At 50.5% G+C, this 142255-nt stretch overlaps 2 protein-coding genes across 3 annotated transcripts; one reads left to right on the top strand and one right to left on the bottom strand.

Moving 5' to 3' along the window:
* Positions 1-22509: 22509 nt before the first annotated feature.
* Positions 22510-48607, bottom strand: GVQW3 (GVQW motif containing 3). The gene is given in 4 exon segments (XM_062196737.1): positions 22510-22746; positions 24772-24893; positions 46283-47763; positions 47766-48607. Coding segments are annotated over 2 exon segments (597 nt in total). The 5' UTR covers positions 48136-48607; the 3' UTR covers positions 22510-22746; positions 24772-24893; positions 46283-47536.
* A 440-nt stretch (positions 48608-49047) lies between these two features.
* On the top strand, positions 49048-78703 carry THAP12 (THAP domain containing 12). Of its 2 annotated transcripts, none has more exons than XM_062196735.1 (5): positions 49048-49205; positions 64055-64175; positions 67891-67998; positions 73276-73312; positions 75938-78703. In XM_062196735.1, the coding sequence occupies exons 1-5, from the start codon at positions 49117-49119 to the stop codon at positions 77869-77871; spliced, it is 2289 nt and encodes a 762-aa protein (XP_062052719.1). In that variant the 5' UTR covers positions 49048-49116; the 3' UTR covers positions 77872-78703. The 2 variants fall into 2 exon arrangements, with proteins under 2 accessions (XP_062052719.1, XP_062052720.1); XM_062196736.1 differs by lacking the exon at positions 49048-49205 and adding an exon at positions 57280-57432.
* The last annotated feature ends 63552 nt before the right edge of the window (positions 78704-142255 follow it).

Genomic DNA, 142255 nt, shown 5'->3' with positions numbered 1-142255 from the left:
GGCAGGCACATGTATTTGGCTTAGTGGCGAAGACACCCATCTCCCATATTGGAGAGTCCTGATTCCAAGTCCAGCTCTGGCTCCTGACACCAGCTTCCTGCCAATGCAGACCCTGGGGGGCAGCAGTGATGGCTTAAGTGATTGGGTTCCTGCTGCCCACACGGGAGACCTGGATCTCATTCCTGGCTCCTGGCTTCAACCCAGCCCAGTCCCAACCGTTGTGCACGTTTGAGCCACCAGATGCAAGCTCTTTGTGTCTCTGTCTCTCTCTCTCTCTGCCTCTCAAAAATGAATGAATGAATTCCTTTAAATGGGCAAACGATTTGCAACGATACTTCACTAAAGTGGATATACAGATGGCAAATAAGCACATAAAATGTACTAAACGTGATTAGCCACTAGAGAAATGGAAATTAAAATCACACTGACATAAAATATACCGCCAATACCAGGTCCTAGTGAGGATGTGGAGCAATTGTAACTCTTAGACTTTGGTGACAGGAATGCAAAGTGGAACAAGATGTTCACAAAGTTGCTTATGCAGTGCCTTGGGAGCGGGGAGAAAAGAATTCTTTCCATCACAGAAGGCTTCGTAGCCGAGGCAGCGTTTGGAGCTGCACCTCATAAGACGAACAGGCAGGGAAGTGAGAAGAGAGTCCAGAGGCTCTCCAGGCAGATAAGGAGGAGAGGCAAAGGCTTGGAGACATGAAAGGACCTTCAGAATGGTGACCTCAGAAAGCAAAATGCGAGTTGTGAGTCTCTCTGCGCTCCTCAGCCAGCAACATTTGTTAGAATAACTTGGGGAGCTCTATCACATTTCAGAAGATTGTGATGGACGCCCAGGGATAAAAATCCTATGTGGTCAAAGAGCGAAAAGCTCAAGGTCTGTGATTACCACAGCACCTCAGGAGAGAGCACCAGACTTAGTAACACACGTTATTGCCATTTAATCCATGTCGGAACCCAAGTGGCAAAAGTACTGTCTGTGTGCTGGCTAGTGACTTGACACTGATTAATGGCTTGATCATTAGAAAGCCAAAGGGAATGCAAATGAAAATAGAAATAAAGACATAGTCTCACATATAGTTTTCCCCAGCTCATTTTGGGGTTGGGGGTGGAAGCACTTTTTTGTTAGGTTCACCCAAGTGCCAAGATGCCTCAGGTGAGGAGCGGATGATAATCAGTAATTATCCAAGGTGAGATCCAGGATATTTCAGAAACATGGAAATAATAACCCTGTCAGAAATGGAAATCTGCTATCCTGGGGGCGGTGCCTAGAAGTCCAAACATAATATCCAGCCTGTCTTCACCTCAGAGAGTTTCCAGCTGTTTATGACGTTCTGCTGTGATTTGCCAGAGATGAAATGCGTTTTGTAAAAGCCTGCTCCAGCCAGCGGAACGAAGCGCTTGCAGCTATAGTTTCTCTCAAGGAGCGCTGAGCGCTTGTGAAGTCTGCTGAGAAATAGGAGAAGGTGTCCGCTCTCTTGTCGCTTCCAATTAAGATCTCATCCGTGCAACCCCAGAGTCGATCATTATTTTCGAAGTGAGCAAGTGGAAGATCAGCTCAGGTCTCTCTTGGGTTGCCAGGGTGCTTATTGAGATGCTCTGAGCTTTCAACTTAGCACTTCAAGGCCAGCAGTTCAATCCAAGCCTTGCTGCAGGCAGAGTTAATAAGGGAACACACGCTTACGGAGAGCCCGAGGGGTATATGTGTTGAGAAATGATTGTGGGAAGGAAATGGTCCAAATCATGCTGGTTCGAGTATGTGCATGTGCGTGTACACACACACATACAGCGTGCCCTGATGCATATACAAGGCAGTCAGTGGTAACAGCAATTATCTCACCAGATTAGAGTTAGAATGAAGACTCTTGAGAGCAAGGACTGAGCAATTTTGACCTCTGAATCCCCAGCAGTGCTGAATTGATGAATGATGTGTTGAATCCGAGAAGACAGTCATTTGGGATATGGCAATGTTTTCCCACAGTCACACCGGCTGCCTGAGGTTCCTCACACAGGCTGCGCACTGGCATGCCCTGCCCGCTCACTGCACGCCTGGCATTCTTCCTCTGCCTAGAATGACTTTACTCTTTACCCCAACCCTTTGTACCCCTCAGGATCTGTCAAAATCCCGCTCATTCTTTTTAAAAAAGATTTATGTATGTATTATTTATTTATTTGCTTACTTAAAAGGCAGAGTGACAGAGAGATAGAGAGATATATATATATATATATATATATATCTTTCACCATTTCTTTCATTTCCCAAATGGCCACAGGGGCTGGGCCAGGCTGAAGCCAAGAACCAGGAACTCTGTCCCAGTCTCTGGTGTGGATAGCCAGGGCCCAAGTACTTGTGCCATCTTCTGCTGCTCTCCCACGTGCATTATCAAGGAGCTGGATTGGAAGTGAAGCAGCAAGGACTCGAACCAGCGCTCATAAGGGGTGCTGCATTGCAAGCAGGGTTTCTCATTCTTAATAGTTTATCTCACTGTCTTTTTTTTTTTAAAGACATATTTGTGTGGGTGGCAGAGACCCCAGTACTTGGGCCATCCTCTGCTGCTTTCCCATGTGTATCAGCAGGGAGCTAGATGGGAAATGGAGCAACTGGGACTCGAATCTATGCCCATATGGGATGCTGCATTGCAGGCAGTAGCTTAACTTGCTGGGTCACAATGCCAGCCCCCATCTTACTGTCTTTTGAAAATAATTCTTTAAGTACAAATAGGAGCAGGGAATGTTCTTGGATGGTGGAGAGATCAGTGTTTAATCCCAGTTCTGCTGTTTTCAAGACCTTGAATAGCTTATGTCACCTATTTGTGCCTCAGTTTCCTCCCAGTGGGTGGAGGGGACAGCTTCAAGTGCTAAAGCATGTAAGGCACCTGGCCCAGTGAGTGGCACTGGATAGCTTGTCAATGAGTGCACGTAGCCTTATTCACATTCCTCTGTGAAACCCAGCTCAGTGCTAATCAATGCTAGCTCCCTCTGCCTGCACGTTCTTCAGCACCAGCACCACTCCTTTAGCAAGTCCAGGTGCCCCCTCTTCTGGTCCTTGTGGATGTCCCTTTGTAGCACTTACTGTAGGCCGACTCGTGCTATTACTGTGTCACCTCCTCTAATAGGCTGAAATCCCCTCCAACAGCTTGCACTGGGATCAGTTCAGGAGACGTTCCATAAATGGTTGTCTAATTGACATAGCATTTGATCCGGCTCTCCAGGATGCAGAAGGAACACGCAACATGTTCTCTCCCAACAAGTGCGAAATGGCCTGAGTAGCAACGGGGAAATTCCTGCAATCAAGTGTTTCGGAGCTGATTGCTGTCTGGCCAGCCCAGGTAAACAGATCCGCAACTGCCAGATGTCTTTGTTTCTCCCACTTCCAACCTAGCTAGGCCAAAGGCACGTTCCCATAAGAGTAACTCAATACATTCTCTCTCTCTCTCTCTCTCTCTCTCTCTCTCTCTCTCTCTCTCTCCTGATCTGATTAGAGTGTGAAATACTTTCTTTGGAGAAAATGCACAAGAGTATGATTTTTCTTGTTTTTGCAAGGAGTAGAAAGTGAGGGAGAGGAAAATTGAAGTCAGAGGAAAATCTGTCACACTCTGGAGAGAAACAGCACATACAGCCAACACGACAGATAGCACTCTGAGTCAAAACTTCAGGAACTGAGCAAAGGAGATTCTAAACCTTTGAACTGATCTTAGGAAAAGAAACAGAAGCAAAAACCAACGAACCGCCACCACCAACAAAACCCTACTTTCCCAGAAGCTGTGATATTTGTACTGGAAGCAGCTTAAACATTCAGTGCAGGGCTGGGCACTGTGGCACAGTGGGTTAAGCTGCTGCTTGGGATGCCCGCATCCCATAGAAGAAGGTCTGGGATGGAGTCCTACCTCTACCTCTACTTCTGCTCCATCATCCTGCTAATGCACCTTGGAGGCAATAGGTGATGGCTCAGTACTAAGTCCCTGCCACCTACATAGGAGACCCAGATGGAGTTCCTGGCTCCCAGCTTCAGCTTTGCCCAATCTTGGCTGTTGTAGGCATTTAGGAAATGAACCAGCAGGTGAAACCTCTCTCTCTCTCTCTCTCTTACAAAAGAATAAACAAACAAATCTTAGAAATAAATTCAATCCAATTCAACAAGTACTTTCTGAACGAAGAGCAGGGCACTCAAGTTATGGCGATGTTGGTGAAGATCGGTTTTTTTTTTTTTTTTTTTTTTTTTTTTGACAGGCAGAGTGGATAGTGAGAGAGAGACAGAGAGAAAGGTCTTCCTTTTTGCCGTTGGTTCACCCTCCAATGGCCGCTGCGGCCGGCGCATCTCGCTGATCCGAAGCCAGGAGCCAGGTGCTTCTCCTGGTCTCCCATGCGGGTGCAGGGCCCAAGGACTTGGGCCATCCTCCACTGCCTTCCTGGGCCACAGCAAAGAGCTGGCCTGGAAGAGGGGCAACCGGGATAGAATCTGGCGCCCCAACCGGGACTAGAACCCGGTGTGCCGGCACCACAAGGTGGAGGATTAGCCTGTTAAGCCACGGCGCCGGCCAAGATTGGTTTCTAATATCAGTCTGTTGTTCCGTCCACTCAACTATTGTTCTTTCTTGGGAAAAACACCAGCTTTGTTGGTGTTCTACGAAGGAAGCAGACTTGTACAAGTTAAGGAGTCAGGGATTATTTGAGGAATTTGGACTTTTACAGTTGTGGGCGTAACGGGGGAAGCGCCACTCTGAAAGCGTACAGAATGGGACCGCCAGCCAGTCAGTCCCAGAAGGAGCCAGGCACACCCATCTGCCCTAAGCTCTGTGAAGGAGGCGTGTTGGAGCCCTTGAGGGCCCCGTGTCTGCTGGTGGGCTTGGAGTTTCTGGTGGTCTGCAGGGTCATCATTTGGGAAGAGCTGCGTGTGGACTGTGAGTGTGAGGACAAGCTGGAACCTGCTGCCACCTCCTCAGCTGTCATCGTTGTAGAACTCCTGTGATCTTCAGAGAACAACGGCTGGCAGTTCCCCGTTACTCCCCAAATCTCAAATGACTCTCACCTTTAACCTAGAACCGTGCCACAGCTGCTTAATCAAGCTGACCACACATAACCAAAAAGTCATTTCTGCCTTCTCCCAATTGTCTACAGTGGAAAGAGCCTGCACCTTGAAGTCTAGTAACGCCTGAGTTCTGCTCTGATTCTGCTTCCTTCTGTCTGACCGGCCACAGGGACGTGATCAGTCCTGAGCCTTATTGGATCAGGAGCCCTTCTTCTGGGCTCTTTTCTGTTGGAGCACTTGTCTCATTTCTTTGTCATTATGTGCTGATGTGGCCATTTCCTCCACCAGACAGACCATAAGCTGAGATGAGATTTGTGGAATGGCTGGACTTTGCATAGCTGAAAATGAGCCGACAGACAGGAAGAGAAGAACCGAGGCCCGAAGGCTCCACGCCTGCAGAGAATGCCCAGTGTCATCCTGGTTGGAGCATTTGTTATTTAGAGTGGGAGATAAATCAAGAGACAGCATGCTGGAGCCATTCCGGGAAAGGCACAACCTGCCCGGACAAGTAACTTGGCTTAAATTTGACATGAAATGGAGTTCCTGAAAGCATTTGATCCAAAACATGACATACTTAGCATTATGCTGCAATGTGTGGTCATTCCACAGGTATTGATGTGGAAAAAGATGGGGAGCACAGGGATCCATCTGAAGACTCAAGGGATCGCTCTGCCCTGACCCCCTAGTGAAAGCCCCGTTTCCAAGAGCTCACGTGTCTGGCTCCCTGCGGCCAGCGGAGGCCGCTTCAGTGGCCTGGGAGGAAACCTGCACCTCCCTCTCCGGTTTCTGCCCGGCAGGGGCTAACCCGCGTGGTAATGTACACAGCAGAGGTGCTGACAGAACCAGGGCACTGGGATCAGTTCCACAGGGAGAGGAGGAGAGGCTGCCAGACCTGAACTGCCGAGAACCCTCACTGAAGGCAGGCAGCCCCCAAGGAGCCCAGGCAGCCTGCTCTGGCCAGCTGTGTGGCGCTCAAGGCTTTCGGAGGGCTGGAGGGTTTTGAACCTTGAAAGTGCAGTATTTTTCCAGGATGCAAGGGTGACGAGAGGGGCAGGGGGTTCCAGCACCCAGTCCCCTTGCTGAGAAGCATGATGATGGGAGCAGCGTGCTCTTTTGGCCCTGGATCCAGGAGCGGGCAGTTGCACCGCACTTCCTCAGTGCTATTACTGACTGAAGAGAATTCTTGCCATTGGAGCCTGCATGGGCTGTTTGCGGTGTCATCTGATTTTCTTTAGACTCTATTCATCACCTGTTTGAGGCTTGGAAAAGCCCATGTTGGCCTCTCGTTGAGAAGCTCTGGCCAGCCATGTACGTGTCACTTACTCCTGCTAGCACACCCAGTATATCCCTTCCACATTGGTCTTTGAGCATTGAAGCATGTTATGAAAGTAAGGCAGGGGCCAGCGCCATGGCGCACAAGGTTAATCCTCCACCTGTGGTGCCGGCATCCCATGTGGGTGCCGGTTCTACTCCCGGTTGCTCCTCTTCCAGTCCAGCTCTCTGCTGTGGCCTGGGATAGCAGTGGAGGATGGCCCAAGTGCTTGGGCCCCTGCACCCCCATGGGAGACCAGGAGGAAACTCCTGGCTCCTGGCTTCGGATCGGCGTAGCTTCAGCCATTGCAGCCATTTGGGGAGTGAACCAATGGAAGGAATACCTTTTCCTCTCTTTCTCACTGTCTGTAACTCTATCTGTCAAATAAATAAATAAATCTTAAAAAAAAAAAAAAAAGTAAGGCAGCCCTATGAACCCATCAGTCTTCATTTAGGAAGCCCCGTGAGTAGCAAAAACAAGCTAAGGGAAAAGGGTAGAGAGCAAGGGGCCATCTTCCAATGGATATACTTTGTTTTTTCCGCAAAGAAATGTGTGGCTCTGCAGAGCGAAGTCCACGTGCCTCAGGTAGGCTGTCCTCAGCTCCAAGTGAAAAGCAAAAACTGAAAATAGCTGAAACAAGGAAAGGTATTATCTCATCTAACAAGAAGTCCAGACATAGGGATTTTCAGGATTGGCCAATTCACCAAGGACCCAGGTTCTTTCCATCTTCATGCTCACCCAACCTCACTCTGGGTCGACTTTCCTCAGCTGGCTTCCCTCGTGATCATACCACGGCCAGCACAGTTCTAGGCATCACACCCGGACACTACAATATGTGACGGCAGGAGAGAGTCCTCTCTCCCTGAGAACAAGGAAGCCCTTCCCGGGACCTCCTTACTGATCTCTCGTACCTGTTTTGGCACAGAGCTGGTTAACAAGCCCACCTTGGATCCAGTCGTCTACAGGGGGAATAGAATGACCGTGATTGGCTGGGATGGTCATGCTGGCCAGAGCTCCCTCTCCTCAGGGATGCCTATCTGAACCACTTAGGGCTCTATCACCATAGAAAGGGTGGCACGGCTGTGGACAGACGACCAGCAATGTCTATTACCGTACAGGACCTGGCATGAAAGGCATTTCTTTGTTAGCTCTCATTGTTATGAACTCTTGCCATCTGCACAAACATGTTCAAGTCACAGATCTCCTACAGCCTTGGTTTTCTCTTCTGTAAAACAGGAGTAGGATTGCCTGATTTGTTGGGTGGTTATACAGTTACAGGAGGTGACATGTAGAAAGTCTTTGGTGCTTCGTGAGTGATTGCTACTTACTATAGCTGTATATAATTACTGTCAGAGTACTTGGGCACCAGGCTGAGTTCTCCAACAAAAGCTTCTGGGGTTGGCCCTGGCCAACTAGAAGCAATTCATGCGTGGTGTTCATAATTGTGATTCCATGTATTAATTTGCCAGACCCTAATCCTGTAGGAACAGTGACCCGTGCCCAGCAGTTTTCCTTTCATGTGCAGTGACCTAGTAGGACAATCATCTCTAGTAAGTGGTCCCCTGTGCTGGGCCCCTGACTCCACTGGGCACTGGAGGCCAACTCGCCTCCCTAGCTGAGGGTTAAGGTCCCAAGACCAACCACCCCATCCACCGCCATTTCCTGGGCTGTGAGTCCTCAACTCAATATGGGAGCTTGGTGGGCAGGACCCATCTTGTCTCTTTTGCTTCTCTGCTTTTGTGTCAGACCTAGGTTCCTATCCCAATCCTACCACTTACTAGCAGCATGACCTCTCTGTGAATACCATTTTCCATACCTCAAAGGTGGGGTGCAGCCTCCTCTCATCACCTCCCCCTTCACCTCCTGTTTCTGTTCTCCCGAACGCACTATAGTTCCTGAAGAAATCACACTGTTTCTCTCTGCGAGCCTTTCCTTTGCTACTCCTCCTGCCAGGATCAATGCCAGCCTCACATCCATCCTCACCTGGGTACCTCGCTTCTCGCTTTGGGATGAGGTTTGGGAAGGCACCTCTTTCTCCACTTCCTACCCACAGCTCAATAATCCAAAAGAGCCTTGCACTCACTTTTTTTTTTTAAGATTTATTTATTTGAAAGGCAGAGAGTTGCAGAGAGACAGAGGCAGAGAGATAGAGAGATAGAGGGAGAGAGAGAGAGAGAGAGAGAGAGAGAGAGAGGTCTTCCATCCGCTGGTTCACTCCCCAGATGGCTACAAGGGCTGGAGCTGCACCGATCTGAAGCCGGGAGCCAGGAGCTTCTTCCGGGTCTCCCACGCAGGTGCAGGGGCCCAAGGACTTGGGCCATCCTCCACTGCTTTCCCAGGCCACAGCAGAGGACTGGATTGGAAGTGGAGCAGCCGGTGCCCATGTGGGATGCCAGCACCGCAGGCGGCGGCCCTACCTGCTACGCCACAGTGCCAGGCCCTTGCACTCATTTTTATCATTGCACTGATGTCCCAGGATTGGGACATCGTCTCTGTCTTCACCATTAGATTGTGAGACCCCAGTCTGAGAGCAGGGTCCCCCAACTTGTTCATGACTTTCCTTTCAGGTGAGTCAAGAATGTGGAGGTACTATCATCGCGCTGACATCTTCTCTGTAGTTGCCAATGAAGTTGTCATGGATGTTGTGTGGAGCCTAAAATAGTATCAGAGTCTCATTCAGCTCCCTCTCGCCGCCACAACCCCAACACAGCTCAATCGCAAAAATGACTTATTTCCTTGGGAGACAAGCCCAGCAAGTGGAGCATTTCAATAAACAAATAATAAAAGTGTGGAATGAACAGGAGAGGGAAATGTGGGCCCCTAAGAGGAGGACTGGAATCAGATTTGGCAAGACGCCGTGAATACATCCAAAGCTCATAGATTTATGATTGGGAATTTTATGTTTCCACATGGACCTCGCCTGCCTCCAGTATCGTAACAGGCAGGGCGAGATGCAGAGCCCACGGGATTTGGAGGAGGTTGAGCACAGATTCATGAACGCCCAGACTTGGACAGAGCCTTGAGTTTTTACATTCAGTCTTCAAACACAGAGGCCCCGAGCAGTCTCAGGAGGATTCAGGTGACTTAATGTGCACATGTGTTCCCACTTCCCCCGCCCCCACTGCCCTCCCCTCCCTTTCTCCTTCCCTCTCTTCTCTCTCTCTCACACACACACTCTTCTGTAAGCAGGTTTTTTTTTTTTTTTTAAAATGATCCCAGTCCAATGCTTCCCCAAGAATTGGAGAGGAGAGAGACACTGAAGCTTTTTTATTTTTCTGGAATTCAAGATGCTTTAGGCATTCCAGATTCTCACATTTGTCTGAATTGAATTAAAAGTCACCATTCAGTGCCCTAAGTTTCATGTAAGAAACGTGGGGTACCTATGAGTTATACTAACACCTTTCTGCACTCACAGGATCAAAGTTTGGGTCTTATTTTCCATGATATTTTAGTCCTGCAGCTACAAGGGATCAAAGAATCATTTTAGAGCAATTACAGAAGCTGTCTAGTTCTCTAAACCTGCCTAGAACTGATAGTTTAGAATCATAAGGTTGCCATTTTCTTATTTTTTAAATAATATATTTAAAATTTTTTGTTTATTTGAAAGGCAGAGAGACAGACAGAAACCTTCCAATCACTGATTCGCTCCCCAAGTGCTGGCAACAACCTGGGCTGGGACAGGAATCCAAGTTTCCCATGTAGGTGACAGGAACCTAACTACTTGAGCCATTATCTGATGCCTCTCAGGGTGCATATTAGCAGGCAGCTGGAATCAGAAGTAGGGCTGGCACTGGAACACAAGCACTCCAATGTGGGGTGAGGGCATCCCAAGCAGTCTTAACTCCTGCACCAAATGCTCACCCCTGTGACTTTTCTTTTAAAGGTTTATTAACTTGAAAGGCAGAGCACTAGAGATTGAAAGGGAGGGAGGGAGGGAGGGAGAGAGAGAGAGAGAGATTGTTTTCCACCTGCTGTCTCATTTCCCAAATGGCCACCGCAACCAGGGCTGGGCCAGGCCAACACCAGGAGCCAGGAACTCCATCTGAGTCTTCCCACATGGGTGGTAGGGGCCCAGGCACTTGGGACATCTGCTGCTGCTTTCCCAGGCACATTAGCAAGGAGTTGGATCAGAAGGGGAGCAGCTGGGACCCTAGGTGACTCTCAGATATGGGATGCCAGCGTCATAAGCAGAGGCTTAACCTGCTGTGCCACATCATTGATCCCAGGTAATTTTTTTATAAGACTTTCAGCACAGTCAGAAACAGCCAATCCATCTTAAGATCATTTTGGGGGGGGGGGGGCGGCACTATGGTGCAGAGGGTTAAAGACCTGGCCTGCAGCGCTGGCATCCCATATGGGTGCCAGTTTGAGTCCCAGCTGCTCCTCTTCCAATGCAGCTCCCTGCTGGGAAAGCAACAGAGGATGGCCCAATTCCTTGGGCCCCTGCACCCATGTGGGGGACCTGGAGGAAGCTCTTGGCTCCGGGCTTCTGATGGGCTTGGTTCTGGCCATTGGGCCATTTGGGGAGTGAACCAGCAGATGGAAGACCTTTCTCTCTGTATCTCTACCTCTCTCTGTAACTCTTTTAAATGAATAAAATTTTTAAAAAATAATAAAAGAAATCCTTTCAGCCCCAGTTCCCTCCTTACTGATTCATTCCAGCAGCCATTTGGTCTTCCAAAGAGTTTTCTTCAAGAGGCCTTTCATGCCAGGTCTTCACGGGTTTAAGTAACTCCTGCTATCGCTTGCAATGACTACTGATGGTTGGGAGACCCAGTTTACCAAGGCTACATCTTTGAGGAATGTGCCAAACTGTCAGGACTAACCATTTCTGTAGTTAGCCACAGAGGCCAGAAAGGTAGGTCAAGTTGACCAAACATGACTGCTGTACAAGCAGGCACTCCCCAGCCCCCAGTATTGATGCCATCATTCCAAGTGGCAGAGGCTCAGCCCACTGCACCGAAACACACATCCCAGTAGACTAGCATTTTGAACACTTGCTACAAAAGGTTCCAAGCCCTTGGACCCGGGTTCCTCAGCAACGTGTAGCTGAGACATTGCATTGCCCTGCGAGACGTGGATGCAAGGAAACCAGTTTTCCCAAGCCACTGGCCCTGCCGTAGGCTGTACTGACTAATACACTGGTTTTTTTCTGATCCACTGAGTCTCGCTGTCCACTCTCAGCACCTATGGGATTGCAGCAAGCCAAGTCAGAGTCCGGTTTCTCTTTATCATCTGCCACGGGGCTGGGGTTCCGCCCTGACACAGTATCCCATTTTCCACAAGGCAGTGAGGTCACCAGTGAACCCAAGCCCACGCAGGTCACATTACGATCCCAGATTCCCATCTTTGAGTGGTTTCCCACAACCGCTTCTCCTATCAAGGATTCTATCAGCAAGTCTCCCGCCAGGAAAACAAATCATTCTAGATCGGTGCTGTCCAATATGGCAGCCATTAACCACATGTGTCTGTTCACATTTATATTACCAGGATTAAATGAAAGGAGAGGTTCGGTCCCTCAGTCACACCAGCCACATTTGAGGAGCTCAGTAACCACACACAGCCGGCAGACACTGCACCGGCCAGCACAGCTAGGACAGCCCTGTCATCACAGAGCATTCTGCTGGACAGTGCTGCCCTAGATTATTCCAAGTGGAAAGAGGTTTAGTGCAGAAGATCGTTTTCAAAACTGGTGGGCACATGGGGGTAGGCCAGGGAGGGAAGGGCTTAGAAGGCCTAGAGGAGAAGAAGGGGGACGGGGAGGGTGCAGCTAGCCTGGCTGACCCTGCTGGGTAGGAACTGGCCTCCTAGGGCGCCGCGGCCGAGCAGGAGCAGCGTGGAGGAGGACCCCCAGGCTGCTGCAGCCACAATGCACCACAAAGCAGGGCAAGGCAAAGGCTTCTTCCGCCTGCAGGCTTCCCAGTCTCCTGCCAACACCTTCTCTCTCGCCAGGGAGTCTGAAGAAAAGTGCTTCTGCCTTTACTGTCCTACTGAAGAAGGCAAAGAGGGTGGGAATGGATCATACAACAAAGAACTGCAGAGGGAGGCTTTGTCAATCGTGTGATCCGGACAGGGGACAGGTGCCAGGGCCCCTGACCTGCCGCTTATACTCATCCCCTTATCTCCTGCAAGTGTTCCCTACCTTCTGTGTTCCAGTCACATTGAATCGCCTCAGGACTACTCTGGCACCTTGCAGTGTGAGACCTGGCTCCTGGCCTGGCCTGGCCTGTTACGGACTTTTTTTTTTTTTTTGAATGAACAAGAAGAGGGAAGATCTCTTCCTGTCTGCTGTCAGTCTGTCTTTCAAATAAATAAATAAATACATATCTATTTAAAAAAAAAAAAAGCAATGATATTCTCTGTTTATTTTCTGTCTCTACTCACTAGAACGTAGGCTCCAAGAAGGCAAGGGCCCTGTGCTGTTCAGGGCTATGTTCTCAGCACTGGAATGGTGCCTGGCATATAGAGGCACTCAATAAATAAATATTATCTGGATGAAAGGCTTTTGTCCATCTTTCAGGTCTGAATATTTCCTGTCTCGCTAGCTGGGTGAGGGAATTGTGCTACACGTTCCCACAGAACCCATACCTCTCCCACTGTAGTGCTTAAAACGACTGTATTTACTTGTATCTGACTCCTGGCTGGACTGTAAACTCATTGAGAGCAGGAACCATATCTGTGTGTTTCCCAGTTGAGTCCCCAGTGCCTCCCTGGCCACTGCATCTGAGACATGGTTGGAATCAGAAGTCACCTGGCAGGCTTGGTCATCACACTGTTATGTCAGAGTTTGGGAGATCAGTGATGGATGCATAGAAACAAAGCACAAGAAAACAAGGCAATGATGAACTCCAGCAAAATCTAGGATCTCTCTTAAAATGTTATTTCTAATTAACACTAATATTTAGACATTTATATGAGATACTTCAATTTCAATGCATGTATGCATTGTATAATGTCTAATAAGGGTAAACATGTCTCTCTCCTCAAACATTTAACATTCCTTTATGATGAAACATTGAAAACCCTTTCTTCTAGCTTTTTTTTTTTTTTAGAGAAATGCACACTACTTTATCACTATCTACAGAAAGAGAGAGAGAGAAAGAGAGAGAGAGAGAGAGACACCTTCCACCTGCTGTTTCACTCCACAAATGGCTGCAAGAGCTAGATCTGGGCCAGGCCTAAGCCAGAGGCCATGAATTCCATGCTGGTCCCCCACCTGGGTGGTAGGGACCCACATACTTGGGCCATCATCTGCTGTTTTCCCAGAAGTTGGATCGGAAGCAGAGTAGCTGGGACTTGGACCATCACTCAAATATGGGATGTTGGCATCTCTAGAAGCAACTTAGCTCACTGTACCACAACACCTGCCCTGCAGTACTGGTCTTTGTGCTTGGCTTATTCACTTAACATAAAGACTTCCAGTTCCATCCACGTGGTTGCAAATACAATATCTCATCCTTTTCATGGCTGACGAGTATCCATTGTGTACCACATTACGTGCTACGTTTTCTTTATCCATTCATCAGTGGATGACACAGAGGTTGTTCCAGTTCTTCGGCTGACTGTGAATAGTGCTGCAATAAACATGGGAATACAGGTGTCTGTCCAAGAGACTGATCTCACTTCCCTTGCATACCCATTCCACGGCGAGGCTGCTGGGTCATATGGCAGTTCTATTTTCAGTGTTTTGAGGCCCCTCCATGCTGTTTTCCACAATGATAATATTAAAACTCCTAACAAGAATGGAAATACAATCACAGAGCCCTACACAGCTTGACTGTGGATAACATTTACACGGTCATAATCAGGGCCAATGGACTGTATTAGTTTTACTAGACTTTATTAGTTGTTCAAAGGTTGGAGTATTTCTCTACTGGTTAGTAAACAGCAGCTTCCCTGAGTACACTGCTACCATTGCCCTGGGGGCCCCCAGCTCCCTATCTTAGAACCCCCTAGAACTTCCCAGGATCTAGTAGCTAAACAGATAATACCTGGTATAGCCAGGTGCTCCAGAGCCCTGCTCAAGAGGCTAGCATCAGGCCAGCATCGTGGCTCACTTGGTTAATCCTCCGACTTGCAGCACCAGCATCCCATATGGGCACCGAGTTCTAGTCCTGGTTGCTCCTCTTCCAGTCCAGCTCTCTGCTGTGGCCTGGGAAGGCAGTAGAGGATGGCCCAAGTGCTTGGGCCCTGCTCCCGCATGGGAGACCAGGAAGAAGCACCTGGCTCCTGGCTTCGGATCGGCACAGCACGCCGGCCATGGCAGCCATTTTGGGGAGTGAACCAACGGAAGGAAGACCTTTCTCTCTGTCTCCCTCTCTCACTGTGCAACTCTGCCTGTCAAAAAAAAAAAAAAAAAAAAGAGGCTAGCATCTGTTCAGATCAGGCTCAGGCCTCACCAGGAGAGATAGCAGCCCTGGAGGGGATGTTGACACATCAGAGGCAAGTATTTTTAACGATACTTCTGAATATAATATGTAAGTACTATAGAATGATTTAACCAAAAATGATATCATTATACATATAGTTATATCAGAAGATGGGAAAAGGAAATTGTGTTAGAGAAATCTCCCATTCTTCTAAGTCAATAGCTTATGTCTGAATCTAAAAATTAGGAAACAACAGTCCAGGCATCTTATTTGAAAAATTTCAATAAATGTCAAAATTGGGGTGAGAAGGGAAGGGTCAGAAATCCTTTTTAGGGGCTGGCACGGTGGCGCAGTAGATTGATCCTCTGCCTGCTGCGCCGGCATCCTATATTGGTGATGATTCTAGTCCCAGCTGCTCCTCTTCCCGTCCAGCTCTCTGCTGTGGCCTGGGATATCAGTTGAGGATGGCCCAGGTCCCTGGGCCCCAGCACCCACATGGGAGACCAGGAGGAAGCTCCTGGCTCCTGGCTCCTGGCTTCAGATCAGCACAGCTCTGGCCATTGCGGCCATTTGGGGAGTGAACCAATGGAAGGAAGACCTTTCTGTTTCTCTCTCTCTCTCTCTCTCTCTCTCTCTCTCTCTCTCTCACTGTCTGTAACTCTACCTGTCAAATAAATAAATAAATTATTTTAAAAAAGAAATCCTTTTTATCATAAACCTTAGAGAAAGCATTGACTTTGAACCCTGCATGCATTACTTTTTTGCTATTTTAAAGAGACCATTGAAGGAATCCTGATGAGAGATGAACGACATGAGACAGATATAAGTGAACCCAAGAATGTTTAGGAGATGAATTGTTATAACATGGTGATTGTCTGATGCTGAGAGCAAGTGAAAGGGAGAGAAGAGTGACTCACACATAAGGGGGCGTGTGGCTGGGGTGAGGGAAGACTGTCTGTCAGTGACCACTCAGATGCCAAAGGTCTCTCCAGATACCACATATCACCAGAGTAACTAGCCCTGTTTGAGAGAAACAAAGCTAGTTCAAGAGAAAAGGACACTGAGCTGAATCTTGCAGAGTCTAGGGGACCAGTGGTGTGGCACAACAGGTTTATCAGCCACCCGCAATGCTGGCATCTGATATCAGAGTGCTGGTTCAAGTCTCAACCGCTCCAATTCCCATCCAGTTCCCTGCTAATGCACCTGGGAAAGCATCAGGAGATGACCAAGTAGCAGGACCCCTGCCATCCACGTGGGAAACCTGGAGGGAGTTCCTGGCTCCTGGCTTCAGCCTGGCCCGGCCCTGGCCGTTGCAGTCACTTGGGGAGTAAACCAGTGAGTGGAAGATCTCTTCCTTTCTCTGTCTCTCCCTCTCTCTTTGTCACTCTACTTTTCAAATAAATAAAATAAATTTCCAAAAGAAAAGGAAAAGAGTCTAGATGGCCCCAGTTTCAGAAAGGTAGAGCTCTAAGGTGAGAGGGTATCTATCTTAAGGGACAGTATACTTGAGCAAGGGTGGTGAACAGTAATAGAAAGTTCAAAAGCACAGACCACAGAGCATCATTTGTGGGGGGTGGGGGGGGTGGGGAGACAGTGAGTTGTCCCAGGTACTACAGCACAGAAATCCAGGAGGCATGCTGGGAGAAGAAAATGGTGTGGGATCAGGCAGGAACAAAGCCCAGTAATATATCCCAAGTAGTCCTCTCCCCCAAATTGTTGACAACTTAAGAGGTACAAAGTTTCTGAAAAACAACTTGGAAATATGCATCAGAATCTATTGAAATGTTTCTAACCTCTGTTCTAGAAGTCCTGTTCCTGAGGATGGTTCTTTAAGATGGATGGTGTGTGTGTGTGTGTGTGTATATATGTATATATATATGCATATATATATATATATAGGCTATTGTGAATAGTGCTGCAATAAACATGGGAATACAGGTGTCTGTATATATATATATGTATATATATATATGTGCATATATATATATATATCACATATTCAACTATTTGAAAGACAGAGTGACAGAGAGAAGGGGAGAAAGAGACAGATCGTCCATCTGCTGGTTCACTCTCCAAATGACCTCAACAGCCAAGACTGGGCCAGGTTGAAGCCAGAAGCCAGGAACTCCATTCAGGTCTCGCAGGTCGGATGGTTGGGGCGTACACACTTGAGCCATCACTGCTGCCTCCCAGGCTGCATTAGCAGGAAGCTGGATCAGAAGCAGAGCAGCCAGGACTCAAGCTGGCACTCAGATATGGGATGCAGGTATCCCAAGTGATGGCTTATCACTCTTCACCACAACACCTGCCCCAGAAAATATGTATGTTTTAAAGGCTAGGGTGAGCAACATACACTAAGATACTTATTGCATCATTATTGGGAAAAGCAAAAAAGTTGGAAAACAACCAAAATTTCCATCAGGAAAGAACACTTAGAGGAAAGATGGCACACTCACCCAACGGAACATAAATAAGCCCACGGGTCTAGAAGTTCCACTTCCAAGGGAATGGCAAAGGTCAGATGTGGGCCAAGAGTGGAAAAGCAGAGTGGGCAATATGCCAGCCCCCACAAGGGCTCAGGAAGGGAGCTAGCACAGGTTGGGCACCTCCCTCCCTGAATTCCCACTGCAAAGCCCTGCGGGACATGTGGCTTGGAAGTGGAGGAGCTGAGACTCCAAGCAGGCCAGCGTGAAGGCGGGGCAGCTGGTGTTTTCCTCTGCAACACGAGGAAGCCCATGTTATCCCCCGGAAGTCCCTTTTGTACGCTAGGACCCCTGGTGTCTTTCTTCAGTCGTGGGGGAGTAGGGCCACATCTGTGTGAACACCAGGGACTGGCAAAGCAGCAGAATGGGAAGAATTGAATGAGATAATACCGAGCAACAAGAAACAGAATAAGCACTTAGGAACAAAAGCAAGCCAAAGCAAGTACGCTCAACAGCAGGAAGGGACGAGGAGAAATAGAACAGTGTGTGACGGGTACTGTCTCTGTTTTTGGAGGTTCCATTCTTGTCACTGAGTTATTTTCACCATCACAACCAATTCGCAATGAAAGATGGAAACCCTGAGAAAATGTGAGCGCCTGGAATCCAGCCTCAGCTCTCGGCCCTACACCGCCACGCGGGAGGCAGCATGCATAAAGAAGAGGCAGGCTCTTCTGGACTGGAGGGCTGGAGAACGACGCAGCGTGCGATCCACGCCAAGCAGCTTGGACGCTTCGCCGCCGTGCGCCGGTGTTGGCATCATTGCCGCATCTGTCGGGAAGCTCCCACCTGGGCCGGAGGGGGCGTAGCTGTGACCGGCACTTCCCAGTGCAGGATCCTTTGTGTCTGATGTTGGTGCTGTCCTCTGCTCCTTCCTTGCTGGCTCTCCTGGCCGGGGCTTGGCCTTGGCCTTGCTGGAGGAAGGGCCAGTTTTGTATTCTCTCTGACGGGGAGGCAGAGGCCAAGGTGACCTGAGCCAGCAAAGGGAGCAGCGGAAGAGCAACATCACTGCCTGGGGTGGCAGGGCTGGGTCCGGTGATTTTCCTTCTGTTCGTGCCCACACCCCAACAGCTCATTCGCTCTTATTCTGCCTTCAGAGCCCCACTCCTTTCCAACTTCACACGTGTGTGCCCAAGCCGTTCCTTCCATGGGGACATGGGCAGCTCAACCCTGCCCAGCCTTTAATTCCACTTCCTCGAGGAACCTTTTCCCAGTCTGTTTTTGGGGAATGAATCATTCCCTCCTCTGGCTTCCAAAGCACTTGATTTGTATTTTTCCTATGGTAATTGTATTTTTCTGCAGTACCGTAGGGTTATTTATGGCCGTGTCTGTTTCTCCCACTGAATGGGGAACTTCTTGAGGTGACCAAGGTATACGTCTCCTCCAGCTCCGATTCCCCACACAGCAGGGCCAACGTCTGGCCCATGGTGGTGGGTGCTCAGTCAACATGTGGAGTGGCATTAAATTACAAAGGCCGAATTCTTTCTCTTTATATATCATGGGCTCTTCGGGAAAGCTGCTGAGATTATAGGCAGCTGACCAATTGGTTTTATGTCCATTTCTTTCCTGTGCATTTCAAAAAAGGAAGAGAGTTAAAGCTATCCGAGGGTCTATATTCCAGAGACACCAGCCAGGGCTCCGTAGAGGGGCAATAATATGAATAATAACTAACATGTGCAGGGCCTCTTCCTTACGTGTTCCCACCCAGTAACTCCACGGAGTCTCGCAAGGACTCCAACAAGCAGGCTGGCTCCGCAGTACTTGGCTTGTTCCAGTGTCATGGCGGAGAAAACCGGTGCTCAGAAAACTGAAGCAATTCGCTCCAGGTTACATCAGCTCAAAGGACGGCTCGGACTCAAACCCAGGCCTGTCGACTCCAAATTCTATGTTCTTGGGTTGCTGAGGCGGCCAGAGCACAGGCACTGCTTGCTTTCCCTTAACCAAGGTTTGCGGAAGGAAGGAAGGAAGTTTACCCCATGAGGGTGTACTTGCCTCGGGCCCTGCTGTTACTCTCAGACCTGTTTACCTACTTCTAAAGGCGTTAAGGTCTTCAACGGCAGAGACCATGCCTTCTCATTTTTTGTTTTCCTCCAAAGTTCAGGTCCCTGGCAAACCCTGCGCTTTCAATGGGTCTTGCTTTTCATGCCTGTAAGATGAGGAGGCTACGCTAGAAGTTTAAATTGGGACACATTCACACCGGCGCCCAACACAGAGCCTGGCCGAGTTTCCATCGCCCTGTCCCTGGACGCCTCCCAGCTCCAACACTAGAGGCCTCCAGGACTGCAGCTGACATGATGGAGTGTGTACCCTGCACGTTGCAGCCTCTTCCCAGGCTGGCTGCGGAAACCGAGCCTCCTCCAGACAGCGGGGCTGCTCCGCTCGCACGGATCAAGTCCGGAGCCTCATTAGTCATGTCAGATGACATAGTTAACACTCGCGGCCGGCACAGCCACTTCATCAAAAGCTCCTCTGTGCCTGGCTCCAGCGCCGCCGCTGAGGAACTACTGTATGTGGAGCAGGCAGCACATCAGAGGAGCAGCGCCAGAGCGCTTCCAAATTGGTTTTGATTAATTGCATAGACCTATCTTTAATTGGTGCCAGGGTAGCGGCCAGAGAACTTATGGGAAAGCAGGATGTTATGCTTTCACTCCCTGAAGTCCCATAAAGCAGTGAAAGATGAGGAACAGAATCACTGCTCGTTGAAAATTTATCGACCGTGCAGACCCAGAAAACACAAATAACTATCTGAATCGAAACCTAACCTCATTTCCCAACTCAGGGGAAGCTGTGCAGGTTCCCCTCTGCTCTGCCTGCCTGCCTGCAGGCCGAGCACAAGGTGTGATTTCTAAGAACCGAGTGCTTGGCGGCCTTGGTTTTCCCCAGCCGGCTTCTCCTCCTGGACAGGATGGCCCGCCGTACCTGGAAAGGCACCTGCCCTCAGCCACTTCTCTCCCATCAGCCCTCACGTCCTGTGAACTGATATCGAGGCTCATTCCCTTGGCGTGAAGCATCCATTCACAGTTCCTTCTCTCTTTTCTGCCCCGTTGGGGATTTAAGACACAGGTGTGGAGAGGGTACTGAATCCAAGCACTGTTCTGCTGCCACAGGGACTAAGAATGGAGTCACGTACAGACCCGTCCCTCAGGGCCATGGCTATCAGATAGGAGCAAAGAGAGGACAGGTGCACAGATGAAGCAGTGCACAACCAGGGGCATCACGCAGAAGATGGAAGTACTGGGATCTGGTTTACAGGGACTTCAGTTCAAACCTCAGCTCCGATCCAGACAGTCACTTTGATTCTCTGAGCTTTAACGATGGAAGTGGATAATAATACACATGTAGCGATTGCCAGGCTTGGGAGGCTTAGCAGGGTAGAAAGCACTCAGCACAAGGCCTGCTGCTGGATAATGAATGTTGCCAACTGAATATGTATCCCTGTGAGACTCTGACAGAGTGCTGTGTGACAGCCCACCTACCCCAGGAACAAACGATTACCAATCGGACTCTGCCAGGCTCTTTGGAGTAGGAGGCATGGTTGCAGTGCAGAGGGTTCAGCCAGCCGCCGCTTGGAGTGCGGGTTCGAGCCCTGGCTGGTCTGCTTCCGATTCAGCTCCCACTCATGCATCCTGGGAGGTAGTGAATGACGACTCAGGTGCTTGGGTCCCTGCCACCCATTTGGGAGGCATGAATGGAGTTCTGAGCTCCCGCCTTTGATCTGGCCCAGCCCTAGGTGTTGAGTCTTCTTGGGGAGTGAACCAGTGGGTAGAAGATTTCTCTGTCTCCTTTTTTGGCTTTCCAATAGATGAAAAATAAATAAGCATTAAAAAGAAATTAGGGAGCTCAGTCCTGCCATGGTGGGTGTGAGAGTGAGTATCGGGGAGTAGGGATGATGAAGCACGGGTAAGAAGACAAAGGTTACAGGTGTGCTGACACCTGTCTACTGGAACTGGTGGGGAGGAAAAGAGATGGTGGTCACTTCTACCTGGGAAATCAGGATGGATTTGCTTCAAGAGGCAACGCTTGGGCTAAAATACTGACGTGTGAGAAGATTTCACTTGGAGACAAAGAAGGAAGGGTATTCCATGCAGTGCCACAGCTCCTTGCTTTTGTCTCCACAGCAAGTAGAGGTCACCCCTTGGGACCTTGGAATCAGCTACTCACTTTGTACAGAGTTTTTTTTTTTTTTTTTTTTTTTTTTGACAGGCAGAGTGAATAGTGAGAGAGAGACAGAGAGAAAGGTCTTCCTTTTTGCCGCTGGTTCACCCTCCAATGGCCGCTGCAGACGATGCACCGCACTGATCCGAAGCCAGGAAGAGGGGCAACCGGGATAGAATCCGGCGCCCCAACTGGGACTAGAACCTGGTGTGCCAGCGCCGCAAGGCAGAGGATTAGCCTGTTAAGCCACGGCGCGGGTCTGTACAGAGTTCTTTCCCCAGATTTTCCCAAAGCTGGTTCCTTCTTGACATTTACAACCCTATACTTGCTTATTAAAAATGTACATTATGAAAATACTAGGAATGGATTTCAAATTTTTACACCAAAACAAAGTTATCTTTTAATTCTGTTTTTCCACCAATTTGTTGAAATATACATTTTCTATGAACTTCTTGGAGACACTTCATATTATAAGCACAGTGCCTGGCATGCAGAGGGTCCTGAATTCCCTTTTTCTCTTTCCGTAAAGTGAAACAGTGATGAAAGCCTGGAGCCGAGGGCAGGGGCATCGGGTAGGAGGTAGCGGAGAGGTGGCTTCTGAGCCCCACCTGAAGACAGGGCCCAATGACGATGTGAGGGGGCGCTGGAGAAGAATCAGGAGCATTAGATCAGATGGCGCTTCAGTCCCTTCCACTCGGCTTCTCTGTTCTTTCGGAGCAGAACAGTCCTCGGCCCCTTCCCGGGCCCCTCACTCCCGGCCCTCGTCTCCACTCCACCCTGTCTGGAGGCTGTGTGGACATCTGACACACCGTTTCCTGCCAGGGTAAATCGTAGGCTGATGTGTGGCGCTTGTTCGCGGTTTTTACCATCCCCCAGGCGGCGGTGGCCCCATAACTCAGGGTGGAGGCTGCAGGCAGAGCCAGCCTTTCCCCGGGATGGTGAAGCAAGGGGAGCTGTTTACCCTCCAGCTCTCCCTGGCCCTGCTCCCAGCTAATTTTATGTCCTCTGGTCCGGGATGGTCTCCTTAGCTGGCTGCATCTCAGGTCACTTGCTGGAGCACTGGAGTGTGACCGTGTAACTGCGGCCGCTTCCTGTCCCAGGGCTCCTGGGCTTCGGGGAGCATGGGAAAGAGGCAAGGAGAGCTTTCTAGGAGGCAAGGCCAAAGACTAACTCACATAGTGCTTAACAATTCACAAAACCCCACAGAACTCCTAGTCACCCCGCAAGACCCTATCCCTTTTTACCTGCTTTCAACTCTCCCAGGCAGAGCTAATTTTTTCCCTCCACACTTGGAAGAGCCTGATTTATCACCTTAATTATCTTGGAATTAATTTGGTAGATGTCTCCTTTTCTCCACTAAACCATCAGCTCCTTGGGTGTAGATGTCTTCTCTCCCTGGAAAACATGTTTCTTTCTTTCTTAAAAAGTAATTTTAGCTTCTACATTTTTTTAGGCTTAAAAGTAATATTTATAGTCAGAATAATTTTTAAGAACTGTACATATGAAAATATAATGAAGAAAATTTGAAATCACCTATAATTTTCATTTCCTAGATAAACTACTATTCATATTTTAGGTTTACCAAGTCCTTTTTTTCCCATACAGAAAGTAAAAATGGGACTATATAATGCATGTGATTTTATAGTCTGATTTTATCACCTATTCTACGATGAACAACTCCAAGTACCACCAATGATCCTTGAAAACCATCATTTTTAATGGTTGCATTGTTTCATTTAAAGGGTATACCATAATTTACCTAATCATTTCCACATTGTAAGACCTCAAGGTTATTTCCTTCATTTTTTCTTTCTTCTTTTGGTAAAAAGATTTATTTATTTGAATTGAAGAGTGACAGAGAGAAGTGGGGGCGGGGGAGGGGAGAGAGAGAGAGAGAGAGAGAGACTGATTTATCTTCTAGGCTGGTTCACCTAGTTCATTCCCCAAATGCATGCGAGCGCTAGGGCTGAGTCAGGCTGGAGCCAGGAGTCAGGAACTCCATGTGTGTCTCCCATGGAAGTGGCAGGGACTTAAGCACTTGGGCCATCATCTGCTGCCTCCCAGGGTGCCTTAGCAGGAAGCTGGATCAGAACCTTGGGGTAGCTGGGCCTTGAACCAGGCTCTTGGATATGCGTTGAGGGCATCCCAAGCAGTGGCTTAACCACAATGCCCACCCTGATTTCCTTCTTTTTACTATCTTACAAACAATGCTGCCGCGAATCACTGTATATGCCTCTTGGACTATTTCCTAAGAGATGGAATTCCTAGGTAAACTAGTTTAAGTTCTTTAAAGCTTCATGGTACTTATTGCCAGATTGCTCTGAGAAAGCACCGCCAACTTACAATTTCACCAATGCGAGAGCGTGCCCATCTCACGGTAGCCTGACCTACGTTGTGACCCCATGTGTGTCTTTACCAAGTCCAGTGTTCTTTCCACAATCAGCAGAAATTACACAACCAAATGCAGGGTTGTCTTCTTCCATGACATCAACCTGGGAGGATACATTTATTTAAATGCTGCTCCTGCTGCTTTAAGCATTTCTGTAATTTTTATTTGAAAGTTGGCTACAAAGCAGACAACACATTCTTTTGCATCTAAGTTGCAAGACATCTCTGTCTTGGGGGAATGATTTTCAGTTTTTGACAGCAGACCAAAGGTCCTTGGAACTCATGGTAAATGAGATGAGACGCTGCATCTGGCCCTGGGGTCAGAGCTGGGGTGTCATTTTACAGTAATGAGATTGAGGTCTTCTTGTGACTCGTCAAGCGGAGGCCCCCAGGAGTTCTGGACAGTGGTGCATCATCAGAACAAGGATTGAGCCTCCTAGCCTCCCGCCCACAAGGCAAAGAGAGAAAAAGAATTCTCAGCGACAAGGCACAGATTTCCAAAAGGGATGTTAACTACAATAACAGTGGTGCTTTCATAAGCAACAGTGGACACCAACAGACTGTAGGATGCTGTCTTGAAAATGTGGGCAGAAAATAAACCTCAGACCAGAATAATAAATGAGTTATGAGTAATAAATGAGAGTCAAACTTTCGGACATTTTCAGAACAGCAAGCTGGGCTGGAACACAAACTCATGTTGGCCGTTCAGTGACAGAGAAACTTCAGCAGGAAGAAAGCTGAATTCAGGAAGAAGACCTAAGATGAGGGTGTGGGAGACGAGTGAAGTGCTGGAGCCCACGCAGCAGACTGGTGGCATCTCGGGAATTTTGAGAAGGGTGTTAGATACTTGTTACTAAAGGTTAAATTATATAAATCTACACGTAACTGAATGATTTAAAATATAAAGGTAACAATACTCACAATGCCTCACTTTTCATTTTTATTCATTTTTTAAAAAAGATTTATTTATTTTTTTGAAAGGCAGAGTTGAGAGAGAGAGAGAGAGAGAGAGAGAGAGAGAGAAAGTCTTACATCCTCTGGTTCACTGCACAAATGGAGCCAGGAGCTTCATCCGGGTTTCCCATGTGGGTGGCAGGGGCTCAAGCACTTGAGTCATTCATCTTCCATGCCTTCCCAGGTGCATTAGCAGGGAGCTGCATGGGAAGTAAAACAGCCAGGACTTGAACTGGAGCTCCTATATAGGAAGCTGGCATTGAAGGCAGTGGCTTAACTCACTGCACCAGCTCCCTTTTTTATTATTTCACTACGCTGTGACATTCTCTATACTTTGGAGGCATTTATTTCTCTGGTATTTATAGGTAGAAATACTAGAGAATTGTGTGCTACTGTGCACCTCTCCCCAACTCCGCATTCAGCAATGTCTCCTTGGGATCTCCAATATTTACACTCTAGAAACCAACAAATGCTTCAAATTGGGGTCTCCATAACCCTTTCCATGTGAGAAAGGATTACTAGCACACCATTAAATATTTAAAAATGTATTATTTATTAATAGTATCCTAGGCATATACTCAGGAGGATTTAAAACGAATACCCACAAAAAAGTGTACATGAATGTTCATAGAAGAATTTTGCAACACAGCCAAAAGATGGAAATGACCCAAAGGTCTATCAACTGACAAAGTAATGAATGAAATGTAATCTATCCAGACAATAGAATATCAGTCAGCCCTACAAAGGAATGAAGTACTGATACGCACTCCAACATGCATATACCTTGAACACATTATGCTAAGTCAAAGAATCAGAGGCAAAAAGCCACATATTGTCTGATTCCATTCATGCAAAACGCCCAGAATAGGGAAATCCATAGAGACAGAAAGTAGATGAAAGTTTGCAGGGGGCTGGAGGTAGGGAACAGCAGGAGTGACTACGAATGGGTCTAGAGTTGGGTTTTGTTCAATAATGAAAGTTCTAAAATCAGTGTGAAGTTCGCACAATTTTGTGAATATACTCAAAAGGATTGAATTGTATATTTTATTTTATTTTATTTTATTATTTTTTTTTGACAGGCAGAGTGGATAGTGAGAGAGAGAGACAGAGAGAAAGGTCTTCCTTTTTGCCGTTGGTTCACCCTCCAATGCCCGCTGCGGCCGGCGCATCTTGCTGATCCGAAGCCAGGAGCCAGGTGCTTCTCCTGGTCTCCCATGCGGGTGCAGGGCCCAAGCACTTGGGCCATCCTCCACTGCCTTCCTGGGCCATAGCAGAGAGCTGGCCTGGAAGAGGGGCAACCGGGATAGAATCCGGCACCCCGACCGGGACTAGAACCCGGTGTGCCGGCGCCGCAAGGTGGAGGATTAGCCTGTTAAGCCACGGCGCCGGCCCGAATTGTATATTTTAAATGGATGTGCCTTACCATGTGTGAATAATATTTCAATAAAAAGGTAGGCAAGGATGCAAACATCTAATCTGGGAGCCAGTGCTGTTGCTTAGTAGGCTAAGCCTCTGCCTGTGGCATTGGCATTCCACATGGGCTTTGGTTCATGTCCCGGCTGCTCCTCTTTTGATTCAGCTCTCTACTTGTGGCCTGGGAAGGCAGTGGAAGATGGCCAATTGCTTGGGCCCCTGCATCCATGGGGGAGACCTGAAAGAAGCTCCTGGCTTTGGATCAGCCCAGCTCCAGCATTTGTGGTCATTTGGGGAATGAACCAGTGGATGGAAGACCTTTCTGTCACTCCCTCTCTCTGTTACTCTACCTCTCAAATAAATACATCTTTTTTAAAAAAAATCTAATTTTGGGCCAGTGCTGAGGCATAATGGGCAAAGCCACTGCCTGCAGCACTGACATGCCTTATGGGTGCCAATTCGTGTTCTCGCTGCTCCATTTCTGATCCAGGTCCCTGCTAATCTGCCTGGGAAGGCAGCGAAGGATGGCCCTGGTTCTTTGTCGCCCTGCACCCATGTAGGAGATCTGGAAGAAGCTCCTGGCTCCTGGCTTCAGCCTGGCCCAGACCCGGGCTGTGGTGGCCATGTGGGGAATGAACCAGTGGATGGAAGATTCTCCTCTCTCTCTCTCTCTCTCTCTCTCTCTCTCTCTCAATCTCTCTCTGTGTAACTCTGCCTTTATTTAGTTATTTAAAAGGGTTAAACAGAGAGAAAGTGCAGGGGCCAAGCTCTTGGGCCATCCTCTGCTGTTTTCCCAGGCACATTAGCAGGGAGCTGGATCAGAAGTGGAACAGCTGGGTCTTGAACCGACACCCATGTGGGATGCCAGCATTGCAGGTGGTGGCTTAACCAGCTACACTACAAGGGCAATAAATAAATCTGAAAACAACAAAAACAAAACAAAATCTAATTTGGTGATTTGGGCAAGTAGTTAAAAGTAAGCTGGAATTAAAATACAAAAACAAAACAAAACAAAAAACAAGCAAACCCTCCAATTGCCTAGACAATGGAAGAGGTGGAGATTAGACTGAGAAGATGCTAAGGTTCCTGAAATCTTCACAGTGAGCCAGAGACGGTGAGGAATGGAAGAGTGTTCAGCCGAATGTGCACATTAACATGCAAGGACACCCACGGGAAGACCAGAATTAGAAAGCAGAACTTCCAAACCACCAGTGAGAATAGAAGGGTTGAAAAGAAAAAAAATCAAAAGGAGGCAGGAAAAGAGCAAAGAAGAAACAAGGAAAACACATGGTAAATAGACAGGTCAAAGACAAGGGGAGAAACAGAATAAGAAGGAATAGAAACTTGCCTAAAAATAGGCAAAGATTCTCAGATTGGATTTAAATAAAAAATTCAGCTGACTGCTGATTGCAAGAATACACGCAACAGATAATGACTATGACATGTTCAAAGGGTGAGGAAGAGGCACCAGGCAGAGATGAAGTGAAAGAATGCAACGGGAATGGATTGTAAGGCAGAGAGGCATTAGAAAGTACATTTCGGCCGGCGCCATGGCTCAATAGGCTAATCCTCCGCCTATGGCGCCGGCACCCTGGGTTCTAGTCCTGGTCGGGGCACCGGATTCTGTCCTAGTTGCCCCTCTTCCGGGCCAGCTCTCTGCTGTTGCCCGGGAGTGCAGTGGAGGATGGCCCGAGTGCTTGGGCCCTGCACCCCATGGGAGACCAGGAGAAGCACCTGGCTCCTGGCTTCGGATCAGCGTGATGCGCCAGCCGCAGCGGCCATTGGAGGGTGAACCAACAGCAAAGGAAGGCCTTTCTGTCTCTCTCTCTCTCACTGTCCACTCTGTCAAAAAATAATAAAAAAATTTTTTTTAAAAAGAAAGAAAGTACACTTCGACGAGGAAAGGGACAGTTCACCAGGAAGGTATAACAAAGCCTGATAGAACGGCAGAAAGAAGTGGAGCCATTCCCATGGTGGCAGATTTTTAATCTTCCTCCCTTCCTTCCTGTCGAGTGGGCTGGCAATGTCCGAGAAAGGCTACAGAAGATTTGAACAACACAGCGGTCCAACTTCCTTCCTTCTGTCTTTGGCTCCTTCAGTTCCCAGCCCTTGGAAATTCCTCCTCCCTATACGGCATCAGTCGCCAAGCCTTGTGGATCCTCACCGCTGAATGGGTTGCTTCCTCGCCAGCACCCTGTCATTCTGCACCCCAGACAGTCCTGGGGCTCAGCTTTTTTTTTTTTTTTTTTTTTTTGACAGGCAGAGTGGACAGTGAGAGAGAGAGAGACAGAGAGAAAGGTCTCGGCGCGCTGCGACCGGCGCACCGTGCTGATCCGAAGGCAGGATGCTTCTCCTGGTCTCCCATGTGGGGGCAGGGCCCAAGGACTTGGGCCATCCTCCACTGCACACCCGGGCCATAGCAGAGAGCTGGCCTGGAAGAGGGGCAACTGGGACAGAATCCGGCTCCCTGACCGGGACTAGAACCCGGTGTGCCAGCGCTGCTAGGCAGAGGATTAGCCTGTTGAACCATGGCGCCGGCCTGGGGCTCAAGCTTTAGTTGCCTCTTCTCTGCACCACTGGAATTCTAACCGACCTCCTTATATTTATGGGGACTTGCTCAAATGACATCTGCTTTAGTAGTTTCCTTTTGATGCTAGAAGCCAGATCTTTGGATTACGCCAGGGAAAGGTACTGCCACATTTCAGCCCCAGCAAAATTGTCTTTACTGAACTGAGCTCTAACGTGAAGCTATTGGCTTCTTGCGGGAATGGTTTAAGAGAAAAATCCTGCGGCCCTCACTCAGTCTGGTACACTACTCAGACATCATAAAGTACTCTATGAGCAATCTTGGGGAGAGATATTCTGAAATCTCATACTTCTCATGTCCAACCAGTCTATATGCATTTTATGGACAGTAAATCCTCCAACTAGTATTTCCACTTTGCTAGGGATAATAGCAAATTCACAGCCAAATTTGCTGGCTTCCTTTAATAAGTATAAAGAGTAATAATAATAATACTAACAGCTAATATTTATTGGATGCTTACACTGAACCATGCACTGTTCCAAATGCTTTACATATAATTAACCCTCCTCTCATTCCACCAGACAGCGCTATTATTATTCCCATCTTAAGAGAGCCAGCAAGGCTTCCTAACTGGCCTAGGAGGTACAGCTAGTAAGATGCAAAGCTAGACCCAGACTGCACACAATGTGGTTCCTGAGTCCACGCACTTCAGCACCACACTATTCCCTCATTAGCGTTTAGGATATGCACGCTTGCGTGCTAATCAGAGCCTCTGGCTCTGTTCGTTTCCTACGCTTATACTTCCACTTTTGGTGAACATGTGGTAATAGGGACCAAATGATTCTGGACAGAACATATGAACCAGTGGTTTTAAGACACTGACACCAGGCAACTAAAGACAGGTGCAAGTGAACTAAGCCTTAAGATGGCCTGCTTAGCTCCCGGAGGAAGCTAAGGGGTCTCTGGGCCCTGCTGCCCGAGCAACCCCAGGCTGAGCCTGAGTTTCCTGGATTGAGGAGATGGGGTCGGGAGTCCCAGGAGGTCAAGGTTGCTGGAGTCGTGAGGAAGAACAGTGAGGAGGGGTGAACAAAAGTGAGCTCCGGCTGGCGCCGCGGCTCACTAGGCTAATCCTCCGCCTCCGGCACCGGCACCCCCAAATCTAATCCCGGTCGGGGTGCCGGGTTCTAGTTCCGGTTGCTCCTCTTCCAGTCCAGCTCTCTGCTGTGGCCCGGGAGGGCAGTGGAGCATGGCCCAAGTGCTTGGGCTCCTGTACCTGCATGGGAGACCAGGAGGAAGCACCTGGCTCCTGGCTTCAGATCAGCGTAGTTCCAGCTGTAGCGGCCATTTGGGGAGTGAACCAATTGAAGGAAGACCTTTCTCTCTGTCTCTCTTTCTCATTGTCTAACTCTGTCAAAAAATAAAATAAAATAAAAAAGTGAGCTCCAGCTCTCTGAGGAGGGGTCCCCTGAAGTCTTTAGTGAACGTGCTGGGAAACCCCCTGAGGCCAGAGAGAGAACTGCCCACAAGCGTTAGAAGGAACCATTCCTGGGGCAGGCATTCGGCCTAGTAGTTAAGAAACTGGTCAGTATTGCTGCATCCCGGGTCAGGATACCTGGGTTTGATACCCAGCTCTGGCTCCTGACCCCAGCTTCCTACTAATGCAGACCCTGGCGGGAAGCACAAGGCTCAAGGAATCAAGTTCCTGCCACTCACACAGCGGGCCTGGACCTGAATTGAGTTCCCCACTCCTGGCTCTGCCCCCACCCCAACCCAGCTGTTACAAGTGAACTAATGGATGGAATGCAAGCTCTTTCTCTCTCTTGATCTGCCTGTTAAACAAATAAGTAAATGAGAAACCATTCTCAGAGATCACACACACAGGTCCACTTTCTGTTCCCCACATGCAGAGTGGTAAGACAGGCATCAGATGGGTTTTGCCACAACAGTGGGCAAAAAAAAAAAACCTGTAGAATAGTGTTACCACAGTCTCAGCTCACAAAACCAAAAATAACAGCCCAAAGCAATTTCCAAAAAGCAAAAGGACCTAGACTAAGGGACCTATAATGAGGAGAAAAATCAGTCATTGGAACCTGAAGAAAATAGATAGAACTGATAAAGACATAACCAGGGTCAGCACTGTGGCATAGCAGGTAAAGCCACCACCTGCAGTGCTGGCATCCCATATGGGCACTGGTTTGAGTCCTGGCTGTTCCACTTCCGATCCAGCTCTCTGCTATGACCTGGGAAAGTAGTGGAAGATGGCCCAAGTCCTCAGGCCCCTGCACTCACATGGAGACCCGGCAGAAACTCCTGGCTTCTGGCTTTGGATTGGCACAGCTCCGGCCATTGCAGCCAACTGGGGAGTGAACCAGTGGATAAAAGACATCTCTGCCTCTGCCTCTCTATAATTTTACCTTTCAAATAAAATAAATAAATTTTTTTAAAAAAAAAGATATAACCAGGTACTAGTGCAGGTGTGTGGTACAGCAGCTAAGTCACTGTTTGGGGTACCTATATCCCATGCTGGAGAGCCTGGTTCTGGTCTCCAGTACTCTACTTCTGATGCCATCTTCCTGCTAATATGTTCCCTGTGAGGCAGCAGATGACGGCTCAAGTATTTGGGTCCCAGCCACCCACATGGGAGACCTGGATTGAATTCTGGACTCCTGGCTTTGGCCTGGCCCAGCCCAGCTGTTGTAGCTATCTGGGGAATGATCAGTAGGCGGAAGATCTCTCTCTGTCTCTGAAAACACACACAAACAAAAACATAACTGTTCTATGTGATCAATAACCCAGAAGTCTGAGTTTATTAAGCAGGGAAATGAAAGGTATGAAAAAGACCTAAACCTCAGTCACAACAGACATATCCTGGTTTCTAAACACTCTTCTCCAAAAAAAGCAACAGGACTCTGCAGAGACACGGCTGATCACAGGATTGAAGCAGGGAAAATACAAAGCTATTTTGGAGTATGTTGCAGTACCAGAAGCTAAGGAAGTGTTAAAAAAAAAAAAAAAAAGACCAAAACCCAAAAGCATACATAACCATTTGTCAAAGAAACACACAACCAAGCCAGAAGAGCATCCACTGGCCAGAGTCAGGATACTACGAGCCACAAAATAAATAACACATTGTTGGATTACGACCCAAAATAAAAAATAAACATGAGTCCAAACTGTTACAAGGAAATACTGAATAAATAAACTGGGAGATAAGAATTCCAGGGGCCAGCACTGTGGCATAGCGGGTAAAGCCACCGCCTATGGTGCTGGCATCCCATTTGGGTGTCAGTTGGAGTCCCTGCTGCTCCTCTTCTGATCCAGCTCTCTGCTATGGCCTGGGAAAGCAGTGGAAGATGGCCCAATTCCTTGGGCTCCTGTACTCGCATGGGAAACCCAGAGAAGGCTCCTGATTCCTGGCTTTGGATTGGCCCAGCTCCAGCTGTTGTGGCCATTTGGAGAGTGAACCAGCAGATGGAAGACCTCTCTCTGTGTGTCTTGCTCTCTCTGTGTAACTCTGCCTTTCAAATAAATAAATCTAAAAAAAAAAAAAAAAAAAAAAAAAAAAGAATTCCGAATAATATATTTAGCACCCTCTCCAGGAGAAAGAACTTAATTACTTTGCTGCCTTTGAGTGTGGGCTGAACTTAATGACTGGCTTCCAGAACATGGAAAAGGAAAAACAAAAAAGTGGCTTCACAGCAAAGAGCTGGCCAAGTGAAGGAAGCTAACACCAGTGATGCCATGTGGCTCTTATAGACCCTCTATTATAGCATAATGAGAAGGGTAATTCACTGTTATCCTTTCCTCAAACCCACAACCAGGCTAATCACAATACCAGACAAACCCAAATTAAGGGACATTTTACCAAATACATGACCAATATACCTCAAAACCTTCAAGGCCTTTTAAAACAAGAAAAGACTGAGAAACCTCCATGGATCAGAGGAAAATAAGGAGACAGGCTTTTTAAAAGCAATGTGATATCCTTAATTTGTTCCTGGAACAAAAAAAAGAGACATTAGTGGACAAACTTGAAATGTGAATCAACTGTACAATTTAGTTAGCAGTAACATACTGATGTTGATATCTTTGGTTTTTTATGTTTTTAAACAATTCCCAAATGCCAGCATCCTATATGGGTGCCAGTTTGAGTCCCAGTTGCTCCACTTCTGGGCCAGTTCCCTGCTAATGCGCTTGGGAAAGCAGCAGATGATGGTCTAGGTCCCTGGGCCCCTGCCCCCATGTGGGAGACCTGGAAGAATCTCCTGGCTTCAGCCTGGCCCAGCCCCAGTTGTTGCAGCCATCTGGGGAGTGAACCAGCAGATGGAAGATATCTCTCTCTATGTAACTCTTTCAAATAAATAAATAAATATTTTAAAAATTACTTAAAAACAGAAATACCCACAACTCCCAGTTGTTGTTTTTTAAAAAGATTTACTTCTTTCTTTTTTTTTTTTTAAGATCTATTTATTTTACTTGAAAGTCAGAGTTACACAGAGAGAGGAGAGGCAGAGAGAGAGAGAGGAAAGTGTTCCATCCACGGGTTCACTCCCCAATTGGCCTCAACGGCCAGAACTGTGACAATCCGAAGCCAGGAGCTAGGAGCTTCTTCCAGGTCTCCCATGCCAGTGCAGGGGCCCAAGGGCTTGGGCCATCTTCTGCTGCTTTCCCAGACCACAGCAGAGAGCTGGATGGGAAGTGGAGCAGCTGGGACTTGAACCGGCACCCATATGGGATGCCAGCACTGCAGGCAGTGGCTTTACCCGCTACGCCATAGCACTGGCCCCTTATTTCTTTTTTTGAAAGGCAGTGTGTCAGAGAGAGCTGGAGAGATAGAGAAATAGAGCTTTCATTTACTGGTTCACTCCCCAAATGTCTGCAACAGCCAGGGATGAGCCAAGCTGAAGCCAGGAGCCAAGAGCTCTGTCCAGGTCACCCATGTGAGTGGTAGGAACCCAGGTGGTGAAGCCATCATATGTTGCGTATCAACAGGAAGCTGGATCAGAAGTGGACTCAATTCCAGGCTATCTGATATGGGATGCAGACATTGAAAGCTGTGGTTTAACTCCCCGTGCAGTAACACCTGCCCTAGTAACTCGGTTTTGATAAGCACACCACAGTACTGGGGATAACATTAGAGGAGACTGAAACTGAATGGGGGACCTAGAACACTGCACTATCTTTGCAAATTTTCCACAAATCCCAAATTATTCCAAAGTAAAGAAAACCTATTTTAAAAACCCAACTGAAACTTTTAGAGAAGGAAACTATAATAAATAGTTTAAACACTTCAAGATTAGTGAATTTGGAGACACAGCATAGAAACCATACAAAAAGACACAAAGAGAGGAAAAAAAGAAAGAGTTGAAGAACACAGCATCAGTGAACTATGAGATTTAAAAAAAAAAAGATTTATTTATTTTACTTGAAAGTCATAGTTACACACAGAAAGAGAAGGAGAGGCAGACACACACACACACACACACAGAGTCTTCCATCTGCTGGCTCACTTTCCAGATGGCCGCAATGGCCGGAGCTGTGCTGATCCGAAGCCAGGAGCCAGGAGCCAGGAGCCAGGGGCCAAGAGCTTCTTCCAGGTCTTCCATGTGGGTGCAGGGGCCCAAGGGCTTGGGCCACCTTCCACTGCTTTCCCAGGCCATAGCAGAGAGCTGGATTAGAAGTGGAGCAGCCGGGTCTCGAACCGGAGTCTATCTGGTATGCTGGCACTGCAGGTGACGGCTTTACCCCCTATGCCACAGCGCCAGCCCTGTGGGACACTTTCAAGTGGCTTAATATAAATGTAACCGGAGGGGCCAGAGCTGTGGCATGGTGGGTAAAGCCACTGCCTGAGTGCCAGCAACTCATATGGGCACCGGTTCGAGTCCCGGCTGCTCCACTTCTGATCCAGCTCTCTGCTATGGCCTGGGAAAACAGTGGAAGATGTCCCAAGGCCTTGGGCCCCTGCACCGGCGTGGGAGACCCGGGAGAAGCTCCTGGCTCCTGGCTTCGGATTGACACAGCTCTGACCGTTTAGGCCAATTAGGGAGTGAACCAGTGGATGGAAGACTTCTCTCTCTCTCTGCCTCGCCTTCTCTCTCTGTATAACTCTGACTTTCAAATAAATAAATCAATCTTAAAAAAAGAAAAAAGAAAGAATGGTAAGTTTTCCAAATTTGATGAAAGCTTTAGACCCACAAATCAAAACAGCTCCATGAACCCTAAGCATAAGAAACATGGCTCAGCTTAATCAAATTTGCATCAAGTCAGTGATAAAGTATTTTTTAAAAAATATTTTAAAATTTATATGGAAGGTAGAGTTAGAGAGAGAGAGAGAGAGAGAGAGAGAGATCTTCCATCCACTCGTTCATTCCCCAAATGGCCACAATGGACAGGGCTGGGCCAGGCCGGAGCCAGGAGCCAGGAGCTTCTTCCAGGTCTCCCACATGGGTGCGGGAGTCCAAATACTTGGGCTGTCTTCAACTGCTTTCCCTGTTGACATTACCAGGGAGCTGGATCAGAAGTGGAGCAGTCAGGACACCAACCAGTGCCCATTTGGGATGTTGGCACAGCAGGTGGTGGCTTAACACACTTTGTCACAGTGCTGGCCCAAGAAAAAGTTTTAGCGTGCCAAGAGTGGCCAGTGTTGTGGTGCAGTAGGTTAAGCTGCAGCCTGTGACACCAGCATCCCATACTCGAGCAGAGTCCTGGCTGCTCCACTTCCAATCCAGTTCCCTGCTAATGTGCCGAGAAGGCAGCAGAAGGTGGCCCAAGTACATGGGCCCTGCCATCCATGTAAGTGATCTGGATGGAGTTCCTGGCTCCTAGTTTTGGCCTGGTCCAAACAGCAGATGGACGATCTTTCTTTCTCTCTTTGCCTTTCAAATAAATAAATCTCAAGAACAAAAAAGAGTGGCAAGAGACAGAATATACAGAGGAACAAAGGTGAGATTCATAGACAGGGCAGACTTCTGACCCAGAGCGCCAGGGTTCGAGTCTTGCCTCCGCCACCAATTCCAGCTTTCTGCTAATGCACGCCCTGGGAGGCAGCAGTGACGGCTCAAGGACCTGGGTCCCTGTCACCCACGTGGGAGACCCAGAGTGAGTTCTGGGCTCCTGGCTTTTTAGCCTGGCTCAGCCCTAGCTATTGTGAGCCTTTGGGGAGTGAATTGGCGGATGCAAAGATGTCTCTGTCTTTCAAATAAACGAAAATAAAAACAACACAAGCCAGAAGACGAGCAAAATCTTTAAGGTACAGAAAGAAAAAAAGAGCTGTCGGTTTATAACTGTAAATATCTTTCAAAAACAAATGTGGCAATAGGGAAAGAATACTCTTTCCAACAAGTGCTGCTTAAGCAACTGGATAGCTACATGTGAAAGAAAGAAGCCGGGCACTTGAACCACATACAAACACAAACACAAAACGCATCAAAGACCTAACCAGAAGATCTAAACTGACAGAGTTCTTGGAGCTTGTCAAAATTTAGGGGCGGGCATTTGGTACGACACTTAAGATGCCACTTGGGACCCCCACTTCCCATATCTCAGTGCCTGGTACAAGTTCTGTGCACCCTGAGAGGCAACAAGTGATGGATAGCTCAAGTACTTGGGTCCCTGCAACCCACTTGGAAAACGTGGATTGGGTTCTGAGATCCTGGATTCAGCCTGGCCCAGTGCTGGCTGTTGCAGGTGTGAACCAGTGGATGGAAGATCTCGCTTTTTCAAATTAATGAAAAAAAAATTTTTTTTAATTTAGAACTTTTGTGCATCAAAGAATATTATCAAGAAAGTGAAAAGAAAATCCACAGAATGGAAGGAAATATTTACAAGTAATATATCTGATAAGGGTCTCATATCCAAAATATGAGAACTGTCACTGAAATGTATACTTTAAAATGATTAAAAAGGGAACTGACACTGTGGCACAGAAAGTTAAGCCACCACCTGTGATGCTGGCATCCCATATGGGCACTGGCTCAAATTCCAGCTCCTCCATTTCCTACCCAGCAGCCTGCTAATGTACCTGGGAAAGCAGTGGAAGATGGCCCAAGTCTTTGGGCCCCTGACACCCATGTTGGATCTTCTAACGGAATTCCAGGATTCTGGCTTTGGGCTGGTCCAACCCTGGCTGTTGTGGCTATGTGGCTAGTGAAACAGAGAATGGAAGCTCTGTCACTTCCTCTCTTTCCCTCTCTCTTTCTCTCTATAACTCTAACTTTCAAATAAATAAATAATTCTTTAAAGAAAATTTTTTGGAATAGCAATTCCTTCACACATCAAACATTTATTGAACAGTACCAGGTATGATTTATTCTGGATGTAGGGAACTCAAAAAAGAGTCAGATGTGGTTTTGGCTTTCAAGTTCATGGGCTTGTAGAGGTGAAAAGGTGTTTACAAACAATTAACTTCAATTAAGTATTACAGTTTCCATGATATATGAATAGGCCCCATACACAGGGGGTGGCTGCTGTGCCCAGCCGTGGGAAGACAGCAATGGTGATGCTGAAGTGGAGAGCTGCACCATCTTATGTATGCTCCTATTTTTAATGCATTCTTGTATTTGAAACCTTCACCCCTTTTGCTTTGGCTTCCTGTTTAAACTACGTTACTATGGAAATGTCATGGCACAGGATGGTGGCGTTTACAAGTAAAGTGTACGGAATTTTCAGAACATCTAGAAACGCAAGGCTAGAGTTTAGGGATGTAAGGCCTAATGATGTGACAGCATTTGTGACATCAGGCACTGTGTCACAAATGTAAACACACTCAGAAATCTGAGACAGCACAGAGGAGATAGCTGAGAGCTTTATCAGGATGTATGTGCCCAGATGAGAGAAAAAAAAAGAACGCGAGAAATATTAAAAACACAAAATATACACGGCTGGGGAAGAACATCTGGAAAAATAAATGACAGAATGCCAACGTTTACTTACGAATACACAACTCTGGAAGAAGGACCAGGGGGCATGGGCACCCCAGGGCAATTTGGAAAAATCCTCTGCACCACATTATATACTGTAAACATTCTTTCAAAACTGTACATAAATCAACTGTGGGTAAACCATTTGATGATTGCAAGGGTGAGTACCATTTTAAAGACTGCTTAAGAATGTATATTTTAGTAAAGAAAATTTTCTCAATGGAGTAATAGAAAAAACTTCCTGGACAGCATAAGGTTCAAGAGTCTTCACTATTATTCTGGCTTTGCCACCAACTAAATGTGTGATTCAAGAAAAGTCATTCAGCCTTCCTGGGCCAATTTCCTCATCTGATCTGGGCTGTAATTCTGAATTTTCACTTATTAGATTTTTAAAGCAAGGACCAGGGGAACTGGCAAGCAGCCTAACATCTAGTTTCTTCTGAGAGGCAATATTCCACACTGAATCCTTGGGCACAGAGCTCAGGGCCTTTCTGCGTGAGGTGGCAGGGATGGCATTGACACACACCACAGTACCATTGTTCTCTACTTCTTTATAATCCATTTCCCATTTCCACAATCACCCTACGTGAGATGCTTTCAACTTTCTGTTACAAATACTTCACAAATGCTGGCTCCTTAGAGCGGCCTCTGGGAAGGATCGACCATTCTTGGTGCAGTCTTTCCATCTCTGGTTCTTCCTCTATCTAGCCACAAAGCAAGGGCTGTATCCTCTGGGCCTGGTACAGGCTGAGGCCCAAGGAAGGAATTCAGTCAGTGACTGTCTACTGGGTATTTTGAAGGAGCAAGTTGAGGCAGAGTGCTAGCTGCAGGTAAACTTCTAGCGGCTTCTTTAAATAGTTCTCAACTTTCCAATTTTCTGCAACGAGCAAAAATATCAACCAACCACAAGCATTCGTTTTTCTGGCTTTCTGTCTATGCCCTGGTTGCCCATAAATAATGCAGTAGCCATAAATAATCCTTCCACTACTACAAACTTTGCTCAGTTCTCCAAGGTTTGGCACAGATATTGGGCACAGAACTTTTCATTAAGAGAAACTAAAGTTTTCTGGTTTGCTTTGCTTAAACAGCAACGACACTAAGTATTTGTCTTTGTGGACCTAACGCCTGCCTTCCAGCCCCATGCAAGAGCTCCAGCCAGTTGGCTCCAGAGAAGGCCATTTATCCAGTGTGTAGGCACCACCTTGATTACTCTGCCATCCAGGAAGTACAGAACACCACTGTAAGGATTCTTTTGTCTTCCTAAGCAAGCACAGCACAGATTTAGACCTCATTAACTAGCAAGAAATAGAAGGCAATTGGGTCAGGCCTTTTGTCAATTACCATTTTAGGTAGAGTGATTCAGGAACTGTTTGGAAAACTACAGCAGCAAAGGAAATTACTATCTGGGAGTACTTAGCTACTATCTGTTGAGTACCAGGTTTTGTGCTATGTACCTCAAAAGCAGCAAATCTAATAAACACTATCTAATATACTATAGTTTTACTCATCTTTCTTATTTTTTATTTCCTATAAATGTATGTTCACAAGGAGGAATCTGTTTTTTTGTCTTGTCTGTTGCTACATCCTAAGTTTAGAAGAGGGCCAGACACATATAAGCAACCACTCAATATTTGTGGCATGAGCAAAATTAACTGCTCCATGAGATAGATGGCTCCATTTTCCTCTAGTGGATGAATACACTGGAGTGATCAGAAGTTGCAAATGAACCGTCCAAAATTACATGGCTAGTTACGAAGCCGCAACTGAAACTCCAGTCTCATTCTTTTGTTCTTTCTAGTGTCAAAGAGATGTACACTGAAGTGTTGAACTCTCCCAGCTTGACAAAGCTATAATCCATGAGCGTACTTCAAAAAGTCTGTGAAAAAATATAGGATAAATTTATTTTGGCCCAAAAAACTCTGAAATCCATGCAGAATTTTTCCACTAGACACATTTCCATAAACTTTTGGAAGACCCCTTTGTATATATCTATAAAATATGTATTCTCCTTGTGTACCCATCTGAAGCTTTGGAATGTCACCAAGGAGATATATTTAACATTTTAATGATAATCATTTTACTAAAGCAACCATTAAGTATGTATTTCCTTAACACAACAGTTTCATTTATAGATGGGCATTAACTATGTAACTTCTCACTCTTTAAAGTCCCACAATTACTCAGACATAAATAAAAGCACAGTAATTGTGGACATCAACAGAATAACATTTGCAACATTTACGAGTTTTACGAGTTTCAACATTCAGATGATTAATGGGATGTGTATGCTGTTCTACATGTAGGATACCAAATATTCCAGCGAGTATCCATGCTGCTTGCGTGTCTTCACATGGGAGGAGACCTGGCACACTGGAAGTTATTCCTACACTAAAGAAATCACGTGGAAGGCTCAAGGAGTCTTCAAAGAGTCCATCTAAGACAATTCATTTTGTAGGAGAGAATGTGCGAGTGAAATCCAAAGGAGGTCAATTTTACCTGGGAGAGCATTTCATAAACTTGCACCATTTGTCACAATACAAGGGAACTTCAAAAAGTTCATGGAAATGGAATTAAAGGTTAGTTTATTTTGGCATTTTTTTTTTAAATCCATGCATAGCTGTTCCATAATATGCATTTTCATGAACTTTTTGAAGGGCTCTCATATACCCAATTCATGGGTGCTTTTCTTTTCTTTCTTTTTTTTTTTTTACAGGCAGAGTAGACAGAGAGAGAGAAACAGAGAGAAAGGTCTTCCTTTGCTGTTGGTTCACCCTCCAATGGCTGCAGCAGCTGGTGCGCTGCGGCTGGCGCACCGCACTGATCCGAAGGCAGGAGCCAGGTGCTTCTCCTGGTCTCCCATGGGGTACAGGGCCCAAGGACTTGGGCCATCCTCCACTGCACTCCCAGGCCATAGCAGAGAGCTGGCCTGGAAGAGGGGCAACTGGGACAGAATCCGGCGCCCCGACCGGGACTAGAACCCGGTGTGCTGGCGCCGCAAGGCGGAGGATTAACCTATTGAGCCATGGCGCTGGCTCTCTCTTTTTTTTTTTTTTTTTAATACCTATTTAGGACTGCCTAACAGCAGCATGTCACTCAAGGTGTCTCCTCATAACTAACTTGATTTTTGGTAGGGATTCTGGCCATGTTCCCTTCTCCTTTAGGACAGGTCATTTTCCCTTTGTCCCATTCCTGATTCCAACACAATTATCTATTATCTAGCGTTCATATTGGCCCAGCCAGATATCTGTTCATGGGCCAATCTGGCGATGTGGCCTCAGTCTCTCCACTGCCAACTTTTGATACTGTTGTTTCTCACTTACAATAAATGTAATAGTATTGTGGAAAAAGATTTTTTAAAAGCATAAAACCCAGGAAAAATTTAAACATATCTATAATCCAACCACTCAGAGTTAGTATATTCTTTCCAGTCATTAAAAAAATCTTTTTAGATTTATATATACAATTTTATATATCACTCTTTTCACTTAACATTACAAGCATTTTGCCATGCTGTCAAATGCTCTTCATAACCATCAATTATAATGACTGCATAATAGCCCATTGTATAGTCACACTGTAATTTATTTAACCAATTTTCTACCGTTGGACTTTTGGATTGTAAAGTATAAATTTTGCCCACATTTTAGACTGTTTCTTTAGGATGGATTCCCAGAAGTGGAATTAGAGGATCAGAGGATATAAACATTTTTAAAGCTCCTAATAGATACTGCCAAATTGCTTTTTCTGAAAGCTGTTGCCAATCTACACTTCCAACATTGCCAGCTTGTTTTTCTACCAACATAGATCTGTCTCAAAGATAATAAAACTTCAAGTAGAACATATAGTCCTCAAATTATTAATGCAACTGGACAGGCATGAAGGCATGCGGCAGAGGTCATACCTGTTTCCAGGTACGCAGCGAACAATGAGTTAGTGTGAGCACATGGGACAGAAGTTTTGCAAGAGCAAGGAGCAACGTAATTAGATGTCCGACTCTGAAATCCAAGGTCTGTGTCTGTTTTGTCCACTGCACACAGGACAGTGCTTGGCACATACAGTCAGTCAAAAACATATGTTGAGTGAATTAACACAGAATCTTTTTTCCTATGGTCTTTCAGCAGCTGTATACTCCGAGGTCAAGGGAAACATGGGTGGCTGGGTCAGACTCCGTTGTAAAGGTCTGTTCAATCCTGAGATTCCATTACAATTTTGGAAAATCAGATTAAATGATGCTGACACAACCAAACTCTCTTTAAGGGAAAAATAAATGTGCTTACCTATTAACAGCACCAGTTACAAGGAGCTGTTAATATATGTCTGCATATATACACGCACATATATATATATGTAGATTTGTGTATACATGTATAAACACACATACACAAGTATATAATTTTTTATAAGCACGAAAAAGTACACTTCAGTGAGTTTTGTAACTTCATAGTAAACACTTAAATAGGACAGGCCGGCGCCGCGGCTCACTAGGCTAATCCTCCGCCTTGCGGCGCCAGCACACCGGGTTCTAGTCCCGGTCAGGGCACCGATCCTGTCCCGGTTGCCCCTCTTCCAGGCCAGCTCTCTGCTGTGGCCAGGGAGTGCAGTGGAGGATGGCTCAAGTCCTTGGGCCCTGCACCCCATGGGAGACCAGGATAGGCACCTGGCTCCTGCCATCGGATCAGCGCGGTGCGCCGGCCGCAGCGCGCCTACCGCTGCGGCCATTGGAGGGTGAACCAACGGCAAAAGGAAGACTTTTCTCTCTGTCTCTCTCTCACTGCCCACTCTGCCTGTCAAAAATTAAAAAAAACAAACAAACACTTAAATAGGTGACAGCATAAATTTATTCAAATGCTGTCCATGGGAAAGCATTTTTGGAACTACTTGTGGTTCATTCTATTACTGCTGGCTGCAATTTGGCACCATTTTCAGTACTGCCAAATTGGTTCTGAGATATTACATGGGAACAACACGGATGATAGTTTGAGTCATATCAGTTTTAGTCAAAAACAGCACAAAATTCATTTTGTGATGTGGAACATGGGCAAGGTGAAATAGCCAATCATTCAGTTTTTTTTTTTTTTTTTTTGACAGGCAGAGTGGACAGTGAGAGAGAGAGAGAGAGAGAGAGACAGAGAGAAAGGTCTTCCTTTTTGCCGTTGGTTCACCCTCCAATGGCCGCTGTGGCTGGCGCATTGCGCTGATCTGAAGCTGGAAGCCAGGTGCTTCTCCTGGTCTCCCACGCGGGTGCAGGGCCCAAGCACTTGGGTCATCCTCCACTGCACTCCCGGGCCACAGCAGAGAGCTGTGGGCAACCGGGACAGAATCTGGCGCCCCGACTGGGACTAGAACCCGGTGTGCCAGCGCCGCAAGGTGGAGGATTAGCCAATTGAGCCGCGGTGCCGGCTAATTATTCAGTTCTAATTTACTCTCTCCTCATAAATAGTCCCTCCAATATTGCACAATTTCTACACTGTGAGACACTGCCAGATCAATTTGGCATTAACATTACTGATGGAAAATGATCAATCATCTGTCATTTTTAAATTTTTTTTTTTTTATTTTTGACAGGCAGAGTGGACAGTGAGAGACAGAGACAGAGAGAAAGGTCTTCCTTTTGCCGTTGGTTCACCCTCCAATGGCCGCCGCGGTAGCGCGCTGCGGCCGGCGCACCGCGCTGATCCGATGGCAGGAGCCAGGTGCTTATCCTGGTCTCCCATGGGGTGCAGGGCCCAAGGACTTGGGCCATCCTCCACTGCACTCCCTGGCCACAGCAGAGAGCTGGCCTGGAAGAGGGGCAACCGGGACAGGATCGGTGCCCCGACCGGGACTAGAACCCGGTGTGCCGGCGCCGCTAGGCGGAGGATTAGCCTATTGAGCCGCGGCGCCGGCCTGTCATTTTTAGATACACATTTTATGTACACTAGATCAGGGGTTGGCAAACTATGGCCCATGGGCCAAATCGGAGCCACCATCAGTTTTTGTTAACAGCCTGCAAGTTAAGCATGCTTTTTACCTTTTTTAATGGTTGAAAAATTATCAAAATAGTATTTTGCAAGCTGTATGAAATTCACATTCCAATATCCAATCATAAGGTTTTATTGGAACACGCTCATGCTCACCTGTTTCTGCACTAGCTATGTCTGCCGAGCGGCTGCAACAGAGACCACGAGGCCACAAAGCCTACATTGACTTTACACAAGTGTGCAGATCCCTGCACTAGCAGGTCCTGGGAGGCCCTGAAGCTCCCCACTCTAGATCTTTGTTTCTGGTTATTAATGCTAGCAGAGAGTGATCAATTGGGATAATACTTGCAAGGATCTGATAGGCAGAGATTTACTTTACAGAAAACATAAATATAGGAGGGCTGCTTTGAATAGGATGCAAAGGCCTGGTAAAATCTGGGAAAGCTGAAGAAGCAGTTGGAGTTCAAAGTAGTGTACAGCTCAGCCACAAAGTCGAAGGCTCTTTCATCTGAGCCCCATGGACCCTGACAATGCCAATGCCAACGTCTGCAAACAGCAGGCCGGCTGAGCAGTGTATGTGATGCAGCAGCACGTCCCCTCCTTTTCCTGCTGTCCTCAAGTCACGTAGCATTTAGATTTATCCAGGCATCTCCAATGGCAAGTCTGGACTTTGACTGGAAATAGATCTGGAAGGAAGGCTCTTGAAAGTAGGCCCTATGTATTCATTCTTGCCAAATAATGACATTTCAGTGAGAACTGAGAGGCAGCAGGATTCACAAGACTGCAGAACCACCCATGTGTTTTTCTAAGTCAAAGATTCAATGAACATTCTATTTTTTGTTTCTCATCATTGTTAGAAACAAGGTGAGGAAGTGTGATGGGAGGGGAGAATTAGATAAAATCAATTAAATCAGTATTCTAGAAGATGTCTATTACAGTTCAGTCATGTTCCACAACATCACACGTGGATTTTGAACTGGAATGAGATGAGCGTGGGGCAGCAAAGAGCAACTGGAAAACGGAAAGGATTCACAGATGGATTATGTGAAGTTTGAGAATTATGGTCCAGGATTGAAGACGGTCAGTTCTCTTCCTGCTGAACCAAAGGGACAGGCAGTGAGGTGGCCCTCGTCCTGTCACAAGAAACACAGTTCCCAGAATGGGATTTGGTTGTTATAGCTCTGAAAAAAGTTTTCTGGCTCTCAGTATAAGAGGTAATTCAATTGCTTCCCTGAGAAACTGGTAACCCTACTTGCCTCTGGGGGTGCAACTGATGGTAGCTAAGGTGGGAGGGAGGTTTCTCCTCCATTTGTACCTTATGAAAAGCAAGAACAAGAACCACCACCTCCCCACGCATCTCACCTCACTCCTTGAGACAGGAAGGTAACACAGGACCAGGGCTGGAGAAGATTGGTTACTCAGTGGCTCAAGTGGGGAGCTAGAAGGCTCCAAACAAGGGGAAGAGTTTCAGGTCAAGTGGTGGATCATGACTAAAAGGGCAACTCAAGGATCCGCACACCATGGGGGACCAAAGCAGCTCTTGGAGGAGGAGTCCAAAACCAGAAAAGCAAACACCAAGGCAGAGAGGACACCAAGAGGCATCTGAGAAGGGCCAAGGGCAACAGTCTGTGGTGTGATGCATTGCTGGATCTACCAGGCTATAGGCCAGGAGCTCATTAGGCCTGAACAGAAGGTGCAGGTCAGGGCAAAATCAAGGTCAGCAACACGGTGGGCGAGTAAGCACTGTTCTGTAAGAATCCTCCTGTTTAGGAGCTCACGCTCTAGCCTCAGGTTTACTGATTCTGAGCAGCCAGGTGTGAATGGTTTGTTCTGGACAACTGTCATGGCGGTCACTTTATTTCCCCTAAATCGGAGGCATCCTATCACTGCTGGGAAGCCTGACAAACGAGCCACGCCGTGAGCTAACGTAATGCGTTAGGTCCTTCTTTTAGCCATTTAGGACAACTTGAATTCACATTCCTAATTACCTCTTCTGGCTGCTGTGTTCAAACTCTACTAGGGCCATTGTTGCTCTAGTACCTATCCTCCAACATGGGTCTTGGGCCAGCAGTATTGGCAGTCACTCCAGCCCTGTTCATAAGACTGGAAGACAGTCTAGAAATAACATCTTTCAAGACCTCTGTGTTATGACAGACTGGAGATAATACCTGCAGGTATTGTTCTGGGATCTTGGCCTGAGCCCAGGAGCATACAAATTTGCAATAGTGACCACTAGGCCTGAGCCTTATTAACAAGATTCAGCAACAAAGCTGCAATAGCTATGGGCGGGGCTGCATTCCCAAAGTGCAGGGTCCTTGGAGGCAAGTGTTTGTGGGGAAACTAGGGTCTCACTTGATGTGGGTAGACAGTAATGTTTGCTATGGAATGTTTAGGATTCCTAAATAGCTAAAAAGTTATAAGCTGTGGCATGGTTTAAGAGTTGTGTTTTTTTTTTGTTTGTTTGTTTGTTTTTTTTTTTTTTAAACACAGTATCTTTCTTTGTGGTACAAGGTCCAGATTTCAAGGTGTTTCAAAACTGACTGGTATTAATGAGGAACTTGCAATCTTTTTAATGCAGTAGAGAGTGAAAGAGCAGTTCTAAAAATAACAATGTTGAACTTGGATTAGGTCTTTACTATCAACCAATATTATTTACTTCCCTACTAGTTAAATAAGAGAAGATGAAATGTGCAAAAACCCCTTGAGTGAAACAGGGACACAGGTCCACGCTGGGACATCCTGTTACCTCCTCCTTCCTCCTGCATCCTTACCAGGTTTTGAGATGTTTTCAGTCTGTGTGGTATAACTTGGAACCCACCTGGAAGAAGTTCCTTTCTATAAATCCTGGTAGGAAGGCAGCAATGAAAGAGGTAAGAGCTTGAACTTGTAGTTTCTTGGGTTCCACAGAAAAATCATATAATCAAGTAAGTGGGTTAATAACCTACTCACAGACTCGGAAGAAGCAATTTGCAAACCACTGGCACAGACTTGGAGAAGCAGCAAATTATCCCCAATTGCACATCTTCTGCAACACCATTATCTTCCCCTTTGCACTTTGCTATTTTAGCTAATGGAGTCATTATTTTCTACTGATGCAGGTTCAAAGTCTCACGCTGTTCCACCTGCTGTGAAGCTTTCATAACCCGATTTCTCCCCCTTCCTCATGGATCTGCTACAAAAACCAGTTGGCCCGGCCTTACAGTCTCTGATGACCATAATTTCACAGTTCTAAAAACAGCAGGTGCTCAAAATACACCTGGCAATATTGGCCTTCGTTACTAAAAGCGGGCTGCTGGGCGGGAACTGGCACGTGGGTAGCAGACTGCCTTACTTCACAGTCTATAGAGCACCACTTGGTCTTTCTGCCTACACATCACAGCCCAGCCCTGGGGCCACTGGTTTGTATTTTCTGGAACCAGATTCTTCTCTTATGGCAAAGGGAATACCCAAGTGAGTGAGGATCCAAAGCACAGGATGAGGATGAAACAGATGCAGTCCTTCTGAGGGGCAGGATGGTGGCCAAGCCCTGAGGCCTGAGGGGCTCCACCGAGTCATCTGGGCCCCATCAGACCGCACACCCAGCAGCGCTCACTTTGTCAGCACGCCAGTGGCTTGTACACTGTACATCGGGCCCTGACTGTGAAGCAGGCTGAAACCGTAGGCCTTCTTTTGGGATCTTCCCAGAAAAGCATGCCTCCCTGGCACAGAGGGGCAGGCTCCAGAGAGATCCTGTTCCCACGTCTCACGGGCATGGTTCCCTGAGGCAGAATGTTGAGAACAAAGGAACAGGATCATCACAAACAACCCAAGGTCTGGGCAGGGAGGAGATCCAAACTCTTGTCAAGCCAAAGAATGCAGCCATCAGCAGGTCCTGGGAGTCAGCAGCCAAACCTTCTTGCAAGTTGTGGAGAGCAGCAAGGGAGACAGCCCCACCAGGGAGCCAAGAGTAAGTGGCAGAGGAAGCCACGCAGGCAGGAGGAGCGGAGAGGACTGGGCGCCCGATGAAGGCGGGAGGCAGCTTCCCTTCACCACGGTGTGGGTGTGAACCACGCCTGGGCCGCCCTGGTGGGCAGCCTTGCTGAAGACGACGCCTGCAGAAGCTGGCTGGCGGGGGAGCGGACCCTTGGCCAGTATGCGGGCAGAGGACCCCGCGCTTCACAACGTACCACCTCCTTCCTCACACAGGAGCTGTTTTTTCTAGTTTCCTTTGGAAAAGCAGCCCGAAAGTCAAGTTTCGGGGCATCCTTCAAACACCCGATAAAACTTTCCCAGAAACCTTCCTCATGTTCAAGTTCTCTTTCAGAATGAGCCTAACGGTTTCCTTATCCAAACGCAACTCCTCCGCCATCATCCTCACGGTTAACTGCCGGTTTGAACGAACCAGATCCTTGACTTTCTGGATGTTTTCTTCGGTCCGGTGCGTGACTGGGCGGCCACTCCGGGCGTCGTCTCGAACATCTTCCCGCCCTTCCTTAAACCTTTTGTGCCAGTCAAAAACGCGGGCCCTTGACATGACTTCGTCCCCATAAGCTTCTTTGAGAAGATGGTGGGTCTCACTTGCGGACTTGTCCAATTTCACACAAAATTTTATACTAATCCTTTGTTCCAAATAGCGATCGCTCATGTTGGCACGAAGCAACACAGGGACGTTCACGAGCCACGACTGTGAGGGGGAAGTCGGAGGGATCTCTCTATAGGGCTGCAGGGGTAACCATATTCTCGCTCCTTTGCACGCCTCGCCAGGAAGCAGTAATTGCTTTACTGAGTTTTCGCCCCCCACAGCTTCCAGTGGGGGCTAGGGAGCCTCGTTCGGCAAACTAACGAGGTCAACGAGTAACCGGCAAGAGCTGGGAAAAATTAAATCTCCACCCGGTGCACGCAGATGGCCGGGAGTTCGCCAGTCACCAATGTCGTCCCGATTCCGCGGCCCTTCGGCGTCTGTGGCGATTTCTGCAATACAGGCCCAGGTGGTGGCAACCATACTAAACAAGAAGAGCTGCAAAAACGGTGGCGGGACGCGCAAGCTCGCCCCAGATCTGCACGACCCGGCGCAGGGCAAACCTACCGCGGAAGCCTCCGGTTCGCCTGCTTTAGAGGACGCGGAGCCAGGCGCGCGTGCGCAACGCCCTCCCTCTCGCGGGGGAGGCTGTGCGCAGGCGCATTGCAGCAGTCCGCGCCAGGCCCCGCCTTTGCCTCGCCACACCCCGCAGGCGCGCTTCCCTGCGCGTGCCCGCTGCGGAGACGGCGGCGGAAAGGAGGGGCGGGGGAGGAAGGTTGAGGGAAGAGAGGGCACCCCCGGGCGCCAGAGTGCATTGTGGGAAGGAGGCGGCAGCGTCCCGGGCGGGCGGGAGGTGCACCAGCGGCGGCGGCGGCGGTAAATCCTCCAGGCCGCTCACAGCACTGTGGAGCCGCGTCCCCAGCCCGGCCTCGGACCGCGGCGCCCCTCCTGCCCCTCGCGGCTGCTCGCCCGCCCGCCCCTCCCCCGCGCGCCGGCCTTGCCGAGCCGGCCGGCCGGCCTGGCTCCCCTCCCCGGCCCCGACGGGCGGGCGGGCTGCCCTGAGGAGGCGGGGAGGGGAGGACTGGGCCGGCCGGCGGGCAGGCGACGATGCCGAACTTCTGCGCCGCCCCTAACTGCACGCGGAAGAGCACGCAGTCGGATCTGGCCTTCTTCAGGTTCCCGCGGGATCCGGCCAGGTAAGCGGCGGCGGGGAGCCGGCGGCCGGGGCCCACCTCCGCCGTGCGCGCTGCGGGTCCCAGCCCCCGGGCAGGCTCGGGCACCGTTGGGGGGCGTCGACCCCGCCTGGGGCCGAGGTGGGACCGGGCCGGCCTGCGGGCGCCGGGGGACTCGGAGCACGTGCGCCGGCGGGGCTGGGCGCGGAGCGCACGCCGACGGACACTGCAGCTAGGGCGGCGCGCCCTGGTTCCCGCGCCGTGTGACCTCGGGCAAGTCGCCTTCGCCTCTGGGCTGTAGTGGGCTTAGCTGTCAAACGAGGGATCTGGACTCCACGGTAGTGGTTGGGGCGGCCCTTGCCTCGCCACCACCCCGGGCTGTGTGTGTGTATGAGTTCTGCCGCCTGGGATTTCAAGTCCGGTCACCCCTGTGCCTCCTTTCCAGCTTGTCAGTGCACCGTTCAAATTCTGGCTCTGACCACTGCGCATTTGGTGGTTGTGGGGACGGCACAACATGGGGGTACACGTGAGGGCGTGGGGATCGGTCTTGAAACCGCTCCCTGGAGGGAAGCTGACTCCTCGTATTTGGGGCGGGACGGCGCAGGGAACTGTGTGTGTTTCCTAGGTCTCTTGTGGGCTCATCTATTTAAAATCGGTGCCTACTGCGTGCCAAGCGTTAGGGTAGAGGTGCTGGGAAATCAGAGGGGTCACTTCCTGCAGGAAACTCACAATCCATTATGGTGAGCCGGCGATTATAATAGGACACGTTCTGTATTAGCTCAATATGTAATTATTGAAGGCCTACTGTGTGCTGGGCTTTGTTCTGAACGCTGCGGGGTGCTGATGAATAAATTAAGACCCCTGTCCTGGAGATTGTATTCTAGTGAGGGGATATAGGTAAGTAAAGGACATAGTGCGTTAGATGCTAAATACTGCACAGAAAATAAAGCGGAGGTTGGAGGGTAGGGGGTAAGTAGGAGCAGGGGAAGTGCCGTTGGTATTGAAGTGGGTGGTCAGACAAGGCCTCACTAAACAGGTCAGTGTGAGCAAAGACCCTCAGATGAGGGGGTCAGCCATGAAGATGTCTGTGATACCCACACAAACAGTAGAGGCAAGGCAGGGTTGGTTTGTTTGCAGACTAGAAAGGGTGTGTGGGAGGGGCAGACCTCGTAGTGGATTGTAGTTCTTGGGAAGGAAGCACTGCACATTCTGAGTGAGCTGGGACATCAAGGAAGGGTTCAGAGCAGAGAAACTTACACAGGATCACTGCTTGGCAGTTAGACTGCGGGCAGCAAAGGTGAAAGCAGGAAGAGCTGTTGAGGGCTCTTGTAGTAGTCCAGATTGGTAGAGGAGGAGCTAGTAAGTTGTCTTTGAGATGTGGTTTGAAGGTGAAGCAAGCAGGGTTTGCCAGTGCAGTGCTTATAGATTGTAAGAACAAAAGAGGAGTCAAGGATGACGTTAAGATTTTGAGCAGTGAGCGTTCAGCCTGGTCCCACATTGACGGACCTGGGCCTGATACCCAACTGCAGCTCCTGACTCCTCCTTCCCGCTAATGCAGACCCTGGGAGGCAGTGGTGATGGCTCCAGTGGTTGAGTTCCTGCCACCCACACAGGTTGTGTTCCCATCTCTTGGCTGCACCTGGCCTGGCCCAGCCTCAGTCATTGGAGCATTTGGGGGTAAACCATCTGATGGGAATTCCCTCTTTGTCTCTCTGTCTCTCTCTCCTCCCCCCTCCAATAAAATAATAATAAAAGAGTTTTTAGCTTGAGCATTTACTGATACAGAGAAGACTGGGGAGAGAGCAGATTTGATGGACAGACTTGTGAAAATTTGATTTGCGACTTGTGAAGTTTCAGAAGCCTGATAGACATTCAAGAATAGATGTCTGTCTTCGTATCGTATGCAGAAATGAACTCCAAATGGCTTATATTTAGAAACATGAAAAATATGAGAGCTAAAACCATTCCACTCTTAGGGGAAAAAATGGGTAAATCTTAATGATCTTGGATTTGGCAGCAGATTCTTAGGTGTGAAACTAAAAACACATACAATAAAAGGAGAAATAGATGAATTGACATAATCAAAATTAAACTTTGTATCAAAGGACATTACCAAGAAAATCAAAAGAATGGAAGAAAATGACAAATAATACAACTGATAATCTAATAACTAGAATATATAAAGAACTACTACACTTCAGTAACAGAAAGACAACTTGATTTAAAAGTGGGAAAAGAACTTAAGTAGATATTTTTCCAAAGATACAAATTGCTGGCAAACCCATGTGTCATTCATTATTAGGGAACTTCAAGGAAAACCACAAGATGTGGCAATTAAACATAGAATTACGTAAGACCCAGCAATTCTATTCCTAGGTATATATCCAAAAGATTACAAACTGGAATCAAAAAAGCAAGTGTACACCCATTTTTAACAGCACTAGTCACAGCTGTCAAAGGATGGGAACAACCCAAAGTCCGTGCATAAATGTATAAGCAAAATGTATATCTATGCAATGGTATATTCTGCCTAAAAAGGAATAAAGTACTGATAACACTCCACAACGACGGTTAGCCTTGAAAACATGTGAAGTGAAAGAAATCAGTTACCAAAAAGCCATGTGTCATAATATTCCACTTATATGAAATACTGATGGTAGGTACAGAAAGCAGATTTGTGGTTGACACAGCCTGGAGCACAGAGAGAATGGAGAAGAGTGTATTAATGTGCACAGGGTTTCCTTTCGGGGTGCTGAAAATGTGTTGGCCTAGTGCTGATGATGTACAGCATTTTGAATATATCAGTTGCCACTCAAGTTTTCATGCAGAAATGGTAATTTTGTGTTATAAGAATTTTACCTGTTTTAAAAAAAATAGTGTGGACATTTGACCCATTTGGAAGTAAGTGCCTAGGTTTGATTGCTGGCTCCAACTCCAAATTCCTGCTTCCTGCAAACGCAGACCAAGGGAAGCAGCTGGTGTTGATTCAAGATTTGGGGCCCTGTCACCCGCATGGAAGACTTGGATTGAGTTCCGGCTCTGCCCTGGCCCAGCCCTGGCTGCAGGCAGTTGGTTAGTAAACTAGTAGATGGGAGCTCTCTGCCATCAAAACTATAAACACAAAAAAGATGTCTTGACTAGGCAGTAGGATTTACAAGTCAGGATTCAGAGACTAACACATCAGGCTGCGGGGTTTTTCAGTTTACAGTGGGTACTTCAAGTCACTGCGGGCTGTAAGGAGTAAGGATTCAGCCTTGGGACATTCAGAGTGTTTAATGTTGGGAGTTGAGGAGGGACTAGTTCAGGAGAGGAAGGAATAATAGCCTTTATTCTGGCTATTAGAGCCTTATCAGCTGCTCTTGCAACTACTCTTCATTTTCTTCGTAATCGCCTTTAATACACAAAGGTTTAACTTTGATAATGTCTAGTTCCTCAGGAGAGTAAGAGAGAAGTATTACCCCACTAAGCATTATTTCCTTTTTACCCAAATTTTAGTTCAAGGTCATTTAGAAATAAATATTCCTTGCTATTTTAAGAATATAGAATTTTTTTTTTTTTTTTTGACAGGCAGAGTGGATAGTGAGAGAGACAGAGAGAAAGGTCTTCCTTTTTGCCGCTGGTTCACCCTCCAATGGCTGCTGCGGATGGCGCATCTCACTGATCTGAAGCCAAGAGCCAGGTGCTTCTCCTGGTCTCCCATGGGTGCAGGGCCCAAGGACTTGGGCCATCCTCCACTGCCTTCCCGGGCCATAGCAGAGAGCTGGCCTGGAAGAGGGGCAACCGGGATAGAATCTGGCGCCCCAACCGGGACTAGAACCTGGTGTGCCTGAGCCGCAAGGCGGAGAGGATTAGCCTGTTAAGCCACGTCGCCAGCCAAAAGCCGCTGCTCCTGTCCGGTTTCTAACCAGGGAGCTCTCACGTGGGACGTGAGCGTGACGACCGCTACACCGCGGAAACACCGCCAGGAGGACGTCTGTCTTCCCTGGTGGCTAGAATATAGAATTTTAAAAAAATTTTTTACTTATTTATTTTCATCTACTTGAAAGGCAGAGACAGAGAGAATGCTTGTGTTACCTTCCATTTACTGGTTCACTCCCCAAATGCTTGCAATAGCCTGGGCGGGGCCCTTCAGAAGTCAGAAACCTGGAACTTGGAACTCCTGGGTCTGGGTCTCCTGTGTGGTTGGCAGGGGCCAAAGCACTTGAGCCATCATCTGCAGCCTCCCTGGTTGTATAACAGGAAGCTGGATCAGAAGTAGAGCAATTGGGACTCAAAATGGTGCTCCAATGTGGGAAGTATGCATTGCAAGCAATGGCTAAACCTGCTACACCGCAAATCTGCCCCCGGGTCATTCTTATATCTTACTTCACTTGCATAACAAAGGATATCGCTAGTCAGTTTTGAGCCACAAATTATTTGCTTCAGTATGTAGTGAAATGCCCATTTCACTGCACTTGGGATTATGGCCTGTAGAAGCTTACAGTCTCAGATTGGAAGGACATTTTAGATCTGTTACAGTCTCCTTTGAAATGTTGGAATTCCATCAATCATTGTTTTTACTTAACCTTTGTTTTTGGCTCATTGTCCACTTTGAGAATCTAACCTAAGACAGAAACCTTACTTGAGAAAAAAAGATACAATTTACGTCCCATCATCAAGATACTTATGGAATTTTACAGCCCTCTGAATTCCTCACATGTGGTATCTAAAATGCCTCCAGTGCTTTGTTAGGGCACACCTGAGGATTCTGGGCAGATTTGGCTGTTACTTCCTTTAAGGATTTATTTATTTATTTTAAAGTCAGAGTTACACAGAGAGAGAGAGAGAGAGAGAAAGAGGTCTTCCATCTGCTGGTTCACTCCCCAGATGCCCACAACGGCCAGAGCTGTGCCAATCCGAAGCCAGGAACCATGTTCAGGCTCTATACATTTGCCTGTTTGAGGTACCTCACAAAAGTGGACTCATACTGCATTTGGCCTTTGATGACTGGCTTATTTTACTTAATGGGTCTCAAGGTAACCTTTTATCCAAACCAGATTTCCTATTGCTATTATTGAGTTCTATTGTATTTGACAGTTTCCTCTTCCCTGTGCCTAGAGTTAATTATAACAAAGAAGTAGTTTCCAAAGATGTTTATTGAATTAATAATAGTACTTTAAGGGTTATTGGTTATAACCCAATTTCTTTTTCTGTAATTGAATTGCAGGGGAAGTTGATAAAAGGTGACATTGCTGGGAGCTGGTGCTGTGGCACAGCAGGTTAAGCTGCTGCCTGCAGTGCTGGCATTATATATGGGTGCTAGTTCGAGTCCTGGCTGCTGTATTTCCGATCCAGCTCCCTGCTAATGCGCCTGGGAAAGCAGTGGAATACGGCCCAAATGCTTGGGCTCCTGCCACCCACATGGGGAACCTGGAAGAAGCTCCTGGCTCCTGGCTTCAGATCTGCCTAGCTCCAGCTGTTGCAGCCATTTGGGGAATGAACCAGCAGACAGAAGATGTCTCTCTTCTTTGTAACTCTACCTTTCAAATAACTAAATCTTAAAAAAAAAAAAAAAAAAGTGACATTGCCAACCTAACTATTCTTTGGGTTAAACGTTGATAACTAACAATTTAAGGGCCAGCGATGTGGTGTAGCAGGTTAAAGCCCAGGCCTGCAGTGCCGGCATCCCATATGGCACTGGCAGGCAGAGTTAGTGAGAGAGAGACAGAGAGAAAGGTCTTCCTACCATTGGTTCACCCTCCAAATGGCTGCTGTGGCCGGCATGCTGCGCCAATCCGAAGCCAGGAGCTAGGTGCTTCCCCCTGGTCTCCCATGCGGGTGCAGGGCCCAAGGACTTGGGCCATCCTCCACTGCCTTCCCGGGCCACAGCAGAGAGCTGGACTGGAAGAGGAGCAACCGGGACAGAATCTGGCGCCCCAACTGGGACTAGAACCCCGATGTGCCAGCGCCGCAGGCGGAGGATTAGCCTAGTGAGCCGTGGTGCCAGCCAGGATGGAAGACTTTTCTCTCTCTCCCTCTAACTCTACTTCTCAAATAAATAAAAATCTTTAAAAATATTTTATTGATTCACTCCCCAGATGGCCACAATGGCCAGAGTTGAGAAGATTCTAAGCCAGGAGCTTCTTCTGGGTCTCCTACCTAGGTGCAGGGGTCTAAGCACTTGGGCCCTGAGCAGAGAGCTGGATTGGAAGGGGAGCAGCCAGGACACGAACCAGCACCCATATGGGATACCAAGGGTGCAGGCGGAGACTTAGCCCACTATGCCACAGCACTGGCCTCATAAATAGAATCTCGAATAAATAAATATAATGAACTGCATTAAATATAGCATTAAGTATATTTATCTTAAACTGTTAGGTTTTTTTTTTTTTTTTGAAAGATTGAATTATTTATTTGAAAGACAGACTTATAGAGAGGAGAGAAAGGTCTTCCATCCGTAAGTTCTCTTTCCAAATGGCTGCAACGGCCGGAGCTGTGCCGATCCGAAGCCAGGAGCTTCTTCTGGGTCTCCCATGTGGGTGCAGAGGCCCAAGGACTTGGACCATCTTCTGCTCCTTTCCCAGGCCATAGCAGAGAGCTGGATCGGAAGTGGAGCAGCCAGGACATGAACTGGTGTGTCCATGTGGAATGCTGGTGCTGCAGTTAGAGGCTTAGCTTACTATGCCACAGTGCCAGCCCAGTTCATTACATTTATAAATGCTATGCATACTTTTAGAAATAGCTATTTAGAAATAATTTAACATTCAATAGTTTAGCTAAGGGCATGGTGTGGAATTTACATACTACGATAGTTCTTATTGGTTTATGGAAAGTGACACTAATGTGTCTTTTAATGTTTATTTATTTGGAAGGCAGAGAGATTTTCCATCCTCTAGTTCACTATCCAAATGCCTGCAACAGATGGGGCTGGGCCAAGGCCAAAGCCAGGAGCCTAGAACTCAGTCCAGGTCTTCATGTAGGAGGCAGGGACTCAAGTACTTGAACCATTGCCTACTACCTCCCAGGATGCACATTAGCCAGGAAGCTGCTATCGTGAGCAGAGCCCATACTCAAACCCAGGCACTCCAGTATGGAAAGGCAGATAGCTATCACAAATGGGGGCTTACCCACTGCACAATTTCTGGTCTTATGCTGCCTGAAAAATAAATAAATAAAAACAGTAAAATGAATCCAGCTTAGGACATTGTCTTGGAGGTCACTGATTTCCTAAAATTAAAGTTGAAAAACTACTGTGTAAGTAGGTGATGGTTCAAGTACTTGGGTGCCTGCGATCCATATGGGAAGACCTGGATGGAGTTCCCGACTCCCAGCTTTGGCTCGGCTCAGCCCTGACAGTTCAAGCATTTGGACAGTGAACTCCAGCGGATGGGACATCTTTCTGTTTCTGTCTCTCAGTACTTTCAAATAAATAAAAGAAATATAAAAGTAAATTTTAAAAGCAGCCGCTGCCTAAACCTTGTTCACCCCAGGATGGCTTGCCCAGTGCCGAGACTTGGGGGGATCTGGGGGCTGCTCACAGTGGAGCTCATCCCCATGCCAGGTGACGGTGTAGGTGGAGCTAATAGTCGCTCTGATGAAAGTGAGTTGGGCAATTAAAGCTCTTCCTCCTGAGGCAGTTAGCATTAATGCACTCACGAGGGGCTGAGTTCTTCTAAGGTTCCTGTGACCATTTAATGAAGTTTAGTTGGAAATGGGTGTACTCTGTTTCACAAAATGTAAAATAGTAGTTTTCTGGGACTGGAGGGTCCAAGCAGGTTGCAGGCTTATTCCATTTAGGCTGCTGTAACAAAATTTGTTAGACTGGATAATTTGTATACATCAAAAATGTATTTCTTATAGTTCTTGGGGCTGGGAAATCTAAGGATCAGGGAGACAGCAGATAGGGTGTCCCGTGAGGACTCACTCTGAGCTTCATAGATCGTGGATGATGCCTTGTTGCTGTCGTCTCACACAGTGGAAGAGGCAAACAGGCCATCTGGAACTTCTTTTTTTTTTTTTTTCCCTTTTTATTTGACAGGCAGAGTTAGTGAGAGAGAGGTCTTCCTTCCTTCCTTGTTCACCCCCCAGATGGCTGTTACAGCTGGAGCTACGCCGATCAGGAGCCAGGGGCCCAAGCACTTGGGCCATCCTCCACTGCCTTCCCGGGCCACAGCAGAGAGCTGGACTGGAAGAGGAGCAACTGGGACAGAACCGGCGCCCCAACTGGGACTAGAACCCGGAGTACCGGTGCCACAGGTGGAGGATTAACCAAGTGAGCCATGGCGCCAGCCCCTGGAACTTCTTGTATAAGGGCACTAATCCCATTCATAAGGGCCCTGCCCTTATGACCTAGTCACTTACCAGATACCCCCCTCCCAACACCACTGCACTGGGGATTAAGCTCCAACATAAAGAATTTGACGGGCCAGTGCTGTGGCATAGCAGGTAAAGCTGCAGCCTGCAACGCTGGCATCCCATATGGGTGCCAGTTCAAGTCCAGCTGCTTCACTTCAGATCCAGCTCCCTGCTGATGTACCTGGGAAAGCAGTGGAAGATGCCTCAAGTACTTGGGCCCCTGCACCCATGTGGGAGACCCAAATGAAGCTCCCAGTTTCATATCGGCCCATCTTTGGCTATTGTGGCCATTTGGGGCGTAAACCAGTGGATAGAAGATCTGTGTGTGTAACTCTGATTTTCAAATAAATAAATGAATCTAAAAAAAAAAAAAAAAAGAATTTGGGGGAGGAGGACAGAGATGTTGTTGTCTTAAGAGCCTTTTAGGAGAGTCTACAATGTCAGAACCTCTTATAATAACACTGATGTTATTTTCCTTTTTCATACTCATTTTCTCAGGAACATACAGGGAAGTTTTTGGGGGGCTATATCACATATGGCATCATTACTCTGGTGCTATATTGTTTTTTAGAATTTTCTAAACAAGTTTATCAAGATCCAACCATTTGGTAAATACTTTCCAGAAATGTATGAAATAAGCCTACAACTTCCAGGAAACCAGCTGACATTAAGCATTTATGTGAAAATCAGAAATTTATATACACTGCCATGAGCTTGGTAGCTCTCTAGTACTTAAAGAGTTTTCTGATGATGTCAATCAATGTGGTGTTTTTATATTTGTAATGAAACGTGTTAACATTCACATAGTCTGTATAAGTTATTGAACTAATATTTTATAAATGACCAATTTAGAATTTTACACAAACATGTAAAATAAAAAGTAGACTAATTGATTTTTTTAAAGATTTATTTATTTGAAAGAGTTACACAGAGAGGGCCGGCGCTGCGGCTCACTTGGCTAATCCTCCGCCTGCGGCGCCAGCACCCCAGGTTCTAGTCCTGGTTGGGGTGCCGGTTCTGTCCTGGTTGCTCCTCTTCCAGTCCAGCTCTCTGCTGTGGCCCGGGAAGGCAGTGGAGGATGGCCCAAGTCCTTGGGCCCTGCACCCGCATGGGAGACCAGGGGGAAGCACCTGGCTCCTGGCTTTAGATTGGCACAGTGTGCTGGCCACAGCTCACCTACCGTAGCGGCCATTTGGGGGGTGAACCAACGGAAGGAAGACCTTTCTCTCTGTCTCTCTCTCACTGTCTAAATCTGCCTGTCAAAAACAAAACAAAAACAAACAAAAAAAACCAGAGTTACACAGAGAGAGGACAGGCAGAGAGAGAAAGAGGTCTTTTATCCAATGGTTCACTCCCCAGATGGCCGCAACATCCAGAGCTGTGCTGATCCAAAGCCAGGAGCCAGGAGCCAGGAGCTTCTTCCGGGTCTCCCACGTGGGTGCAGGGGCCCAAGGACTTGGGCCATCTTCCACTGCTTTCCCAGGCCATAGCACAGAGCTGGATCGGAAGTGGAGCAGCTGGAACTAGAACCGGTGCCCATATGGGATGCCGGCGCTTCAGGCCAGGGCGTTAACCCGCTGCACCGCAGGGCCGGCCCTAGACCAATTGATTTTAATGTAATAGTGTGAAAAACTCATTGGTCTGTTTAAGATCTTACATTACATCTAATCCTTAAGAAATTGCCATCTGGGGCAGATGTTGTGGTGTGGCAAGTTAAGCCACCATTCCGGATGCCCATTTGAGTCCCTGCTACATTTTTCCCATCCAGCTTCCTACTAATGTATCTGGGAGGCAGCAGACGGTGACCCATGTGCTTTGAGTTCCTTCCACCCATGTGGGAGACTTGGATGGAGTTCCTGGCTCCTGCCTTCAGTCTGGCCCAACCCTGGTTGTTGTGGGCAATTAGGGAGTGAACCAGCAAATGGGAGATACCATGTTCTCTGTCAGTCACTCTGCCTTTCAAATAAAAAAATACATCTTAAAAGAGTTTTGATGTAGTGTTAAAGAATATCCATAGTTGCATGGAAAAGGGAAGAATATTTTAATAGTTTTTAAACTAGAATTAATGTGGGCAGGATTTTCTTCATATACTTTAACCAGAAATATATAAGACAATTAAATACAGAAGCAGATGTGAGAATCTGTCTTCTGTTAAGCTAGATATTAAAGAGATTTGCAAAGATGGAAAACAATGACATTCTTCTCCTTAACATTTTCTGTTTTGGAAAATGTAGTTGGTTGTTTTTTTTTTTTTAAAGTAAGATATTATGCCACAGCTGGTGTTGTGGCATAGTGGGTTAAGCTGCTGCCTGTGACACTGGCATCCCATATGGGCACCAGTTTGAGTCCTGGCTACTCCACTTCTGATCCAGTTTCCTGCTAATATACCTGGGAAAGCAGCAGAAAGTGGTCCAACTTCTTGGGCCCCTTCTACCCATGTGGAAGACCTAGATGAAGCTTCTGGCTTCAGCCTGTCCCAGCCCTGGCCGTTGTGGCCATTTGGGGAGTGAGGGAGCTGATGAAAGATCTCTCTTTCTCACACTGTTTCTCCCTCTCCTTTCTGTAACTCTGCCTTTCAAAGAAATAAATCTTTTTTACAAATATATTACGTTAACATGTATTGAAGTTGATACTTTTAATGAATTAATATTTTGAAAATTTCTTTGGTATTAATATAAAAGGTGATGGAGAGCAGTAGATGCATTTGGGGGAGTCACTCCAATCTGCTAAGGGAGTACACCACAGGGTCTGGGGTACAAGGAATAGAACCAATGAAAGGAAAAGAGAGAAACTGGATACATATATGTGTGTATAATTGCGTAAATACACCTATGTATGTAAAGACTTAGTGTGGACATATAATTTTTATAATGTACACAGAAGATCACAAATCATGAGTGTGCAGCAAATTGGGTTTTCAGGGTGACATGTCCCTGATATTTTCAGCCAGATTAAAAAAAAAAAAAAGTAGACCTAGCATCCCGAACTCTTTCTCCGTGGCCCTCTCAGTCATCATCCTGTCCTCAGTGGTAGCCACTGTGACTTGGCGGACTTTAGGAGAGTAAGAAGAATGAGGGAAAGCTTTTTTATTGTTAGAGCTATTTTACTGTTAGAGCCTCCTTTTGGCCACTTCTAGTTGTTACTCCTCCAAAAATGTGTCTGCAGTTTTGTCTGTCACTGGGTCAGGGAGTCCCGAACTTCCCTATACTCAGAGATTCACTGGGAGGACTCGTGGAACTCGGTATATAGTTGTACTCACAGCTGCAATTTGCTAGCAGTGTGGTAAGGACACATGTCTGAATCATGGGGGAAAGACACAGGCACAATCTGGATAAGTCCATTGTCAGACTTCCTTACGTTGTCTCCCCTTCATAAGGGGTCACACATTGCCTACTTGTCCCCAGTAGTGAAAGTGCAGCAACAGGAGCCAGTGCTGTGGTACAGTGGGTAAAGCTGCCACCTGCGATGCCAGCATCCCACATGGGTGCTGGTTTGTGTCCTGGCTGTTGCACTTCTGATCTAGCTCCCTTCTAATGGTGTGGTAAAACAATGGAAAATGGCCCAAGTGCTTGGACCCCTGCCACCCACATGGAAGACCTAGAAGAAGCTCCTAAGCTCCTGGCTTTGGCCTGGCCAGATCCCAGCCATTGCAGCCATCTGGAGTGTGAACCAGCGAATGGAAGATACCTGTCTCTTTCTGTCTCTGTCTTGCTGTAATTCTTTCAAATAAATAAATAAATCTTGAAAAGAAAGAAAATGCAGCCGGCGCCATGGCTCAATAGGCTAATCCTCTGCCTGCTGCGCTGGCACACCGGGTTCTAGTCCTGGTCGGGGCACTGGATTCTGTCCCAGTTGCCCCTCTTCCAGGCCAGCTCTCTGCTGTGGCCCGGGAGGGCAGTGGAGGATGGCCCAAGTGCTTGGGCCCTGCACCCTCATGGGAGACCAGGAGAAGCACCTGGCTCCTGGCTTCAGATCAGCGTGGTGTGCCAGCTGCAGCGGCCATTGGAGGGTGAACCAACGGCAAAGGAAGACCTTTCTCTCTGTCTCTCTCTCTCTCACTGTCCACTCTGCCTGTCAAAAAAAAAAAAAAAAAGAAAAATAGAAAAGAAAGAAAATGCTGCAGTGCACGTGCCATGTTTCTGCCCGGAGCAGCCCACCGGAGATACAGCACCTCAGGTTTTTATCAGTTCCTGGTCACATAGGCAGCAGCGTCTGTCTGGCATACACTAAAATTCAATCTCAGGCATGCTGTGCTCTTTTTCTGAGTAATACCACAGATGAGTTTTGACTGTCCTTGAAATTCATACAGAAGGAATCACATGTGTTCTTCCATTTAGTATTGCAAGATCCCAGGTAGTTTGTTCATTCCATAGCTATCGAATGAATATACCACAATTTATTGTGGATGTGAAAGTTCTTTGACTTTCTCCTCAACATTTGGTATTATCCCCTTTACATTGTAGTCATTCTTTTGGGTATGTGTATATATATATATAATATTAATATAATATATAATGTTTATTGTGGTTTTAATTAGTATTTCCCTAATAACTGATGAAATTGACCTCCCCCCCAATCTATGTATTAGCCATTTTGATAACTTTCTTATTAATAAGTGCCTGTTCAAGTCCTTAATCATTTTTATATTGTATTGTCTGATGCACCTGTAGTTCTTCACCTTCTGCTTCCCAAGGTGCACATTACAAGAAGCTGGAGTTGGAATCGGAGCTGGTACTCAAACCCAGGCACTCTGATACGGAGTGCAGACATCCCAAGCCATGTTTTAAAACACTGTGCCAGATGCTGGCTCCTAAATTTCCTTTTAAAATGGTATATTAGGAGTGAACACTGTGGCACAGCAGGTTAAGGCCCTGCCTGCAGTGCCTGCATCCCGTATCTGAGTGCTGATTTGAGTCCTGGCCTCCTCACTTCTGATCCAGCTCTCTGCAAATGCATCCTGAAAGGCAAAGAATGATGGCTCAACTGCTTAGGCCTCTGACACCCATAGGGTCAGGAGACCTGGATGGGCTTCCAGGTTCCTGGTTGTGCAGGTCATTTGGCAACTGAACCAGCAGATCAGAGGTAGTTGTCCCTCCCTCCTTACCTCTCTCCCTCTTCCTTTCAAGTAGATGAACATTAAAAAAAATTACAAAGTATATTAGAAGTCTTGCATGCCTTTCATTAGAGTTTTTAGGTTTTAGGTTTTTAGTTTTAGGTTCTCTGCCCAGTGCCCAATCTGTTGTTGATTGTTTGAACCTGAGTTGCCATTGTATCAGAAAGCTGTTTCACTTTAATGCAGAGATAATATGGACAGTAGTGTTCTATATAGAATGTCTCCAGAGATTTAAGAGTTAAAAAACAAACAACTGTATCATTATGGCAAATTATTTTATGCTGAGACAACTTTTACACTTTAGTTCTTTTTGTACAAGAAATGCTTATAATTAAAATGTGTAAGTTGTAAAAATATTAAAATATGGACAACTTAGACATTATTACTGTGAAGTAATAGTTTGTGGTTGAATAAAATGCTATACAGTTTAGATGTGGTTTTTAGTTTAGGTTTGAAAATCAACATTTCACCATAGTTTTCATATTTATAGTGGAGGCAGTTAAGTGTCAGAATGTGTATAGGGGAGTGGATGGGTAGTGTTAAGACAAGGAAATATACTGTTATATAATTATAAAATGATTCTGTTCTCAAGTTTCTAGCACTGTTTACCTGTGGCAGAATTCTTAGAAACTTGAGGGAAAGATCCAGTTGTGATCTTCAGTGAATTAACATTTCCGTGCCTCGGTTTCTTCATCTGCACAAGGGGGCTAATGATAATACATCCTTTTGGAAAGGACTTAGAAGAGCATCTGGCTTGTGATAAGTGCTTAGTAAGCATTGTCTATCACTATTATTGTTTGTTTTTCCAAAAATATTTAAGCTCTGGGAGGGCATGGACTTTGTTTTGCTCAATGTCTTCTAGTACTTTCTCTGTCCTAAATTGTGTAGACACAAACCCTGGATTCATGGAGCTTGCAATCTAGATTGTAGGTATCCTTGTAGATAGTAAATCATGTTGACAGTCAGGCAAATGAATATACTTTTAGTGCTTCCACAAGAAATTCAAGTTATTTCTAGAAATTGTACTTGCTGATTTTCTGCAGTGACAGTGTTTCATTTGTTTAAGTTGAAATCCTAAAGAGAATGTTAGACTATTAGCCTTGTGGGTTGCGTGACTTTTTGCTTGTACTGCTGTTGATTTAAGTCCCCTCTGATGCTAAGTGTCCTGGTAATTGAAAGACCCAAGTTTAAGTTTAGTTTTGTTGCTGATTTTGTACATGACTTCTAGGAAGTTGAGATTTTGCTAATTGATTTCTAAGGTCTCTTCCAACTCGCATTTTGTTACTAATCAACTTCTCCAAAATATGTCCTGGAAGAGGGAACCACAAAGAATCTATTGCTTATAATTTATATTTGCCTTAAAATTTAATGCTGACATATAAATATTGAACTCATATTCCATAATTGTATTTTGGTTTTTATATAGATGTCAGAAGTGGGTGGAGAATTGTAGGAGAGCCGACTTAGAAGATAAAACACCTGATCAACTAAATAAGCATTATCGATTGTGTGCCAAACACTTTGAGACCTCTATGATCTGTAGAACTGTAAGTAATAGAAGGATTAGTTCCCCTCCATCTCTCTCTCTCTCTCTTTCTCTCTCTCTCTCTCTGTCTCTCTCTCTCACTGGTTGGAAATGTAAATATCTGTTACTTGGAAGGTATCCCTATACCCTGCCACTTTAAGATGAAGACAGCTTTGGACTACATGGTATTTTGTTCTTTAAAACTTGTTTTGTTTTTTACTTGTCTGCTCCTAATGCCTGATTCCCACTCACCAGGAAGTAACCACTTTTAAATTTGTAGACTTTAGAAAAGTTTAGGTGATTTTAACAGTGTTATGTTTATTTAAGGTAATGTTGATGTTTCTATTTGGATCAGTTTCTGTAGAACTTTTGTGAGTGAAATCGTTTAGGGAGCTAGATGTTTTCATGACTTTGTATGTACTCTTAGAACCCAACTCTTCATTTTTATGTGCTGGATAAGACAGGAAGCAAATCATGGAAGTCATGTGAAGACTTATCAGTAGCGTGTGGTTTCATGTCAGGACCTGTTAGCTTTATGAGCTTGGCCAAGTCACTTTCCCTCTCTGGCCTGTTTCTAATGAGATTAGACCAGGTGATCTCTGAGGTCTAAGGCTTTCACTCTCCTATGATTCTGCTATTGCTGTGATTCACAAAAGGCACAAATAGGGCAGGTACACTTGAAAGGAGGTAGACCGGGAAACACTTTAGTTGGGAAGACAGTTTTGTTAAATAAATAATATATTCCTGTTCAGGTGTAACTAATGTATCATCTCAGATGTTGGATAGACATAACTTGATTTGAAGATACACTATATATTATTATGCAGCAATTTATTTTGATATTTTTTTCAGATACATTTTGCAGAGGCATCAGAACACTAAAGAATGATTGGGTTATTTTATTTCTCAAAATTAATTGAAGCAGATACTTGTGAAGTCATTGGGAGGTGAGCCAATTCCGGTTCAACAGTTTAATCACGAATATCTGAGGGATATTTTTGCCTTGCTTTGTTAAGAGGGTAATAAAGATCAACCAAAATAAGAGGTTTCATATACTTAAAGGCAAACTACTTTTATATTCTTGACATTAAGTAAAAATATCCCAAATTATTATTGTAAATACATAAGCCGTATGCATTTTTGCATTTTTATTTTAATAAGAATCTCTTTTGACTAGATAATTCCAATCAGATTAATGTGAGAAGTTTAAAATTTAGTTCACTTTTGTATTCTTTAGTCAGACGTAGAACAAAAAAATGAGCAATTTTTGCTTTTTAAATTTCCATGTGATTCTTCAGTCCTGAATAAATTAATCCATATATGAGAAAATGTTCTTTCTGTACAAGTAAAAGAAGATGCTGCTATTAAAAACCAGATTTTTCAGCCAGCACCGTGCTCAATAGGCTAATCCTCCGCCTGCGACACCGGCACACCGGGTTCTAGTCCCGGTCGGGGCACCGGATTCTGTCCCGGTTGCCCCACTTCCAGGCCAGCTCTCTGCTATGGCCCGGGAAGGCAGTGGAGGATGGCCTAAGTGCTTGGGCCCTGCAACCCATAGGAGACCAGGAGAAGCACCTGGCTCCTGGCTTCGGATCAGCGAGACCTGCCGGCCGCAGCGGCCATTGGAGGGTGAACCAACGGCAAAGGAAGACCTTTCTCTCTGTCTCTCTCTCACTGTCCACTCTGCCTGTCAAAAAAAATAAAATTAATAATAAAAAAAAAGATTTTGCTGATATCTATATCCATATATTAAAAGAGTTTTGGCATCATTAGCTTGGCATTTAAAATCTCATCAGTAAACATTCGTGAATACTTTAGCCAAAGCCAAATAATTTATCATCTTTGATGGAGCAAGGTCATTCCTTAATGTTCAGCATTAATTCTTGATATTGAGTTAAAATTCTCATGCACATGAATTGGGTATAGCTTTTTTGGCATGTGTACTTATAAACTATTAATGTTTTTTATCCAGTTATCCTACTTTCTGGTCTATAATATCTGTTTTATTTGCAGATAGCAAATTAATTTTAGTTTGAATTTTAAAAATTCATAAGAATAGATTATTTTGTCCTTCCCTCATTTAATAATTGATTAAATAATAATTTATTATTGGTATTTTAATAATAAAATACCAAGAACTGACTGTGTATGTATATGTTTGCTTGCTTGGGGGGGGTTTGCTCATTGATGAAGATGGGAAGCCTTGAGTCTCAATAGTTTTTGCTTTCTTTAATGATTGTGTCTCTAATCAATCCTTGATTCAAACTTCCTGGAAGACTCAGGATTATTAGCCCAGCACTCGAAGCTGAATGTCCTTAAGAAATCAGTTTTCCTTCTTTGTATTTCTGGGCTGCATGGGATTGAACTAGAAAATATTGTCCCTGAATAGAAATTCTTCCTAAATGTGTTTGGCAATTCTTTGGATAAAACCCATGATAGTGTGTTCCATGTAGATATGTGTTCTCCCTTCCTGTCTTCCCAACCTTCCCTCCCTGGGTGAAAAAGTTAGGAGTCATTATTTCTTTGGCATGTTATTATAACATATTTTAATAGTGAGCTGTAGACTAATTGCTGCTTCCAAGAAGGCTTTTTAAAATGAAATGTATACAGGTGTTTTTTCTTAACCGTTACAAGTTCAGGAAGAAATTAAAGGCACTGTTTCCTTGGACTAGCTGGGGAAATGTAATGGTAGTTATTCATCTGTTGTTCTCCCTCTTGGTAAACTCTTGTCCCTGCCAGCCTCCTCTGGGCTGGTTCTGGAAGACTGGCGTCATCTAAGGATCCTTCCAGCTTCCAGCCAGGTTGGATTGTGTTAACAAGAAGTAGCATAGAGAAGGATCATCTTTCAATTATGAGATCATTAGAACTAGAATTTAAAAATACTTGGTTTTACATGTGCAAAAATGTGGTTATATATATCCCTGTCATGGGAGATGGTTTCAAGTGAAGTGGATCAATTTTTATTTTAGAAGTTGTATCATTTGCATTAAAATGTGAAATACAGCCCATCAGATGGTTATTCTTACAGTTTTTAGTTGCTAAAGATAATGTTAGAAAAGTGAGTAGATTGTATGCAGGTACAGATGGTGACAACTGCAATGGCAAGCATAATGCTGAGTGATATATGGATGATTGTATTTGAGGAAATGTTGATCTAGTTCAATACCTGGATTTTATTCAGAAGATGAAACTGGGATCCACAAAGGGAAAGTAATTTAGTCAGGGTCTCTCAGTGAGTCACTAGAAGCTTAGACTAGTTCATAAGTCTCCTGGGACCCAGTCCAGTACTGTTTTCACTGTGCTTTGATGCTTCCTAAAAGTGCTTGTATTAGCAAAAGTAGGGTGAACAGAGGGTGAAGGGGGGAAGCATTATTATAGGACATTCAGATGGTAGATTATTGGGGAGACTTGTATTTCTTGTAGCTTTAATGGGCTCATAGAAGGACAGGACAAATGAAGTAGCTGGGAGGCTGAACTAGAAATAATTACACAAAATGCAAATACCTTTTATGTGCTCATATGTGCCATCAATAGTTCCTTATTTACAGTAGTATGATTACCGGAAGGGTAAATATGAGAATAGATTAGCCTGAACTGACATCTAATTCTGCAAGTCTGTGTTTTGTAGAGCTGGAGTTGAAGAAGAACTGGGGAAATCATTAATGTACAATTTTATTTTATGTGCAGTACATTCTGAAAGACCATCTTTGAACTAACAACACTTTTCTTTGTTTCAGAGTCCTTATAGAACAGTTCTTCGAGATAACGCAATACCAACAATATTTGATCTTACCAGTCATTTGAACAATCCTCACAGTAGACACAGAAAGCGAATAAAAGAATTGGTAGGTCCATGTGCCTTGAGTTTTCCTACCCCCTTAATACTATGAAATCAAATATGGATGCATTTATGTTAAAATTGATCCAGATTACTCTCGATTTCAAAAGTAACATAATGGGGAGCGAATCCTGTGATTATTATTGATGTAGCCTGGATGTTAGATGGCTAGTTTTACTATTTAAATTGGAAAATCGCTCTCAAATTTAGCCAGCTGATACTTGTTGATGTGGGCCAAAGTGTGCTGTTAATTACAGGCCACTAGCTCATTCCCATCCTGGAAGGAAAAAAAGAAGTACTACCTTTTATTTGTGATAAGAAAAATGGAGCTGAGGTATATTACCAGAATTCATTATAAAAGGATAAAATATAATTGGAAACATTTAAATTTGAGACACAGATAATTTTTAGACATGAAGATTCTGTTACTATTAAATACTGGCAGAATTTACTCAAAAGTTTTAAAATCTGTATGTATGGCATACTTTATACATATTCTTAGATTCCTTTGATATCCTTCGGTTCTGGTGATTGAAATTTATCTGTATTTTGTTGACTATATGTGAACAGAATTGAATTGCTCCTCAGTCCATGGCCTTCTGTCACCATTGCCGTTAGCAAGGCCCTTATTTTATGTTAATCCATTGTTAATATTTCTATGCCTCTCCTATTTGTTGGTGTCCATGCTAGTATGTTTAATATATGTCATATCAGTTCACCTACTCTGTCCTTTTAAACAACATTTATCTAATTTTTAAAAATTCTTCTATGTTTACCTTTTATCCTTACATCTAATTTCTTAGGTGGAGGATATCCACTGGGGATCTACTTTATTTTTCCCCTTTTAGAAACTAGTTTTCCCTACATTGTCTGTTAATTGGTTCATCTTTTCAAATCCATGGGTATAAAGTGCCACCTCTGTCACAGAACAGATTTGTGTCATATGCAAGGCTGCTTCTGGGACCTCTGTTCTACCCACTGAGTGATTTATCTGTCTGCATCTGTACTGCACTGGTTTCATTACCATGACTTTGTAATATATTTTATTTCAAATAGAGTGATTGTTTAATTCTTCTTTTTCAAAACTTATGCTATTTATGGGGTTAATTCCTCTATACATGACTTTGACAATCTTTTGTTAAGCTCAACTAGAAATCTTGTTGGGATTTTCATAATTTCTTTGAATTGATATTTTTCTGATATTAATTTCCCATCCATGAATAGGGGAAAAAATCGCTATCAAATAATAGCAGTTATGCATAAAACTAAGTGCTGGTTCTTTGAAAAGGCTATTAAATACTTTTAGGAGCACAGAAAGTAAAAAACTGGGGGCAATCATTGGGCTCCCAGATCCTGTATTGGAGTATCTGACTGGGTTCAAGTCCCAGTTCTGCTTCCAATCTAGCTTCCTGCTCATGTGCCCCCTAGGAGGCAGCAGGTGGTGGCTCAAGAATTTGTATCTCTGCTACCCACATGGGAGACCTGGATTGAATTGCTTGCTCCCAAGCTTTGGCCCCAGCTCAGTTTGAGCTATTGTGGGCATTTAGAGAGTAAGCCAGTGAATAGGAGATCTCTGTCTATCTTTGTCTCTCTGCCTTTTAAATAAGTTTTAAAATAAAGAAAAAAAATTTGCAAGTTTTGTTTTGGTGGTGGGGAGGTTGTTACACTTCTTTAAAAGAGTGTGTTGGGACCAGCACTGTGGCATAGTGAGTAAAGCCACTGCGTGCAGTGCCAGTATCCCATGTGGGCTCTGGTTCGTGTCCCAGCTGCTCCCACTTCGATCCAGCTCTCTGCTGTGGCCTGGGAAAGCAGTAGAAGATGGTCCAAGTGCTTGGGCCCCTGCACTCACGTGGGAGACCCAAAAGAAGCTCCTGGCTCCTGGCTTCGGATCAGCGCAGCTCCAGCTATTGTCATCTGGGGAGTGAACCAGAGGGTGGAAGACCTCTCTCTCTCTGCTTCTCTGTAACTCTGGCTTTCAAATGAATAAATAAATCTTAGGAAAAAAAAGAGTGTACATTTTCCTTAGATTTCTTCAAATACATTATGGGTCTTGTTGATATATATTTCTGGTTGAGATTGTTTTCTGCAAAATTTTCTAGAACTTTTTAAAAAATGAATCCTGTTATATTTTATGCAGTTGATTGTATCATCAACAAATAAGGAAGAAATTGTCTCATCCAGTTCTTAATTTTTTTCTGTTACCTGTTTACTTACCTGTTTACTTTTTTAGTCAAGATCCCTAGTACTGTGTTGAACAGTCCCAGCGACACCACAACTGGCACATTTTCTATATTCCACCAAGTATGATGTTTGCTGTTAGTGTTGTTGAATAGTTTCTGTCAAGTTCAGAAAGTTCCCTTTTGGTCCTGTATTCAGATTTTTTATCGTAACTTGTTGAATTTATCAAATGTTTTCATTCATTCTACTAAGTAGAAAAGTTAACAACGTTTGCTCATTATTTAATGCAGTGAACAACAATTATGGATTTTTGGATTTTCTGATGGTGAGCCATGTCTGTATTCTTGTGAAGAATTCTAATTGATTGAAATATTTATTTTTGTATACTATTAGATTCAATTGGCCAGTTGTGTGTGTGTGTGTTTTTTTTTTTTTTTTTTTTTTAGGGTTTTGCATTTGTGATTGTTGGCCTACAGTTTTCTTTTTTTCCTTTTTCCTTTTTTCCATCTTTTATTATTCAGGGGTGTGTGAGTGGAGCAAGGCCTGGAGGGGCCCCTCCCCCACCCACGTGCTTCAGGAATCCTGACTGCAGGGGTTCTGTCACACTGCCAGGGACTGGAGCCTCTGCCACAGCACCAGCACCCACCAGAGGCCACCGCAAACCCACCCGCTCCCGCTGTTGGCCTATAATTTTCTTCTCATGTATTCCTCTTATAAGTTTAGGATAACAAGGTTCATTAACCTTCATAAACTGAGCTAGATACCTTTCCCCTTTTTTCACTTAATTTTTTGAGAAAAATTTGTGTATTGTGGATGCTATCTGCTCTTGGAAGTTAGGTAGAACTTGGGGAAAGCATTAGAGGTGTGGGGTGGAGGAGAGAGAATTCTGATTGCCATTCTGATTTCTTTATTGATTTTTCTCTTTTACTTTGTTCTCAAGTTTATGAACTGCATCTAGGATTTTTGGATATTTGTCTTTAGTAGTCTTTATTTTTTAAAGATTTATTTATTTGGAGGTCAGAGTTAGAGACACAGAGAGGTAATTCCATCCATTGGTTCACTCCCCAAATGGCTGCAATAGCCAAAGCTGGGCCAAGTTGAAGCCAGGAGTTTCTTCCAGGCCTTCCACATGGGTAGCAGGGAGTTGGATCAGAAGTGGAGCAGCCAGGACTCAAACTGGCGCCCATAAGGCAATGCCAGCATTACAGGTGAAGGGTTAACCTTCTACTCCACAATGTTGTCCCTTAATAGTCTTCAAAGAACTGGTAGGTAGTTTTGTTGATGATTAGTGTGCTAGTTCCCAGACATGGGTATATTTTTAAAAATCATTATGTTAAGTGATACATAGGGGATATGCATAGTCTAAGTGAACATGTCTTTCTAGTGTTTCTGTATCTGTTTTTGCTGTTGACGTTTGATACCAGCTTGATTCTTGTTCCTTTTTAACTGATCTGCTTTTATTCTCCTCAAAGCTTGTAAAATGTTTTCTTTATATTTGACATTATAAGTTTTGCTAAACTATATGTAGATGTGAAGGGTGTTTTTTCTTATCTAGCCTTTTTACCATTTTACATATGAACTTACATTTAAGTTATTTATTTATTTATTTATTTTTTAAATTTTTGACAGGCAGAGTGGACAGTAGAGGGAGACAGAGAGAAAGGTCTTCCTTTGCCGTTGGTTCACCCTCCAATGGCCGCCGCGGTAGGTGCGCTGCGGGCGGCGCACCGCGCTGTTCTGATGGCAGGAGCCAGGTGCTTCTCCTGGTCTCCCATGGGGTGCAGGGCCTAAGAACTTGGGCCATCCTCCACTGCACTCCCGGGCCACAGCAGAGAGCTGGCCTGGAAGAGGGGCAACCGGGACAGGATCGGTGCCCCGACCGGGACTAGAACCCTGGGTGCCGGCGCCGCAAGGCGGAGGATTAGCCTAGTGAGCCGCGGCGCCGGCTTAAGTTTTATTTCTTCATACACATCTTCCCCTCTGTTTCTGTGTCCTCTTATAGATGAATGCTGACACACAAGAGTCCTCCATGAAAGCTTTTTTTTTTTTTTTTGTAATATTATGTGTCGGAGGTGAGGAGCTCGACCACTTCCTGTCCTGTAGCTGTGATTTCCCTGTGCTCTGCCCCTCAGGGAGCCTCAGATCCCTCACAGCAGGCATACCCTTGTAGATCTGCCCACCCTTGTAGCTTGCAGCCACAGGATGAGGAGAGAACATTCTAGGTTCAGTACTGTGTCCAGTGTGCCCAGCATACTGCCTGCAGTCTCCAGCTGTCACTAGCACAAAATAGTAACAGGGTGGGTTATGATGTCAGCATTGCAGAGAGTCGCCATGCTGGCAGTCTGTCACCTTCTGCTTCCCAGGGATTGCTCTTCACTCTTTTTTTAAAAAAAAGATTTATTTATTTATTTGAAAGAGTAACACAGAGAGAGAGAGGAGAGGCAGAGAAAGAGGTCTTCCATCCACTGGTTCACTCCCCAGTTGACCTCAATGGCTGGAGCTAAGCCACTCCGAAGCCAGGAGCCAGGAGCCTCCTCTGGGTCTTCCCACATGGATGCAGGGGCCCAAGGACTTGGGCCATCTTCTACTGTTTTCCCAGGCCATAGCAGAGAGCTGAATTGGAAGTGGAGCACCCAAACCAGTGCCCATATGGGATGCCGGTACTGCAGGCGGTGGCTTTATCCACTCCACCACAGTGCTGGTCCCGCTCTAAACTTCCATGTTAGGGTCTGGGGTTCAACAACCTTCTTAGGTGGCATTTCCAGGGTGGAGTGGGGAATGATTTACATCCTCTTGAATTTGACTCCAAATGTCATGATACATGTACATACACGCTTGTCTTAGCCAAAGTTAGGATGATTTAGGTAGAAAGTAAGATAATGATGTACTCGTTCCCTTCTAGGATTTTATTATAAGCTGGGAGTCATTAGCAAATTGTTGTTTGGTTTTTCCCATCCTGTGTTTGAAGAATATATTCAGTATAAAGAATTTATGCTCTTAAAAGAAGTAAATTGAACTCAAAATGGAAATTTTATTTGTGAGTCTAAGGTATACTAAAGGTCACTTTTCTTAAAGATGGTTTGTTTTTTCTTTTCTTATCGTTTAGAGTGAAGATGAAATCAGGACACTGAAACAGAAAAAAAGTAAGTGATAGTGTTAATGACTCAACTTCTGAATGCCTTTTAAAAAGGCCTTGACCTGGTAAGGACAAATAAATATGTTTTACATCCAAAATTTGCTTTGAGAATGGATGTAAGAATGTGGCCAGCTCTTGTCCTGTGGTCTGAAATTGTCTGTGGTTCAGTTTGTTTTTGCTGAGCTGCTGTGCCACTGCCCCTCAGGATGCTCTCAGTACAGCAGTGGGTAGGATAGGGACAGGGCTACAGATAGTGTCCTGTTGTAGAGAAGGAATGGCAGCAGTAGGGATGGGCACTGAATCTCTGTCCCCCCAGTTTGTGGCGCAAAATAAGTTCTTGGTAATTGTGTAAGGAGTAAACGCTGTGGGGTCTTCTGCAGTGTTGAGGATGTGGTCACACAGCTGCTCTGCAGGAGCCAGTGCCTGAGCCGAGTCACCAGAGGGCTAGGAGCTGCTCTTGTTCTTGTCACTTCAGTATGGTTCCTCCTTGAGCGCCTGCTATTGCTATCATTAATCATTTTTTTAAAAGATTTATTTTTTTGAAAGGCAGAGTTACAGAAGGAGAGACAGAGATCTTTAATCTGCTGATTTATTTCCCAAATAGGCACAAGTGCCTGGTCCATCTGCCACCGCTTTCCCAGGCACATTACATTAGTAGGAAACTGGATCAGAAGCGTAGCAGCAGGACTTGAACTGGCACTTATGTGGGATGCCAGTGTTGCAAGCAGCAGTTTAAGCCGCCGTGCCAGAATGCCACAGCCTAGGATTATGAGTGATTGGCAGTAGGGACCCATTGAGAGGTTGGTAAGGAGGTGACACTGTGGATCTGATGTCCTTCTCTAGAGCACTGTATTGGATTAGAGAAAGTAACACTAGTGGCAGGGAGGCCACATAGGATTATGTATGGAAAGATGCCCGCTAGAGAGACTCAGTCGTCTCTGTAGTCTCTTGTGCTTTAAAGAGCTGCTGCTTTGAAAAGATAGGAGCAATAGTATTAGTACTTCTTTGAAAGTGGAGAGGTCATGGAGGGGAGGGGTCAGTGGAAGGGAGGACAGGAGAGCATGGGGGCAGGCAGTTAAGTAGATGTCTAGGATAACTTCTCACTTTCAGCTTGGGAAAACCTCTGCCAAGCAGGACTGCGCTCTGTAATAATGTGGTGAATAGGGATGCCATCTGAGTTGCAGGAATAGTCCTCTTTGCCCTGCTGAAGAGCCTGGGATGCCTGTAAGCGTAGCTTACACAGGCTCTGGACAGATGAGATTGGGCTCTGTGTTTGGACAGCCAGCTTCCCCATCGCACCTTAGTAGTGCTTTTCCTGGAGTATTTTCTGCCAACCGAACAAAGGGTCCTTTTCCCTGTTTATGTCCCCCTTAGCTGTCATTATCAAATGTAACTTCTTTGTTCTGTTTCTGCTGTACCCCTTGCCCCCCATACTGTATGGCTTTCAGCAGTGCTGTCAGTCTTGTGTTCTAGGAACTAGGTTCTAACCAATTCCTTAGATTTGGATTCTTCTACCAGGACTACCATTGACCTGTGTAACTGAACAGGATACTTAACCTGGAGAGCCTCTGTTTTTCCCTCCAGATATGAGGGAGGAGATTAGGCCAAAGTTTCTGGTATTAGCCCTAAAAATTACCTGAATTACTTTATATTATTATATTGGTTAGTATGGCTGTCTCATCCCCCATGGAAGGGTGAGGTTTAATGGTTTGATAGAAACAGCATCAGGATGAACCTTGCAGCCAAATGAGCTTGGATTTGAATTTCCCTTCCGTCCTTCTAACTACATCTGTGACCTTGAACAAGTTATTTTCTGCCTCCATTTGTCAAATGGCATTCATGCCACCTACCTGAAGAAAGAATAAAATGATAATGTGAAGTGCCAAATATGGTGCCTAAATAAATACTAATGTAAAGAGACGTACTGCCTTTATTTTGTATAATATGAACTGTATTGTTAAGTTTATAAACAATTACTCCTTTTTTAATGATTTTATTTATTTATTTGAGAGAGAGGGTTACACAGAAAGAGGGAGAGACAGAGAGAAAGGTCTTCCATCTGCTGGTTCACTCCCCAAATGGCTGCAGTGGCCGGAGCCGTGCCAATCCAAAGCCAGGAGCCAGGGGCTTCTTCCAGGTCTCCCATGTGGGTGCAGGGGCCCAAGGATTTGGGCCATCTTCTACTGCTTCCCCAGGCCATAACAGAGAGCTGGATCAGAAGTGGAGCAGCTGGGACGTGAAACGGCACCCAGAAATCTCCCAGGGAGTTAGCAGGGGGAGAGCACCTGCCCATGTTGGTGAGGTTTGTTGATGAATCTCAACCTGAGAGAGGAATTTGTAGGCTTCCTGCCGGTGCCACAGGCAGAGGCTTAGCCTACTGCGCTACAGTGCCGGCTCCTAATTACTCCTCTTTCATAACAGCATAGACTTAGAATGGGCCTGTTTACAGTGTTTGTCTCCTTCTGAATGTGTCTTATTTTAATCTTTGTATCTTAGTCTGTGGTCTAGTAGATGGCCTGTGACTGTTGAATGAATGAGATTGTGGATTTTAAATATTTAGCCAATCAAAAATGTAGTTTTTTGGTATGGTTCCTCATGAGCCTGCTTATAAAATTAATTCTTTGTTTTCCAGTTGATGAAACTTCTGAACAGGAACAAAGACATAAAGAGACAAACAACAGCAGTGTTCAGAACCCCAGTGCAGAAGAAGGGGGTGATGAGCAAGATGAAGACATTTTACCTTTAACCCTCGAGGAGAAGGAAAACAAAGAGTACTTAAAATCTTTGTTTGAAATTTTGATTCTCATGGGCAAGCAAAACATACCTCTGGATGGACACGAGGCTGATGAAGTCCCCGAAGGTCTCTTTACTCCCGATAATTTCCAGGCCCTGCTGGAGTGCCGGATAAATTCTGGTGAAGAGGTCCTGAGGAAGCGCTTTGAGAGCACGGCCGTTAACACGCTGTTCTGCTCGAAGGCGCAGCAGAAGCAGATGCTGGAGATCTGTGAGAGCTGCATTCGCGAGGAAACACTCAGGGAAGTGAGGGACTCTCACTTCTTCTCCATCATCACTGACGACGTGGTGGACATAGCGGGGGAAGAGCACCTGCCTGTGTTGGTGCGGTTTGTTGATGACTCCCATAACCTGCGAGAGGAATTTGTGGGCTTCCTGCCTTATGAAGCTGATGCAGAAATTCTGGCTGTGAAATTTCACACTATGATAACCGAGAAGTGGGGGCTGAATATGGAATATTGCCGTGGCCAGGCTTACATCGTGTCCAGTGGATTTTCTTCCAAAATGAAAGTTGTTGCTTCTAGACTTTTAGAGAAATATCCCCAAGCCGTCTACACACTCTGCTCTTCCTGTGCCTTAAATATGTGGTTGGCAAAATCGGTTCCTGTTATGGGAGTATCCGTTGCATTGGGAACAATTGAGGAAGTTTGTTCTTTTTTCCATCGATCACCACAGCTGCTGCTGGAACTTGACAATGTAATTTCCGTTCTTTTTCAGAACAGTGAAGAAAGAGGCAAGGAACTGAAGGAAATTTGCCATTCTCAGTGGACACTCAGGCATGATGCGTTTGAAATTCTCGTGGACCTTCTGCAAGCACTTGTTTTGTGTTTAGATGGTATAAACAGTGACACAAACATTAGGTGGAATAACTGCATAGCTGGCCGAGCGTTTGTACTCTGTAGTGCAGTCACAGATTTTGATTTCATTGTCACCATTGTTGTTCTTAAAAATGTCTTATCTTTTACAAGAGCCTTTGGGAAAAATCTCCAGGGGCAAACTTCTGATGTCTTCTTTGCAGCCAGTAGCTTGACTGCAGTCCTGCATTCGCTGAATGAAGTGATGGAAAATATTGAAGTGTATCATGAATTTTGGTTTGAGGAAGCCACAAACTTGGCAACCAAGCTTGATATTCAAATGAAGCTCCCTGGGAAATTCCGCAGAGCGCAGCAAGGCAACCTGGAGTCTCAGCTAACTTCTGAGAGTTACTATAAAGAAACCCTGAGTGTTCCTACAGTGGAGCACATTATTCAGGAACTTAAAGATATATTCTCAGAGCAGCACCTCAAAGCTCTTAAATGCTTATCTCTGGTACCATCGGTCATGGGACAGCTGAAATTCAACACATCAGAGGAGCACCATGCTGACATGTACAGAAGTGACTTACCCAACCCCGACACTCTCTCAGCAGAGCTTCATTGTTGGAGAATAAAATGGAAACACAGAGGCAAAGATATAGAGCTTCCATCCACCATTTATGAAGCTCTCCATCTGCCTGATATCAAATTTTTTCCTAATGTGTATGCCTTACTGAAGGTGCTGTGTATCCTTCCTGTGATGAAGGTGGAGAACGAGCGCTATGAAAATGGACGAAAGCGTCTCAAAGCATACTTGAGGAACACTTTAACAGACCAAAGGTCGAGTAACTTGGCTTTGCTTAATATAAATTTTGATATAAAACATGATCTAGATTTAATGGTGGATACATACATCAAACTCTATACATCTAAATCGGAGCTTCCCACAGATAATTCAGAACCCATTGAAAATACTTGAGAGACTTTAAAAATAGACTTTCTCTTGTAGGCTACTTAATCAATGAATACCTTTGCCTGTAGGTCTCCCATTGAATAGGTTAGCCATTGATAATCTCCCTAATTAAATGGCTCCTGTTAAACTCCCATGCTTGGACAACCTCTTAGTTCTTCCAGAAGGTGGTATTGGAAGTGCCACATTCCACTTCTGTGTCTCTGGTAGTGGCACCTGGAATTATTTCAATTAAGTCATTTTACAAATAGCATTTATTATCACTGTTGATCCAGTTGTCAGGTTTGAATTAGCAATGTTTTGAAGAAATAAATTTTCAGGATGTGTGGGAGAAAGGAATAGATTTTAAGAAATTTACAATGACGCCCACAATTGACCTTTGACTAATAAGAGTTTTGACTAATAGGAGTTAAAACTCTGAAATGGACAATTACCTGAGAGAAGTTAGTGATCTTACCACACAAGGATTTCAGTGTAAAGTTTGTCTTGATCAAATGAATCCTAAAGGAGTAAGTTAGCAGTGGAGGAACCTGCCATTGTCATTCCGCATCTGGCTGTTGCTGTTTACATTCCTTTGCTGAGCCTACATCTTGTTTGCAGGTTTATGTCAGACACTCGTGTGTAATGGTCAAGACAATGTCAGAGGCCGTGGATACTGAAAACTGACTTACCTGTTTTCTTCTGACTTCTTCCATGACTCTGCTGCCTTGTCTTGATTTATAAGCAAAACCTGGAAAACCTACAAAAATAAGTGTTTGTGGTTTATCTAGAAATAATACAGAAAATATTGCTGTTATTTTTGGTGAAGAAAAATCGATTTTGTATAGTTTATTTGAATCTAAATAAAATGTGAATTTTGTTTAAAATTGTTTAAATTTTGTTTTAAATATATTTTGGTGGAGTCACGCTTGAGACAACTTTAGAAATATTTGATAATCAGCTTCAAGATGAGGTAGTTTTGTTTTTGGTGTATGGTTTACTACTTGGGATATAGAAAAACATTTTAACCAAGAAAGACTGAATGTGTAAGGTTTATGTAATTTTTGATTACTAGATGTGCCCTGATGTAAAAGGCCACAGTTTGTGAGTTTATTGCTGGCTAAAGCATAAATGGCTAAGTTGAATTGCAGAGCTGTGATTGGGTGAACTGACGTTGCAGTAGTTCGTGCTGTTTGCTGGAGGTCTGACCCTTAGTCACAGACAGGCCCTGGCACATGTATCAGATGAGGACGTGGTACCTGTGTAGAGTCTGAGAAAGAGAACGAGAATCTATCTTAGCGTTCTTGAGAGAGGTCTCTGTCCTTAGCAGAAGGAGCTGATCAAGGTCATGACAGCAGAATGACACGGAGCTGACCTTGCAGTGCCTGCATCCAGTTCTTAGTGCTCTTCAGAGTGGTGTGGCCATGGCAGATTATTTCACCTGGGCCTGTGTCTCAAGGAGAAAACCTAGGTGGTGCTTTGATGGTTAGGTAATTTAGCATCAGTGACCTGTCACTCACAACATCCCCAAACTGAGGAGCTAAAGAAACTGTCATTTCCCAGTTTTGTGGGTTGGTCGAGTGGCTCTTTTGCTAATCTCATCTGGGCTCTCTGCATCTGGGTGGCAGGTTGGCTGGGGTCTGGGTGGGATAGCTGGGCCTTATCGTGTGGTCCTTTATTTTGGCCTTGTTACATGATGGCCTTAGAGTGCCAAGAAGGCAGAGACAGCAGCTTCAAAGCCTCACTTGAGAACTCACTTTCAGCCGGCGCCGCAGCTCACTAGGCTAATCCTCCGCCTTGCGGCGCTGGCACACCGGGTTCTAGTCCCGGTCGGGGCACCGATCCTGTCCCAGTTGCCCCTCTTCCAGGCCAGCTCTCTGCTGTGGCCAGGGAGTGCAGTGGAGGATGGCCCAAGTCCTTGGGTCCTGCACCCCATGGGAGACCAGGAGAAGCCCCTGGCTCCTGCCATCAGATCAGCGCGGTGCGCCGGCTGCAGCGTGCCTACCGCAGCGGCCATTGGAGGGCGAACCAACGGCAAAAGGAAGACCTTTCTCTCTGTCTCTCTCTCACTGTCCACTCTGCCTGTCAAAAATAAAAATAAATAAATAAAAAAAGAACTCACTTTCATCACATTCTTTTGGTCACAACAAGTCACTTGGTTCGCCTAGATCCAAGAGAGGAGGAGATAGATTCCTCTCACTGGGACAAGTTGCAAACTCCAGTCCCCTTTGCAGTCTGCCAGAATGATGTGTCCAAAAGCATGCATGAAGCATTAGATAAGTTTTTAAGTATCTATCATTTTGTGTTTATTCTTTGTGATTTTGTGTGTGTGTGTGTGTGTGTGAAATCTGTTGAAAGCTTAAAAACACCAATTGTTAAGATGTTTGTACGCTGATCTTTGGTGGTATGTTGAGTCAGTGGTAGTCTTGCCAGTAAACAGACTCACAAGATTACATAACTAGGAAGTAGTAGTCTGGAGACTGTTCCACAAGCAGTAGCTGCACGCTTGCTCTGTGCCAGGCTTCTGGGCTAGGTGCCGTCAATACCAGAGGCATGTTTTGACTAAGAGCCTGGAGCTGGCCCACAAGAACGTGGTTGTACTTAGTTATCACTGCACAGGCACGCGCCCATGGCATAGGCTTCAGTAAATCAGATTATCAAAATTAAAGGAAAGGGAAGAGCATAGATTATCCATGAAGGCCGTGTGCAGTTAAAAAGTATCACAGCTGAACAGTTTGTGAAACATACTAAGAAATATATTCAAGATTTAGTATACATAGACGTGTTTTTGCTTTTGGTATACCTGTTCTCATTCTTAAGAAAGATCGAGCCATCGCCGTGGAGGTTAAGCTGCCATCTGCAGTGCCAGCATCCCATTAGGGCACTGGTTCGAGTCCTAGCTGCTCCACTTCTGATCCAGCTCCCTGCTAATGGTCTGGGAAAGCAGTGGAAGATGGCCCAAGGTGCACCCCCATGGGAGACCAGAAGAAACTCCTAGCTTCGGCCTGCCCCTGTGTGGCCATTGCCGCCATTTGGGGAGTGAACCAGCAGATGGAAGATCCATCTCTTCATCTCTCCTTCTTTGTAACTCTGCCTTTCAAATAAATTAGTACTCGGAAAAAGAGTTACATAGTTGAAACCTAATATAGGATCTGGTTCTTGTAAAATAAGAACAAATTCTTTATAAATACTTTCATGTAATTTCCGTCTTAGAAAAGTTGCCATGAGGTGAGTCAGCGCTGAGGTAGAAGAGCCCATCTCTTGACTTGAGCCCAGTTCCTCTGCAGTCACTTAGTTGGATCTGGTTTGTTTTTGTTTCATTTAGGGGGCAGCCAGTTTTTAAGTACTACTTAAAGAGAATAATTCATAAAACAGGAAGGTTGTACTTGCCGTGTTTTATGACACTTAGAGCTGACAGAGCATCTTGGGTCTCTCATTCAAGTTCTCAGGAAAACTCAGGCAGGTATTCCTCCCATTTTTCAGCTGAGAAATCAAGCGCACAGACGTAAACTAATTGCCTCAGATTATGTAGCTAATAAGTGCCAGAGCCAGGTACTTTGTTCCATGCCTTCAATCTTAAAATTGATTGTGAACGTCACTTCATTCTTAAGGTTTGTAAAAGAAATGTTTGCTCTGGGAATAGGTTCCTTTCATGTTCTTGCTTTATCCATTGCCAGCTTTCAGCACAGCATCTAAAAAGCACTCATTATAGTCGACATGGGTTCCTTGGCAAAAAAAAAAAAAAATCTCTGGAGCTTTAAACTTCTGAGACTTTACACACTGGGTGTAGAAATGCTGCCACCTTTGTTTGGCTGCCAAGTCCCTGCCACAAAGGACTATAGATCTAAGTCCATGCGTTTCACGAGAGTGGGTGCAGCTGTCTTCCTGCCATAATCAAATGTTCCTCTATAGCCAGCTTTCTGTGGCCAGAAAAAGCAAAGTCATTTTTAGTACAGATTAGCATAAAAATATCTACTAGATCGGTTTCAGGAAACAACGAGTGTGATCTATAGGTTGGCTAAAATTAATTTCCAGGCCTTTTTTTAAAGTCCCTTATTTCTCACCATGAATGCTATATAAATAGACACTACTACCTGCCACTGTATTTGGTTTCATAAATTACTTGGACAGGGTGAACAAATAGGCTTCAAAACTAAGCGGGAGTAGCAAATCTGCCCCCTTTTTAATGAGTTTAAATTTACAGTAGTAGTTTAAACATCTGGAAGTTTAGGGTTTTAATTCCTTCCAAATGTTTGACAAGGATGTACTGCAAAGGGGATACAGTAATTGGGGGATCACGCGAATCACTGTTGACACAATCAGGCCTTTCTGCTTCTCTGTGTACATCAGTCAGAAATCAGAGGCCACAGTTCAAGAGAAGGGATGGACCTAAACATCTGAGTGAGCGCGCTTTTATGAGTCAACATTCTTAACGGGGTCTGCTTATCACTGGTGTGGAGTTTAATGCTGTTCATCACCGTGTCTAGGATGCAGCCAGATAGTGCTGTTGTGTTCTGTGTCCTGTGCTTGACGGATGTGAGAAGGAGGTTTTTTTGTTTGTTTTTTTTAATTGGTATTATTCACACTGGACTTAACGGAGTCAAAACTTCAATCCTGAGGTGGAATTTTGATTAATACATCTTGTAACTCAAGAATCTGGCGTGCAGCCAGGCCTTCGCAAGAAACGATGTGTTCATTTAGTGCATGCTTGCCGAATCCCTGTTGGGTGCCTGTTCGGTGTTGGTTCAAGTTCTTACAGCAAGTCACGGTTGCAAGAGCGGGAGTGTAGTCATTGTCTTCCAACAGCTGCTGCATACAGAGCACTCAGCGTGTGCTACGGCACTTTCTCTCTGCTGTCTCCTGTGAACCTCTCCCCCGTGGAGAGGATACTGTTGTCCCCATTTTTCATGTGAAAACCTGAGGATCAGAAGGTCACAAAGCTAGTGAAAGGCGCGACAAAAGCAAATGCATCATCTTGCATTTGCTTTTCATTCTGATTTCAAATAATTGTATTGAATGACAGTGGTGCTCAACCTGTTTAGCCTAAAGGGTTCCAGGTACAAAGAGTGAATGAAATTGAGTCCAAGTCGTGGATACAAAGGAAAGACAGAGCCCAGACCCTCAGGGAGCTGAGGCACGTGGTAGAGCCAGACAGGCGAGCCAGGGACTGCCAGGAACAGGGCATCATCCTGATGATCAGGGGGCTCTTGCAAGCCTGAGAGGGCACTAGTAGTAGGCCAGAACTACTGGGACTAGCTTTAGCTGACCGGGGTTTACTGTTACCACAGCTAGAGGCAACCCCAGGGTGTGAGGGGAGGGCCGTGGCCAGCTGGAGGTGACACCCCAAACCCGAAGTGCAGAGCGAACAGCCTGGTGCCACTCACACCCTTGCTGCTCAACCCTTAGACCTGGGTCACTTCCTGGACCCTGGAATCTGGGCGCTCCCAGGTTTGCCTGGCTCTTCCACTGGGTGTAGGCCCTGGGAGAGCCTGGGTGCTTTTGACGTGGCTCCCAGTTTGCAGCCAGACTAGTAGACAGTGCTAAGTACAGGAGGTCAAAGGAGTAGGCAGCACTCTGCAGAACCCATAAAAGTGGCAATAGTCATTTCCCCGTATATTACTAGCTCATTCAGTGAATGAGTGATGATGGTGTATGAAACAGCCAAATTCTGCACCATCATTGGCAGTATAGGTCAGGTTAGAACGGTCTGAAGTCACTGAGAAATTAGCATTGGCTAATAATAGGTTGAAAATGGTGTGTACTGTGGGACTTCATGACCCCAAGTGTTTCTAAGTGAGTCTCCAATTTCCTACTCAAGGAAAATGTGACTCGTTCCCTTAGTATTGGAAGTATATCCTTAAAATGTCTGATTCTTCCCCCTCCCACAAAACCCCAGAAGATGATCGTTAGGCTGTCCAATATGCTCCCTCAGGTTTTCAAGGTTCCTGGTTAACGTGTGACGCTTGCGTGTGCCACACCACACCAGTTCCACAGGGGGAGCCTGCATCGGTGGCCCCTGGTTTCTGGGGGGCCGGGGAGGCTCACCGCTCGGTGGCGGCAGAGGCCGGGGTGAGCAGAAGCCCTGACTGCTGTGCTCTGTCATACCCACCCACGTAACCCAAGATGGAAACCCTGAAGGGGTCCTGTCTTGGCAGGTGAGCGGTGCCTGCCCTTTCAACTGTTATTAATGTAAACAGTAATCCCATGAGCACGTCAGCCTTACAGCAGAGAGATTTATTGAACAGACTGGGCTCTGGGGTTCTTGGCACATTTCTGTTTTGCATTACCATAAAATTTTGGTTTCAAAAATATTTGGTATTGCTTACCTCTTACTTGGCGAATTCCTGTTCTTGGTACGATTGTTTTTCTTGAGAAGAATGCATGTGGCTAGATTGTAGACACGCAAAGCCTTTTTTCCTAAAGAAATAGATGTTGAGAGTTCCTGACAATTATGTCTTGTGGACTGTGGGCTTCCTCTTAGCTAATAGCAGTGACTATATATTGAGCACCTCCTGGTAGTTGGTATGAATTATTTCATTTGGAATCACAACAACCTGAGCCAGTGGGTGCTGCTGTCCCCATTGAGTGAATCAGAGTGTGTGTGACTTGTTCAAAGCCAGGAGGATTCAAACCTTGACCAGCTGATCCTGATAAACCAGGCTATTCCTTAGAGAGGAAATACTCAATCTTTTTAAGTGGAGTCCCGGCTGCTCCACTTCCAATCAGCTTCCTGCCAATGCACCTGGGAAAGCAGTGGAAGACAGCCAACGTCCTTGGGCACCTACACCGATGTAGGAAAGCCGGATAAAGCTCCTGCCTTTGACCTGGCCCAGCTCTGGCTGTTGCAGCCATTTGAGGAGTGAACCAGTAGATGGAAGATCTCTCCTTCCCTCCCTCCCTCTATCCCTCTTCTTTCCTCCCTTCCCTCACCCTCTCCCTCTTTCTCTCTGTAACTCTGCATTTCTATCTATTTTATTTTATTTTTATTTTTAAAGAAGAGGTTCTGCCAGGGCTAGAACCTTGTCTTAGGTATTGTGATTTTATCCCCACTGCGTGAAATAGTGCCTAGCATGTAATAGTTGCTCCTTACGTGTTGCGTGAATGAACAAATGATGTGTTCTAGAACAAATGGGAATTCAGAGTGACTGCAGGGTTCAGGCCGAGGGAAGCAACCAGAGATGAGGATAGGGAAAGGATTTATGGAGCAATCCACGAAAACCCTTAGAAATCTTTAGGAGTTGGCTTCACTCTCTGGCCAGTGGATGTTCTGAGGTGCTGAGCCTGGAGTTCCTAACTGCACTGGCCATGGGAACGCTGCTGATTATAGGCAAGCATGCCTATGGCATGGGTGGGTGTTGGGGTGCAGCAGGTTAAGTTGTCACTTTATTTTTTTTTAAAGATCTATTTATTTATTTGAAAGGCCAAGTTACAGAGAAATGGATAGACACAGAGATCTTCCATCTGCTGGTTCACTCCCCAATTGGCTGCCACAGCCAAGTCTGGGCCGGGACGAAGCAGGACCTTCATCCGGGTCTCCCATGTGGGTAGCAGGGGCCCAAATACCTGGGGTATCTTCCACTGCTTTTCCCAGGCATATTAGCAGGGAGCTGGATCAGAACTAGAGTGGCCGGGACTTGAACCGGCATTCACATGGGTTGCTGGCATTGCAGGTGGTGGTTTAACCCACTATGCCACAGTGCTGGCTCCAGGTCGTCACTTTGGAATACGCATCCCATATTGGAGTGCCTGGGATTGAGTCCTGCCCTCACTTCTGATACAGCTTCTCGCCAGTGTATACCCTGGGAGGAAGGAGATGATAGCCCAGGTGCTTGGATCCCCGCCACCCATGTGGGAGACCCAGATGGGGTTTCCTGGCTCTTGGCTTTGGCCTGACCCAGTTCAAGCTGATGAGAACATTTGGGGAATGAGCCAGCAGATGGAAGAATCTCCCCTGTGTACCCCTCCTCTCCCTGTTGCTCTGCCTTTCAAATAAAATAAATGAATAAACTTGAAAAAAAAAGATGCCTATGGCAAATTCCAGCCTGCAGTTTGGGGGCATGTTGAGAAAGTGTGAGAACATAAACCCTACCTTAGTAAAACTTAATTATAATTAATAATGTCGTGATTTGTATAGTCTTTCTTCTAAAATGTTCCAGGACTTGAGACCTGATCTGTTGGGTCCTCCCAGGAGCTTGCAAGTGACTCACCTCCCTCCCTGCCGTCTAATACCCTCTTATTTATCACCCGTCTTAGCCTTTCCTTTCCAAATCAAGTAATCCCTATTCTGTTTTTTTTCCTCCTCTTCCTTCCCTTCTCAAAGCACAACCCATATAATTTGCAGTGCCCTTTTTAGAACCTGCTGGTGTCTGGGCTCCTTTTTATACAGAAGGAGAGCCGGCCTGCAGGAGTGGGAGCAGGGAGCTGTGCGCTTTGTGCACTTGTACATGACCGCTGCTCCTCGCTGGCCTTCTCCTCTGGACGGCAGCTCCTTTTCCAGCTTCGCAGTCTTCCTGGAAGACAGATGACCGCATGCGAAGGCAGCTGCTGCAGCTTCAGAATCATAGCAGCCTCAGTACTGGCGGCATGCGCTTTATCGGTGTGCTGAAATGAGAGGTGGAAGGGGTTGAGGTCTGCCACGCTGACTATAATGGAGCACTGAGGAAGGAACGTGATGTTAGTGAGCGCCTCCTGTATGCCAGCACTGTGTAAAATGCTTGAAAACTCCATGTTGGATGAGGTTGACATTATTCCCACGAGAGAACTGAACTTCAAAGAGGTTATTTGCCTGAGGTCATACAGTCGTGTCTGCAAAGCCAGAGGCCGTGTTCTTTGCACAGAGCCAGGCTCAACCCCAGCACTGGCTCTTGCACAGACGTATGTCTTCCCAGTCCTCGCGATGACTTGTGAGCAGGGCCCTGTGCACGTCCCCGTGCCAGACCCGGGGATCTGATCCCAGCTCTTGAGGAGTCAGCACAGTAGTGGGATATGAGGCGAGACACAGCCACAGCCCCTGGGACATTAGTGAGAGTGGAGAGAGGGGTCCTTGTTCTGTGGCGAGGGCCTGGGGGAGGCTGCTGTCCCCTTCCTGCTGGTAGGCATGGAGACAGGCCTGGCTAGGACCAGGATGCAGGGGAGTGAGACAGGGTCGGGCTTGCACAGACCAGCAGGAAGCAGCAGGAGAAGATGGGTTTGGTGGGAGGGCCCCAGTCTGAGCGCCGTACTGCCGGAGAGCTGTGGGGCCTCGGGGGGGCCCCAGCACCCCTGAGCACAAAGAGCAGTTTTTACTGGGGAATCATGGCCGACCTCACCGCTTTTCCCAGGGAAAGGCTTGCTAACCTGGCTGCTAACCAGTTAACTATCCCAGAGCAAGCATCAAGTGTACATGCGAAGGACCTGGAGATGTGCTTCCCTGCCCTTCCTCTGACCTTGAGATCCTGGGCTTCAGTCTCCTCACGTGTAAAGCTAGGATGGCCGAGTGTCCGGTGAGGAAGGAGGCAGGCAGTCGGCTGCAGCATGTGGCTTGCTGTTGTCATGTTACCAACACACTCTGACAGATAAAGGATCGAGATGCAGTCAGAAAAGGGTGAAGTTCAGGGCGGCGCTGTGCCACAGCAGGTTAAGCCAGCAGGCATCCCATAGGGCCGCTAGTTTGAGTCCTGGCTGCTCCTCTTCCAATCCAGCTCCCTGCTAATGCGCCTAGGAAAGCAGTAGAAGATGGCCCTAGTGCTTGGGTCCCTGCACCCGCGTGGGAGACCCAGAGGAGGCTCCTGGCTTCAGCCTGGCCCCCCCTTTGGCATTACAGCCATTTGGGGAATGAGCCAGTGGATGGAAGACCTCTCTCTGTCTCTCCCTCTCTCTGTAATTCTGCCATTCAAATAACTAAAATAAATCTTTATTTTTAAAAAAAGTGTGAGATTCATCCCTGGAAAGGCTTCTTGGGGGAGTGTGGTCTGAGTGAGCTCTGGAGGCTGGGCAGGGGTCAGCAGGTAAGGACAGTGGGGCAGAGGCCAGGCATCGTGCCAGAACTCCGATGGCTGCTGCTCGGTCGCCTCCGTCAGCCTCCTCCACTCAGCTCACCCTTTGAGTGTCAGTTCTAGGAGGCTGTTAGTCGAAACACTTTAATTACGTGATAGCTTTCAGGAGAATTGAAAAATAGTTCTGCTGTATTTAAGTTGCATCCCAGTGTCAAAACTTTGAAATTGTGGTGGGACAGTATATCTTAGAACTAAAAATATATCACTTCATGGGGCCGGCGCTGTGGGCCATATGGGTACCAGTTCGAATCCTGGATGTTCCACTTCTGATCCAGCTCCCTGCTAATGTTCCTTGGAAAGCCCTGGAAGGTGACCCAAGTGCTTGGGCCCCTGCATCCATGTGGGAGACCCAGAGGAAGCTTCCGGCTTCAGCCCGGCCCGGCCTTGGCTGTTGCGACCATTTGGGGAGTGAACCCAGCAGATGGAAAATTCTCTCTCTCTCTCTCTCTCTCTCTCTCTCTCTGCCTCTCTGTAATTCTGCCTTCAAATAAATAAATAAATCTTAAAAAAAAAAAAAAACCAACTTTAGAATGAAACTACTGAAAAAAGTCTCCACACAGCCTTGGAGACCAGCGCTGGAGTCCCCGTTCTGCCACACAGCAGCTGATTTAGCATGGATTCATTTTGACAATGGTCGGTAAATTGTCTGGGCATAGGAGGCGAGCAGTTCAGGCTGATTAAATCTGAACGTCAATTCATTTTATTTACTTTTATAAATTGATTGAGAGGGGGCTGGCACTGTGGCATAGCGGGTAAAGCTGCTGCCTGTAGTGCCGGCATCCCATGTGGGCGCCAGTTCGAGTCCCGGCTGCTCTACTTCTGATCCAGTTATCTGCTATGGACTGGGAAATCAGCAGAAGATGGCCCTTGCCATTGGGCCCCTGCATCCACGTGGGAGACCCGGAAGAAGGAGACCCGGAAGAAGCTGCTGGCTCCTGGCTTCAGATTGGCTCAGCTCTGGCTGTTGCAGCCATTTGGGGAGAGAACCAGTGGATGGAAGACCTCTCTCTCTCTCTCTCTCTCTCTCTCTCTCTCTGCCTTTCAAATAAATAAATACATCTTAAAACAAACAAACAAACAAAAAAAACAACTATCCATCTGACCACTGAAATGGATAGAAATGATGCCCCTATCCCCCCAAACATTGAGAGGTGCATCAGAATTCCCCGGCCTTGCGCATTCCGGCCTGATCATCCTGTGTGCTGGGGCAGAGAGGCACACTGAGTCCTGGGCACTGTGCCATGTCAGCAGCCTCTGTATAGCAGGGTTTCCCTTCCCACCGCTGTGACAACCAAGTTTCTCCAGACCTCGCCAGGGCAAACTTGTCCCCAGCTGAGAGCCACTGCTCTGTCACACTATCCAAAATGACAATAGGTGGTTATTTTTAAAAATATGTCAACCCCTGATTTTAGATAAAGTAGATTCCTGTAAGTCTCTTTCTGAAATTGACCAGGGGTGAGTGTTTGGCCCAGGGACTACGATGCTGGTTCAGATGCCTGCATTCCACATCAGAATGCCTAGGTTTGAATCCCAGCTCTGCTCTGACTTCCAGCTTCCTGCTGATGCGCATCCTGGGAGGCAGCTGGTGATGGCTCAGGTAGCTGGGTCCCTGCCACCCACGTGGGAGAGCTGGATTGAGTTCCCAGCTCCTGGCTTTGGCCTGGCCCAGGCCCAGTCATTGTGGGCATTTGAGGAGGGAACTAGCAGATGGGAGATCCACTCTGCCTCTCAAATAAATGCATTTTATTATTTATTTTGAAAATTATTGATGACAGATAAAATCTATACAGTATTCCATAAGGTGGCATATGAACAAGCGTTAAAGCATGATAAGCATAACGAACATGTTTGTTGTCCAATATTTATAGTTTCTAAAAAATAAACACTGAAATCTAAGAAGTAAAATGACACAAATCTGTACTTTATAATCCTACAGAACAGTCAACATGTCAAATAAATACATTTTAATTTTGTGCCACTTAGTGGTTGTATTATTAGCATACCATGCAGCTAGAACATCTCAAACAGAAACTCACTTCCGGTGGGCTCTCAGGAAGTGCCAGCTTTCCTTTTGAATATGGGAAGAGCGCTAGACTTATGAAAATACCCGGTGACTGGACCAAGATGTAGAGAAGTAACTTAACTCCCTGAGCCGTAGTTTCTCCATTTGTTAAAAAAAAAAAAAATGTGTGGGGATCAGATGAAATCAAGGATATGATAGCACTATGGCAACAGAGGAAAAATCTTACAAACACACTGGTATCATTATGACCGCCTCAAACTCCAGCCAGTAAGAGAATGTTCTGGGGTGAAGCAGTGAGCTCTCCCGGGCCAGGCTGTAACTCAGCAGCAGGGACGGCCAGAGGGAGGAGGGGCCCAGAGCTGCGTGTTGCAGGTCCAGCCACGGATCGGATCGCCCATCGCTCCTTAAGTACATCCTCAGCTGTGAGTCCAGGAAGTCGCCGGAACGGCCCTGTTATGCGCAGACTGTGCCCCAGCGCCTCATACCGCTTTCCCCAGAGGAGTGCTTGGCGGACCAGCAGACATGCCTGCGCTGCAGGCTCTACTCAGGAAAACAGTGTGTGGATGGAAAGAGAGTGCCTGCAGAGACTTGGCGAGGCTCTGCCCTGCTCCGCCTCTGCCTGCTCCAGCCCCAGCTGTCTCGGCTCTCAGCTGAAGGAACTGATTGCTGGCCAGGCCCCCGAGGCGCGCTGGATGGAGCCGCTGCTGGAACCACGCTGTACTGAACGGGAAATCTTCTCTTGAACAATTATATTAGCCATCAGCTATCTAGCAGGGATTGAGCCAAGCAATTTACATAAATAAACGCCTGTAATTGGCAGAAGAGCCTTATGAAGCGTGAGCAGTACGGCCACGTTGCTGGTGATGTCACCGAGACTCAGAGACATAAGTAACTTGCGCAAGGATGCGCGGGGCCTGGATGCGGGCCCAAGAGCAAGTCACAGAGCAGCGTGCTCCTCACTGAGCTCTGCTCCTGGCCTCTCAGCGCCTAGTCCCTCTCGCCCCCGCCCCGCCCCGCCTGCTTGCTTCTGCCCAGGGCGTGGCACCCTCGCTAGCAAGCGCCCCGGAGACCTGAGGTCGGGTCCACATCTAGGGGAGGAGACGGAGGGAAAGCCGGTGAGTCCTGAGACTGCGTGACCAAACAGTCCGCGGCGAAAAGGCCTCGGGAAGCGTCCCCAGCGCAAGACTGGCTGCGTGCGTTTGGCACGGGTGGGACATAGCTGGCCTCTCCCAGCCGCCCCAACTTGCCCTTCATGCCGCGTCCTGACGCCACACATGCGAGACGAGGCAACAGTCCCCGCAGCTTGCACTGGGCACAGGGACCAAAGGAGGAAAGCGAATGCTGGCAAGTGCCCGCTCTGTGCCCCACACATCGCTTAATACTCACAGTAGCCGCTGCGGTAGATGACCCAGTGTAGACGTCAGATAAACGAGGCGCCAGGGAGTTAGGCCATTTACTGTGTGTTCCAGAGGATTGGCGTATAAGGACCAGCAGGTCATGGGCTTCTTTCCATTTTTGGGTCCCGGTGGGGGTCCACCCACCCACATATGCCCGTGATTGGGGCAGGTTGGGGTGGCCAGTGAGCTGCAGCATCTGGGTAGAAAGAATGGACCAGTCTCAACAGGGTCCACAGCTCCACCAGGTTTTCTGGTCAGAGGGACTCAGATGCCCACCTCCCCTGGAGAACCCATGGGGACAGTCTGCAGGGCAAGAGGGAGGAATGTGGGAAGCCACCCCCAGGTTCCCCTCCAGGGATGAGCGGTGTTTTTGGTGGGGCTTTGGGCCAGGGTGAGAGCCCAAGTTAGGCTTCAGTCAGACCCCCAGAGCTGGAGTTCCTGTTCGTACCACCCACCATGAACAGGCCACTCATGCCCCCCGTTCATTATCCCAATCCCATCACCCCATCTGTCTAAACCTCCACACGTCCGGCCTTTCCCTCCCTCCCCTCCACCGTCCCAACACCTGCCAGGCACCTCAAGTGTTTTGCCAGAACCCAAGAAGCCTTCATCGGGGTGCAGAAAGCACCAGCCCCGAGCCTGGGGCCGATGGGAGCGAGTTTGCAGACAGAAGTGAGTGAGAACAAAGCACACCCAGGTGGAAGGAGCAGCGTGAGCAGAGGCAGAGCAGGGGCGCACGCTGCGGGCAGTGTGAGCAGTCGCTGGCCGTCCACCCGGCAGGGCGCTGATGAGATCACTGGCCTGAGAAATGCCGTGGTACAGGGTGCGTGTGATGGTGCACAGAGGGTGAAGACACCTGTCCCTGCTCCCTGCGGTGCTGAGCCCCAACACCAGGCACGGACTCCTGGTCCCCAGAGATGCTCAGTGCAAAAAGCCTGCGGAGCGCCAGTCCTCAGGGGCATTCCGGAGGCATGGCCGTGTGGTAGCGGCCGCCCCACCCTAACTCCTGCAGCAAGGACCCTGGCCTACCCCTGCTCATTCCACACTTATTTTGCTGCAAGCAGTCGACAGGTGCTTATGGTAGCCATCTATTACAAACAGAGCAGGCATGCTCTGGTCAGATCCAGCCCAGCACCCTCAAATTATGAAATTATTTTTATGTTTTTTTTTTTTTAAATAATTTTATTGGGGCTGACACTGTGGCGCAGTGGGTTAACTCCCTGGCCTGAAGTGCCGGCATCCCATATGGGTGCAGGTTCGAGACCCAGCTGCTCCACTTCCCATCCAGCTCTCTGCTGTGGCCTGGGAAAGCAGTAGAAGATGGTCCGGGTCCTTGGGCCCCTGCACTTGCTTGGGAGACCCGGAAGAAGCTCCTGACTTCAGATTGGTGCAGCTCTGGCCATTGCAGCCAATTGGGGAGTGAACCATCAGATGGAAGACATCTCTCTCTCTCTCTCTCTCTCTCTGCCTCTCCTCTCTCTGTGTGTAACTCTGAATTTCAAATAAATAAATAAATCTTTAAACATAATTTTAATTACTTATTTATTTGAAAGGCCAAGTTACAAAAAGAGATGGAGGGACAGAGAGAGAAAGATCTTCCAGCCACTGGTTCACTCCCCAAATGGCCCCAACAGCTGGGAACCAAGAGTTTCTTCTGAGTCACTCACATGGGTGCAGGGGCCCAAGCACTTGGGCCATCTCCTGCTGCTTTTCCAGGTACATTAGCAGGGAGCCTGATCGAATGGAAGTGGAGTAGCCGGATCTTGAACTGGCGTCCTTATGGGATGCTAGCATTGCAGGTGGAGGCTTAACTTACTATGCCACAGTGCCAGCCCTATTTTTTTTTTTTTATAGTTTTAAGTGATATCTTTAAAAAAGGAATGTTTTGTGAGATGTGAAATTTACATTCCAACATTCATAAATAAGATTTTGTTGGAAACAGCTACACCCATTTATGTTTGTTTTGGCTGCTTCTGAGCCACAACAGCGGTGTTGGGTAGCAGCGATGACACCACGTGGTCCTCGCACCTAAAATAGTGGCCATCTGATCCTGAGCGGACCAGGCTTGCCAACCCCTGCTCCAGGCGGTGCTGCAAGAAACAGCCTCCCTCGGCCCGCGGGACAGCACTGTGAGCAGAGCACACAGGGTCTCGCGTTTGGTGGGAGCCAGTCTAGCAACACAGCCCACATGGCACGTCGCACTGCTGCTTTATTTTGAGTGAGATGAAGCATCTTTTCACAGGCATAAAAATGTTTACATTCCTCCTTTCTTTTTTTTTTTTTTAAAGATTTATTTACTTGAAAGACAAAGTTATAGAGAGAGGTGGAGACAGAGTTCTTCCATCCGCTGGTTCACTCCCCAAATGGCCACAATGGCCAGAGCTGTGCTGATTCCAAAGCCAGGAGTCAGGAGCTTCCTGCAGGTCTCCCATGTGGGTGCAAGGGCCCAAGGACTTGGGCCATCCTCTGCTGCTTTCCCAGGCACAATAGCAGAGAGCTGGATCAGAAGTGGAGCAGCTGGGACTCAAACCAGTGCCCAAATGGGATTCCGTTGCTACAGACGGGGCTTTAACCTGCTGCGCCACAGCACAGGCCCCTACAGTCCTCCTTTCTAGAAAGTTAATTTTCAATTGGATAAAGAATATAAAAATATTTTTCTTATAGCTTTATGAAAACGTGAGCGCAATCAGCGTTCTGTCGTCTCGTGTGCACGTGTTGTCTCCATTGGTTATTGACTGACTTTGTTTTTTTCGTGCAGAAGAGCTCACTTCTCTGTGAACGAAGTGGGTTGAGGGACTTGGGCGCAAGGACGGGCTGAGCTCTCCTGGGGTGAAGGCACGCCCTGGCCCGCCACAGACCTGGCCTCCACCTCTGAGGATCACAGGGGATGAGGATCGTGCTTGCGGACAGAGCAGCGGAGGGGACGGGACGAGGGGGCTGGCAGGGATGAGACTGGAGAGGGGGCAGGACCAGAGCCCCAGGCCTTGAATGCCAGGTGGAGGCCGGCAGAGCCGGCTGGAGGTGGTGGGGAGTGGGAAAGGCTGCACGCCGCCTTCCTGCCTGGAGTCCCAGGGCTCCCTGGAGGCGATGACAGGATGGGGGGAGCCACGGAGAGAGCCAAGAACTCACAAAGGGTCTGCTGTGCGTGGCCAGGGCCTCCGCCAGAGCCTGCTCGCGGGAGGGGGGGAAGCTTCTGATTTAGAGAGGTGGCTGCCCCGGGCAGGGCTCGGGGCCAGGCCTGCCGGCTGCCAGCCCCTCACAGCACCCCTGCTCCAAGTTCCCAGTCCAGGGCCTCCTCATTCCCCTGCACGTTGGTGTTTCCACTTAGACCCAAGTAGGACTCCACAGCTGTGGACTGAAGGCTCGCCAAGGGCCAGGGATGCTTCAAAGAGAAGGGATGCACAGACACTTGCTGGGCACCGCTGGGTGCCTGCACCGGGTGGGGCGCTGTGCTTATGGGGCTGCCTTCCATCCTCTCGGCCACCCAGCGCCGTGGCCGTTAGCAGTTCCATTTTAAAGATGGGAAAAGAGAGTCCTAGGAGGGTTAGAATTCCAATCCAATTTCCACTTAACCCCTACACTGCTCTGTGCAAGAGAGGGCCCGTGTTCGCACGTGCTTGCCTGTAGGGTGGTGTGGGTTGGGGGGAGGTCCCAGGAGTGCTGACCATGTCAACTGCTGGAGTGTGAGCTTCACGGCCCACCACGGGTCAGCAGCGGGAGCTCACTTTACCCAGGAGCCTGGAGCTTAGAGACGGCCGAGCTGCTTCCTGCAGGGCCAGGGTTCTGGGAAGGTTAGGTGGGAGCAGGCTCACCTGAGGAATGCCGGGACTGTGTAGGAAGCCACTCAGCTGCGGGGGTGCCCGAGGAGGACCGAGTCCTGGCTCCCGCCAGTCGGAACAGCAGAGCTCACACAGCTAGGCACGAGGGGCCCTTCCCCGAGCCTGCTTCCCCCTGAGAGAGGGCCGCGGCCCTAGGACTGGGTTTTGGTAGGAGAAGCACTGGCACCTTTCCTGGACATTTTAAACTGAACCTCATTATTCTCTCCATTCAGCACATACTGAGACCTTCAAGGTGCCTGGGACATACTGCTGACTGGATTTCCTTCTTGCTTTGAGTCCCTGGCATATGCTAGGGAAATTCAGCGTCCCCACCCCTCCACTCAGAGTGGGAATGAGCCAGCAGGGCTGTACAGGGAGGGCCTGGGTCTGGGAGCCCACCCCACCTCCACCCCAACGCTGAGCTGAAAGGTTCCGTGTGCGTCCTCACAACAGCCCATTGCACAGACTGGGTGGTGAAGGCCCCCAGAGTGGACCAGGTCCTGGTGTCACTGACCCAGGAGGCTTTGTGCAGCAGAGACAGCAGGCAGGGGGCAGAGCTGAGCAGAGCCCTGGGGTGGCCAAGAGGCCCATTTTACACCCTACCCCACCCCACCCCGACCAGGCAGAGCCCTTCTGATCAGCTCAGCCCCTCCCGCGCCCCCACCGGCCTCTGCCCAGAGCAGGGGTGTTGGCAGCCCCCGAGGTGTTGGATGGCTCAAGCCCCCCATTGTAGCAGCTCTGGCATCTTACAGGAGCCCAGCCTGGCCAAACTTGCCTTCCTGCCCAGCTGGAGGCTCCCCGGGCCCTCTCCAAGCAGGTAACTTGATCCCCCACCCACGCCTGCAGCCCAGCCCCAGCCTGGCTCTGAAGCATTTCCAGCAGCCGGGCAGGACCTGCCAGCCGCCTGCAGATCAGGAGACAGTGGCTGACAGGCCGGGCCGGCTCCTCATTGGCTTCCTGTGTGACTTTGAGTCCCCTCTCAGGACCTCCATTTTCACAGAGAGGGTCTGACAGATGGACCCAAAGCTTGCACACCGCCCGAGCGGCCGCTCCTCCCGCATCCAGGGACCTCAAGCCCTGAGGGGAGCAGGCAGGCTCTCAGCCTCTCAGCAGGTGGAGACCGCGCCACACCAGTGGGGCTTCTGGGCCCCCCAAGCCCCCCGACGGTGAGGAGCTGAATCGCTAAATCCACAAAGCCAATGGGTGAGTGATACTGGGAAGCAAACCTTTTGATTATTTCTCCCCAGACTTTTATTCTATCCTACACATAAAGTCTGTTATTCTAAATTTACTGCTGCCTTTTTGTAAACGGACTGACTGTTCTGTGTTGAGATTATGCCTTTCTCATTTTTTATGGTGTGAAAATGTGTTATTTATTTGAGAGGCAGACAGACACACACACACACACACACACACCCTACGGGGGGGAGGGAGTGAGCCCCATCTGCTGGTTCACTCCCCAGGTGCCTGCGATGGCCTGGGCTGGGCCAGGCTGAAGTCAGGATCCAGGAACTCCACCCAGATCTCCCGTATGAGTGGTAAGGACCCAACTACTTGAGTCATCACCTGCTGCCTCCCAGGTGCCAGGGTGCACATTAGCAAGGAAGCTGGTGCGGGGGCCCAAGGACTTGGGCCATCTTCTACTACTTTTCCAGGCCATAGCAGAGAGCTGGATTGGAAATGAAACAGCCAGGACTTGAGTCGGCGCCAGCATGGGATGCCAGCGCTGCAAGCGGCGGCTTTACCCGCAATGCCACAGCACTGTTGCCACTTTGCCAAGCCTCTCTCACACACAGAGTAGCCACAGTCATGGGCGTGCAGCTCGAGGTGTTGTCAGTGAGGACATCACATAAACACTGCAGACTGAGAGACAGAAAGTGCAGATGGCTCCTTTCTAGATGTTCTTTCTGTCGCAAAAATAAAGGACAACTTTCTGTTGGTCACCACCTCTTTATTTAAATGTTACCAGTCCCTGAAATCGAAAGCTTGGGGCCCTCCAGGCGAGATGAGCTAATCATGTCCGCGGCAGGGTGAGGACTCTGCAGCCAGCCAGAGCAGCCCGCGACCCTGCCTGCCCCATCCCAGAGGCCAAAACCTCTCTCCAGATGTGGGGCTCAGAGCCACTGGCCGCTGGAAGCCAGCTCCGAGGGGCAGCTCGGAGTGGGCGGCGCTGGGGATGACTCACTCCTCCGGCCCACCGGGCCTCTCTGCAGAGAGCCCCCCCCCCACACACCCTCGAATACTCAGGGCTTCTCTGTGCCCCATCGTCACCAGGTTGTGGCTCCCAGGAGGTCATTCGCTATCCTTTCCCCTGTGAACATAAGGGGGAAATGCTGGCTACGTCTGGGGATATGGGGCTTGTTTGCAAAGGCACGTTTCTCAGGGACTTGCTGGTATGTGCCAAAACCATGGGGCACACTGGTTGCCGGGAAGCACGTGGCCGACTGTCACTGGGTGCTAGCGCCCGTGCATTCAGCTCAGTCACCGAGCAGCTTCTCAGTGTCACTGGGTGGGTAGCACTGACCTTGGGGAGCCCACGGCCTGGTGGGAGTGACGAGACCAGACAGGACAGCCACCGCTGAAGCCGGACCGTGAGCGCAGGGGTGGCAGTGGGAGGAGTGCGGGGGAGGGAAGCGTGGCACGCGGTTGCTGAGGCCACAGAAGGTGGCATGAAGGGCTAGCGTTTGGCTTTGCCCTTGAGAGATGGATCGCATTGCTCTTCCTCCTCGGCTTAGCTCCCAGCTCCAAGTTCTCCTACTTCCTTGCCAAGGTGTCCAGTGCCGGGCCAGGCCTTCTGCTGAAAATGGCTGTCCTTGTGCAGCCAGTGGCCCCAGATTAGCAGCGTAGGCATGTAGTTTGAAACGTTTAGGGGCCCGGTGCTGTGGCGCAGTGGGTTAAGCCACTGCCTGCAGCTCCAGCATCCCACATGGGCACCAGTTTGAGACCCGGCTGCTCCACCTCCGATCTCACTCCCTGCTAATTTGTCTGGGAGAGACATGGGAGACCTGGATGAAGCTCCTGGCTCCTGGCTTCAGCCTGGCCCAGCCTCTCATTGAGGCCATCTGGGGAGTGAACCAACAGCTGGAAGATCTCTCTCTCTATCTCTCTATTTCTCTAACTCTGCCTTTCAGATTTATAAATAAATATTTTTTAAAAAATAAAAAGGCAGGGGTGGAGGGAGCCAGTGCTGTGGTGCAGTGGGATAAGCCTCCTCCTTTGGTGCTGCCATCCCATATGGGCGCCGGTTTGAGTCCCAGCTACTCCTTGTCTGATCCAGCTCTCTGCGATGGCCTGGGAAAGCAGTAGAAGATGGTCCAGGCGCTTGGGCCCCTGCACCCGCCTGGGAGACCCAGAAGAAGCTCTTGGCTCCTGGCTTCAGATCTGCCCAGCTCTGGCTGTTGTAGCCATTTGAGAAGTGAACCAGCAGCTGGAAGACCTTTCTCTGTCTCTCAATCTCTCTGTGACTCTACCTCTCAAATAAATAAATAAAATCTTTAAAAAAAGAGAAAATTTTAGAAGGTTTGTATGGAAGCAGCAGCCCTCCCCTCCATAAGCACACACACACACACACACACTTCCCACCCTACTCGAACTGATTTGCTTAAACTGCTACTTGTTGATATTTCTGCTCTAGTCTTGCTATCTCCTTGTACCTTTTACCCCTCCCTACCTTCCCCCAGTCCCTGACAGCATTAGTGGGCCTTGGGAATGCTGCCAGTGACCAAGCCGGGTGCCAGCCCACGGTCCCTTGTCCCTCGTCCCTCCCTGAACAAGGATTGAGTGAGCACGCCTCTGTGTGCGGGTGGGTACACTGACTGCCCCCGGCCCCGGGGAGCTCTCCCAGTCGCCCTGGCACCCAGCCGCGGTCCGGAGCGCTCCTCTCTCCTTGGTCACGTGTTCTCCTTCTCTTGCCTTACTCACTCATTCCTGCTGAAGCACCTCTTCCAGCAGCTTCTGGAGCAAGTATGCAGAGCACTTACATGACCGAAAACGTGTTCTATCTTCGCCCTTGGCTGGGGCCATGATTCTGGAATGGAAACAATTTCCCTGGGAATTTTGGAGGCACTTCCCCTATGTCTCCCAGTTCCTGTCTTGCTATTGAGAAACCCAATGACATCCCGATTCTTCTTCTTTTTCTTAAGATTTACTTATTCATTTGAAAGAGTTTACAGAGACAGATCTTCCATCTGCTGATTTTCCTCTCCGAATGATGGCAATAGTCAGGATTGGGCCAGGCTAAAGCCAGGAGCTTCATCTGGGTCTCCCACGTGGGTGCAGGGACCCAAGCCCCTGGACCACCCTCTGCTACTTTCCCAGGTGCATTAGCAGGGAGCTGGATTGGAAGTGGAGCAGCCAGGATTCAAACCGGTGACCACATGAGATTGCAGATGGCAGCTTCATCTACTGAGCTACAATGTCACTCCTGCCCCTTTCTTTTTGCTTTAGCATCATCCATGCATCCTGATTCACAGTCCAGTTTCTAGGAAGCGCTTTTCTTCTCTCTGGAGGCTCTTGTGATCCTGGGCTCTCGGGGCTCTCCAGTGTGGACGTCCTGCTGCGAATTCGTGTGGAGACCGCGGTGGGTCTCTCCCGTCTGAAACTCTCTTCCTTCTTGCACATTTTCTCTGAGGCTCATTCCAAGTCCTCGTTCGGCTGTTGAGAGTTCTTGATTATCCTACCTGTCTTATCTTCTCCATTTCCTATCTGTTTGCCTTTTGGCATTATTTTTACAATTATCTTCCAACCCTTTTTTCCACAGTTTTTTAAAAAAAATTTTTGCCATTGTGTAACTAAGACTTTGGTTTATCTGTTCAGTTCTGTTTATCCAGAGTTCTCCTGTAGCATCTCATTCTTGTTCATGGGGGCAATATCTTATTAGACAATTAATTTTAGTTTTCTCTTTTTAAAATTTTATTTATTTGAAAGGCAGAGTTACAGGGTTGGGGGAGGGAAAGAAAAATCTTCCATCTACTGATTCACTCCCCAAATGGCCACAATGGCCAGGGCTGGGCCAGGCAGAAGCCAGGAGCCAGGAGCTTCATTTGGGTCTCCACGTGGGTACAGGGACCCAAGGACTTGGGCCATTTTCCGCTGCTTTCTCAGGCACAGTAGCAGGGAACTGGATTGGGGGTGGAGCAGCCGGGACTCGAACCAGCACCCATATGGGATGCCAACACTGCAGGCGCAGCTTTACCCATTAAGCCACAAGGCAGCCCCTTCAATTTTCTTTCTTTTTTTTCTTACAGATTTTATTTACTTGAGAGGCAGACAGTGAGAGGGAGAGACAAAGAGAGAGATCTTTCATCCACTGGTGCACTCCCCAAATGGCTGCAACAGACAGGGCTGAGCTGATCTGAAGCCAGGAGCCAGGAGCTTCTTCCGGGTCTCCCACAGGGTGCAGGGACCCAAGGACTTGGGCCATCTTCTACTGCTTTTCCAGGCCGTAGCAGAGAGCTGCATGGGAAGTAGAGCAGCTGAGACATGAACCTGCGCCCACATGGGATGCCAGTGCCACAGGTGGAGGATTGATTAATCTACTGTGCCACAGCGCTGGCCCCCAGTTTTCTCTTTTAAGTCCACTTTTGGCATCGTTGTTATTTTCTAAGTTCTTTTTTTTATTTATTTACCCATTGTCTGCTTTGACTTCTCCCTTTTTTTTTTTTTTTAAGATTTATTTATTTATTTGAAAGGCAGAGTTTCAGAGAGGCAGAGGCAATGAGAAAAAGAGGGGGAAGGAGAGAGAGAGAGAGTCTTCCATTCCTCGGTTCACTCCCCAAATGGCCACAAAGGTTGGAGCTGGGACGATTCAAAGCCAGGAGCCAGGAGCTTCCTCTGGGTCTCCCACGTGGATGCAGGGGCCCAAGGACTTGGGCCACCTTCTACTGCTTTCCCAGGCCATAGCAGAGAGCTGGATCAGAAGTCAAGCAGCCGGGACTGGAACTGGCACGCATATGGGATGCCAGCACTGCAGGCAGTGGCTTTACCCTCTACGCCACAGCGCTGGCCCCTTGACTTCTTTAAAAAAAAAAAAAAGTTATTCGAGAGACAGAGAAAGAGTGAGACAGCGTGCCCATCCAGGCCTAGACCCGCTGGGACAGAGCCAGGGCGGAAGCCTCAGGAGCAGGTCCCCTTGGTAGTCACGCCATCGCTGCTGGATCACGGCATGTTACGTCGCTAGGCTAAACACCTGCTCCCCTACGTCTTTCTTAACAGAGGCTTTCCTCAAATGTTAACTTATTCTTTGCTGTCTGCTCATATGGAGCCGGGGCACTAAATCACAGATCAGATACCCCACACACATGATAGGGACTGTGCACAGGGGTATCTCCCCGGCTGCTGGCTCCCCCCACCCCAACAAATGCCTGGCTGTGGCGGGGTTGGGCCAGGCCAAAGCCAGGTCTCCGTGGAGGATGTGCAGGGGTCCAACTGCTTGAGCCATCACCTGTTGCCTCCCAAGACTGCATGTTAGCAGGAAGCTAGAATCAGAAGTGATGCCACTCAAACTAGGGACTCCATACGGGGAGTATGTGTCCCAAATGCAGTCTGACCCACTAGGCCAAGCGCCTCTCCTGCCTGCTTATTATTATTATTATTATTTTTTTAACAGGCAGAGTGGACAGTGAGAGAGAGAGAGAGAGAGACAGAGAGAAAGGTCTTCCTTTGCCGTTGGTTCACCCTCCAATGGCCGCTGCAGCGCTGGTGCACTGCGCTGATCCAAAGCCAGGAGCCAGGTGCTTCTCCTGGTCCTCCATGCGGGTGCAGGGCCCAAGGACTTGGGCCATATTATTATTTATTTATTTTTTTTTTTGACAGGCAGAGTGGACAGTGAGAGAGAGAGACAGAGAGAAAGGTCTTCCTTTTTTCTGGTTCACCCTCCAATGGCCGCTGCAGCGCCGGCGCACCGCGCTGATCCAACCAGGAGCCAGGTGCTTCTCTTGGTCTCCCACGTGGGTGCAGGCCCAAGGACTTGGGCCATCCTCCACTGCACTCCCGGGCCATAGCAGAGAGCTGGACTGGAAGAGGAGCAACCGAGACAGAATCCGGTGCCCCGACCGGGACTAGAACCCGGTGTGCCCGCGCCGCAGGTGGAGGATTTAGCCTAGTGAGCTGCAGTGCTGGCCCTGCCTGCTTATTTTAAAAAGTGGATTACTGGGGTTAGCACTGCGGTGTGGCAGGTCTCTGCTGCCTGCACCGCCAGCATGCCCTACTGGAGAGTCTGGTGGAATCTCTGCCCGACTGGGAATCCAGCTTCCTGGTAATGCACACCCTGGGAGACAGCAGGCGATGGCTCAAGTATTTGGGTTCTTGCCACCTGTCAGAGACCCGGACTCTTGGCTTGAGCCTGACCCAGCTCCAGCTGTTGTGGGTATTTGGGGAGTGAACCCAGGGATACAAGATTCTCTCAAATAAAAGACTTCTGAAATCGAAAGCCAATTATTGGGTTTCACCGAAGACCCACCTGGTTTCCAGGAGATGGGGTGCTAGAATCCACATGCTAACTGTCGCTGTGATTCGAAGAGCGAGCTCCCTCCGCCTACTGGGACGCCAGGTGTGGCGGCGGGCAGAGGGGGCGCGGGAGTCAGCACCTCGCTAGCTCGGGCCTTGGGACCGCCTTCCTGTAGAGGGGGCTCCGGCCCCGAGCGCACCTGCCTCCCTCCCAGGCCCCTTCCCGCCTCCATCCGCCCCGCCCGGGTGGACTGAAACAGCTGGGGGCTCTTCACTTCCAGGCGGAGGGCGCCTCCTAATCGGGCCGAGGCTGGGGGTTGCGGGCGGCTTTCCGCACGTGCCGAGCCCCCGCAGGGGACGCTGCCCGCCCGCCAAGCAGCCGCGGGCCCCGCCTCCCCTCCCGGCAGCTCCAGCAGCCCCCAGACCTTCCCTGCTCCCGGGCTGGGCTGGGCTGGGCTTGCCTGGGCCCAGGAGCCGCCGCCCGGCGCTCCAGGGGGCGGCGGCGGAGGCGGGGAGGTGGGGAGTCGGGCGCCGATCTCCCCCTACCCCCGCGGCGGGCGCCGCAGGAGGAGCCCAGGTAGGGCTGCCGGAGGCCGGCTAGCCCAGCTTTCTGCAAGATAGAAGAACAAGGCGGCCGACAGGTCAAGTTTCCTGTGTCACCAAATGCTGAGCTCAGGATGAAGTGTCACGCGATGGGGCTGGGGGGAGGGACAAGGGCCTTGAGAACCCAGGCTGGGCCTGGGTGACCAGATGGCTGGCTGTTAAGGCAGGCCGTTGGTGAGGGCGAGGAGGTGGTGGCAGAGGTCATGGCGCCTGGTGGAGGTAGTGGCCGTGGGTATGGAGAGAAGGGGATGAGCCCAACGGGATTTCTGCGTGGCAGGGTAGGAGTAGGTGAGGGACTGCGTGGGACCAGGAGAACGCCATGTGTAAGTGGACAGCGAGGGGCAGGGAGGCGCCTCCCCCATGCCGCCGCGGCTCCTCCCCTCTGTGCTTGCCCTATGGCTTCCGGCAGTGCCCCTCTCACCACATCCAGGAAGCCTTCCATGCTGCTCAGGGTCTCCGAACAGCAAGGTGTGTTTTGGTTACGTGCTGTCTCGTCCTGCCTTGCAGAATTGACTTCTGTGCATGGTGGTGGCGACCCCGCGAGAAAACCTGTGACCCAGAAAGGCCGCTTGTTCCCTGGGCCTCATTGTCCTCCCTGGAGTGTCTGTGTGCCTGGCGCGTACTGAGTGCCGGGCTAATGAGCTTTTCTCCCAGTCTGGACACGGAGCAGGGCCCCCGGGCTGGCTCCTGAACCTTCTTCTCCTGGGCTTTCGGGCAGAAGTCACGGAGCGGCCACTTTAAGGTGGGGGTGGGGGTTAGGGAGACGCAGGCCCCTGCTGGGACTTCAGGCAAGTCCAGGGCCCCTCTGGGAGCCCTGTACAGCAAGGAGGTGGGCACGGAGGCCACTGCAGTCCCCACCGCTCATCACGTTCCCTGTGTTGGCCCCCGGCTCCCAGAAAGCTCTGAGCACTGTGGGGTCCCAGTGCTCGTGGCCAGATCACCCTGGCAGGGACGCTGAGGCCTTGAGAGGCCAGACCTGGGGCCAGCGGGGCATGGCGCCTGGTGCGATCGGTCTGGGTTTCCTGGGGAGCAGCAGGTATCAGGGACGGGTAGCGAGCGGTGTGTGAACAGAGCCTGCGGGTGGGGGAGGAGTTGGGCGAATCCTAGCTGCAGGAGCAGTGGCCGTGGCGGCATTGTGCCCTTCTCTCTGCGACGCGTCCTCCAGCAGCACACAGTAGGGCCACGCCGCTCAACAGCAGCCCGCTTCCAGGGAGCAGGGCTCGCAGTCAGCCTCTTCCCTGAGGAGCTCGGAGCCGGGGAGAGGGAGAGACGAGCCCTGAACCATTCCCGGCGTCTGCAGAGGTCCAGGGCGGGGCAGGGACTGTGGGGACTCAGGGGGCAGCAGGAGGCAGCCTCTGCTTTGCGGCAGGGCCTGTGCCTGGTGGGAACGTAGGGACGTGGAGTCTGGGGGCGATGAGGAAGCTCATCTGAGCAAGAGCCGTGTGGTCAGAATCCCTCAGAGAAGGAGTCATTGCGTGTTCCTGGGGCAGGGGGTGCTGGGGCTCTTGCTCTGATTCTGCCCGCTGGGATTAGGTCAGAGCCAGACTCCAGGGAATGCTGGTCTCTGCCTCGGTGGACAGTAGGTGGCGCTGCAGCCCTGTGCATCCAGTCTCCTGGGCCGGGCTACCTGTGCTCACCTGGGCAGGAGGGGCCCTTGTCCTGCTCAGCTCCAGTGCTGGACCCTGTCTCCAGTTCTGAGGCTCAGAGAAGGGCCAGCACGGGGTGGGGGTGGACACTCTTCACCTCCCCCAGAGGCAGGGAAAGCCCCTTGCTTTACAGAGCCACAGGAAGTGCGTGTGAGCAGGGAGGGCCTCTGGGGCTCATCCGGCCCAGGTTCCTGTTTCACAGATAGGGAGACTGAGGACCCACGTGGCTGCGTGGGTTGTGGATCGGGAGCGGAGATGTGGGAGGTCCCCCACCCCTTGCTGTAAAGCCATCTCCACCCAGTCCTCATCACCCGCCAGGTCTGCACACCTTGCCAGCCCCTATAGGTCCCTGCTCTGTGGCTCTCTGTACCTGTCCATCCCTGTCCATCCCCCTCCAAACCCGGGGCCTTTTCTCACACACAGATGCTACTGCCAGAGCCATTGCTGTGGCGTAAAGTGGGTAAAGCCACCACCTGCTGTGCCAGCATCCCAAACGGGCGCTGGTTCTTGTTCCGGCTGCTCTGCTTCCAATCCAGTTATCTGCTATGGCCTGGGAAAGCAGTAGAAGATGGCCCAAGTGTGGGCCCCTGCACCTTCGTGGGAGGCCTGGAAGAAGCTCCTGGCTACTGGCTTCAGATTGGCACAACTCCGGCCGTTGCAACCATCTGGGGAGTGAACCAGTGGATGAAGACATATCTCTCTCTCTCTCTCTCTGCCTATGCCTCTCTGTAAATCTGCCTTTCAAATAATTAAATAAACCTTAAAAAAAAAAAAAAAGATGCTACTGCCTCCCTCCCTGCCCCCAGCAGCACAGCCAGGACCCTGGCTCCTCTCCCCGGCCTGAGCCATTTGGGCTCCTGCTCACCCCAGCCCCCTAGCTTAAACTGATGCTCCCTGCCAAGCCTTGTGTTGAACTCATTCTCCAGGACTCGGGGCCCCTGTCTGTGACTGCACCTGATGCCCGGGCCGGGGCCCCCATCTCCTCTTGCTGTAGCACCTTTGCTGGACTGGGGACCCTGGCACCTGATTCCCCTGGCACAGCCTTGCTCTGCGAATGACTGCATGAGAGGAAGGCTCGGGCAGATCGGGAACACGGCCCTGCCTCCAGGCTATAGGACCAGGTGCTGAGCTGGGAGCTTTCCCACACAGCCCGCCCTGGAAGGGCACAGAGTGCTCCCAGTGAGAGGGATGGGAGGACCCTCAGCCTGCTGTGTGCCTTGGCCAGCCCCCTGCCGCTCTCCAGGCAGAGGTAAGGGGCTTCTGTGCACGCATCCAGGTTGGAAGCCAGGCGGGGCCCCCGGTGTGTAAGCCCAGGCCCTTCCTTATTGAAGGAGAAATGGGCCCGGGGAGGGTTCGCGTCTGTGTCTGAGCCAGGGCTCCTGAGACCAGTCTGGGTGGCCATGAAGAGCACAAGCCTGGCTCCCAGGTCCTCTCTGGACACCCTGGGGACAGTGACTTGATGCAGCCCCTGTGGCCGGCCAGAGCAGTGACTCCCTCCCCCCCAGCATGTCTGCCCAGTCTGGGTTTGCTCCAGATAGCGCCAGGGAGCGCCTGGAGCCTGGCAGCCCCTGGCTGCATCGGCCTGCGTGGGGTGTGCTTGGGCAGGGCACGCTGGGGAGGAGGCAGCGTCGGCTCCGTGGCGTTGCCGGCCCACCGCGTCACGCCGCTGGGTGAGGTCATCTTCTCGCTGGGAGGCCTCCAGTCAGGGGCTCCCACAGGGTCTCAGGGAGAGCTCCTCCCTGACTCAGCTGAGGGTCCAGCCCCCCTTGCGCCCCTGCCCCGTCATCAACCATCGCCTGGTTCTGGATGGCAAGGACTTTGGTCACTGCCTCCCAGCTGGGAGAGCTTCCTGCTGGTTTCCTGGTGGGAAAACAGATCAGTCCCTGGGCCGGTGCCACCAACCCGCCTCAGGGGACAGGAGGGTTAAGACATCATCCCTCTCCCTACCCTGAGTGGGGAAGTGAGGCGAGTCTCAGCGCGCCCCGCGGCCTCTCTCTCGGGCCGTCTGGCTCCTCCGCAGGTCCTGTCTCATTCCTGAAGCATCCGCTGCCTGCCCTGGGCAGGTGCGTGGAGGGGCTTGCCTACTGCTCCCACGCAGAGGGGACACACGTGTGCTGGGCCCTGCGGGGTATACACACCACCTCTGCCAGCCTTCCCAGCCACTCTGGGACCCACTGGCCACCTGGGACCCCAAATTGCCAAACCACTAAGCGGGGGCAGCAGGACCTGAATGTCTTGGAACTTGAATGCCTCACATTGCCCAAGCGGTCCCCACTGTCCGTGCATTGTGTTTTCCTAACTGGGACTCAGTGAGTACTGGTTTAATGAACAAGAGAGCAAACTGGCTGTTGGGGCTGGGGCACAGTGGGTGGCCTGCCCTTCTCGGCACTCAGCGCCAGCTCTAAGGGACACCACACTGGGCGGTGGTGGCCGCGGAGGCCAGAGAGGACGCACCCCTCCTGAGATGGGGACAGCCACACCTGCCTGTTGCAACTTGCTGGGTGTCACTGTCTCTCTCTGCCCCTCCCTTTGAGGCAGGCCAGCCAAGTGGCGGGGGTGGGGGAAGAACAGGCTGGGGGTTGTAAGTAGCAGTGGGGTGTCCCCTTGTGGGCTCCTGTGACTCCCCTGTGGCTCGCATGCCTCTGGGAGCCCCGCCTGTCCCATGGACGGCTCCTCTCCAGGAAGCTGCGCTGTGCACCCCCAGCCCTGGTGACTGGGTGTCACGCACTTGCGTGCTCTCAGTGACTAGTTAGCTGGGGGGGGGGGGTTCCCCTGGAGAGGTTCTCTGAGCACAGCTCGCCCAGCAGGCCAGGAGGGACGGCTGCTATCAGAGAGGGAGGGGGCAGTGGCCGTGTCCCGGAGTCTGCAGAGGCTCAGGCCTCTGTTCTGCTGGGTGGTGCTGGGTGATGCTGTTCCACTGTGCCTTCAGATGTCCAATCTGCGCTAGGTAAGGGGACCCTCCAGCCGCCTTCAGAAACAGGGGAGAAGGGGGCCGGTGTTTGGCACAGCAGTTAAGATACCCCTTGGGACACCCCCGCCCCATCTCTGAGTGCCTTGGTTCGAGGCCCAGCTCTGCTTCTGACCCGGCTTCCTGCCCTTGGATTCCTCCTGCCACCCACGCTGGGGACCTGGATTGAGTTTCAGGCTCCTTGCTTTGGCCGCTGTGAGCATTTGAGGACTGAACCTGCTGATGGGAAATCTCTCTCCCTCTGTCTCTGTCTCTCTCTCTCTCTGCTCTGTCACTTTTAAAAATACTTTATTTATTTAAAGGTAGAGGGACAGAGAGAAAGAGAGAAACACACAGAGAGATCTTCTATCTGCTGGTTTACTTCCCAAATGCATGCACCAGCCAGGGCTGGGTCAGGCCAAGGCCAGGACCCAGGAGCTCCATCCAGATCTCTTACGTGGGTGGCAGGGGCCCAAGTACTTTCCCCATGATGTGCGGCCCAAAGCTTAAAATTAGAAAGAAAGGAAGGAAGGAAGGAAGGAAGGAAGGAAGGAAGAAAGGAAGGAAGGAAGGAAGGAAGGAAGGAAGGAAGGAAGGAAGGAAGAAGGAAAGAAGGAAGGAAGGAAGGAAGGAAGGAAGGAAGGAAGGAAGGAAGGAAGGAAGGAAGGAAGGAAGGAAGGAAGAAAAAAATATGAACCTATGGTGGGGCTAGGCTGCCTCCCAGTCCCTGTCCCTGCTGCCAGAGCCCCCAGAGGGGTGGGGGCGGGGCTGTCAAGCTGGGAATCTGAACATCCCGTTACTTCCTGAAGGTGTGGGTGATTTCCTCCGAGTCTCGGTTCCCTTCTGTGGTCCACGGAGTTGCCTGCTGCTCAGTATTCCAGAAGGTGTCCATGCAGATGGAGGGGCTCCTGGGACTGGCGGGGGCGGGGGGGATGCCACGCCTTTTCAGCCTCAGCTCCCTATCTGCAGGGAAGGGGCCAAGGCCGCCCTCCGCTCCCCCTGCTTCCTCCGCACCCACTCACCATCATCTCACAGCGAGGGCAGTAGCTGCAGGACCATCCTGTGCACTGGCTACTTTTGAACTGGGCTACACTGGGGGCATCAACAGAGTGCCCAGTCCTCACTCCCGGGGAGCCCAAGGTTTTAGGGGGGGAGAAAACACATCTGTTTGTCAGTCTGTCCATCTTCCCACCCATCTATTATCCATCCACCCCTCTACATCCATCCATCTACCATCTATTCATCTATCCACCATCCCTCTACCTACCATCCATCCTTCCACCATCCATCCATCCACCATCCCTCCATCTACCATCCATCTACCTATCATCCATCCATCCATCTGCCACCCACCCACCCTCTCATCCATGCAGCAGTTACCCGGCACTGTCTGTCTTGGGCCTAGGCCACGTGGGGTTGCAGAGCAGACCCCTCAGGGGTCTTCCTTCAGAGACTCACAGTCCCCCTCCAAGCTGCCCCACGTCTCCGTCCCCAGGTTGGACAGTTCTTACATTCCACAGAAGCCTGGGTTCACCTCTTGGATGTCCCACAGGCCCCGCAAGCTTTAACACTTGATCTGCACTCTGCCCCGCCCCGACCACATGCATCCCTGCCTCCCCAGGTCATCAACGACCCCACCATCCCCCTTCCCCGAGCTTGGTCATTTACATAGAGGTGCCTTCCCAGACTCCTCCCTCCCTTCGCTCTGACACCCCACCAGCCAAGCAGGAAAACCCAAGCCTTCTTCTTCCACGTGGGCTTCTGCTGCGTCCGGTTCCTCCCTCCCGCCGTCACTGCTCCGGCTGGGCATGCTCTCACTGCTCCTCGGCGTGGCGCTGGCTGTCTTTCCAGATGCGGCCCTGCCGTGTCCTTGCCGAAAATGTTTCCAGGCTCCCCAGGGCCTTAAGGCTAAAACCATGCTCCATGGGCCACTGTCCAGCTGTCCCCAGCTCCTGGCCTCAGCCTGTGCCCCTGGGCTTTACCAGCTCCTCGCCTCTCCACCTCGGAGCTCGCACCTTCCTGCTCCGGGTGGCACCCACTGCGCCCATCTTCCCCTCTCCCAGCTCTCCGTCTGAACTCCGCCGCCCTGCAGCTGTCTTACCTGACCCGGCCTCGTTCTTATGCCACCTTCTGGGCTTTCTGCCTCCCTCCCTTCGGATCCTCCTACCCTTCTGCATTTCCTGCCTGTCTTCTCTCTGTGCCTGTTTGTTGAGCACCTACTGTATGCCAGGTGTAGACATATAGAGATGGACAGAAATGAACATGGTCCCCTCCCCGTGGAGCTCGAAGGCTAAGGAGGGAGAACCGAGGTGAGGCGAGGAAACACCAGGTTGCTGCCTGCAGATGGGAGCCGGCGGGCACCTCCCTCTGAGATGACGCAGTGCGGGATGCTGATTGAGGCTGCTCCTAGGACAGGGCGGGCGCCTGGGCCAGCCAGAGTTCTCTGCAGAACAAGCCCCCCAAGGCCAAAGTCAGGGGCCATCTGGGCTGTACTCTCAGCATTGGCCCCTGAGGAGGGGCTGCAAGGCCCCGCGCAGCCGCTGCGAGGCGCCTGGCATCCCCACGCGTGCTGCCTAAGCTCGCTTCTAGCGGAGTACCGCACACCTGGCAACTCACAAGGAGCAGGCGTGGGTTTGGGGCGGAGTTCAGATCCTGGGAAATCCCAGGGGTGCCAGGGCATAGATGCTGAGTCCCCTTGCTGCCCACAAGGAGGAGCCCACCCCTGCCCTAGAGTAGCGGAGCCACGCCCACGTCGGCAGCAGAGCTGCACGCCCAGGGCCCACGGACAGACGGCCTGGTCACGCCCTTGAAGCGCGCGGGGTGGAAAGTCTCCAACCCAGGAACTTGGGGTTCCAAGCCGTGCCTGTGCTGTGGCTCTCGTCTGCCAGCCTCACTGGGCCTCCTCGCTCCCAAGCATCCTCTGTCCCTTGGCACCTGCTTTATCTCTGGGGGAGCCGCGGGGACAGCTGAGCACCGTGGGATTGTAGGGGCAGGCAGGGGCCGGCTCAGGCTGGTCAGCTCCCAGCCTCCAGTGGGTGTTTCACAACCTTGGAGCCGTCCTCACGTGGCCCTTGGTGGCGTATCTGGCCCCGGACCCTTCTGAGACGCGGCGTGAGTACTGGCTGAGAGCCAAGAGGTGATGTAAAGATGTGCTAGGGGAAAGGCAGGTAAGCCAGAGCCAGGCCCTGCCATTCCCAGGATCATGGCTTAGACAGGCTAAACAACAAAACAAAACAGACACCCGGCCCCCGGCCATCTGGACTGTTTGCCGAGAGCTTTCCCGTGTGCTCTGTGTACATGGCAGGCAGTTCTCAGAATCTAGGAGGAGCGGCAATTTATTAGCCCATTTTATTTATTTATTTACCAAAATTTATTTATTTATTTGACAGAATTACAGAGAGGAAGGAAGTGACAGAGAGAGAGAGAGAGAGAGAGAGAGAGTCTTCCATCAGCTGGTTCACTCCCCAGATGGCCACAACGGCCAGGGCTGGGTCAGGTCAAAGCAGGGAGCCAGGAGCTTCTTCTGGTTCCCACATGGGTGGCAGGAACCTACACACTTGGGCCATCTTCTACTGCTTTCCCAGGCCATTAGCAGGGAGCTGGATCAAAAGAGGAGCAGCTGGGACTTGAACCGGCACCCATATGGGATGCTGGTGTTGTAGGGGGTGGCTTTACTTGCTATGCCACAATGCCAGCCCCTTGTTAGCCCATTTTAAAGATGAGGACATTGAGGCTTGGAGAGTCCCAGTGACTTGCATGGTAATACTCAGCTTCTCAGTGGTGGGCAGTGGAAACCCAGAGAGCAGAGAACATTCCAGAGGGAGGGTTGGGAGAGATGGGGGATCCCCTGACTGTGGGAACCACCATCACTTTTCCAGAGTCCGAGCGGCCCTTAGGAGGGTGGAGGGGCCCGTCAGGTCATCTAAGGTCTACACTCGCAGGCATGTGGGAGGTGGGACAGGTTCCATCTGCTTCTACCATGAAGCCCCAGGTAGAGCTTGACGGAGCCTTCCAGCTAGGAAAGCCTGGGTGTTGTGAGAAGAGAATAAGCGGGAGGGGGCTGGAGCCATCCGCTGCCTCCCAGCCATTGGGCACTGTAACTGTCAGCTGCAGGATGAGCAAGGTTCCCAGTTGGGTGAGGAGGCTGGGATCCAGAGAGGAGCCCCGTGAGTGTCCCTGGGGCTGCGTGCAGGTGCTGCCTCTTCCTGGGTACACCTAGCACGCGCCAGGCCGCGTCCGGTTTGCACAGTGGCCCAGTGGGAGAGAGGCGGTCACTCCCATTGCTCCTACGGGGAGGGCTGGGGTGCAGGGAGCTGAAGGGGCTTGCTCCGGTCACCTAACTTCCAGCCACTTCCCCAGAAGACAAGACTTGCATCCCATAGTCCCTGAAACAGGAAGCTGGAGCTTCTGGATGTCCCTTTGTGCTTGCCAGGGCCCTGCCAACTCTCGCTGTCCCCGTGTGTCAGATGGCTGCTAATACTAGCAGTGGTGCTCATGGGCACTGCCTGTCGGCTCCCCGGCAGGGGTTAGCCTGGGCACAGGGCCTGGGGTGCAGGAGGGTACCTGATAGTGCAGGGGAGGGCGGGGTAGACCAGGGATCGGTAGCCTCCCCGCCTCTGAAGGCCAGTGGCCCTTTTCTTTTTCCTAACAAGGGGCCTGGCTCCCCCTCCCCCCTGCTGTAGGTGTGCTGTGTACACCTTACATTCACGCATGAGCGTCCTGCTCCTGCCCTCTGGCCAGGGGCCACTGGGCCCCCAAGACTATGTCACTCCTTCAGTTTGGGGCTCAACCGCTGGATTCATGGTGCCTGATTGCTTAATGGGCTTGGCATCGGCATTTGAGTAATTGCACCATAAATTATGTAAATCTAATCATAACAACTCTATGCTGGGCAACTGGCATTCTCTCAGCTCTCAAGTGCCCCGATTCTGGGTCAAACCTCCGTGGGAACCACTCCGTCGAGCTCTCTCTTGCCGTGTGTACCTTGGCCTGAGCAATTCCAGTTCAAGAAGGCTCCCTGCCCCCATCCCATCTGAGTCCCATGATAATAATGAGTGAGCACTTAAGGAGTGCTTGCTGTACGCTAGGCACAGTTCTAATCATTTTACACATGTTAACTAATTTCATCTTTCCAAGAACACTGGAAAGTCATTATTAGATTCTCAATGGGCCAGTGCTATGGCTTAGTAGGTTAGGCTTCTGCCTACAGTGCCAACATCCCATATGGGTGCCTGTTTATGTCCCAGCTGCTCCACTTCTGATTCAGCTCCATGCTAATGCACCTGGGAAAGCAGTGGAAGATGGCCCAAGTGTGTGGGCCCCTCTACCCATGTGGGAGACGGGAGGAAGCTCCTGGCTTTTGGCTTTGGATTGTCGAGCTCCGACTTTTATGGCCATTTGGGGAGTGAACCAGCAGATGGAAGACCTCTCTCTCTGTCTCCCCCTCTCTCTGTGTATAACTCTGCCTTGCAAGTAAATAATCTTTTTTTTTTTTTTTTTAAGATTCTCATCGATAGTCATTGTCACTTTGCTCTGAGCTTGCAAGTCCAATCCACTTTCACAGGAGAGGAAGCTGAGTCTTAGAGAAACTTAATCACTTGCCCAAGGTCCTGTAGCTACTAAAGGGAGAAACCAGGACATTTTGGAACAAGGGAAACTGAGGCACAGAGAGGCGTGGTACTTCAGGATCCCACCAGGCCTCCTGGAGCTCTTCAGCCACCTTTGGGCTCCGGGAGGCCCCAGTGTCACCCCGACATGTGGCTGTGCGGCCGAGCGCGTGCACTGGGGGCTGGGGCATGGGTTAGGGCCTCATTCTGGGAAAGTCAGGGGAGGCAGCCAAGGCACGACGCTATTTTAAGGTGTTCCCCCGCCCACTCTGCTCCCGCATGGCCCCTCTGCCCAGCCAGGCTGCAGTGGCCCGGGGCCTGGGCCAAGCGTGGAGAGGTTTGTTCCGTGAGCAGAGGCAAGTCTTGGCTCCAGGACACTTCACACCCAATGAATTACTTCAACGCTAGATTAGACTTGCAGGCTTGGAGCAAAGTGATAATAGGGCCCAATTAAATTAATTTATGTGGACTCTATGCTCCGGCCCCTCCCTCAGCCAGCGGTGGGGCAAGCCTGACCCCCCACACCTTGGCCCCCTGGGCCCTGCCACACTGGAGCTCTGGGTAGTGGCAGGATAGCCAGGGCCGGAGCTCCGCAGAGAAAGGCCAGGACTGCGATCCAGGTCTGTCTCCGTGTGATGTGCAGGTCGGGAGAAAACCACCCTGCTTACATAAAGACTCCAGGAAGCCACTTCCGGTTAGAGAAGGTGCGCCCTGGCAGGTCTGCCCAAGGACATGGTTCCCGCACTGCTCGGGAGGGTGCTGGCAGGGCCCATCCAGGCTGGTGACCTTGGCAAAGGACCACATGATTCTTCATGGTGTGGGTTTGGGCACAGGCTGGGCCACGCTCCAGCCAGCCGTGTGGAGGGAGGGTGCTCTCAAACTGTTCCCTGGGTGCAGGGGGGAGCCCACAGAGCCCTGACCCACCCGGCCTCTGCTTCTCTTCCTTCCGGCTGGGTGTGCACCCTACACTGCACACGCCACTGCTTGGGTGTTTACCCTGGGCCTTTGCACTTGCTGTGTCCCTGCTTCCGGGAGAGCAGCTGCACCTCCTCTCGTCGTCACTGCATGTACTTGTCAGGAAAGGACCAGAAGGATCTGGTCATCCCCACGCTCCAGGGCGTGGCATGGGGGTGGCATCGGCGGAGTCTCCGTAACCGGAGTGCAGCTCGGCAGCTGTGACTGTCCACGTCCCCTGTGGGCTGGCCCACACCGGCTGAAGGACCCGGCTCAGCCCTTGGCCATCCCTTCCCTCACTTTCCCTCTAGCACAGTGCAAAGAGTGGGGCTTAGCGTCAGGGACCCCCGTAGCCTCTCCTGCATCGGGCGCTCAGGAATTCCGGGGTCGAGGCCAGCTTCTGAAAGCCATCGGAGGAAGACGGAGGAGGCTGTGGGGGACCCCGCCTCCCTGACCCGGGGGGCTGTACATTGATGGCGGAAGCTGAGGGCCAGCTGTTGCAGGGTCGCCTGGGCAGGGCCCCCGGCCGGGTGCCTGAGCTCAGGCTGCCACCCCCACCCCAGCTCAGGGACCTGGAGCTCAGCACCCAGTCCCTCGGCTGTGCTTTCTCCAAGCCTCAGTTTCCTTTTCAGTAACCACAGGGGACCACACAAGTCACCTTCACATCTTATGGGGTCTACCTTGGCCTCCTGTTTGCATTCCTTTCTGAGCACCAGGTGAGCAGAGAGGCCAGGGGCCAGCGGGAGAGTGGTATAGGGAGGGTGGGAAGCAGAGAGCCCAGGCCGAGCTGGCTCACCCTGGGGGGGGGGGGATGCTCAGGCAGGCTTCTCGGGGTGGGGAAGCGGTGAGCGAGGCCTGGAATTATCCATGCACTCTGGCTGTGCTGTGAGATGCCGAGGGAGGCAGGCAGAGGTGTCCCTCTTCCCCGCGTGGTGCAAGGGCGCTGGGCTAGGCAAGCGCGAGAGAGCATCGGGGGCTTGGACGTCCGTGCTGCTGCATCAAGAAGTGGCTTTGGAACTAGGAAGGCGGCGGCTGGAGGCTCGGCTCCGTTTTATTCGCTGAAGACTTGGTGGAGGTCACTGGGCCTCAGACTGCGTGCAGAACGGGCTGTGAGGTTTCGACGCGGGAAGGTGGCACAGCACCAGCCCTGTGGCTGGCAGAGGTCAGGGCAGGTGGACCTGGCAAGAGGCACCACAAAGACGCAGAACTCTCTAGCAGGCAAACTCTTCTCACCGAGGCAGCACCTGCCAGGCGATGTGAACCTGCATCGCGGGAGCTGGGGGGAGCTGGGCTCGCTTCTTCTCAGTCATGGGGCATCCTGGTCTACAATTCCCCCCTACACACGTGAGTCTCTTGGTCCCAGGACACCCTTGGAGGCGGGGAACCCTGACCTTGAGTCTGCTTCTCCAGTCTAGCTGGGCTGCGTGTTCTGGGTTCCAGAACTGCCACGTGCCGGCTCACATCTGGCTCTACTCAAAGTTCTACTCCCACACGGCTCAGCACCGGCCAGGAATCTGGTCAGCAGGGGGCAGCCCGGGGAGCCGCCTCCCTGGGTGTGGACTCGGAGGCCCTGCTGATGTGACCAGAGAGGTCAGTGGCTGAATGGCAGCCCCTCCTTCGCTCGGCTGCAGCAGGGGAGCCACCCACTCGGGCTAGATGCTCTCAGGCCGCCGGAGATTTATAGGAGAAAGAGAGCATTCCAGGGAAGCCATAAATCCTTGCGGGATGAATGAATGAAGTGTCTGACTTTTGGCTCAGGCCAGCCGTGAGGAGGGAAATCCAGAGAATTAGGGGGCACAGAGGGACCCCCCCGAGGCTGGGAGCGCTGTTAGTTTTTCCTTGGGAGCTCAAAATGTTTCCTGTCTCCCCATTCATCACCCGCCCCACCCTGCGGGTCACCTTCTGCCGTCACTCGCTCCCTTTGCAGGGTGGGGCGGCAGGATGACAGACTTGTGGACTCACAGCTTGTCGGGCCTGGAGGCCTCTGCAGAGGGCCCAGCGACACCCAGCAGCCCCGCAGAAACTTGAGTCTCTGGGCTTGGTGGCCCTGGCAGCAGGGGCCATGGGCACGCCCTCCATGTCCTGGTGTGGCCACCAGGCCCCAGTGGGAGAGGCCCTCCAGCTCAGCTTCCGGTGCCAGCGTTGCCCCCACGCTGTGTGCACCCACCTAGGCAGCTCACACCTCTCTCTCAGCCTCAGTTTCCCCATCTGAGAGACGTTAGTGCCCCGCGGGCCCTAGTGTCCCTGAGCTCGCACCCCCAGCTCCCTGAGTGCTGCAGTGGGGAGGAATCTGCCTGGCCCCGCGTCACTTCCTGCCTTGGCACACGCCAAGCCCCCCATCTAATCCCGGGGTCCCAGGCCTGGCCTCTGGGGAGAAATTGCTGTGATTTAAGGTTCCAGATTTCCTGGCCCATTAGTGTCACGATACTTTATATCTGCGCCTCGATTGCTTTTTAATTAAAAACGAATCCCTCCCAATGCCCGGTTTTACGTCCGTCTCCTGTGGAGGCCCCGCTCTGCCTGATGCTTTGTGTGCTGCTGGTTTCTGCTCTTTCACTTCCTCCCTTGCGCCCCCAGCTCCCCTTGCTGCAGGAGGAGAAGCGTCTGGAACTCTTTCGGGACGCCTTCTTGGTGTGAGTGCTGGGGCCCTTTCCTGCGCTCCAGATGCCCAGCACCTCACACCGTGCAGGACAGGAAGAGGGCTGGACCCCCCTCCCCAGCCAGCCCAGCTGTGAGATGAGGCAGGGACTGGAAAGAGAGGCTTAGTCTTTCACCATGGCAACCCCTGGAGTCTGGGGACAGAGGGATGTGTGTCTAGTCTGCACCTGAAAGGTTTGCAGCGGGAGGGGCGGGGAGGGGGCTGCAGGGTCTCTCCTGGCCTGCTGAAGTGTGGCAAGTTTTCTGTGGGTCCATGTGGGCACTGTGGAGTGGCCCACATTTGTGGGCCAAGCCCCCTGCCAGTTCCACCTGCCCTGACCTCTGCCAGCCACGGGGCTGGGACTGTGCCACCTTCCTGCATGGAACCCTCACAGTCCTGGGAAGTAAGAGCCACAGATCCGTTTTGCACAGAGTCTGAGGTTCAGCTTTGTCCAATGACCTCCTCCCTGTCCACGGCGAACAAAGCAGAGCTAAGCCTAGAGTTGGTTCCTTCCCTGTTCCAGAGCCGCTTCCTCCTGCTGCGGCCACATGGACCCCCACACCCACAACGCTCTCAGATCGCTTAGCAAGGACTGGCCCAAGACACCTGCTATCTGCCAGGGCCGGTGCCCCAGCAGTAACTGGCTGCATGGGGTTAAAAGGAAAATTACAGACATCAGCTGGGGCTGGGGAGATGTGAAGACGTCACCTGTGCCAACGAATTGCAGCTCAGAGATTCTCCTCAGAGTGGTCATGGCAAGCCCAGCTGCTCCCCAAGAGAGAGGCTGGCACTTAGACTCTGAGGGGAGCCTCACCACCCTCAGGTCCAGCAGCCCTGGGTGCACCTGTCACCATCTGACAGTGAGACTGTCACTGAACAGTGAACACAGGGTGGGCACGCTGAGGGCCCCCTGGATCCTGGGGGAGGAGGAAGATCCAACAGGACAGTTGCTGCTCCAGGAAAGTTGCTTTTCCTTGCACACCGCCGAGTCCAGCCCATCCCATACACAGGTCAAACACACGTTCACTCCTGGACTCGACAGATTACAGGTCCAAACGTGCACGTTCAGAGAAACCCCACGACTTGCCCAAGGTGCCTAATCCAGTGTCTGAATGACCCCCGTATCCGGGCAGGACTCCTTCAGGTCTAGAAATTCTGTTTAACTGCAGGTAATCCAATTCAGGATACTGGGGATGGGACCAAGGACTGCATCCCACCGCTGCCACAGAGACCTGGGAAGCAGCCCTCACCCCACGCCTGCGTGGTCAGAACAGCATTGCACAGGGGGCCCTCTGGGCCCACAGATGCGAGGTCCCCGTGTCCCCTCCTTTCCTGTGATGGGAAAGCAGCAGGTGCCCAGTGCTTGAGCAGCACTCTTGCTCTGGCGCTGTGTGCACGCCCAGACCCTCTCATTGCCACATTGCTGCATCCCTCAGCCCCTGCTCATGGCTCACGTGAGGACCCTCGGCCAGGAAAGGCCACTCTGGGGCTTTGGAATCAGACTCGACATCTTGGACTCCTTGCTCTGCTACCTCCAACTTGTGTGACTCTGGGGCCAGCTCCTTCTCCCTGTGCTCAGGATCATCGTCATCAAGATGGGACCATTTGGTGCCTCCCTCGTGAGGGGATGGAAGGATGGACTGAGTTAGCGCACGTGGCTCCTTTATGTGTCGCATGTAACACACGGGGAGTGAGTGCTCCGGCGACGCTGGCTGGCACTGTCATTCCGAGCAGTGGCGGCAGTGATGTTACCTGTGAGACTGTGGCTGAAGCATCTGGAAGGAAATCACAGATCAGGCAGGCTCGGCCCCAGAAAGGGGCCCAGAGGTTTCCTGTGAAAGTCCCTCGGAACCAGAAGGAAGGGAGCTGTGCCAGGGTCGGCCCTGGAGAGATGCGCCTGTCTTGTGGGTGGGTGACAGCCCCACCTTGTCTGGAGGTGAAAGCAGACAGAGTAACTGCCCTCATTGGTCCCTTCATCTGGCTCGAACCCCGCAGACAAGAGCGGGGCGTGGCCCTGTGACGGCCCGAGGCTGCAGGCAGGCACAGGAGTCAGAGTGGGGCCGGGCCACCAGACTGCTCAGCAGGTGCCCCACGCTGAGGGGTCAGAGGGGGCCAGCGGGAGAGGGGCTCTAGCTCCCTTCCACAAGTGCAGCACTCTGGGGCAGCCAGGCAGACGGAAGACGCAGGAGCAGGCCTGGCAACCCGGCCTTGGTTTGGGGCTCTGTGGCTTGTTCTCCAGAGAGCTCAGGGGGCCAGGGCTCAGAGGTCTACAAACCCTGCAGAGCGACGGTGGGGCTGCTGGCTTCACAAGGCTGTCAAAGCACACAGGGTTGGAAGCCCTCAGAGCCCCCACGTTCCCCGGGCCGGGACCAAAGCGGAGACCCTCCGGAGGCAGCATCGGCAGAGCTGCAGCTTCTGGGTCCCGCCAGCTCTCACAGCCCCCACTATAGGTACGGGCTCATTCCTTTGTGGATAACTTAAGTTTCGTTTGATTTTGTAAACTAAACTAGTCTTCTGTTCTTATCTTGACTAAGAGGAAACAGGCTCAGAGGGGGATGGGGCTTGAAGAATGAGGTGGCCCGGGGGAGGGTGGAGAGGGGGAGAAGAAGGAAGTGCCCTGGGCACCCCCCCCCCCATCCCAACTACAGAGGGAGGCTCCGCACCTAAGAAATGGTATCCAAGGGCCGGCGCTGTGGTGCAGCGGGTAAAGCCACACCGCAACACCGGCATCCCATATGGGTGCTGGTTTGTGTCTCAGTTGTTCCACTTCCGATCCAGCTCTCTGCTAATAGCAGCAGGGAAAGTAGTGAAGATGGCCCAAGTGCTTGGGCCCCTGCACCCATGTGGGAGACCTGGAAGAAACTCCTGGCTCCTGGCTTCAGCCCAGCCCCGCCCCAACCACTGCAGCCATTTGAGGAGTGAACCAGGGGATGGAACATCCCTGTGTCTTCCTCTCTGTCTTTGTAACTGAGTTTCAATAAATAAATAAATAAATCTTAAATGAAAGAAACAGTACCCCAAACTGAGGTCCCCTCTCCACCCCCGCACGTAAAAGGAGGGAACCTGCTTTTGGTGGTGGGGGGGGTAGAAATGGGAGCTATGTGGGGGTCAGCACAGCCAGAGTTGCAGATGCGTGAGGGCGCCCAGGGGAGCCGCCCTGCCTGAAAGCGCTTGGCTGACGTGAGGGTGTGGGGAGGCCATGGCTGGCCCTGAGCTCTCCACGGGCCCCCACTTCTGCTGGCAGTCAGACGGGGACTCGGCAGTTGGCTGGCCGGCCAGCCCAGGTGCACTCCCAGTTTTCCACGAGCTTTGGGAAGTGCCCTCAAGTTTGCGAGCCCAGCGTGGGTGCAGCCTGGGATATAATGCCCTGGCTGTGTCCTCTGGAAGCTGGCCTGGGGCAGATGGTCGGTTCCTTCTCCAATCCCACCCCCTTGCTACCTGGCTGCTCCTCTAAACAGTGCTCCAAGGGCCCCGGGAAGCCAAGGGCTGGAGCCCCAGGCAGATGGGGGCTGGGGTTGCAGGCCTAGCGCTGTCCTGCTCCCCCTTCCGTGGCCTCACCCGAGTGACGGGGGACTTGAAGCAGGCTTCTTTATTCTTTTTAACATCTTACTTATTTGAAAGGCAGAGTGACAGAGCAGGCGAAGAACTTCCACCTGCTGGTTCATTCCCTAAATGCCCACAAGTAGGGATAGTATTTAGAGAAATTAATGATATTCAGATGTTCCTTGAACTAATGACAGGGTTATAATCTGACAGACCCATGATGAGTTGAAAAATGTGAGCTTGGGGCCAGCGCTGTGGCACAGTGGGTTGAGCTGTTGCCTGCATTGTTGGCATCTCATATGGGCACTGGTTCGAGTCCTGGCTGTTCCTCTTATGATCCAGTTCCCTGCTAATGCACTTGGGAAAGCGGCAGAAGATGGCACAAGTGCTTGGGCCCCTGCTCCCACGTGGGAGACCCGGAAGAAGCTCCTGGCTCCTGGCTTCGGCTTGGCTCAGCACCGGTTGCTGCGGCCATTTGGGAAGCGAACCAGAGGATGTAAGGTCTCTCTGTCTCTGTGTCTCCCTTGCTGTAACTCAGCCTTTCAAATAAATAAATAAAAAAGAAAGAAAGAAAATGTGGTGAGCCATAGCCCCCAGAATCTGTCTCACCTGTCAGCTGCTCACCTGGTGATGGCGACTGGCTGCCCGGCATCCCCAGGGACCACGGGCCTGCACGCCATTAGCCTGTGGAAAGATCGCATTAAAATCCTTCTGCTGAATGAGTATCACTTCTGCACCATTGCAAGTGGAAAACAACCCTAAGTGGAGCCCAGGGAAGTCAGGGGTTGCCTGCAGATGGTTTCAGGAATGGCAGACAGCCTCTAAACGCTGGCCTTCCATCATCTACTGTCATCCGCGGAAGCCCGGGGCACCTGCAGCTTTCAGAGGGGCCTGTGCATCCCTTGGGAGCACGCCCACAGACTGTGACCGCATCCCACTCCCCTGAGCTCCTGGCCACATGCACTGGGCTTCTGGCTCTCCAGCGGGGTGAGGCGGGCAGGCTGATGGTGGCAGGCAGGCCCCAGAGCACAACACTGTAGGAGCCTGGCAGCGTGGAGCAGGTGGCCCGCGGTGGGGTGGTGGCAGAGGCAGAAGGGTGCTGGACATCTTCAGCCCATGTCCCTGAGGAAAGGAGCCCCAGGGCTGAGAGGATGCCCCAGGCCTGGGCAGGGAGTTGTGCGCCGAGGCCCCGCCCTCCTGGCCAGCCCAGCCACCCACAGCCAGGTCCTGCGCAGGCCCTATGTGGCAGGCCCTGGCCGGATCCCACCGACTCTTCACTCACTGGCCAGGGAGGGATCCCCCTCCCTGGCTGAGGAGAAGTGGCTTGCACAAGGCCACATGGCACACGTGAACCTGTGGGCCTGATTCCTGGGCCCTTGCCCCTGCGCATGAGCAAAGGGCTGCCACCCCTCCCCCACTCCTCTTTCTGTAAGCAAGGTGAACTGGCAGGGTGGTAGAACCCTGCCCTGGGCGCTCTCCTCCCATGGGGAAAGCAGGCTGCTGGGGAGGGGGTACGTGTGCTGGGAGGAGCTTTCATTGTCCACACTTTCATTAAACCCTTCAATTAATGTATTTTTTTTAAAAGATTTATTTTATTCATTTGAAAGTCAGAGTTACAGAGAGAGGTAGAGACAGAGAGAGGTGTCTTCTATCCGCTGATTCACTCCGCAATTGACCGCAACGGCTGAAGCTGCGCCGATCCGAAGCCAGGAGTCAGGAGCTTCCTCTGGGTCTCCCACACGGGTGCAGGGGCCCAAGGACTTGGGCCATCTTCTACTGCTTTCCCAGGCCACAGCAGAGAGCTGGATCAGAAGAGGAGTAGCCAGGACTAGAACTGGCACCCATATGGGATGCCGGCGCTTCAGGCCAGGGCGTTAACCCGCTGTGCCACAGCGTTGGCCCCTAGATTAATGTATTTCTAGTTTAGCTTTTACAGACACATATATAGGACAAAACCACATTTAAAAAAAAAGATTTATGTATTTATTTGAAGGGTAGAGTTACAGAGAAAGGGAGAGACAGAGAGGTCTTCCATCTGCTGGTTCACTCCTCCAGAGGCCTCAGCGGCCGGAGCTGGGCTGATCTGAAGCCAGGAGCCAGGAACGTCTTCCCAGTATCTCACGTGGGTGCAGGGGACCAAGCACCTGGGCCATCTTCCACTTCTGCTATAGCTTTCCCAGGCCACAGCAGAGAGCTGGATCAGAAGAGGAGCAGCCAGGATACAAACCGGTGCCCCTATGGGATGCCAGCACTGCAGGTGGAGGCTTAGCCCACTGCGCCACAGCTTTTAAAGGGAGAAAGGACGAGCAGGGCAGACAAGATGCAAGAGGTGAGGTTAGATCACATGGTGCCTGCTGGGAGGCTCTCCCCACCGAACCTGGGCCCGGGGCACAGCCCCAAGCTTCCCAGAACCTGCAGGAGGCAGGAAGCGCGCGAGGCAACTCTGCGGCAGAAGCCCAGTGAGTGAAGGGGCTGTGCTCCGGGGGAAGGGGGGTTTGGGGGCTTGGAGCCCCCACTGCCCGCCTTCCCTCCACCTTGGCTGCACTGGGCACTGGGCACTGGAACACTCCCACACATCCCTGCTCGGGGTGAGCTGGGGGCGGAGGCTGGCGGCACCCACCCTGTCTTTGCTCCTGTATCTGACTGGACAGTGGTGTGAGAGTGATACACATTCAGTGGAAACCGCACTTCCAAGTGTGCATCTTGGTCTTTCTCCAGGCTAAGAAAAGGTGACAGATGTGGGCTGGGGCAGTGAGGGCTGCTCTCCGTCAGCCACACCATCTCCCAGGCTGATCCCCTGCACTGGACCACGTTGCTAAGCTCCCGTGTTGCTAAGGTCCACAGCTTAGGTTCGTTAAATGTGTTTTTGATTTACCGATGGGTCTGTTGGGATGTAACCCCATTGTAACTCAAGGAGCATCTATAATTACAAACTGGAGAGGGATGTTGGGCTCCATGGTGGCAGGGGTCGGGGGCCTTGCCTGGTGTCCTGGCTAGGATAAGAGAACCAAATCCGAGACCTCCAGCACCCACTCAACCTCTGCTGGGGCTGGGCAGGGTCCAACCCAGTGTGGGGGAGTCCAGAAACATAATTTTGGGGGGTTTCTTTTAGAAGAAAAATCCAAAATAAAAGTCACAAAATCAAGTAAAAAAGTGAATATTTAGAATGAGAAAAATCACAATCAATTACATGTTTTTAAAAGCCAGCAAGCGCCACATACATCACCAAATTCAGAAAAATTATTTTTTTCTTACATGCCAGAAATATCTCTATAACTTTCTTCTTCCGATTTTAGACTCCATGCTGTCTACTTGCTTTCTCAGATTACAATAATATGTCGATGTATTCTACAGAAAGATTGGCAAGAGAATTCACTCTTGGCTCTCATACAAGTGGCTAAAACTAGTTTTTTCTTATTGACAGTTGGATACATAAAACGTACAACTTCAGACACAAATACACTTGCTGTTTGTGGTGTTGCTATAGGCTTGTGCCCTACAGATATAGAACTTCCGGTAAATTCCATTTCATACGATTCCCATGAAGAAAAAATGAGACGTATTGATACCTTGAAATGATACGGGCAGCAGCATCAGTGACATTCTGCACAGAAGAGAATGTCGGGCTTAATAAGGTCCAAATCCTTTGCCTACCATTTGGCACATCTGCCGCCTGAAAGAATATTCCAGTCTAGCTTCCAGCTCCCTGTATGGCAGGCCCTGGTTCTCTCTCACCCACGCACACACGTGCAGAGCCGGTCACCAATAGGGCGCCAAGTGAGTCTGCGCATGGGCAGGGGCGTCCACTCTAGGAGCGGCTCCTCCAGCAGCGCCACCCCTAAGTGACCGGGGGACGTGGCGATATCACCCCTGAGCCCAGCCCACCGTAACTGCACCCTCAGCTCAGCCCCTCTGAGCCCCGCGCCTCAGCCACTCGGCACCCCCCAGCAGGGAAAGGGAGGCGGAGGGGAACTCGGACAAAAGGTTCCAATACCACACGGGGGGCGCAAGGCTGCCCCAGAGAAGGGGCCCCAATGCAGGCATCCGTGGGTCGCAGGCAAGTGTGACTCGGTGTGCTCCCCGGTGGCTGCGCACCGCCCCTTCACCCTCTGAGGTCCGGAGAGGCAGAGAGGAGTCACAAGATGGAGCACAGGGTTGAAGTCGGACCCGGAGCCCGCACCAATGCCGGCCCCGGCCCCCGCCCCGGAAGCTGCTGAGATGCGGTGGGGGGCGGTGCAGGGAGAGACTCCTGCCTTGCCGTCTAACTCCCTGGGCACCCGGCTGTCTTCCCTGCAAGTCTGGTGTTTGCCTGGGCTCAGACAGGGCAGGGCACGGGAGAGGCGCTCTGAGAAGGGCCAGGCTGCAGGACAGAGCTCAGCAAAGGTGTGGGAACAGGACACACAAGCGCTCTGGGCTGAGGCGGCAGGGCCACATCGTGTCCAACCGGCACTGGTGCGCATGCGCTCTGGGCATTAGGTGCCTGGTGCACCTGGCGCTGGTGCCCGCAGGAAAAGTCCAAGCGCCCCTGCTCTGGGGCCATCACGCAGCCTGCGGGGGTAGGGTGGGGGGTAATGGCCTCTCACAGGTTGACCTGCAGGTCCCCAGCCCTACAACCGTCCTTGCCCGCTCTGTCCACTCCTTGGCTCCCAGGCATTCCCAAGCTTCCCTCGGGAGTTCTCCGAGGAGTCCAGGGAATGAGATGCCCACCCGGGTGGTCCATTCCGAAGCTCAGCCGCTGGAACGGACAATGCCTCGGAGCTCTAAGCCGGGCTCAGTTCCGCTCCAGGCATTTTATGGGCTCAGCCTGGGTAAACACGGGCTCCATTAATGCACCGGGGCTTCACCTCTGCCGCAGGCAGCTTCACCCCGCGGAGCCGCAGGCGCTGGAGCGTGAGGTCCGCTGCAGCGGAGTAGAGCGAGGTGCGGGCTCCCTGGCTGCAGCCCAGATCCAAGAGGGGGGCTGAGGAGGGCAGGGAGCAGGGGCCCACTGAGGCAGCCACAGAGGTAGAGCACCGGGCCTCCGGCCGCTGCAAGGCCCTGGGCTCCCTGTAGTGGGGGAGGGAGCCTTCTCAGCGCTGCTCTGCCTGCCGGCTGCTCGCTGGCTCCTAAGGGCAGCCACTGGCAAGAAGCTGACAGCGGAGCCTGCCCACAACTCCAGGCTCCACTCCCTGGCTCATTCATCACCGCGTCCTCCCCTCCCGCCCGGTGCCAGCTCCGCTCCAGGCCCTGAGCCCGCCTTGGGACCCCAGATGAGTCAGGCCTGGCCTGTGTCCAAGATGAGGTCACAGTCTGGTGGGAAGACAGGGTGGACACAGGAATGACAGTGACAGACCTGCGTGCTCAGCACTGGGACAAAGGGACACCCAGAGGGGCCCCTCCCACAGCCTGGGGGCAAGCAGTGTGGGGAGGGACAGGTGGATGTTGAAGAGGATCAGTCAGGGGGACAGCGCAGGTGCAATGCCAGTCCCTTGCAGGGAACAGCGTGGCGGGGAGAGCGCCTTGGCACTCAGTGAATGAATGATTGGTAGGAAACTGTGTGGGAGGGAGACTGGAGGGGGCTGTGGTTTGGAAGGTACTGAAGACCACGCTGAGCTGTTGGGTGGGTCCTGTGTCCCACTGGGAGCTGGGAGAAGGGAGGGGAGTGGCCAGATTAGCTCTCGTGACAGCTCTCGGGAGGCTGGCATTGGACGTGGAGGGGCTTTCAAGAGTCCATGGCAATGTGCATCCACCCTGTTTTCCCAAAAGATTCTGTAGCCCCTTGTGCTGGGGGATGAGTTGTCAGGTCAAAACCAGGACACCCAGACAACCAGAGAAATCCGAATTTCAGGTGCTAGCGTACCTCAACATTGTTGTCTAAAAGTTTATTTTGGGGTGCACTCTCATCTGCTGGTTGACTTCCCCAAACCCCAAAATGGCCAGGACCTAGCCAGGGCTGAAGCCAGGAACCAGGAACTCAATCCAGGTCTCCCATGGGGATACCAGTGGAGCCGTCACGGCCACCTCCCAGGGTCTGCAGTGGTGGGAAGCTGGAGTCAGGAGCTGGAGTCTGGCTCTGTTTGCTCTTCCCATGGGGAACTGACCATGGCAAAGACTGTGGAGGATGGGGGAGGACGGCCGAGAGCTGGCTGTCTTTCCCCCAATGAAAACTAGCCTTTCAGGATAGCAGCCATACAGGAAAACCCACAAAAATAAACAAACAAAGCCCTCCATAAATCCTCACTGTGACCACACCCAAGGGGCCATGGAGGCAATCCCAACACAGGACAGAGCCCACACGCTCTCCCTGCACTGCCTTCAGACGGCTCAGTTCCAGGTGTGCCATGCGGGGTTGGCCTACACTGGGGCCTACACCGCTCGCTGCGTGTCCAGCAGTGGCTGTGCAGTGGATGAAGAGACCACAAGGGACGGCCTGTCTGCTGCAGTGGGCATGTAGGACCCAGTGCATGCACGACTGGTGTGCACTTGCATGCCTCTAGGGGACAGATTCGGGGCTGTGCTGCAGCCTGCTTGCAACTCCCCAGCTCTACCTTCAGTGGTGTACATGACCTTGGTAGTATGTGACTTTGGGCCACAGAGGGAATATTTACTCCAGAGAAACCGGCAAATGCTACAAAGCTGGGCTGTGGCTTTCCTGAGCGCTGTTTGTTAAACATCTACCAGCACACCTCTGGAGGTAGCACCCCTGAGAGAGCAGACAGCTTGCTGGCTCACGGGAGCGTCCGGCTTGAACTGCACATTCTTCCAAGCGTGTGTACCCACTTCTCCTCCTCGCCCTGCTGGGAGTCCCTGGGGCGCCATCTCCTCATCTGAGAGGTTTTCATTGGCATGGACAGGTTCCGTGTGGGGAGGGAGGGAGGGAGGCGCCCCTCTGGCTGGGCTTCCGAGCGGAGAGGAGAGAAGCAGGCTTGGGGGTGGTGGTGCTGGGTCTGCAGGCTCTCCGAGGTGTGTGTCGGCAGCCAGGATGGGGTCGGAGAGCAGATGTGCACCTGCCCCCTCTTCGTCACCCCCGCACCTGCCTGGACCTCATCCTCGCCACCTCTGCTCCCCTCTGCCACATCATCCTCTTTCTACTTTGTCTAGGGTCATGGGCTCACCTACAGTGAGCCGAGGTTTGACAGCCCCTCCCACCCCAGCTGCTGCCGCTGATGGCGGGGCCTGGAACAAGCTCCTGCTCCTCTGGGCTTCAGTGTCCCCCTCTGTACAAGGCGAAGCCTGGGCTCCAGGGCCTCCTGGCTCTGGCCCTGGGTGCTGGGGGCGCCCGTCCTCACTCCTGGCCCAGCTTGGGAAACACAGCAGCACCGTAGCTCCCTTATCCTGGGGATGGGGATTAGCGACCTTGTTGCCAGAGGCTGGCCTGGGGCTTCAAAGAGAGAAGCACCTTGTGCCTTCTGCTCCTCCCCAGCCTTGCTACCTGCACCCAGGGCTGAGTGCCCAGGCCTCGCCCAGGGCCAATCCAGTGCAGTGGGGCTAACCTCTAGGCTGTGTGTGGCCTCGGGAGTGGCTGGGTCTGCATACAACCCCAGATCTGGGGGTCCAGCCCCTGGCTTCTCTTCTCCAGACCCCATGCAGACAGCCCAGCACAGAGAGGGTGCTTGGGTGGGTGGGTGGGGCTGTTGAGTTCTGTGCCTGCCCCAGGGCTTTGTAGGGTGGGGCTCAGGGTGTCGGGAGGGGTACCTCTCAGCAGCGGGCGGGGAGGGGCTGCACAGACCGCCCTCAGCCCACGGCCCATTGCACCTGGCAGTTTTCTGCAGAGCCAGGAAGTGGTTTGTATTTTCAGAAGGAAATGAACGGGTTTTGCTCATGGGGAGCAGACGGTTCTGGAAAAGGGCTCCGAGGGGGCGAAGCCGTGGTGGGCGGCTGGGCGGGGAGGCCAGAGCTGCGCGTCAGGTGCGGACCAGCAGGCAGGGCTGACAGATGAGCTGACCGTGTCCCTTCCCTGCCGCTGCGGAGAGATGGCTCTCCAGGGGCTGCTCTGGCGTGCGGACTCCAAGAGGTCCACGCAGGCCGAGCAGGCGGCCTTTCACCACCTCGGGGACCCCACAAATCAGAGCCAGCAAGGGAGGGCAAGGCCCACGCTTCCCTGGCTGGGAGGCAGAGGAGGGGGGAAGCAGGGGAGCTGGCTGGGCCGTGTGGATGTTGGAGTGTCCCTCCAATCCTGCCTTCCGGCTGCCTTCCGTCCAGCTGGTCAACACCAGACCTGCCAGAGGGCCCCGTGCTGGGAATGGGAGATGCAGCCCTGTGACGTGGGCTCCAGGCCTGGGGTGGGGGTGGGCCTGCAGGGATGGGGGGCTGACTGGTTGGTCATTTGGAGCACCCCGCCAAATGGTCAACAGGGGCGTCAGGAGATGGTGACACGCAACGTGGCTCTTGGTGGCGGTAGAAGGATGTGGACGGTGAAGGTGGGGCCGTGGCCTTCTGGGACTGTGGCTCTCAGGCTGCAGGGAGCTCTAAGGAGGCGGTGAAGGGGCTGGGGAGTTGGTCTGGGCTGGCAGGAAGGGCAGGTGCCAGGCCTCTTGTTCTGCTTTGGTCCTGACTCTCAGCAGAAGGCCTGCCAGGAGCAGCCCTGCCCAGCCCGGCCTGGGAGGTGGGAGGGGTGGGAGGGGTGGGAGGGGCCCAGCTCCCAGCTCGGCCCTCACCCTCGGGGACCCACAGCCCAGTGGGAAGACCCTCCCGGCCCTCACAACGGCCGAGAGTAGGAGTCAGTTTAGCCCATGGGGTTCCTGCAGGGAAGGTTGAGGGGAGAGCAGATGCAGGCTCAGGCTGCCAGCAGCCAGATGGGCATGGCCAAGGTGGGAAAGCCTGCAGGAGGGGGCTGTGGGCAGGGGTGCCCAGGGATGCCAGATGGGCCTGGGCGATGCACAGGTACAGCTGGTAGCCACGTGGTGCTGCAAACAAAGGCCCATGACTGGCACTTGAGATGGGCGAGATCAGTGAGGAAGAGGTTGATTGCCTGGGGTAAGGTGTGCAAGTGCCAGGAGGGGGTGGAAGAGGCACAGCCCAGAGCCCAAGGAGTTCGGGGATTCCACCCCTATTACCTCCCTGCCGTCGCTCCGGCCCTCCCTGGGCTCCCAGCCTCACCCCTTTCTGCCCATCCCCGCTCCTGCAATGCCCGTCAGCCTTAGCTCTCCAGCTGCACCCAGCAAGCAAGCCCGGCCCATCTGTCCCTTGAAGATCCCACGCCCAGGCCCAGCCCTGTGCCTGTGCTCCCACGGAGCTGCCAGGGGTGTCCTTCACCAGCCCTGCACTGGGTGGGGAGTCGCAATCAGCTCGGGTTGCACTAGACAAGCCCCGTGGGCTGGGGGCTTCCACTGGGTCAGGTCAAGGTGCCAGCAGATTGGGTGTCAGGTGCAGGGGACATCTTTTTGCTGTGTCCTCACCTGGCAGCTAGCAGAGGGCAGAGAGCAAAGCAGCTCTCTTCCTGTCTCCCCCATGAGGCCCGGCACTCAGACCCCCCTCACCTTCCAAGGGCCCCGCCCCCTACCGTCACCCGGAGGGGTTAGGGTTCCAGTGTAGGAGACACAAACACATGGTCTATAGCACTGGGGCAGGGAACCCCACAACCACCTGTGAGTCAGAGCTGGCATCATCCCCTTTGGGCAGAGGAGAAACCGAGGTGTGGAGAGGCCCAGTGACCTGCCCGGCTCAAAGCCCGGAGCTGCCCAGGTGCCGGACTGGAGAGATTGTGTTCACGCCTGCCACACCTGCTGTCTCTCCCTTGATTTACAGAAGGCGCAATGGAGGTCCCAAGAGAGCAGTGCTTAACCGGGACTGCCCAGCAGGTCCAGGGGAGAGCCTGACCCCGAGTCCCGCCGAGCAGAGCTCATTCACGTTGGTCAGGCCCTCCTCGCCGCACCCTCCACCGACTGGAGCCCCCCTCAGTACTGCTGGCTACAAGACCTTCAGAGGTGGCTGAGCTGGGAGACGCACGTGGCCTGGCCCCTCTGCAAAGACAGACCCCAACCAGTGCTGTGGCGCAGCGGGTTAAAGCCCTGGCCTACAGCACCAGCATCCCAAATGGACACCAGTTGGTTCAAGTCCCGGCTGCTCCACTGCCAATCCAGCTCCCTGCTAATGCACCTGGGAAAGCAGTGGAAGATGGCCCAAGTCCTTGGGCCCTGGCACCCACATGGGAGACCTGGAGGAAGCTCTTGGCTCCTGGCTTCGGATTGGCTCAGCCCTGGTGCTTGCATCCATTTGGGGGAGTGAACCAGCGGATGGAAGACCTCTCTCTGTCTCTACCTTTCTCTGTAACCCTTTCAAATGAATGAATGAATAAATAAATAAATAAATAAATAAATAGATGGACCCCCAGCTCTAGAAGTCCCTTTGCAGGAGGCTGAGGGCACAGTGGGGGCTACAGGCTACTTGAAATGGAATGTGCGTTGTTTTTTGCACTGCAGGCTGGGAGGCCATCCTGGAGGAGGAACCCTGAGAACAATAAGGGCCTAGAGGACTGGGGCTTCTGGGACACACAGGGTAGGGTAGGGAGGGGCAGGGCTGGGCATGGCCGGGTGAAGCCCTGGGGTGTAGGTGGCTCAGATGGAATCACAGGCCAGTCAGGACGTGGCCTCCCTTCTCCCCAGGCCCCGTGGGCACCAAGCACATGCAGTACCTGGCGGGTGCTCGCAGGAGGCCGTGGGTGATGACCGCTGTCCTTGTTACTGTTGCAGTCTGAGCAGGCCGCAGCAGCCCGTGAGATGGACTCAGCGGTGACTGGGACACCATCCACACACTGGCAAACTGAGATTCAGAGACGCACGACTTGCCCACAGTCAGTCAGCACCCCTGGGACACGCGCCCCGATTCGGGGTCTGCTCGGTACCACGTGGGCTGTCCCTTTGGACACCTCAATGACTGACCCTCCCTCCTGCCCTTCTGACAGCTGTGTGAGGGCTTCCCGTGATGCCTCACATGGCAACCCCAGGCCCAGCAGGTGCAGTGCCCTCTCCCCACGGCCCTGTCATTGGGTGGTGGCAGAGCTGCACCCCATGCTGGCACGGTGCCCAGGGGAGTGGCTCCTGGGGTCCTGCCAGTTGTCCCCAGTGGGTCTCTGGCGCAGAACTGCCTGTTTTTGGGTAGAAGCAAGCAACTGCTTCCCAAGGTTTCTGAGCAGCTGCCATCTCAGCTCATTCTGTGCTGTGGACGGGGCACCCCACACACCTTATGGTTCTGGAGGTTGAGGGGCTGGAGTCTGGTGGGGGCCTTCCGGCTGTGCCATCACCCGTCCGAAGGCGGAAGAGCAAAGGGAGGGTAAGAAGAGCCAGCTGGGGGCCACAGCCATCCTTTGCTAAGGAAGCCACTGGGGGGCCAATGCACCTGTGCGACCACTCCCGCGTGGCCCAATCACCGCCCAGCACAGGCTTGTTGGGGGACACACGCAGTCCACAGCACACCCCGTGGTCTCTTAGACACACGTGCCCATTCTCATCACTTCACCCCACACCCAGCCCACACGTGTGACCATCCCAGAGCACATGACAGCATCAGCAGTCACACCCAGGAGTCGCAGCACTTGCAGGGTGAGGAGCGTTGGCTCAGACGGTGCTGGACAGTGTGGTCAGGGTAGGGAAGCCCAGGTGGGCAGGCTCCAGGAGACTGCCTGGAAGAGGTGTCCTTGGTCTGAACCCTGGGAACACTGGGAGAGGGGCTGGGGCAGGAGGAGTCTGGAGAGAGGGAGAGCAGTTACTGAGCCTCGTAGGAGAGGCAGGGCAGGGGCTGTGTCTGCACAGAGTAAGGGGGCTCTTGGCCAGCTGCACACCTGCCAGGCTTGTCGTGGGGAGGGTGGTGGCAATGGGCCCAGTCTGTGGACCCCAGATCCTTCCTGTCCACACCCTACCCCCACCTGTGACGGGGCCTCCAGCCCAGCAAGGTGAGCACCCTGTGGCGGAGGCTTTGGAACACACCGCCCTGACCTCCCTGCCGCACCCTCCGAGCTGACACCCTCGGCTCTGCCTTCTGCAGGGCCCTGCACCGTGGCCTCCACGCTGCACACAGAGTGCAGCTCTCCCAAGGCCTCGCCGTCTGCCCCAGAGGCCCTCTCCGGCCCACTCTGGCCTCCTCTGGCCCCCTCCGGCCCCCTCCAGCCCCACTCTTACCACTGTGTCCTCACCACGTCTCAGCTGTTGAGCCAGCCCGGGACACGATGGTGCCCATGCCGTTCTCCATACCTGCGGCTCGTCCTCGGTGAAGCTTCCTTGGGCACCCCCTCTGCCAGGTGCCTGCAGAGGTCTGTCCTTGGGGGCCCCTCTTTGGGGTGATGTCTGCACCCCTCTGGAAGGAGGGAGATGTGCTGGGAACCTGGGGAGGACGTGGCAAGGTCTGGGGGATGGTGTCCGTCACGCTCGAGTGGGACACATGGAAATCCTCGAGTCCCATGGGGCAGGGCAGGGGCCATCTCAGTGCGGCCCAGCAAGGTCACCGCCGATGCACCGGCGTCCCCACCCCCAGCCCAGAGCTCCAAGCTGGGCGAGGCTGGGGTCATGCTTAGCTTTCCCAGAGAGTTTCCAGAGTCCCCGAGCCAGCCCCCCCCCCTCCCCCCCCGCACAGGAAGATGCGGCTGCATCATATTGTTTTGCCAGCCGCCTGACTGCGCCCACTGACTCCAGCCATCCCTCGGGGGTGCCGCTGCCATCCTGTTTTGGAGCAAGGCCCTCTTATCTGAGCGGACCAGGACAGCCACACCTGCACCCTGTGCTCACATAGCAACAACAGCAGCAGCAGGGGGAGGAGGCGGCGCACAGGGCGCTGCCCACAGGTCCTCGCACTGGGCGCCCCTGCCATCGGCTGGGCAGAAACGGAGGCGCTGAGAGGCTGTGGGGCTTGCCCAGGCCACCCTGCAGACCCCAAGTCCCCAGCCCCTGGCACCCTTTCTTCTGCTCACCCCAGAGGATGCGCAGGGGAGGTTTGGCTGCCTGGGCCCCCATGCTGATGGCCCAGCCCCGCTGCTTCCACCTCCCTCTTCCCCACAGCACAGGCAGCCTCAGCCGGGCCCTCAGCTCTCCGCAGGGGCGGAGGCTACCCAGGGTCTCCCTGCCCTGGTGGGCGAGCAGGAGGGTGTGGAGGACCCACTTGGAGGACGAGGGGCCTGCAAAAGGCCCTGGGAACTGGGATTAGAAGAAGGGCATTCGGTGCAGCCATTAAAGACACCTGCATTCCACATCACAGTGCATCCGGGCTCTGCTCCGGATTCCAGCTTCCTGCTAATGCACACCCTGGGAGGCCGTGGTGACGGTTCGAGGCTGGGTCCCTGCCACCCACGTGGGAGACCCGGACTGAGTTCCTGGTTGCAAGCATTCAGGGTTGTGGATCAGTGGATGGGAGTTCTCTCCTCCCTCTCTTTATGTTTCTTAAATCATTCTTTACTATTAGTTTATTTTGGTGCAAAAAAAAAAAAAAAATTGAAGTCCATGCAAAGTCTTCCAATGATACCCATTTCTCTCTTGAACTTCTGGAAGACCCTAACAATGCATGGATTTCACTTTTTTTTTTTTTCACCAAAAGAAGCATGCCTTTTCATCCCATTGTCCACAAATGTTTTGCAGTTCCCTTGTATTCTGAGCTACAGGCTGGGCCTGATTCAGACAGGTGATTTCCTCTCTGCTGAGCACCGGCCTTTCATCACCCCTGCTCCTAACACCCTGGGGGTGGGAGGGATGGCGCTGTTACTCCCGAGGGGAAGGAGGGGCTGGGAGAAGGGGTGTCCCCGCTGAGGCTGCGGGTCCCAGTGGGCCAGAGGCCTCTGTGCAGCACTGCACCCAGCCGAACCCCATCCCCAACCTGATCCCGATACGCCAGGCTCCCCAGCCCCTCAGGTTTTGTCGCACTGCCCCAGGGGTCTCTGCATTCAGGGGGCTCTCCCCGGGGCTGCCCTCCCCCACCGTGGTGACCCCACCTGCCTCGTCAGGCCGGGCTCCGGCTCAGGCACAGCTGCGGAGCTGTCATCCCAGCCCTTGATGACACCTTTAACCTCTGTGCCCTGCTGTTCAAGTGTCCAATCTGCACCCCTCCCCCCACCGTCTCTCTCAGCCTTTGAACTTGACTGGGGTTGGAGCTGGGTCATCCACTGTCTGGGCCTCCTCACAGGTGTGAGGCGTCAGGCGGTTCCTTCCCAGCCCCTGGCCCCTGTTTCACCTCTGGCACACACACAGACACCTGCTGCGTGGTCTTCCCTGACAGCGCATTCCTGCGGCTCGGCCCACCTGCAGACCACCCAGCGCAGGGGCAGCCGGGGAGAGCAGCCGCAAGCCCACAGCAGGGGCTTGCAGGGGATGCCAGGACCGCCTCCGGCAATATCGGTAGAGGCATAGGGTCAGGACCAGAGAGGCGTGTCCTGTGGGGGAGAACAGCCTGCCCTCCAGCTCGCCATAGGAGCCAAAGCTAGCTAGGTCCTCAAAGGCAGCCCGTGCCGTCTGACTGAGGCCGAACCACGTGGCTCAGTTTTCCAGATGATTCTAGGTGATTAGGAAAAAGCTTCAGTTGTGGGAAATTTAAAGCCCTAGGGCATCAGAGGAAACAGTGTGACGATCGCCCCTGAAGTGACCACCCGCCTCCAACAACGACCAGAAGACACCGCCACAAAGCCTGCACTCAGCCCCACATGGGGCCCACAGGGACCCCTGAGCTCCCAGAAATCAGGGCTGAGGCTGCTCTGCGCGGGCCTCCAGCCCACTCCAGGGCCCCGGCCACTTCAGCTGGCATCAGGGGGTAGGGACCAGGGAGCAGCGTCTTTGGGCACGGAGCTCTCCCACGAGTCACCTTCCTATGAGGGTGACAGGTGAGGAAACGGAAGCACTGAGAGATTGTGGGTGTTACCCAAGGTCACACAGCATCAAGTGGGAAAAGTGGAATGGGAACCTACACACCTGTGTGGTCCCAGACCCCACCCAGAGAGAAAGACCTGGGCATAGTTTTGCTATGTTATCCAGGGACCTGCTGGGGCTATGCCAAACCCGATCTTGTTCCACTGCCTAAGGGGTCTGACCTCAGCCAGCTGGGCAGGTGTCATGGGGGAGACGGCCCCCCATGAGGCCCGAGGAGTGAGCACCTGCCCCCTCTGCACCACGCTCCATATCCCGAAAGGGGCCACCTGTGCTCCTGTCCTGTGGCATGGGTGTCTTCTCCTTGCCCTGGTCCTGCCGGTGACCTGGGCAGTCTTGCTCCGCCCCTCCTGCTTAGTACTCATGGGGGCAAAGGGCACGATGTGGCCAGCGACTCAGGGACACGGAGACTCAGGGGCCAGACCTGCTCACCCCAGCCTGGCCCTGGCTTCCATGTCGCCATGACAACCCTAGGAGGGAGCCCTCCTTCTCAGCCCCATCTTACGGATGCCCAAGGTCACACAGAGGCGGCTCTGAGCTCCCGATCCAGGCTCTCCTGCTCGGCTAGTCCAAGGGTGCTGAGGATGCCTTGGCCTGCAGCCCCACGGCTCCCTCACCCAGCTTGCCACCCACCCTCCGGCCTGCAAAGCTTTGATGGGCTTCGTGCCCACGCTCCAGCGGGAGGGCCTTGGCTGTGCTGCTGCCTGCCCTGGGTAGAACTCCCAGCCTACCCAGGCCGGGGTCCCTGGAGCCCAGGTGGGCCTCCCTAGTCTGCCCTGCTCGCAAAGCCAGCAGACCGTGGCATCTGCAGACCGTGACCCCTCCCGGCAGACGGCAGCTCTGTCATCATCTCCGACTCCAACGGCTCAGTGCACTTGGCGGGGCCCAGCCCCCTGCCTCCCTGAGCCCACCCGTGTGGGGCTGGGGTGGCGAAGGAGGCCCCTGACACAGAGACAGGCGGCCGCGCGGGCTCAGTGAGTGTGGATGCGCTGTGGCTGCGTGACCTGCAGCAGATCACTGGGGCTCTCTGGGCCTCCCTTGCTGCCCATTCTTTTGAAGCTTCGTGGAGTCCGCAGGCTCCTGTTGGCGTGGGGCAGGCGCTGTGCAGACGGAGGGGCTCCCACCACGCCCCGGCTCTCTCCCATGACCCATTTGTCCCGCCCTTTCCAAGTGACCCCTGTGGTCACGACACATTGACGGGGAATGCACGTCAAGGCCCATTGCTCGAGGGCCGGGTCTGCACATGCTCCCACGCAGAGAACCCCGGCTGCCCCAGGCAGGCGGTGCCTTGGGGGTGCCCCCTCCAGCCCTGCTTATGCTGTGGAGGCCTGGCCCAGAGCTGCCAGCCCAGGGCAGGTGGGGAGCCTGCGCAGGGGAGGGGGGAGCCGGGCCAGCTGTGGCAGCTTTGGAGGCTCCTAGAGATCTGGGGTGCAGGGGCGCATGCAACTGTGCGGGTGCCGCCCTCGCTCGGCTGTCAGCAGGGATTTGTTTATTCAACTCAGCTCTGCACGAGGGGTACCCTTTGCGGGTGGGGAAGGCTGCCGGCTCCCCCGCTCTTGTCTCTTTCTCTCTCATCTCCCACAGTGCCCCGGGGCTGCTCCAGGACAGGCACTGTGTCTGAGCATCCCTGTCCCCAGAGCCCAGCACAGTGAGTGACCCCTGTGTGCCCTGCAACCAAAGACCCTGGTTGGGGCCTGTACCCAAGGAAGCAGCCACACAGGCCCCTGGCAGAGCTGCCCAGGGAGGACAGGGCAGTGGGTGAGGAGGAGTGTGCCCCAGCTGAAGCCCCCCTACCCCCCACCCCCGTGCAGGTGGGATCTCTGCAGCTCACCCTGGCCCTCTCCTGGGTTTGAGGGCTGGGGACTGCGGTCCAGTCTGTTTCTGCCCATGGTCCAGACTCAAACCTCTCTCCAGGGCCTCCCAGTCACTCCCCTGGGTCTGGGTTCATAAATTGGAGTGGGATATGGGAGGAGCCACTGTGTGCTGACCTGTGACAGGCCCACGTGGTGAGAGGAGTGGCCGTGGGCTCTGCAGTGCACCAGCTTTGCAGCTCGTCAGCTGTGTGATCTTGAAAAAGCTGCTAAGCCTCTCTGAACCCTTTTCACAGCATTTCACACAAAGTGCAGTGTGATTGACAGAGTGAAGTGCACCAACCTTATAGGCACAGCTCCCTTTTCCCGTGTGCATACAGTTGTGCAACCACCACCCACAACAGTCTGCAGTGTTGAACCGCGCTTAGCGCAGCGGTTAAGACGCCGCTTGGCCTGCCCATATCTCATGTCCAAGTCCCGGCTCTGCTTCTGAGTCCAGTTTCCTGCTAACCTGCACCCCGGAAGGCAGCAGGTGACAGTCCAAATACCAGGGCCCCTGCCACCATGTAGGGGACTCAGAGGGAGTTCCAGGCTCTTGGCTCCAGCCTGGCCCAGCTCTGGCTGTTGTGGCCATTTGGGGGGTGAACCAGCAGATGGAAGACCTTTCTCTGTCTCTCCCTCTCTCTGCTTTTCAAATAAATGAATAAAAAATAAATAAAATTCTTAAAAAAGAGTTCTCTTGTTGAGACCTCAGTTTCTTCATCTACAAAATGGAGCAACAGCTCCCCAGCATGTCGTGAGGACTGAGACGTGAGGTGAGAACGGCCAGCACTCAGCACACAGTGCTCGTACACGCAGGGCTGTCAGCTCCCTCTTGAGTCCCTGCCCCACCTGAGCTTCTCCCCAGGCCTACACTTTGCCCTCGGGAGTTCTGGCTTTGCTGAGACCCTGGGAAAGCCACCTCCCTTGTCAGAGCCAGTGAAGAGATCAGATTATGGTTTCCTGGGCTGCATCCAACCCTGGAGTCGGTGGGTTCTTGGCCTGGTCTCTGGGGTCTCGACTGCCCCTGCTCAGGCCAGGGTGCATGGGCCGCAGTGTGGGCTGTGTGTGTTGGCGGTGAGGGAGGTGGCTGCATTGCAGCTGTCAGCCCAGGGGGCCACACTGCCGAGTCACCACCCCCGGGGTCTCCTGAGCTTACTCGCAGCCCCAGGCTGTGCACACATGCACACACGACCCATGTAGGGATCTGTTTGCTCCCCCTGCAGCCCCGGGCCCATTTCACAGGTGCCAGAGCTGCCCCTGCACCTCGACTCTCCCCAGCACCTTCCGGGGTCGGAGCAGAGTGGAGAGGGCAGCGGGGGAAGCCAGCAGGGAGCAGGATGCAACGTGTCACAGAGGTGGGCTTGTAGTCTCGCTCTCGCCTGTAACTCCTTGGGGCTGCGGTGACAAGCTGCCCAAGTCCAGTGGTTGAGAACAGCACACACTGATCTCACAGCTCTGAAGGCCACAAGTGCACCGTGGGTCTCACTGGGCTGGAATCGAGGCATCAGCAGGCTGCGTCCCTGCTTGAGGTCCCGCACTTGGTCTTTCCCTGCTTCTAGAAGTTTCCTGCATTTCCGGGCTGGCCCCCCAACCCCCTTCGAAGCCAGACGTGGCTGGTAGAGTCCTCCTCTCTTCCTCTGTCTCCTTTCTCCACTTTCTTTCTTTCATTTTTTTTTAAGATTTATTTATCTATTTGAAAATCAGAGTTACACAGAGAGAGAAGAGGCAGAGAGAGAGAGAGAGAGAGAGAGAGAGGTCTTTCATCCACTGGTTCACTCCCCAGATGGCCGCAATGGCCGGAGCTGTGCCGATCCGAAGTCAGGAGCCAGGAGCTTCTTCAGGGTCTTCCACTGCCTTCCCAGGCCATAGCAGAGAGCTGGATCAGAAGTGGAGCAGCCAAATCTCAAACTGGCGTCCATATGGGATGCTGGCACTGCAGGCAGTGGCTTTACCCACTACGCCACAGCACTGGCCCCTCCCTCCTCCACTTTCAAGGATCCCTGTGATCACTGTGGGCTCGTCCAATCCAAGATCATCTCTCTCTTTGATGGTTAGCTGACTCGAAGCCTCAAGTCCCCTTTGTCACTTAACATGACATTTTCCCAGCTTCCAGGGACTTGGATGTGGACATCCCCGGGGCAGGAGGCACTGCCTGCCCACTGTCCCCCATATGTTGATTCATGCGTTTCAGTTCTGGAGCTGGCGCGGGACCCAGACCTGACCAATCAGAGTGCTCAGGAGTTCTGGTGTCAGTGTTGTAGGAGTAGCGGCAGAAGGATTCTTCCCACCATACCCACCCTCCCACCCACTCTCACCCTCTCACCCCATCTACTCCTCCCTCTCCCATTCCCAGTCCCATTCTCCATTAAGATTCTTTTTTTTTTTTTTTTTTTTTTTTTTTTTGGACAGGCAGAGTGGATAGTGAGAGAGAGAGAGACAGAGAGAAAGGTCTTCCTTTGCCGTTGGTTCACCCTCCAATGGCCGCCGCGGCTGGCGCGCTGCGACTGGCGCACCGCGCTGATCCGATGGCAGGAGCCAGGTGCTTCTCCTGGTCTCCCATGGGGTGCAGGGCCCAACACTTGGGCCATCCTCCACTGCACTCCCTGGCCACAGCAGAGAGCTGGCCTGGAAGAGGGGCAACCGGGACAGGATCGGTGCCCCGACCGGGACTAGAACCCGGTGTGCCAGCGCCGCAAGGCGGAGGATTAACCTAGTGAGCTGCGGCGCCGGCCTAAGATTCATTTTCAATTAACTTTATACACAGGAGACCAACTCTATACTAAGTAGATTTCAACAACTTCACACACACACACACTGAGAACAAGTTTTACAGTTCTCATAATGCAACTCATTGAGGACAGAAGTCCTGCATGGGAAGTAAATTCACAGTGACTCCTGTTGTTTATTTAACAATTAACACTCTTATGTATGACGTCAGTGACCACCTGAGGCTCTGAGCTTCCAAGGCTATGGGAGCCTTTTGAATCCACAGCATTCAGAAAATGCCATATGCAAGATGGAAGTTCTCTCCTCCTTTCAGAGAAAACTACATACTTCTTTGATAGCCCCTTCTTTCCACTGGGGTCTCTTTCACATAGATTCTTCATGTAGGGTATTTTTTTTTTTTTTTGCCTGAAATGCTCTCATGGGCTTTTCAGCCAGAGCAGAATGCCTTAAGGGCTGATTCTGAGCTCAGAGTGCTATTTAAAGAGATTGTCAATCTATGAGTCTGCTGTGTGGACTGCTTCCCATGTTGGAACAATCTCTCCTTTTTAATTCTATCTATTATTATTATTATTAGACACTTGTTGTTATTTATATGATCCCTTTAGCACTTAATCCTATCTACATGATCACTTAAACACTTAATATGGTCACTTTAACACTTAAGATGGCATCTTTACCACCTAGCTTAATGGGATTTGGGTCCCATGGCAAATTTTTAAACTGTACCCTTAGAAGTAAGTCTGTAGGAATGTATGCAGAACTATACAGCTTTATAGTTACAAACTTCCTCCTCCCTCTCTTATTCCCACTCTTATTTTTTACTAAGATCTATTTTCAATTGACTTTATATACATATGAGTAACTCTGTGTTAAGTAAAGAGTTCACAAATAGTATGAAGAAGAGGAAAAACAAACTGTTCTTCAACAGTCGAGACAAGGGCTGTTCAATTCATTGCTTCTAAAAGTGTCAATTTCACTTCTACAGATTCCCTTTCAGGTGCTCTATTAGTTATCACAAATTGGGAAGAACATATGGTATTTGTCTTTTTGGGACTGGCTTATTTCATTAAGTATGATGTTTTCCAGATTCATTCATTTTGTTGCAAATGACCAGACTGCACATTTTTTACCACTGTGTAGTATTCCACAGAGTACATATCCCATAATTTCTTTATCCAGTCTTCAGGTGACAGGCATTTAGGCTGGTTCCATGTCATAACTATTGTGAATTGAGCTGTAATAAATATAGGGGTGCAGATAACTCTTTTATTTGCTGATTTCATTTCCCTTGGGTAAATTTCCAGGAGTGGGATGGCTGGGTCTATATTCAGATTTCTGAGGTATCTTCATACTGTCTTCCATAGTGGCTTTACCAGTTTACATTCCCACCAACAGTGAATTAGGGTACCTTTTTCCTCACATCCTTGAAAGCATTTGTTTGTTGATTTCTGTATGAAAACCATTCTAATGGGGGTGAGGTGAAATCTCACTGTGGTTTTGATTTGCATCTCCCTGACAGCTAGTATTCCTAAGCATTTTTTCATGTGTCTGTTGGACATTTGGATTTCCTCTTTTGAAAAATATCTGTTTAAGTCCTTTGCCCATTTATTAACTGGGTTGTTTGTTTTGTTGTTGTGGAGTTTCTTGATCTCTCTAATATTCTGGTTATTACTCCTTTATCAGTTGCATAGTTTGCAAATAATTTCTCCCATTCTGTTGGCAGCCTCTTCACTTTCCTGTTTCTTTTGCAATACAGAAGCATCTCAATTAGATGTAATCTGATTTGTTAATTTTGGCCTTGATTGCCTGTGCCTCTGGAGTTTTTTCCAAGAACTCTTTGCCTGTGCCAATGTCTTGCAGGGTTTACCCAATGCTCTCTAGTAATTTGATGGTATTGGGTCATAGATTTAAGTCTTTAATCCATGTTGAGTGGATTTTTGTGTAAGGTGTAAGGTAAGGGTCCTGCTTTATCCTTCTGCATGTAGAAATTCAGTTTTCCCAGCACCATTTGTTGAAGAGACTGTCCTTGCTCCAGGAATTTGTTTAGCTGCTTGGTCAAAGATAAGTTGGTTGTAGATGCTTGGATTGATTTCTGGTATTTCTATTCTGTTCCATTGGTCTATCCATCTGTTTTTGCACCAGTACCAGGCTGTTTTGATTGTAACTGCCTTGTAGTAGGTCTTGAAATCTGGTATTGTGATGCCTCTGGCTTTGCTTTTGTTGTATAAGATTGCTTTAGCTATTTGAGGTCTCGTGTTTCTATATGAATTTCAACATGATTTTTTTTCTCGATCTGAGAAGAATGCCATTGGTATTATGATTGCATTGAATCTGTAAATTGCTTTCAAAAGCATGGACATTTT

The sequence above is a fragment of the Lepus europaeus genome, chromosome 7, assembly GCF_033115175.1.
Source record: "Lepus europaeus isolate LE1 chromosome 7, mLepTim1.pri, whole genome shotgun sequence".
Taxonomy (NCBI): Eukaryota; Metazoa; Chordata; class Mammalia; order Lagomorpha; family Leporidae; genus Lepus; species Lepus europaeus.
Note: the sequence above shows the minus strand (reverse complement) of the source record. Positions and strands in the feature narration are given on the sequence as shown.

What these genes read in the sequence shown, in the direction of transcription:
- THAP12 (XM_062196735.1), top strand. Translation starts at nt 49,117, where the DNA reads ATGCCGAACTTCTGCGCCGCCCCTAACTGCACGCGGAAGAGCACGCAG. An exon ending in TTCCCGCGGGATCCGGCCAG is followed by an intron (nt 49,206 to 64,054) that starts GTAAGCGGCGGC and finishes GTTTTTATATAG; the next exon opens with ATGTCAGAAGTGGGTGGAGA. An exon ending in GAAAGCGAATAAAAGAATTG is followed by an intron (nt 67,999 to 73,275) that starts GTAGGTCCATGT and finishes CTTATCGTTTAG; the next exon opens with AGTGAAGATGAAATCAGGAC.